This window comes from Trifolium pratense, linkage group LG3, assembly GCF_020283565.1.
Source record: "Trifolium pratense cultivar HEN17-A07 linkage group LG3, ARS_RC_1.1, whole genome shotgun sequence".
Lineage (NCBI taxonomy): Eukaryota > Viridiplantae > Streptophyta > Magnoliopsida > Fabales > Fabaceae > Trifolium > Trifolium pratense.
This window is the reverse complement of record NC_060061.1, coordinates 47,502,051-47,633,221: the sequence shown is the minus strand read 5'-3', so window position 1 is coordinate 47,633,221 and position 131,171 is coordinate 47,502,051. Positions and strand designations below refer to the sequence as shown.

Here is a 131,171-nt window from a genome sequence, read left to right as displayed (position 1 = left end):
ACACCCAAACCCAAACCCACAACACATTTTGTACTACTTTGCAAATTTAAGCAAAACAAGGTAAATTTAAGCAAAAACAATGGAATTTAAACATATTGTCAATCACTTAGCAAAAACATAGGTTTAAAATTACAAGGAAATTTAAAATTACAAAATAGTCTTTCAAGAAATTAAATTACAACTAAACCAAAATTAAGTTCTTCCAACTTTCAAGCAAAATTCAAACACAATTTTGGTTTGTGGTTTGTGAAAAACCTAATTTTACTTTTACACTTATATATATATGTGGGGGTATTTAGGTAATTTTAACATGTTTCGGGTGGGTGTATGGGTTTCGGGTGTGGGTTTGAGTGATACCAAACCCACACCCATATTTTCGGGTGTCACCCAAACCCAAACCCAAACCCAGTCAATTCGGGTTTCGCCCGTTGACTTGGGTTTGGGTTCGGGTGGGTCTCACGGGTTTGGGTTTTTCTGCCATCCCTATTCATTATTTTATGAATATTTCAAGCAAATAGTTTTATCATCAATTACAATATAAGAAATTTGTAGTAGCTGGTAAAGACTACAATGCCCCTGCTTCAAAATTTGCCACCTATCAAAAATATGGGTATTTGTAGTCCAAAAATATTGAAATTGAACTAAGAGGTGAGGGAACTAAGCCATATGGTGTCCTAACTTTTGTGAGATAAAAGGTAACTGAATAATCAAGTCAATCAAGTCATAGTTCAGTTTGAACCAATCCAATTGATACTCAATTCTCTCATTTATGTCACATCACACCTTTTTGGAAGAAACAAACAAAACTTCTGCAAAGAAACACTCTTCCCTCTCAAATCATTTTTCTCAAACCTCTCTTCTCTCCTCCATTGAGACAACAGGGTAACATTAATCTACTTCATGTTCTTCTTGATTTTATTCAACTTATGCTTCATATTGTGTTCATGTGCTATATGAAACCGGTTATAATTTTTTTTTGGACTAAACGGTTGAGAAGAAAATCACAGTTTTTCTCGACTAAACTTATGATTCACAGTTTTTCATATGTTAAATCACTCGGATCAACGCTTGGAATGAGGAAAATCGAACATATCTCGTGTTTATTGAAACTTCAAGTGCTTATTTTAACTCAAATATGTTTGAATCGAACTTTCGTGATGTTTTTATACTTCATCTTCTTCGTATAACACCAATCAAAGCAAAGATCTAAGGAAGGTATAATTTTTTTTAATATGTAGCTTGAACTCAGCTGAAAATGTTTTTTTTTTTTTAAAATGTTTTGGTTAGGAAAATGGCTAGAAAATTCGAGAGTGGTTACTCAAATCCCTCACTATTAAGGTTTTGTTTGGTAAAACTAAGATATAAGCTATCTAATAGCTGATAAGCTAGCTTTTAGATGATATCTAAAAAGTTAATAGAATAAAATTAAAGTGTTTGGTTGATTTAACGGTTGTAAGTATAAAATGATACGATATATGGTTATTTTATGTGAGTTGGTAGGTTTTGCCATGGTGGTGCGACAAGGTCTATCTTGTTGTCGCCATGTTGAGGTTGTTGACCGTAAGTCATCGGCGTTGATGTTTGTGTTCATTTATCTTGTTATGGCACATGCATGTGGGTCGACCATGGGTTTAGGGGTGTTCACGACTCCGGATCAACCAACCTAATTCAACCCACAATTTTTTTAGACCTTGTTAAAATTTGAGTTCAACTCATGAAATAGTTTGATTCGGATAACGAATGTGTGATTCTAAAACTTCTCTGTGCATTCAACCTACTCATAAATTTTGAAATATGAATCTAAAAAGTTTTTTTTTTATACTATAGTCTATATTATAGATTAATACATCAGTTATTCAATCAATCTAAAAAGTGAATATTTATTTACAATCAGATGAAGTATTTTTTTTTAATTTGAATGATAACCTCTATAATATCAGCAAATAAGACTTGTAATTTAATTAGATTCGACTGATATTTTTGTTTACAAAGAATTATATTTAATTGAAAATTTCAACCAAGTCAAGATTTAATTGATAACTCTTACAAGTAAATTAAACTGATCATCATTTATTCAGAAAGTAAGAACATAAATGAGAATGCACTACCATGATTCAGAGCTCAACTCCTAAATTTTCCTAAATAAATGCATCTAATTGTGTAAAAGTGTATCCAGATTCAGCAGAGTCGTTGTAAAAATTCCAGAATCATTTACAAGCTTCCTCGAAACCTCAATGTTTGGAACAGAATCATTTACCAGGAACCAATGTTTCAAAGCTGAAACTATCTCTTTATCATTAACAGCAAGTCACAAACATAACATGAGATATATACATGGTGGTTGGTCTCTTCTGTAAGCTGTAATAAAAAATTAGTTACCTTTTGCTGAAAACAACTTAAGTAAATTGAACAATTATTCTTATATCTTTAATCTTATAAATATGTAGAAAGAATTACACAATCAATCAACCTCTCCATACAAGACGAAAGGAAAATGCATCTTAGTTTAATGTGTTCAGTCAATTCAAATGAAACAAAAACACGTAGGTTATTAAGCGGTGTAACATTCTCTGCATTGCAAAAAAAAAGTGAATTTAGAAAATAAGAACATAAGTGACTTAAAGTGAGAATGCACTACCATGAAACAACAAAGCTCAACTCCTACATTGACGCTGATTCCTATTCAAGGAAAGCAACAATGTTTGCACATATGTTGCCAACATTATTACTCCGTAAAAACTAAGACAGACCTAAAATAATAGGAATGAAACTGTGAAGTTGAATCAAAATTACAGCTTATGTAAAAGTGTACCAAGATTCCAGAGGATAATCAAGTTCCATATTTAGCATATGGCAAAATCAGAATTAACAGTTGACTCCTCGTTATATATTATAGTATAGAATCAGAATTAGCAGTAACATACCATGCATGATAGTACTCCAGAATATAAAATATGGGAATCAACTTTGTTATTATAAATACATAGATGCCCTCATAACAGAAAGACTAAAGAAAAAGGTAAAAAAACACCTTTGCTAAACCTAACTAATAAAAACTGAGTGATATCTATGGAAGTTCAAATCTAAATGAAACAAAATAAACACAGGTTGAAGAATCAGTGCTAAAAACAAGTAAACAAACAGGTAAGCCATAAATGAAAATCATAAAAATGAATAGTTAACTTCTCCTATGCAGATGATCAATCTGACTTGTGACCTTTATATCCATCTAATAAGAGTGGCAAATCTTTCTCAAATGGGGTAACATATTTCTCCAAAAATGTTTTCTCACTTATGATAACAAAGCTACTTATGCGCAAACCACTCTTTATCAAACCCTTTGACTTCAAAATCTTAACAACTGCACATCTAGGGACAATAATTTTCTCCAAGTTACGGGTCAGAATCACAGGGCAGCTAGCAATGTCTTCTGGTGGAACACCCATATCGTTCACCAAGAAACTCATTATTTTCATAATCTTTTTTTCTGAGACTGTTATATACCGAGGTTGCTTATGGAACGCCAAAAGACACACATCTTTCGACCAGCCTCAACTCTCAAAAATCTTCAATTTTGACTCCCAAGTCTTTTTGGCCATTATTACAATTACTTGAAGTGCCAAAACAAAATTCGACTTCAAAGGATTGAACCCCATTTCCTTGACAATATTAACAGCCACAACAAATCTAGAATGCTTGACGAATGCTACATTGGGGAAATTGGATACCAAAAGGGTAACGAAACGTTGAGGCACACCAAGCTTCCTCAAAACCTCAATGTTTTGAACCATGGAACCAAAGTAAAAGTTACATGTCCAACGCTTAAAAACTGAAACTACATCTTTATCGTCGAGAACAAAGCTCCTAAGAATGTGATAACGAGGTATAATGTTTTGCTCCAAACTTGTTCTTAAAAAAGGAAATGTTACCAATTAGGATTTTGGGGAGATCAGTGATTGAAATCCCAATGGATATCAAAAAACTCGATTTTAGGCAAAAGGGTATTTTCAGGATCTGATAAAAGCACTGAAGGGTGTTTCTTAACAAGTCTTGATAATTGGAAAGCAGAAAAGCCATAAGTTCTGAAAAGTTGAAATACAGCATTTGGGGCATCATCAGATTTTCTGAATTTCAACCTATTTTTGAGTTTAAGAACTTTTTCAGAGGACAACCCAGATGAGTTAATGATGCTTGAAACCTTAAAGGAGTCATTTTGATTTGTGTTGGAAACAGAAAGAGAGAAATTAGAAAAATGATTGCGGCAATGAACAGTTACAGTAGAGTGAAGTGTGTTGTAAGTATGAGTGAAAACTTGAAAGAAATTGAATTTTAACAATGAATCAGAAAACAACAACATGGTCTTACCAGTGTCTGAAGTTGGATTTAATCATTGATGTTTGGATTCATGCAAAACGCTTCGAATTTCTTCTTATAGTGATGTTCATAGTAGAAGACGGAAATGGGAAATGTATTCCAATCGATATGGTTTTTTTTTTGGGTTAAACATGTGTTACCGGTATCCGTTACCGATACCGGTACGCGGTACAATATTTTTAGAAAATTTAAGGCATGCTATAAAATATTAGAAAAATTATTATCATTATACTTTGAAGATTTAATTTTTTTTGTCTACCGTCTCAACTATTTTCATAAAAAACGAAAGATAATTAAACTATAATAAAAAATTAAAATATTTTAACAGATTTTTCAACCGCCAATATGTTTTTTTCTTATTCATCATCATAAATCAACCAAATAAAAATAGTTACGGAATAGGTGTGTACCATACGAGTACCATGGACATGGAGTATCCGGTAATGATACGTACACGGTACGGGTACTTCACCATTTTAGGAGTACCCATGCTACATAGAACCAAACTTTGGTTCCTATAGTTTCACAGAATTTTCGTTTTAGTCCCTGAAGTTTGTTTTCACACTTTTTAGTCCCTGAAGTTTAATCACTCAATGTTTTTACTCTCTGCCTTCCACATGGGTTAAAGGATGATGGCGTGGCAAGGTCACGTCACTGCCACATTTTTTTTTGCTTGCCACGTCACCAATCAGTTTTTTTTTTTTTTTTTGTATATTCCTCGGTTAAAGGTTAAAGGTTAAAGGATGTACTTTTTAGTTCTCAATTTTTTTTCTAGATTGATGCCAGAACAAACTTCCACGTCATCCTTTAACAAAAAAAAAACTGATTGGTGACGTGGCAAGCCAAAAAAATACATGTGGCAGTGACATGACACTGTCACGTCATCATCCTTCAACCCATGTGGAGGACAGAGACTAAAAACATTGAGTGATGAAACTTCAGAGACTAAAAAGTGTGAAAACAAACTTTAGGGACTAAAACGAAAATTATGTGAAACTATAGGAACAAAAAACATATTTAACCCTTTTTTTTTTTGTTACAAGAGAGAAAGAATCGATCATGGTTCGACCCTTATCAACTAAAGATTGTTTATCCTCTAAATATTAGTTTTGTTTTTGAATTTCTTTTTTAACAACTGTCACACCGTTTAGTATGAATCATACTAGCATTTAAAATGGAAAATGCTAAACAGTGTCTGGGACACTGGTTAAGGATATTAAGAATGTGAAAACCCGGTCATAAACAGTTGCAAACATACGGGTGTGAGTCTTTATTTTAAATGTAGCAACAAAGTTTCAATCCAACCCGTTAAAAACGACTCGTTTTACCCGTCACCCGTATGACCAAACATCCAAATAAACCGAAGAAGTAAATGATCAGAATTGAGTCTAAATGAAGAGGTTGCGATTTTTATCAATTTGACCATTTTTGGTATTGATCAAATCCGACCAATGCTCTTTCCTAGAGTAAAAAAAAAATTAGTGCCGAATTGTTAAGATATTTGTAAACAAATATTTGACTTTATGAATGTTTCAAAAAAAAAATCTGATTTTATTAAATTTTACTCAAATTATTTCTTCAAAAGAATATAGTAAGAACTAAATTAAGAATAACCAAATGTTAAGAGATTAATTGTTTTACACTGACGATGTAAAACTTTTTTATACATGTATCCAATTAAATTACACCATAGCTCCACTTTGTAAAGAAAATTTACACTGTCGGTGTATATAAATTGAATCATAAACGTAATCACAGACTTATATCAAAAATAGTATTTGAAGGGACGACTTATATTTCTTTTTTAAATTAAGAAGATTATAAAATGTTTCTTTTAAAATGATCTAAGTGGTTAGAATGGTGGTCAGAGTTATGGTTAATGGTGGTTAGAGTGGTTGTCAATGGTGGTTGGAGGTGATCAGAGGTTGTTAGTGTGGTGGTCATTGGTCAAGGTGATATGATAAGCGATTCGAGGTGGTGAAGGTGGTTGCAAGCGTAATTTACATTAAAATATGTTACATTTCCTATCAAGTCTACCTATTTTACTATAATATATATTTGTTAATCAAATAATCAATCACCAGCCACCTCTTCAACCGCCGTCCTCTAATTGCCTCCGGCCATTGCTGACGACAAAATTTGCAACATAAGTACTATACATATTCAAGGAATTTGGACAAGCAACAAATCCATTCTCCCCCTTCTCCTTTAATCAAACCTCACTCTTCTCAATATGACGATAGAGCACTCCATGCCACCATATATTGTCAGCTGCTTCGCTCTCAGAGCTGCAGAATCCGCTGCACTAGTTGCCTTCTAAAGATTAACAATCTTTGCAATGTAGCGACGACTGTTAAGGTCTTTCAAAACCAATGTACCGCTCCTTCATATAAATTTTCCCTCCTGCTTCAGCCTTATACCACCCCTTCAAATACATGAACTCCTTCCTCCCATAACAGTACCATCTCAAATTTTCAGAGCCATACATTACATATTTAACCATTGCACATCACCAATTCCTTATACCTATGAGAGTGTTAATACTTAATACTCCACCTAGCAAATATTAGATGAGGCATATGAAGTATCTATCAAACCAATACACCAAGTAAACTAAAAAAAAACTATTCAATGTCACCCTACTGGAATTTATAATAATCTGTAAGAAAAAACTGCAATACCAGCAATAATAAGTTACTCTGAATGTTTATCTGTATCATCTTTCACTCATATGCTGCCTAAGAAAATTATGTTAGCATCTATTGAGGCATAGCAAAGCATCTCAACCTAAGATTAGTTTATTCTTGAACCTGCCATTGTATTTTTCTACTAGTATGCACACAACATGTAAGAATGACAGCAGACGTGATAACAGGCAAAGCAAACAGGTGTGATGTATTTTTCTACTACATGAGGAAAAAGAACTTGTTATGAGTGATGTGAGCAAAGTGGACGTGTGAGAGAGATGAACTTGTTAATTAGTCTTAGTTTGCATCAAACATAGTTTCTCTAAATAAATGCATCTAAAAACAGCTGATGTAAAAGTTTTCTGAAAGATCATCAACATGTAACATAATTTCTGCCATATTATAATTAGAACTTGGATAAGGCATAAAGGTTAGTGTAAAATACAAAGACCTTTATTACCACTAAAAAGGTTATTTTCATAACAGAAAGACTAAAAAGGGCCTTTATTACCACTAAAAAGGTTAGTGTTACCAATACATAGATATCAAATTCTGCAAATAGCTTCAAAGTATAGATCATGTCCGGATGATCAATCTAACTTCTGACCTTCATATACAGCCAATACCAATGGCAAATCTTTCTGAAAAGGGGTAATATATCTCTCCAAAAATGTTTTCTCACTTATTTGAAGAAATGTACCTATGAGCAAATCACTCTTTACCAAACCCCTTGACTTCAAAACCTTAACAACTGCACATCTTGGTATTAATGTCTTCTCCACGTTGCGGTTCAGAATATTAGGGTTTCTAGCAATGTCTTCTGGGGTAAGACCCATATCTTTCACCAAGAAGTTCATTATTTTCATAATCTTTTTTTCTGAGATCGTCATATACAGAGGATACTTTTGGAAAGCCGAAACACAGATATCTTTCGACCATCCCCACCTCTCAAAAATCTTCAATTTTGACTCCCAAGTCTCTTTGTCCATCATTACAATTACTCGAAGTGCCAAAACAAAATACGACTTCAAAGGATCGAACCCCATTTCCTTGACAAAATTAACAGCCTCAACAAATCTAGACTGGTTGGTGAATGCTACATAGGGAAAATTGCATACCAAAAGGGAAATGGAACGTTGAGGCACACCAAGCTTCCTCAACACCTCAATGTTCGGAACAGAATCATTTAACATAGAAAGATTGTAAAAGTTCCATGTCAGACGCTTAAAAACTGAAACAACCTCTTTATCATCGCGAACAAGGCTCCTAATAATGTGATAACGAGGTATAATGTTTTGCTCCAAACTTCTTTTTAAAAAGGAAATGTTACCAATTAGGAATTTGGGGAGATCAGTGATTGAAACCCCAATGGATAGAAAAAACTTGATTTTAGGCAAAAGGGTATTTTCAGGTTTTGATAAAAGCACTAAAGGGTGTTTCTTAACAAGGGTTGATAATTGGGAATCAGAGAAGCCATGGTTTCTGAGAAGTTGAATAACAGCATTTGGGCCATCATCAGATTTTTTAAGTTTCAACCTTTTTGTGAGTTTAAGGGTTGTTTCAGGGGACAACCCAGCTGAGTTAATGATGTTTGATAACATAAAAGAGTCATCTTGATTTGTGTTGGAAACAGAAACAGATAAATTAGAAAAATGATTGCTGCAATGAACAGTTAAAGTAGAGTGAAGTGTAGTACTATGAGTGAAAACATGAAAGAGATTGAATTTCAACATTGAATCAGTAAACAACATGTCTTACCAGAGTCTGAAGTGGTATTTGATCATTGATGTTTGGATTCATGCAAAACGCTTCGAATTTCTTCTTGTAGTGATGTTCATAGTAGAAGATGGAAATGCCAAAGATTTTTCGATTTTTGAGGTCACCCTTATCAACTTAAGATAATATGGGACGGATGAGTAATTTTTTAAGGAAAAAAAATACTTCTTTAATACTAAAGAGTGTCTCGGGACACTTATTAATTAGAGTCGAGCACGAACCCACGATCCAACTTATAACCGACATAACCACCAATACATGGAATCATCTGGTTAGGTACGAGTTGGATTACGGGTCAACAATTTTGAAAAATTGTTTTTGAACGGTTGCACATAGACATGTGTGAGTCTCTATTTTAAATATAGCAACAAAGTTAAAATCAACCCGTTAAAAGTAAGAGACCAAATTAAAACCTAAAATAAACTTAAAGACCAAATATGTAGTTAAACCTTTAAAAACAAATATAAATCGTCCCCTCAAATAAACTACACTTGTGAGATGTTTGTATGATTAATTATTCGATACATTTCATATCTGGTGAAAAAAGAATTATTAGATACATTAAAAAATATTTTTTTTAAAATGATCTAAGTGGTTAGAATGGTGCTCAGAGTTTTTGTTAATGGTTGTTAGTGGTGATTTTGTTGAACTAAATGAATTCCGAAAATAACCACAACTCCATTACTACAAAGTTTGCTCACGACTATGTGCAAATCAATATGCATCTTAAATTCTTTTTTTCATTTTTTTTTCACCAGAGTATCCGATCTACTGGACCGCCTAATCTTGTTCTGAGGTCAGTTTTGGCAACCCCTCCCAATTGCAATTGCGGGGATCAAATCGTAGTGCTGCCTACCAAGTCCAGCGCCAATCACAGGATTGTATATGCATCTCAACTTTGTTAGAGCCAAGATTTCAAGTCAATCACAAACTCTTTAAGATACCCCTACATAAATCTGCAACATAAGTACTATATATATTCAGGATTTTGGAAAAGCCACAAATTCATTCCTCCTGTTCTCCTTTAATCAAACCTCGACACCCTGCTCATATACCACCCTGACAAGCCTCGATCGGCATAGATTTTAACCCAACCTGTTGACAGAGCAATCCATGCAACCTGTTATTCTGAATGTTTATCCGTATCCTCTTTCACACATGCTGCCTAAGAAAATTATGTTAGCATCTCTTGAGGCATAGCAAAGCATCTCAACCTAAGATTAGTTTATTCTTGAACCTGCCATTGTATTTTTCTACTAGTATGCACTCAGCATATAAGAATGACAGCAGACGTGATAACAAGCAAACAGGCGTGATGTAGTCATTATATTCCACCAAGAAAAGGTTACTACGATGCAAAATGTAAAGACGTCATTATAGACGAAAGACAATATGGACTTGGACCAAACTAAAGGATGCGCTAATAAAGATAGCTGGAAGAATTAACTTCAGCCTAAAAGTTGAACAAATGCACCAAAGCTAGAGCATATGCTAATAAAGCCAATCAAAGAAACATTAAAATGTATTCTAAAATTCTAACCCTTGTTGGTTAGACTAAGGCTGCACATCATTAAAATAGGTAATACAAGGTATATTAATAACAAACTTAATTATGAATCAGACCTTTATATTTTACAAATTTCACTTTCTATATCTCTCTGAACTGCAAAAAAGTAAATTTAGAAAGATTACCTTGGTGGTGTTACATTGGTGGTGATATTTATCACCAATTGTGGCCAACCTCCATATCAATTAATTTCTGTTTCTTTTATTGCACTGTTTTTTAACATATATGTTAAAATATGAGGAAAAAGAACCGGTTAAGAATGATGATGCGAGTGAAGTGGGCGTGGGAGAGATGAACTTGCTGATTCGTCTTAGTTTGCATCAAGCATAAATTTCTCTAAATAAATACATCTAAAAATAGCTGATGTAAAAGTTTAACTAGATTCCGAAAGATCATCAAGCTCCATATATATCATAATTAGAACTTGGAAGAAAAAAAAAAACAGCTCTGCTACAAATTAACTAATCCAATTCAAAAGACGACAATCTAACTGATGAAAGGGCCTTTGTTTATCAATGAGTAAGAAGATGATAACAATTGAATATCTAGGTAAGTCCAAATCCAAATGAAACAAAACAAAACAGAGGTGTAGAATTCAACATAGCAAGTGAGTGGTGTAACAAGTAACTCACAAAAATGATATGTCAAATTCTGCAATCAAGTACAGCTAATCAATAAATTCAAAGTAAAGATCATGTCCAGATGATCAATCTAACACCTGACCTTCATATACAGCCAATACTAGCGGCAAATCATTCTGAAATGGGATAACATATCTCTCGAAAAATGTTTTCTCACTTATTTTAATAAAGGTACCTATGAGCATATCACTCTTTATCAAACCCCTTGACTTCAAAATCTTAACAACTGCACATCTAGGCATTATTGTGCTCTCCAAATTGCGGTTCAGAATATTAGGGCTTCTAGCGATGTCTTCTGGGGAAAGACCCATATCCTTCACCAAGAAGTTCATTGTTTTCACAATCTTTTTTTCTGAGATCAATATATACGGAGGATATCTTTGGAAAGCCAAAACACAAATATCTTTCGACCAACCCAACCTCTCAAAAATCTTGAATTTTGATTCCCAAATTTCTTTCTTTATCTTAACAAATACTTGAAGTGCCAAAACAAAATTCAATTTTGAAGGATCGAACCCCATTACCTTGACTGAATTAACAGCCTCAACAAATATAGAATGATCGATGAATGCTACAGCGGAATAATTGCATACCAAATGGGAAATGGAAGTTTGAGGCACACCAAGCTTCTTCAACACCTCAATGTTTGGAACCATGGAATCACCGCCCAAGTTCCATGTCCCACGCTTAAAAACTGAAACTACCTCTTTGTCATCGCGAACAATGCTCCTAATAAGGTGATAACGAGGTATAATGTTTTTCTCCAAACTTGTTGTAAAAAAGGAAATGTTACCAATTAGGACATTGGGGAGATCAGTGGTTGAAACCCCAATGGATTGCAAAAAGTTGAGTTTAGGCAAAAGGGTCTTTTCAGGTTTTGATAAAAGCACAAAAGGGTGTTTCTTAACAAGGGTTGATAATTGGGAATCAGAGAAACCATAGTTTCTGAGAAGTTGAATTACAGCATTTGGGCCATCATCAGATTTTTTGAGTTTCAATCTTTTTGAGAGTTTAAGAGCTGTTTCAGGGGACAACCCAGATGAGTTAATGATACTTGATAACGTAAAAGAGTGATCTTTATGATGATTTGTGTTGGAAACAGAAACAGAGAAATCAGAAAGATGATTGCGGCAATGAACAGTTACAGTAGAGTGAAGTGTTGTAGTATGAGTGAAAACATGAAAAAGATTGAATTTTAACAATGAATCAGAAAACAACAACATGGTCTTACCAGAGTCTTAAGTGGAATTTGATCATTGATGTTTGTATTGATGTTCATCGTAGAAGATGAGAATGGGAAAGATGGTTGGACCCTTATCAACTTAACATAGTAATATTAAAAAGAAGCCACGTGGCATGAAATAATTGGTCCATGTGGCACTCTGTTAAAAAAATTGCATGGGGTGTTACAATAATTGGACTATCTATAATTATATTTTAGTGTGAAAGTTAAATAACCATATTATACCACCTTCAATTCAAATCCATAAACTTCTTCCTCCCATAACAGTATCATCTCAAAATTTTCAGAGCCACACATTACATATCTAATCTAACCATTACACATCAACAATTCCTTATACCTATGACTATGAAAGTGTACTGTTTTTATTTTTTTTATTTTTAAGAAGCTAAATTAGTTTATCCAAATTAGTAGAAGAGATAATTGAACCCGATACCTTAAGAAGAAGCACACTTCAGGTCCCAAGCCAATACCACCAAACCAACTCAAATGGGTCAGTGTACTACTTAATATTAGATGACGCATATGAACTGAAGTATTAAACCACTATACCAAGTAAACTCGAAAAACTATTCGATGCCACCCTACTCCAAGTAATAAACTGTAAGAAAAAGTTGTAGCACCAGCAATAAGTCATCCCTACCCTCTTTCACACATATGCTGCCAAAGAAAATTATGTTTGCATCTCTTGAGGCATAGCAAAGTATTAGAAATAAGTTTAATTTATGTCTCATATGAAGATTATAGAGAAGGAGTAGTTTAAATTGCTGAAGGAAAATCAAGGTACAAAATTCAACTCCTTTGTCTTTGAAAAGATGACTCAGTACTAAGACATATCACAAGAAGGCTTGAATTTGAAGGAATCAATTATAATTATAGTGGAGGAGATTTGCAATCAAACTGATATTATTGTTAATTTAGCTGCAACAACTACATTTGATGAAAGATATGATGTTGCATTAAATATAAATACAATAGGAGTCAAGCATGTTTTGAGCTTCGCCAAAAAATGTGTTAAACTAGAGGTGATTGTCTATGTTTCAACAGCTTATGTGTGTGGCGAGAGAGGATGACTCGTATTAGAGGATCCTCATCGTTTTGGTGTGTCATTCAATGGAGTCCCAAGACTAGGCATTAATATAGAAAAGAAATTGGTCGAGGGGAAATTAAATAAGCTTCGAGTAGAGGGAGCAACAGAACAAGACATTGAGGTAGCTACAATGAAGGACTTGGGTATGGAAAGATCAACCGAATATAGATGGTCAAACACATACGTATTTACAAAAACAAAGGAAAAAATGCTTGTAGACCCTAAAATCATCCATAAAGGACAACTAAAACAATCACCTAGAACAATAACAAAAATTAATGCTCAAATTTTGATGTTGTATTTTATCTTGCTATTGTTGTCAATGTTTTATTTAAATTAATGCTCAAATTTTATATCATTGTTGATCTTGAAAGTTAGACGTGGAATTGGCTCACCAACTATCAATAATGATTATTTTTTCTTCAAGTGAATACGTCGAGCGAGAAATTTTGTCTAACAGTTGTAAATTTTTTAGCTACTCCAAAAAGTGTTAACTACGATGTGTGAGAATATTGTAGTAATACCTAAAAAACGTATAAAAATAAAGTAAAAATAAAAAGGGTCCTAAGGTAAGACATTTGATTTGGTTAGCTACAACTTGGTGTATTTGGAGGCTAAGGAATAATATTGTTGTTAGGGGAGGGGAGTAGTACCTAATGTTGATCAGTTAATTGACCAAATCAAATTCATTTCTTGGCTTTGGTTTATAGGTCGCTCGGGTAGATATTAGTGACTTTGTGTTTACAGATTGACTCACACAACCTTTAGAGTGTCTTAAAAAACTCTAAGGGCCCTTATATTGTATTGTAAGATTTTGAGTACTCCTTGTACTACTTATTAATCCAACTTTTGCTTATAAAAAAAAAGTAAAAAAAAAAGGTAAAAGTTGTGTAAATAATTAACTTGATTGATTGCGTATGTATTATGTTTATATATTCAGCAATGTTATGTAAACACAAATTTTAAACACAAAGCTGACAAATATACAATTTTACCATTTTTTAATCTACTTTATTAAGCGTGCACAGACTCAATTTGTCTACGATGTCAAATACGTGTTTGGAAAATTGTGTTAAAATAACGCACCTCTTATATATTTATAGGCAAATGATAGCTTTATTGGTAAAAAATTGTGGCCTACATCTCATTTACTTTATTTGGCTAGTTTACACAGGTAGTGCTTAGAACTCCCCCTTCCTAAGTGATCGTGCACCTCACAGTTTATTGAGATTCTTCGACTCAACTCATTTTCATCCTTAGGAGGAGGAAGAAGAACAAAAAAAATCTTTCGCTTAATTGTGTTAAATAATCTTAGATATTTAATGAAATCAAAAGTTAGTTTATTTGGCTACCAATCGTTAGTTGGTCCAGTGGTGATTGACGCTGAATTTGGTAGGAAGGACCACAGTTCGATCCCCACAACTACGATCGGAAGGGGTTGGAACCACTTGAAATTAGGGCTGACCGCCGAACCAGATTAAACCAATAATGAAAGCAAAAAAAATTAATTTAGGCTATGTTTGATAATGTAAGACTTCGAACTTATAATTTTATAAGTTCATATTACAAAAGAAAAATACACGTATTAGCTCATGGTTTATTTTGGTAAGGTAATTCAATTGACTTGGTAACTTATTTTTCTTTTCTCTCAATTTTACTCATGTCGATCATATCTTATTTAAAAAAATTAATATTAATGAAAAATAATTTTTTTGATGTTATTTGATGATCTTGTTCATTGATGTCTTACTTCACTGCATCAGTTAAGAATGATATTTTAATTGAAATTTAATTATATAAGTTTTGAGTTTGTCAAATTATAGAAAACAATTGTTCATGAGGTGAGAAAAGCTGCCTTTAGTGCCGCCATTATTAATAACAATTTCTTCGTAAGCTGCCTTATCTAAAATTTAAATTTTTCTTAAGAAAAAAAAAACCGTTATAATTTTGAATATCTTATTATTATTATTATTATTAAAATATTTAAGTTATAATCTATTATTTTAATAGATACCTTTGACCATACAGATTGAACATAATAACGGTTCCTTTTATACAAATGAAATATTAAATCACTAATAAAGTTTTTAAAGAATTATTAAAAACAATCAAGAAATAAATGAGTTGCCATAACATGGTAATAGATCTTGACTATAAATTAAGACATACTTGCACAGACTAGTCATTCAAAAAGTTCACAACAATATCTTACATATATTTCAATTAAAAATTAAAAATTATGGGGAAGAAGTGTATTTCTCTATTGATGGTTGTGATGGTTTTAGGCATGCTAGTAACAACAATGGATGCAAGTCAAATTGATGACGTGAGCTGCCAAGAGGCTCTTTTGTCCTTGTTGCCATGTCTTCCTTTTTTGCAGGGAGTTGGCCCTGATGCGCCACCCAGTAATTGTTGTGCAGGAGCAAATAATTTAAATCAAAAGGCCACTACCACTCAAATTCGAAGGGATATATGTAATTGTCTCAAACCTGCTGCATCAGGATTTGGTGTTCACTCTGACAGGTCAACACAATTGCCACAACTTTGTAATATCAGTCTTTCAGTTTCATTTGATCCAAGCATTGATTGCAACTCGTAAGTTTGTCTTCTTGTTTTTTAGCTAACTCATAAATACACCCATATTGATTGTTATAATGTAAAATGTGTTAGTTGTAAATATATTGTTACGTTCATAAGGACATTTCTATTGTTCTAAACCTTTTTTCTTTTGGTATAGGGTTTCATGATGTTACAATATGACGCATTCTAATCATAAAGAGATCTTGAAGATTTAGTAAGAAACTATATATGCATCAATAAGCAAAGTTGAAAATTGTACCAACTCTTTATTGTTTGTGCTAGCTCAGTGTAAATAGCTTAGTCTTGTACCCTTATGCTACTAAGTTTAAATTAATTTCACTGATTTCTATACGTTTATAATTTTTAAATTAATCCTTTTTTATTTTATTTATTTTAAAACAAGAGTATTATTACCAAAAAAAATAAAAAATAAAAAAATTAAGGGGACATAAACTACATATGTAACATTCTATTATACTTTTTAGAAAGAAAAAAAACTCTATTCAAAGTCTTAAAGTTTGTGAATCTGGAATTGAAGAAATTGTTGGCAACAAAGAAGGAACAAAGGAGATGGTTAAATTTGTGTTTCCTCATTTAACATCCATCGAACTTTCCTATTTGGCCAAACTTAAGGCATTCTTCGCCGGTGTCCATTCTCTTCGATGTAAATCATTGAAAAAAATCAACTTGTTCGGATGTCCCAAAGTAGAGCTATTTAGGACAGGACCTTTGAGACACCAAGAAAGTGCCATAAAGGATGAGCTCAATATCTCAATGTATCAACCTTTGTTTGTGATTGAAGAGGTGAGAGTATCATCCTTGCTATGAATATAAATTTTACTTGTGCAAATATTGATTTGTTTTAATATTTTATTAAATTTATGAGAAATTATTCAACTTGTCGTTTATATTGGTTGAGGCAAATAAATTGGTTTTTATGTGTTAATAATTGTTTGAAAAATCGAGAAGGAAAATATATTTCTTTTGTTCTAATTTAGGTTTTGTAACAGGTACTTAACAATGTGGTGGAGAGTTTGAATATGAATTTTAAATAAATCCAAAATCATTTGATATGTTATTGAGATACATCAAAATTAACGGTTTTTGTATTTTTTTAAATGCCGTTAATCTTTATGTGTCTCAATAGCATATCAAATGATTTTGGATTTGTCTGAAATTTTACACAAATGATCTATATGATGTAAACTTTCAATCCAACGGTGGATTTTATAAAATTTATATCGGTTAAAACGTTATTGAGAGGTGTAACATTTGGTGTCAAACTAGTTGGTGTCAACGGATCCTGACTCATATATATATATATATTAACAAAAAGGGAAGCGGAACGTAGTTGGAAAGAATGTTTGTGATTTTGTTAGAGAAGTTTGGCGGAATCCTAATCATATATTGCAACGGTCAACCAAACAGATATATGCTTAATACATCAATCGGAGTTTGTGAATCAATTCAGGCCTATCGCCTTGTGATGATGTATCGTCACACTCTCATAATCCATGCTTATTTGAGGAACATTAGACTTATTTTAGAGGTTTTTAAGCAGTAAATCAAGAGAAATCAACTCAGAAGCAAGATTGCTTGGAACACAAGAAAGCAGGAAATTATGCAGGAAATATTGCAAGTTAACTACGCTGGGGGCGTGACCCATCACGCGCGGCGTAATTCACATTACAGAGAGCCCAAAAACCTGCTATAATTACGCGCGGCGTGGGGACCTGTCCACGCGCGGCGTAATACCCTGACCAGAGAAGGTTCTCCACTAACATCATCACGCGCGGCGTGAGAAGGACCACGTGCGACGTGATAGAGGAATTGAACTACGCCGGGGGCGTGGAACCAATCACGTGCGGCGTAATAAGCTGTATTGAAGATCAGTTCGCCTCTGCCTTGATCACGCGCCGCGTGATGCAGTTACACGCGCGACGTAGTATGAAGAAACGCAACCACGCGCGGCGTGATGGATCTGACGCGCGGCGTGGTTGCAATCACTATATATAGAAATGTTAGTTTTCTGGACAGGGTTGTTGGAAAATTCTGAATTCATCACCAAATTTCTGAGATTCTGGGCGATCATTAAGGTCCGATCCTGCAATTAAGTGGATAGCTTCAAAGTATTCAGTAAGATGGAAGCAATTGCCATGGAGTTTGAGCTTGGAGTGAATCAAGAAACTATGAGTAACTAATTTCCTCATAGAGGTAGGATTTAGGATGAACTTAGGATGTAATAATCTCATGTAATCTTGCTTATCGAATGTGAATCCTCTTGTAAGTGTTATTCAATGCAATTCCGTTTTTAATGATTTACAATGTCTGATCAACTTTGCAATGATCTTAGTTTTTAATCACGTATGAGAATATTGATTGAAATCTGAACTGAATGCATTGTGCAGTTGAGTGTTTCCGGTCGAGAGATTGAAACATAGAGTGTAGCACACGATCAACGCGTTTTCAAAAACTTCGTTGTCGGTAGCTTTCATCCGAGAGATCGGAGGAGTATCGACAACGGATAGAGTAAATTTATCAAGAGATTGAGATTCACCATATTTCACCTTCCTCCCACCCATAACAGTATCATCTCAAAATTTTCAGAGCCACACATTAAATATCTAACCATTACACATCAACAATTCCTTATACCTATGACTATGAAAGTGAACTGTTTTTATTTTTATTTTTAAGAAGCTAAATTAGCTTATCCAAATTAGTAGAAGAGATAATTGAACCCGAGACCTTAAGGAGAAGCACACTTCAGGTCCTAAGCCAATACCACCAAACCAACTCAAGTGGGTCAGTGTACTACTTAATATTAGATGACGCATATGAACTGAAGTATTAAACCACTATACCAAGTAAGCTCGAAAAACTATTCGATGCCACCCTACTCCAAGTAATAAACTGTAAGAAAAAGTTGTAGCACCAGCAATAAGTCATCCCTATCCTCTTTCACACATATGCTGCCAAAGAAAATTATGTCTGCATCTCATGAGGCATAGCAAAGTAATAGAAATAAGTTTAATTTGTGTCTGATATGAAGATTATAGAGAAGGACTTATTTAAATTGCTGAAGGAAAATCAAGGTACAAAATTCAACTCCTTTGTCTTTGAAAAGATTACTCGGTACCAAGACATATCACAAGAAGGCTTGAATTTGAAGGAATCAATTATAGTGGAGGAGATTTGCAATCAAACTGATATTATTGTTAATTTAGCTGCAACAACTACATTTGATGAAAGATATGATGTTGCATTAAATATAAATACAATAGGAGTCAAACATGTTTTGAGCTTCGCCAAAAAATGTGTTAAACTAGAGGTGATTGTCTATGTTTCAACAGCTTATGTGTGTGGCGAGAGAGGATGACTCGTATTAGAGGATCCTCATCGTTTTGGTGTGTCATTCAATGGAGTCCCAAGACTAGGCATTAATATAGAAAAGAAATTGGTCGAGGGGAAATTAAATAAGCTTCGAGTAGAGGGAGCAACAGAACAAGACATTGAGGTAGCAACAATGAAGGACTTGGGTATGGAAAGACCAACCGAATATAGATGGCCAAACACATACGTATTTACAAAAACAAAGGAAAAAATGCTTGTGGACCCTAAAATCATCCATAAAGGACAACTAAAACTATCACCTAGAACAATAACAAAAATTAATGCTCAAATTTTGATGTTGTATTTTATCTTGCTATTGTTGTCAATTTTTTATTTAAATTAATGCTCAAATTTTATATCATTGTTGATCTTGAAAGTTAGACATGGAATTGGCTAACCAACTATCAATAATGATTATTTTTTCTTCAAGTGAATACGTCGAGGGAGAAACTTTGTCTAACAGTTGTAAATTTTTTAGCTACTCCAAAAAGTGTTAACTACGATGTGTGAGAATATTGTAGTAATGACCTAAAAAACGTATAAAATTAAAGTAAAAATAAAAAGGGTCCTAAGGTAAGACATTTGAATTGGTTAGCTACAACTTGGTGTATTTGGAGGCTAAGGAATAATATTGTTTTTAGGGGGGAGTAGTACCTAATGTTGATCAGTTAATTGACCAAATCAAATTCATTTCTTGGCTTTGGTTTATAGGTCGCTCGGGTAGATATAGTGACTTTGTGTTTACATATTGGCTCACACAACCTTTAGAGTGTCTTAAAAAATTCCAAGGGCCCTTATATTGTATTGTAAGATTTTGAGTACTCCTTGTACTACTTATTAATACAACTTTTGCTTATAAAAAAAAAGTAATAAAAAGAAGATAAAAGTTGTATAAATAATTAACTTGATTAATTGATTGCGTATGTATTATCTTTATATATTCAGCAATGTTATGTAAACACAAATTTTAAACACAAAGCTGACAAACATACAATTTTACCATTTTTTAATCTACTTTGTTACACGTGCGTAGACTCAATTTGTCTACGATGTCAAATACGTGTTTGGGAAACTGTGTTAAAATAACACACCTCTTATATATTTATAGGCAAATGATAGCTTTATTGGTAAAATATTGTGGCCTACATAACATTTACTTTATTTGGCTAGTTTACACAGGTAGTGCTTAGAACTTCCCCTTCCTAAGTGATCGTGCACCTCACAGTTTATTAAGATTCTTCGACTCGACTCACTTTCATCCTTAGGAGGAGGAAGAAGAACAAAAAAATCTTTCGTTTAATTGAGTTAAATAATCTTAAATATTTAATGAAATCAAAAGTCAGTTTAGGCTACCAATCGTTAGTTGGTCCAGTGGTGTTTGACGTTGAACTTGGTACGACCAGAAGGGGGTTGGAACCACTTGATATTAGGGCTGACCGCCGAACCAGATTAAACCAATAATAAAAGCCAAAAAAAATTTAGGCTATGTTTGATAATGTAAGACTTCGAACTTATAATTTTATAAGTTCATATTACAAAAAAAAAATACACTTATGAGCTCATGGTTTATTTTGGTAAGGTAATTCAATTGACTTGGTAACTTATTTTTCTTTTCTCTCAATTTGACTCATGTCGATCATATCTTATTTAAAAAAATTAATATTAATGAAACATAATTTTTTTGATGTTATTTGATGATCTTGTTCATTTATGCCTTATTTCACCGCATCAGTTAAGAATGATATTTTAATTGAAATTTAATTATATAAGTTTTGAGTTTGTCAAATTATAGAAAACAATTGTTCATGAGGTGTGAAAAGCTGCCTTTAGTGTCGCCATTATTAATAACAATTTCTTCATAAGCTGCCTTATCTAAAATTTAAATTTTTCTTAAGAAAAAAAAAACCGTTATAATTTTGAATATCTTATTATTATTATTATTATTATTATTAAAATATTTAAGTTATAATCTATTATTTTAATAGGTACCTTTGACCATACAGATTGAACATAATAACGGTTCCTTTTATTCAAATGAAATATTAAATCACTAATAAACTTTTTAAAGAATTATTAAAAACAATCAAGAAATAAATGAGTTGCCATAACATGGTAATAGATCTTGACTATAAATTAAGACATACTTGCACAGACTAGTCATTCAAAAAGTTCACAACAATATCTTACATATATTTCAATTAAAAATTAAAAATTATGGGGAAGAAGTGTATTTCTCTATTGATGGTTGTGATGGTTTTAGGCATGCTAGTAACAACAATGGATGCAAGTCAAATTGATGACGTGAGCTGCCAAGAGGCTCTTTTGTCCTTGTTGCCATGTCTTCCTTTTTTGCAGGGAGTTGGCCCTGATGCGCCACCCAGTAATTGTTGTGCAGGAGCAAATAATTTAAATCAAAAGGCTACTACAACTCAAATTCGAAGGGATATATGTAATTGTCTCAAACCTGCTGCATCAAGATTTGGTGTTCACTCTGACAGATCAACACAATTGCCACAACTTTGTAATATCAGTCTTTCAGTTTCATTTGATCCAAGCATTGATTGCAACTCGTAAGTTTGTCTTCTTGGTTTTTAGCTAACTCATAAATACACTCATATTGATTGTTATAATGTAAAATGTTAGTTGTAAATATATTGTTACGTTCATAAGGACATTTCTATTGTTCTAAACCTTTTTTCTTTTGGTACAGGGTTTCATGATGCTACAATATGAGGCATTCTAATCATAAAGAGATCTTGAAGATTTAGTAAGAAACTATATATGTATCAATAAGCAAAGTTGAAAATTGTACCAACTCTTTATTGTTTGTGCTAGCTCAGTGTAAAGAGCTTAGTCTTGTAACCTTATGCTACTAAGTTTAAATTAATTTCACTGATTTCTATACTTTTATAATTTTTAAATTAATCCTTTTTTATTTTATTTATTTTAAAACAAGTGTATTATTACCAAAAAAAACAAAAAATAAAAAAATTAAGGGGACATAAACTACATATGTAACACTCTATTATACTTTTTAGAAAGAAAAAAAAAACTCTATTATACGGTATACAATCTTGTACACTTATCTTATAAAGACAATTATACACGGTACATTTTTATATATTAACAAAAAGGGCTTATCAAATATATATATATATATATATATATATATATATATATATATATATATATATATATATATATATATTAACAAAAAGGGAAGCGGAACCTAGTTGGAAAGAATGTTTGTGATTTTGTTAGAGAAATTTGGCAGAATCCTAATCATATATTGCAACGGTCAACCAAACAGATATATGCTTAATACATCAACCGGAGTTTGTGAATCAATTCAGGCCTATCGCCTTGTGTAATACTTTTTACAAGGTAGTAAGCAAAATTATTGTTGAATTACTAAATAGTGCTTACCAGGGCGAAATAGAGATAAAAGAAAATGTGTGGTTTTGATGATGATGATGATTTGGAATAAAATCTTGAATCCCCAAGTTGTGATGGAATCATTCGAGGAAGTGATGTTGAGTGGCTAGGAGGTTTCTCCAAGTATGTTGGAATAGGAAATGCTTATTTGGCGGAACTACCGGGAGTGTTAGAAGGCCTAAAGTATGATAGAAGATTGCAATTTCGACCATTGAGTTGTGTGTTGATTCCCAAGTTGTTGTTCAAGCTTTAACTTCGAACAATTATGGTAGTCGGAGAGGGAGGTCTCTAGTTGCGAAATTCATCGTTTGCTAGCTCTTGATTGGCAAGTTGTTGTTCAACACTCCTACCATGAAGCAAACCAATGTGCGGATGCTTTAGTCAATTATAGTTGCTTGATGGAAGTTGGTACTTGCTTCTTTTATGTTTGTCTGAGTAGTATTAGTCAATTGTTGCTTTCTGATTTGTTGGGTAATGATAGCCCTCGTGTACAACTAGAGTGTTCCATTCTGGAAGTTATATTATGGAACCTAACTTGGAAGATTGGGATTCCCTTAATTACTTTCTTGATTATTTTCAAGCTTTGTTGTTTGGAAATAATAATGTTTGTGAAGCATTGGAAGAGTTGTTATATCTTCATGAGAAGCTACTAGCAGGGGTTTCTGTTGCAATGAGTTTTGCTAAAAGTTTCATTGTCATTCTCAGCTCATTCAAGCAACCAAATCACTCCCTCGGTATATTGTACCAGATGCATCCAACTAGTTCCTTTCCAAGTTCATGCTCTCATTTGAACCAAATTTTTGATGTGGCAATGGTGAAGGTTGTTTATTTTGAAGCAGTTGTTTATGTTATGACACTCACAAAGGTTGATTCCTTTGTTAAGCTTGTCATTATTAGGCCTTGGAATTTTGGCTTACTTGGCCAACTTCATCCAGACCTTAGTATTAGTGTTGTTTCATTAATGCTTAAGAACTCTCCAATCATCCTTACTTGTATGCCTGACACCAATATGAAACATGTAGCATTTCTAGCTTCAAATGGAACTAATGTTCTAGTCTTTATACTCAATCTCTGCATGCTTTCCATGAGTAACAATATTCACACAGTTATAAATTTCACTCCTTTGTTCATTGTCACGGTTGTTCCATCCTTGATCAAAATTAAAAGTCAACATCTACATTCAAAATGTCATGCTACTATTGATCAAGTTGAGTGTGAGAAGGCAACTTGGCTCCACATTGGAATATCATCAAAGCTAATTGTCAATATAGCATTTTATCTTGAGGACAAGATCACTTTTAGAGGAGTTGGTAATGATATGATCAATGTTGTATTGATTTCCTGTCTGTTCACAAATATGCTTTACAATGAGGAAATTATTTGTGACATCAAGGTTGTTGAAGTTGAAATGATGGAAAGAATTAGGCACAAGAAGATGCTTCGGTCATCATCATGGAATGATGCACTTGAATTTTACCATGTTCAAATTATGGATCTTCTTGAAGTTGATAGTTTGAATTCTCAAATTTTCTTAACTGAGGTGGTGAAGACATCCATTTGGACCATTTGTAATCAGTTTCTAAATTCTTTTGCCCACTGCAAACAATGGAACCCTGGTCACCATTTGGAAATGTGTACAACAATTGGCTCCTTCAAGTTCAAGCAATGGGATCCGGGTAAAATTTGTGTTGTGAGTAATTTTCACAACCTTGAGGACAAGGTTGTTTTTAATGGGGATGATATTGTAATGAAGCTAAAAAAAGAGAAATGTTCTAGAAGCAGCATATGAGTCAGCAAGGCAGGTGGAGGGCCACAGAATGTGCATGAGAAGGGTGCTTCTAGCAATAACGCGGATACGCAGAGTGAGGTCAGGCAAGCCTCATGGCATATGGAAGGAATATGTGAAGAAATGAGCCAACTATATATAGTGCATTAGGGATATCTTGATAGGTTATGTCTAATTTGAGTGAAGTTGTAACTTCTTCTCCCTCAAAACTCTCTTATTTTGCACATGTATGGTTGTCTGATCGTTTTCTCTAACAGTTCATCTTGGTTGGAGATTCCGAATCTACATTCCTTGCTTATCTTTTAATACAATATGCTATTTCTTTTCTTCATCCTTACTTAATCCATTTCACCTTCTTCCCACCCATAATAGTATCATCTCAAAATTTTCAGAGCCACACATTAAATATCTAACCATTACACATCAACAATTCCTTATACCTATGACTATGAAAGTGTACTGTTTTTATTTTTATTTTTAAGAAGCTAAATTAGCTTATCCAAATTAGTAGAAGAGATAATTGAACATGAGACTTTAAGGAGAAACACATTTCAGGTCCCAAGCCAATACCATCAAACCAACTCAAGTGGGTCAGTGTACTACTTAATATTAGATGACGCATATGAACTGAAGTATTAAACCACTATACCTCGAAAAACAATTCGATGCCACCCTACTGCAAGTAATAAACTGTAAGAAAAAGTTGTAGCACCAGCAATAAGTCATCCCTATCCTCTTTCACACATATGCTGCCAAAGAAAATTATGTCTGCATCTCTTGAGGCATAGCAAAGTATTAGAAATAAGTTTAATTTATGTCTCATATGAAGATTATAGAGAAGGACTAGTTTAAATTGCAGAAGGAACATCAAGGTACAAAATTCAACTCCTTTTGTCTTTGAAAAGATGACTCAGTACTAAGACATATCACAAGAAGGCTTGAATTTGAAGGAATCAATTATAGTGGAGAAAATTTGCAATCAAACTGATATTATTGTTAATTTAGCTGCAACAACTACATTTGATGAAAGATATGATGTTGCATTAAATATAAATACAATAGGAGTCAAACATGTTTTGAGCTTCGCCAAAAAAAGTGTTAAACTAGAGGTGATTGTCTATGTTTCAACAGCTTATGTGTGTGGTGAGAGAGGATGACTCGTATTAGAGGATCCTCATCGTTTTGGTGTGTCATTCAATGGAGTCCCAAGACTAGGCATTAATATAGAAAAGAAATTGGTCGAGGGGAAATTAAATAAGCTTCGAGTAGAGGGAGCAACAGAACAAGACATTGATGTAGCAACAATGAAGGACTTGGGTATGGAAAGATCAACCGAATATAGATGGCCAAACACATACATATTTACAAAAACAAAGGAAAAAATGCTTGTAGACCCTAAAATCATCCATAAAGGACAACTAAAACAATCACCTAGAACAATAACAAAAATTAATGATCAAATTTTGATGTTGTATTTTATCTTGCTATTGTTGTCAATGTTTTATTTAAATTAATGCTCAAATTTTATATCATTGTTGATCTTGAAAGTTAGACGTGGAATTGGCTAACCAACTATCAATAATGATTATTTTTTCTTCAAGTGAATACATCGAGGGAGAAACTTTGTCTAACAGTTGTAAATTTTTTAGCTACTCCAATAAGTGTTAACTACGATGTGTGAGAATATTGTAGTAATGACCTAAAAAACATATAAAAATAAAGTAAAAATAAAAAGGGTCCTAAGGTAAGACATTTGATTTGGTTAGCTACAACTTGGTGTATTTGGAGGCTAAGGAATAATATTGTTTTTAGGGGGGGAGTAGTACCTAATGTTGATCAGTTAATTGACCAAATCAAATTCATTTCTTGGCTTTGGTTTATAGGTCGCTCGGGTAGATATAGTGACTTTGTGTTTACATATTGGCTCACACAACCTTTAGAGTGTCTTAAAAAATTCCAAGGGCCCTTATATTGTATTGTAAGATTTTGAGTACTCCTTGTACTACTTATTAATACAACTTTTGCTTATCAAAAAAAAAAAAAAGTAAAACAAAGAAGATAAAAGTTGTATAAATAATTAACTTGATTGATTGCGTGTGTATTATGTTTATATATTCAGCAATTTTATGTAAACACAAATTTTAAACACAAAGCTGACAAATATACAATTTTACCATATTTTAATCTACTTTGTTACGCGTGCGTAGACTCAATTTGTTTACGATATCAAATACGTGTTTGGAAAACTGTGTTAAAATAACACACCTCTTATATATTTATAGGCAAATGATAGCTTAATTGGTAAAAAATTGTGGCCTACATCTCATTTACTTTATTTGGCTAGTTTACACGGGTAGTGCTTAGAACTCCCCCTTCCTAAGTGATCGTGCACCTCACAGTTTATTGAGATTCTTCGACTCGACTCATTTTCATCCTTAGGAGGAGGAAGAAGAACAAAAGAAATCTTTCGCTTAATTGTGTTAAATAATCTTAGATATTTAATGAAATCAAAAGTTAGTTTATTAGGCTACCAATCGTTAGTTGGTCCAGTGGTGATTGACGCTGAATTTGGTAGGGAAGACCGATCCCCACAACTACGATCGGAAGGGGGTTGGAACCACTTGAAATTAGGGCTGACCGCCGAACCAGATTAAACCAATAATGAAAGCAAAAAAAATTAATTTAGGCTATGTTTGATAATGTAAGACTTCGAACTTATAATTTTATAAGTTCATATTACAAAAGAAAAATACACGTATTAGCTCATGGTTTATTTTGGTAAGGTAATTCAATTGACTTGGTAACTTATTTTTCTTTTCTCTCAATTTTACTCATGTCGATCATATCTTATTTAAAAAAATTAATATTAATGAAACATAATTTTTTTGATGTTATTTGATGATCTTGTTCATTGATGTCTTACTTCACTGCATCAGTTAAGAATGATATTTTAATTAAAATTTAATTATATAAGTTTTGAGTTTGTCAAATTATAGAAAACAATTGTTCATGAGGTGTGAAAAGCTGCCTTTAGTGCCGCCATTATTAATAACAATTTCTTCGTAAGCTGCCTTATCTAAAATTTAAATTTTTCTTAAGGAAAAAAAAACCGTTATAATTTTGAATATCTTATTATTATTATTATTATTATTATTAAAATATTTAAGTTATAATCTATTATTTTAATAGGTACCTTTGACCATACAGATTGAACATAATAACGGTTCCTTTTATACAAATGAAATATTAAATCACTAATAAAGTTTTTAAAGAATTATTAAAAACAATCAAGAAATAAATGAGTTGCCATAACATGGTAATAGATCTTGACTATAAATTAAGACATACTTGCACAGACTAGTCATTCAAAAAGTTCACAACAATATCTTACATATATTTCAATTAAAAATTAAAAATTATGGGGAAGAAGTGTATTTCTCTATTGATGGTTGTGATGGTTTTAGGCATGCTAGTAACAACAATGGATGCAAGTCAAATTGATGACGTGAGCTGTCAAGAGGCTCTTTTGTCCTTGTTGCCATGTCTTCCTTTTTTGCAGGGAGTTGGCCCTGATGCGCCACCCAGTAATTGTTGTGCAGGAGCAAATAATTTAAATCAAAAGGCTACTACCACTCAAATTCGAAGGGATATATGTAATTGTCTCAAACCTGCTGCATCAAGATTTGGTGTTCACTCTGACAGATCAACACAATTGCCACAACTTTGTAATATCAGTCTTTCAGTTTCATTTGATCCAAGCATTGATTGCAACTCGTAAGTTTGTCTTCTTGTTTTTTAGCTAACTCATAAATACGCCTATATTGATTGTTATAATGTAAAATGTTAGTTGTCAATATATTGTTACGTTCATAAGGACATTTCTATTGTTCTAAACCTTTTTTTTTGGTACAGGGTTTCATGATGCTACAATATGAGGCATGCTAATCATAAAGAGATCTTGAAGATTTAGTAAGAAACTATATATGTATCAATAAGCAAAGTGGAAAATTGTACCAACTCTTTATTGGTTGTGCTAGCTCAGTGTAAAGAGTTTAGTCTTGTAACTTTATGCTGCTAAGTTTAAATTAATTTCACTGATTTCTATACGTTTATAATTTTTAAATTAATCCTTTTTTATTTTATTTATTTTAAAACAAGTGTATTATTACCAAAAAAATAAAAAATAAAAAAATTAGGGGACATAAACTACATATGTAACACTATTATGTTTGGAACCATGAAATCACTGTGAAAGTTATATTTCCAACGCTTAAAAACTGAAACTACTTCTTTTTTCTGTAAAGATTACTTATTTATTTATTTGTTTGGGAAAATAAAATTATTTTCATCTTATGGTTGAGTTGAGTGCTTGAGTTTCAACTTTTTTTTTTTAACTAAACTTTTTCATCTACTAGTCTCACTATAAAAAATTCTACAGAAAAATAGTTTAAAATGATTTTTTTTTTTTGAAATTCGATATTCAATTTAAGGATTAACTAATTCGAGACTCAATCCTATCGTTCAATAGTGGTGTTTGGTCATAGTGGTAGTCGATGATAGTCAGATTGATGATCAAAGTAGTGGTTGTCGGTGGTCGAAGTGGTGATCAGTGGTGGTTACGGTGATAGTAGTTAGAGTGGTCGTTATTAATGGTTGTCAGAGATGATCAGCTAGGTGGTTAATTAGAATTGTGGTAAATAGTGATAGTAGCGGCTGATATGATCCTCCTTATAGTTATATAGATATAGATAAATGTTTTGATTTATGCAATTATTTTTTAACATGGGTTATTGGGCTTAAAGCCGTGAAAAATAATTTGCATATGGCAGTTCATGTTCATAATACATGCTCTATGTTATTTTGTAATTTATATAATCTAAAAATTCAAAACTCTACTAAAATTACAATCTTTAGAAGTAAAATAATTATTAAAAATTGCAAATTAGGGATATTAATTTATATTTTAGAACAAATTAAATAAAATTTTCATGCAATAGTAGTTTTATTATTTACATATAAGATATATCATATATTTATTTAGCTTATCTAAAATATATAATTGAGTTATTTATTTGAGCATGATTCTAATAAAAATTTTAACTTGTTTATTTGCTGATTTTTATTCAAAATAATATAAAATTATTTGATTACTTATTTAAATTTTTTATATAAAAAATTCAAATTATTACAAAACAATTTAGAAAAAAATAATTATTTTACAAAGGTAATTTTGTCATTTAAATATAATAACATTATACGATAGTTATCATGTTTCTTATTATTTGTCTACAACACATAATAGGATAACTATTATCCTCAGGGGCGGAGCTCCCTCATGGAGTTAGGGTTGAGGAGGGCCGCAACCCGTCCCAATATTTTCATACATATACATATTTTTATTAACTATTAATCTATGATGTGGAGTGATCAAATTATACCGGTGTAACATTTGAGTAATGTTACACGCTCAATAACGCTTCAACGAATACAAATTTTACAAAATTCATCGTTAGATTGAAAGTTTATATCATATAGATCATCTATGTTCAATTTTACAAAAATCTAAAACCATTTGATATGTTATTGAGGCAGATCAAGATCGACGCTTTATGCGTTTTTATTGAATACCGTTAATCTTGATCAATCTCAATAAATACCAAACAATTCTAGATTTTTGTAAAATTTAACATGAATGATTTATATATGATATAAATTTTCAATTTAACGGTTAATTTTGAAAAATTTGTATTTGTTGAAATAATATTGAACAATTTAACATTACTCAGATATTACACAGGTGTAATTTGATCCCTCTCCATCTATTATATATATACTATATGTTACGGTTTTACACAAAAGTGTCAAAAAAAGATGCTTGTTGGGTTTAGGCCTCTATGTTATAAATAAAAAAAAGAACTTGTTTATTATCCAAACGTGTTTTGCTTAAGAAAATAAACAACTATGCGTTATAATTTTGAATAATTTACAAAGTTATTAAAAATGTTTCAATGTATTTGTCAAAAGAAAAATGTTTCAAAGTAATTATTTATTGTTTTAATGACCAACTTTGACCATACACATTGAAGGTAATAACGTTTCCTTTTATATAAATGAAATATTAAATCACTAATTAAGTTTTTAAAGAATTATTAAAAACAATAAAAAAAATAAATACGTTTCCATAAAATAGTCATAGCTCTTGCCTATAAATTAAGACATACTTGTAAATATCAGTCATTCAAGAAGTTCACAACAATACCTTACATATACAAATATTTAATTTAAAATTATGGGGAAGACGTATATTTCTCTATTAATGGTTGCGATGATTTTAGGCATGCTAGTAACAACAATGGATGCAACTCTAGCTGATGATTGTGAAGCGGCTATGTTGGCCTTGTTGCCATGTATTCCTTTTTTGAATGGAAAGGGTCTTGATAGACCACACAGTGGTTGTTGTGGAGAAGCAAAAAATTTAAATCAAATAGCCACCACAACTGAAATTCGAAGGTATATCTGTAATTGTATCAAACCTGGTTTATTAGGTTTTGGTGTGCTTTCTGACAGAGCAAAACAATTGCCACAACTTTGTAACACCACTCTTTCAGTTTCATTTGATCCTAGCACTGATTGCAACTCGTAAGTTTGTCTTCTTGTTTTTTTAGCTAACTCATACACCCATATATATTTTATGTCAAATGTTAATTGTAAATTTTTACGTTCATAATAAGGACATTTGTTTTGTTCTAAACTTTTTTTTTTTGCAGGGTTCCATGATGCTACAATATGAGGTATGCTAATCTTAAAGAGATCTTGAAGAGTTAAAAAGATTAGTATATATGTATTAATAAGGAAAGTGGAAAATTGTACCAACTCTTTATCATTAGTGCCACTTTAATTTGATTAATAAATCTTCCCTTTTTCAATTATATTTTCAAGAAAAAAAATTTCACATTACAAGAATATAAAAAATAAAATATGATTTTTCTCTTTCTCTAGCCGGCCCTATTTTCTTTTTCTCTGAGTTTCTTCTTCCTCTACTAGCTAGGGGTGATTTTAGGTCATATTTGGCCTAAAATCACCCCTCTTCACCTTTTTTCTTGTTGTTTTCAATCTAAATAAGTGATTTTTCACATAGATTAAGTTTTTTAGTTGTTTTTCTTTTTTATTTGTGTGATATCGTCGTCTGAGTGCGACGTTTGTGTTGATCGTCGTCTTGTTACGGTGTTCGTTTAGTTCATATTGAAAGATCATTTTCAATCAATTGCAGATTCAATCAATGATTTGGACATCAACGTTGCAGATCCGGAAGCATGGATATTTCGGTGACTTTAGTTTTATAATATTATTATTTGTAGGCATTTTGCCGTTGTATGCTATTAACACGGATGCTGTGAGTTTGTTCGCAGATTCATCCTTTTTGTTTTTAGCGATGTTGAATGTCTATTTGGATCTGATGTACTATATCAATTATTGGAATGAATGAATATCGTTATCTTTTTAGTCAAAAAAATAAAAAATAAAATTATAATGTACCAGAAAAAAAATATTATAAATGAGGTGCTATTTAAATCTAAGTAAAAAAAAAGGAGCAACCAAACAATGTAAGTGAAATATTTTTGAGACTATAATTTAATTTGATGGTTTCGGGACAAAATCTTTCGCTTTAAGTAGCATTTCTCTAATACTAATTCACTCTAACAAGTGAAAATTAGTTTTAACATAAACATAAAATTATCAAAATAAATTTTTAATTATTTGAATTAATTTCACTAATTTCTATACTTTTATAATTTACAAATCATTCCTATTTTTATTTTTTGAAACAACTGTAATATTACCAACATGCAAAAAAATAAAAATATTAAGGGGACATAAACTACATATGTAACACTATTATACGCTAAACAATCTTGTAAAACACAAAGTATAAAGTACATTTATATAAATATATACAACAATATAGCGACTGGATCAAGAAATTATTGTCCTGGCAAGCGTATGAGCAACCGTGTTCACTTCTCGCTTGATAAACTTTACCACAAAGTTGGAATTTAGCAGCAATACATTTTTAATAGTACAAATAAGTGAACTAAACTCTGAGGAATCGAGTGGAAATTGCGAATCGTTTCCACCACACTCTTTGAGTGTATTTCAAAAATAACATTTGTGATGCCCCTATGCTCCACTTCTCTTTTTTTTTTGAAATTCGATATTCAATTTAAGAATTAACTAATTCGAGACTCAATCCTATTGTTCAATAGTGGTGTTTGGTCATAGTGGTAGTCGATGATAGTCAGATTGATGATCAAAGTAGTGGTTGTCGGTGGCCGAAGTGGTGATCAGTGGTGGTTACGGTGATAGTAGTTAGAGTGGTCGTTAATGGTTGTCAGAGATGATCAGCTAGGTGGTTAATTAGAATTGTGGTAAATAGTGATAGTAGCAGCTGATATGATCCTCCTTATAGTTATATATAGATAAATGTTTTGATTTATGCAATTATTTTTTAACATGGGTTATTGGGCTTAAAGCCGTGAAAAATAATTTGCATAAGGCAGTTCATGTTCATAATACATGCTCTATGTTATTTTGTAATTTATATAATCTAAAAATTCAAAACTCTACTAAAATTACAATCTTTAGAAGTAAAATAATTATTAAAAATTGCAAATTAGGGATATTAATTTATATTTTAGAACAAATTAAATAAAATTTTCATGCAATGGTAGTTTTATTATTTACATATAAGATATATCATATATTTATTTACCTTATCTAAAATATATAATTGAGTTATTTATTTGAGCATGATTCTAATAAAAATTTTAACTTGTTTATTTGCTGATTTTTATTCAAAATAATATAAAATTATTTTATTACTTATTTAAATTTTTTATATAAAAAATTCAAATTATTACAAAACAATTTAGAAAATATAATTATTTTACAAAGGTAATTTTCTCATTTAAATATAATAACATTATACGATAGTTATCATGTTTCTTATTATTTGTCTACAACACATAATAGGATAACTATTATCCTCAAGGGCGAAGCTCCCTCAGGGAGTCAGGGTTGAGGAGGGCCGCAACCCGTCCCAATATTTTCATACATATACATATTTTTATTAACTATTAATCTATTATGTGGAGTGATCAAATTATACCGGTGTACATTTGAGTAATGTTACACGCTCAATAACGCTTCAACGAATACAAATTTTACAAAATTCATCGTTAGATTGAAAGTTTATATCATATAGATCATCTATGTTCAATTTTACAAAAATCTAAAACCATTTGATATGTTATTGAGGCATATATGTTATTGAGGCATATCAAGATCGACGCTTTATACGTTTTTATTGAATACCGTTAATCTTGATCAATCTCAATAAATACCAAACAATTTTAGATTTTTGTAAAATTTAACATGAATGATTTATATGATATAAATTTTCAATTTAACGGTTAATTTTGTAAAATTTGTATTTGTTGAAACAATATTGAACAATTTAACATTACTCAGATGTTACACAGGTGTAATTTGATCCTCTCCATCTATTATATATATACTATATGTTACGGTTTTACACGTGTCAAAAGAAGATGCTCGTGGGTTTTGGCCTCTATGTTATAAAAAAAAAAAAAAAAAACTTGTTTATTATCCAAACGTGTTTTGCTTAAGAAAATAAACAAATATGCGTTATAATTTTGAATAATTGACAACGTTATTAAAAATGTTTCAATGTATTTGTCAAAAGAAAAATGTTTCAATGTAATTAATTATTGTTTTAATGACCAACTTTGACCATACACATTGAAGGTAATAACGTTTCCCTTTATATAAATTTATATAAATGAAATATTAAATCACTAATTAAGTTTTTAAAGAATTATTAAAAACAATAAAAATATAAATACGTTTCCATAAAATAGTCATAGCTCTTGCCTATAAATTAAGACATACTTGTAAATATCAGTCATTCAAGAAGTTCACAACAATACCTTACATATACAAATATTTAATTTAAAATTATGGGGAAGACATATATTTCTCTATTAATGATTGCGATGATTTTAGGCATGCTAGTAACATCAATGGATGCAAATCTAATTGATGATTGTGAAGAGGCTCTTAAGGTCTTGTTGATATGTATTCCTTTTTTGAACGGAAAGGGTCTTGATAGACCACACAGTGGTTGTTGTGGAGAAGCAAAAAATTTAAATCAAATAGCCACCACAACTGAAATTCGAAGGTATATCTGTAATTGTATCAAACCTGGTTTATTAAGTTTTGGTGTGCTTTCTGACAGAGCAAAACAATTGCCACAACTTTGTAACACCACTCTTTCAGTTTCATTTGATCCTAGCACTGATTGCAACTCGTAAGTTTGTCTTCTTGTTTTTTTAGCTAACTCATACACCCATATATATTTTATGTCAAATGTTAATTGTAAATTTTTACGTTCATAATAAGGACAATTGTTTTGTTCTAAACTTTTTTTTTGCAGGGTTCCATGATGCTACAATATGAGGTATGCTAATCTTAAAGAGATCTTGAAGAGTTAAAAAGATTAGTATATATGTATTAATAAGGAAAGTGGAAAATTGTACCAACTCTTTATCATTAGTGCCACTTTGATTAATAAATCTTCCCTTTTTCAATTATATTTTCAAGAAAAAAAATTTCACATTTCAAGAATATAAAAAATAAAATTATAATGTACCAGAAAAAAAAAATTATAAATGAGGTGCGATTTAAATCTAAGTAAAAAAAAAGGAGCAACCAAACAATGTAAGTGAAATATTTTTGAGACTATAATTTAATTTGATGGTTTCGGGACAAAATCTTTCGCTTTAAGTAGCATTTCTCTAATACTAATTCACTCTAACAAGTGAAAATTAGTTTTAACATAAACATAAAATTATCAAAATAAATTTTTAATTATTTGAATTAATTTCACTAATTTCTATACTTTTATAATTTACAAATCATTCCTATTTTTTTTTTTGAAACAACTGTAATATTACCGACATGCAAAAAAATAAAAATATTAAGGGGACATAAACTACATATGTAACACTATTATACGCTAAACAATCTTGTAAAACACAAAGTATAAAGTACATTTATATAAATATATACAACAATATAGCGACTGGATCAAGAAATTGTTGTGCTGGCAAGCGTATGAGCAACCGTGTTCACTTCTCGCTTGATAAACTTTACCACAAAGTTGGAATTTAGCAGCAATACATTTTTAATAGTACAAATAAGTGAACTAAACTCTGAGGAATCGAGTGGAAATTGCGAATCATTTCCACCACACTCTTTGAGTCTATTTCAAAAATAACATTTGTGATGCCCCTATGCTCCACTTCTCTCATCGCTTTGAGTAAAGCAAGCACTTCCCGTCGACTATAGAGCACTTCCCTTCGCTCGAGTGAGTTCCTTGCTATCGTAAAGCTACCGGTATGATCACGTAAGCACAACCCAGCACTAGTTTTGTTCAACTCTTGATGAAAACCTTCGTCAACATTGCATTTATACCAGCCCATCGCCGGTTTTGGGCAATTTAAGGCCTGCTGCTGCACTGTTATACGCTTACCCTGCTGTTGCTGCTGTAGCAATTTCCATTCATCCCATATAGACGCCGCGAATTAATTTCCAAGCTTCTCCACGCTTCCTTTTATTCATTCCAAACTTTGTTGTTCCTGTTATCCCACAAAACACATACCATCATAGCAAACATTCCTGCTGTAGCTCTGTCCTCCTCATGACAGATAGCTTTGGTAACTTCCTTCGCCGTGCCAAACTGCTGCAGCCGAGCTGTAATTACATGCTCTAAACCGGCTGCTTGCCTTGCTAAGATGCTGTCGTTACAATTGAATAGAACAGGCCAATCATCCTCATTATTTTGATTACAAGTGGACATATCAATGGACATATACAAAAGTATTTAGAATCTACAATATCCTCAAAATAACTTGTGCCCTTGAAAAAAAAAACAAGTAAAAGAATGAAATCAATATTTACATGCAAACAGATAATGAATATATACCTCTTCAATATATTTAACTTGAGGTTGAGATGTATACATTTAATTTAAACAAAAAAGAATTACATTATAATTTTTACCATTCTGACTGATTTCTAGGGTACTAAATTTACATGATCAAACAAAACTATTCAATAATACTTTTGTAGCACAATATCATATTCATCTTGTAGTCATTTTGGTTAAGTTTTGTGTCCAAAAAATGCTACTCCAAAAGCAACTGGTAGTGTTAAGAGCTTTTTAGCTTTTCCTACATAAGCCCTTTTGGTGAAGTTATTATAGTCATTAGCTTCAATAGAATCTAATATCTGCCTATACAGCAACAAAGATGCCCAAACAGGCCATCTACTAGCTGAACTGAGCTCTGAAACTCCCATCTCTGCTTCGTCAAAAAACATTCTTGCTCTCTTTATTTGTCCCTTCATGAAATTCCGCCATTTGTCGGTTACTTTGCCTCGAAAAATGTCATCATCTGATAAGCCAGCTTTTGCTAGTTCATCTTGTGGAAGATACACTCTTCCTCTTCTAGCACTATAATATTACCAACAACAATTAGATAAATAATATATTGTTAATGTAGTTAGTTACCACCGGGATCTACCTAGCGTAAGTGATTGACGTGCAGTGTCACCGGGATCTAGCTAGCGTAAGTGATTGATGTGCAGTGTCTGTGATAATCATAACTCCTAGAGTACCGAGTTAGATTCCTACCGGTAAAAGAATTATTGTATTTCGAAGAAACTTACTCTTCTCCAACGTCTCTGAGTATGTTGGTAAGTTGATTAGCAATGCCAAGTGCCAAAGCAGCATTGTAGATACTCTCTGTTGAAGCCTTTGTTTGTGGTGATATCCCCATTACAGGAACACTCATAAGGCCAACTGTCCCAGCAACATAGTAGCAATAAAGATATAACTCATCAAAATTATTGTATCTTGACTTTCTCAAGTCCAGCCTCATCCCTTCAATCATGTCCTTAAAGGGCTATTCAAACAAACAATTCAATGTAAATAAGATCAGTTTTCTATCTAAAATAAAATTAATATATAAGTACACCCTATTGCTGCTTAGTAATGTATTTACACATTTGAATATTACGTACTCCCTTAAATCCTCCTCCCATCGTCGAAGGCTCAAACCAAACGTAACTCATATATATAATTTGTTTCCTCCACTCAGTTGAACCAAATAGACCCTAAAGAAATAAGATTTGGATTTCCTCCAACCAACAATCAACACATTCACACAGTCAACATGTCGGTGACAGTTGGATCGAGATCAGATTGTCTTGTTTTCAAGTTCCGTATTTCAAAATAAATATTAAATTAAAATATGCATTGAATTCTGAATTGTCCGATCTCAATTCAACACCACCGACGTGTTCACTGCATGAAGCAGACTTAAAAGATATGAGTGCAACATGGAATACTGAATCTGGTCTCATTGAATAACTAATGTATCTGATCCATAATATGGGCCAGATACATCGGTCATTCAAAGAACCCGGAAAAGGAATCTTTGATTATATACGAGACCAGAGGGAGTATTCCATGTTGACTAGTTTGAGTACTTTTGTACAAACTTTTAATTAAACTTGTTATAATTTAATTCCAATTTGAAGGTAAAATGCTTAAAATTCACACTTCAGTTTATGGCATGTGACCTACTTGTATATCAACAGGGTACTTTGTAACTGTATCTGAAAGTGCAGCATCATACATATCATATGGACGACCTTCAAAAACATCTGTTAATCTTTGTTCCCATCTATCCAATGCTTTTGGTGTAATGTGAGAAGCATTAGGACCATCCACTAGTTCATCAGTTCTTCTGCACCAAACTGTATGATAATACATAAAGAGTTGTCAATTTCTATAGAGGATCATAATTCTTCATTGGAGAAGCATTTGTAGAAAGCAATTTGAGGTTTGTAATTGGACATTACCATAAATGGCCCATATGGCTTTTCTTCTCTCTTGTGTCATCAATTGTGTACCTGAGATTTGAACATTTGAAGGAATCAATGAAATTGATAACAACTTATAAACTAAGGAACATTAAATAAATGATGACAGGTAAAATTTAAAAAGCATATCTTATCGAATGATTTCTAACTGTCACTCCAACGGCCTTATTGAAAGTTTGGATTGACGGTCAGCTTGACAGAATCACGACGTGCTAATGTGGTTTTGGTAAAAGCTACACTTTGGAGCTTCAACAAAACTGCAGTGTCACTGTGATTCTGTCTAATGCACTGTGATTCCATTGTAGTAACATTTGCAAAAAAATGGTGAGCCATTACTATGGTTAATGATCTTGAATCTTGACTATCGACCAAGATCAAATAGTTGGGATTTTGTCTTCTCGATTTGTCAAAGTTACCATATGAGTCATTCAATCTCTATCGAACGACTTATATGGATTGACTGCACTAACTTGAGAGTTGAGACAATATTTCAAAAGACTTTTTTTCTGTTAACCCTCTGATTCCTAGGGAAAATGAACTTTAATAATTCGAAGTTAGACCAGAAGGTAAGTAAAAGTCTGACAAACAATAATTTCAGTCAATTTCTCCCGAACGATTGATACGAAAAAGTGAATAAAAATATTCCTATAATATATTATCTAAATTGAATATTCCACTAGAATCAGAAGTGGTTACTGTTAGATAATAATATTATTAGGGCTTTAAGTATTGGGCTTTATATGTTAGTAGTTTAGTAGCCCATTAGGAATTATTATAAATTGTCTTGTAATCCTTATTTTGTTAAGTAATGCTATTATAATATTATTGAAACCCTAGCCGTCACTTTGTGTTTCTCTGAACTTTATCATGGTATCAAAGCATGGTTCGATCCTCCTTGAATGTATCGTTGTTATTCTGCTGCCTGTTCCCAAGAAATTTGGGAATGTTGTGTGATTGAATTTGATTTAATTTGTAGCGTCTGTCTTTTGAAGAATTCATTTTTTGTTCGTTGTATTGGAAAAATTGATTGATGAAAGAGTAGGATTTGATTTTGGGATGTAGCATTTATGTCGGCGGTCCGTTTAACAGAGGGCTTATTGTTGGTTTTTGTATCAGAATTTGTTCTAACTTTCATGTGGGTATTGTTCCGGTGTTCTCGTTCGGTTATTCGTCTTCAAAGCTATGGGCTTTTCTCATACCTATGTTGCTGAGATTGTGAAGATTTCATTTTCCATCGTCATCATGTTCTATGCTTTAGTTGGCAAGGTTTCTCATGGTGGGGCCTACAATCCTCTCACTGTTTTGTCTTATGCTATGAATTGGTTTTTCTAGTAGCTTATGTGAAGCAGGACATAAGTTGTGGTAAATTTTGTGTTTTATGTGAAGGTGTGATTGTTTTGAATTTGGAAGGTATGGTCGATGCTTCTTGTTTTTTTTTCTTTTGTTATGGTTGGTTTAGTTTGGTTTGAATCTTCTTTCTTTTGGTTTGGTTCTGTTTCTTTTATTGGTTTAGTTCCGTTTGATTTGATTTGGTTCCAATTAATTTTGGTTTGGCTCGACTTCATTCGGTTCAGTTTGACTTGATTTCGTTGGTTTGGTTCCATTCGGAGATTTGTATGAATGGGTTTGTTTGGTGAGTTAAAGTATTGCTCACAATTTGTTTGTTTGGTGAGTAAGTGCTCACAATCTGAAATTTGAATCCGGTGAGGGAATACTCACATTGAATCCGGTGAGGGAATACTCACATTGAATCCGGTGAGGGAATACTCACAATTTGAAATTTGAATCCGGTGAGGGAATACTCACATTGAATCCGGTGAGGGAATACTCACAATTTGAAATTTGAATCCGGTGAGGGAATACTCACATTGAATCCGGTGAGGGAATACTCACAATTTGAAATTTGAATCCGGTGAGGGAATACTCACATTGAATCCTGTGAGGGAATACTCACATTGAATCCGGTGAGGGAATACTCACAATTCGAAGTCTGAAATCTGAAGAAGTTGAATTTGAAGCTATTAGTTAATTTAGTTTATTTTCGGGTTGATTTGTAACAAGCTCAAAGCTTAGTACGCTTTAGCTTGAGGGGTAGTATTAGAAATAAAATATTTAGTTAGAGTAGTTTGATTTTCGTTTTTTGTTTGACAAACTCTCGATGATTATCTGATAATGCATCGTGAGTTTGAGGGGAAGTGTTAGATAATAATATTATTAGGGCTTTAAGTATTGGGCTTTATATGTTAGTAGTTTAGTAGCCCATTAGGAATTATTATAAATTGTCTTGTAATCCTTATTTTGTTAAGTAATGCTATTATAATATTATTGAAACCCTAGCCGTCACTTTGTGTTTCTCTGAACTTTATCAGTTACTACTACTAGAGCAATTATTAAATGACTAAAGTTTCTTTACATGCAAATAAAATAACAATGAACTTAATAAATGTTCAAAAAATAATCACTTTATCTAAGATACAATATGAATGAGAAAAATTAGAGAGAAAGAGGGTACCTAAATAAAATGTCTTAGCATACTCAGCACAAACATCACCACACCTATCATAAGCAGAATTCAACAATTCCTCATTGGTGAAATCACTTTCAATAGGCTTATTATCCAAATTCAAACCTCTCTTTTTAACATCTCTTCTCTGTTCCTTCACTAGTGCTGCTTGCTTCAACACAACTTCATACACCCTTTCTTCTGAGGATCTTGTAGGTTCAACAATTGCACTTGAAAAACTAGCAAAACTAATTCCAGAACAATGTCTAAACCTTCTTTGTGTTCTCACACTTTTTCCTCCAAAACCCATCAAGGATATGGCATTCTCTTTGAGTCCACAATTCACCCAAAGAAGAACACCAGCCATCTTAGAAAAACAGAAATATTTGGTATGCAACTTTGAATGGTTGCAAAAGAAGTGAAGTAGAGAAAGATAGAGTGGCTGAAAATATTGGTTAGGCAATTAAAATATTTTAGGACTTAGAATATTATTATTTTCAATGTAAGGATATATAAAGCAAAATGTGAATGTGAATGAAAGGCTTATGTAAAGGCACATATTTTTTTTTGAGGAATATGCTATCACATGTAAACCTTAGCTGACACTAGCAAATGTATGGTCAGTGATGTTGTAATCCTAAACTTGTAAAACTTGTCTGTCTTTATTGGAAGACAATATTTTGTTCTTTTTCTCTCTCTTTTTCAGCACTTTTTAGTGGTCCAATCTTTTGCAATAGTACACTTGATGGTGGGTTATATGTGTAATTTGCTTTAATCAAGTTGTAAACTCTATGTGTAACTACCTTCTCCATACATATTTATTGAAGATTCTACTAGGGTGTTTTGAGTGGAGGGGAGAACAGGGGAAGAATTTGGGGGAGGATGCATGAAGAACAATAGGGAAATCTTTCACTTAATTGAGTAATCAATCTTAGATTTTGTTAGGAATGCACATGACTAATTGTGTTGAGTTTAGCCAAAATCAAAACTCGAACCATATATCACACCGGATTGGGTCGACTAAAATAATCACCCACTTTAGTATTGGATCAGGTTGGGTAAGCCCACTCATTTTCGAGTTAAATTTGAGTGGGTTGTGGGTTATCCATATTTTTTATTTTTTTAATATTAAATGACTAAATCATAAATTATCGTATTTTTTGCTATAAAAATAACAACTTTTTTATTTTCTTAAAAATAGTATAACGTATTTTAGCTCATAAAATAATAATATCATCACCATATTTTTTTCCATAAAAATAACTTATTTTCACTATTTTCAAATAATGTCTTAACAAAAAAGAATACACCATGCAAAACTATTTTCAAATAATGATATTTTTTAACAGCACTACTTTTAAATGACAAAAAGAAGTTGAAAAGTGGAGACTCGGATGAGATGGTTAAAAGTTAGTTTAGACTACGTTTGGTATCTCAAGATTTTAAACTTATATATCATCCGTCTCAAATTATAAAGAAAAAAAAAACAAAAATTACACTTATTAAGAAAAAACAAAACATAATAATTTGGATTATGTGTTTTTGTATTTTTCTTGAAATAAGTTTCATGGGAAAAGATGTACAAATAATTTTTAAAGAAAACAAAAAAAAAATTAATTAAAACATGATAATATATATTCATACATTTCCCTTTCGATTTAACAACGAAAGTCAACTCATTTATTTTCATTCTTTTCTGCAAAATATAATAATATTCATATATTTCTCTTAAGAAAAATAATCCATGCATTTTGTTTATAATCAAAACAAAGTTCTAATTAATTTAAAATGCATTTTTATATTTAATAAATAATGTTATTTATGTAATTTTCTAAATTTACTAACGGGTATGAACATCCGCGTATACGGATATCATTCAATCTGTATCCATTAACTAGCGGGTAGTTAAAATATTCATTAATTTTATCGACAAATATTCATTAAACAATCTGCTATCTAATGAATAGTGATAAATAATAATGAATAGTGATAATATATGCATATCAGTTAACAATGAATAATGATATAATAATGAAAAATATTTATAGTAGTATGTAACAACATGAGTAAAAGAATATAATATTACCTTGCGAATCTCTTCAAAAAAAAATTACCTTGTGAATAATTATGACTATAAAGTATTATTAAATTATTTAAATGTTATAATATATTGTTTTAATGACTAGCTTTGACCATAGACATTGAACGTAAAAATGAAACCTTTTACACAAAAAAGAAATAAATGAAATATTAAATCACTAATATGTAACCAAAAAAAATCACTAATATTGATTTTAAAGAATATATTTATTTGTCAAAAAAAAACATAATTATTAAAAACAATAAGAAATAAATGAGTTTCCATAAAATGGTAATTAATCTTGCCTATAAATTCAGACATACTTGCATAGACCAGTCACTCAAAAATTTCACAACAATATCATACATACACACATATTTAAATTAATATTATGGGGAAGAAGTATATTTCTCTTTTGATGGTGGTGATGCTTTTAGGCATGCTAGTAACAACAATGGATGCAAGTCAAACTGATGACGTGAGCTGTCAAGAGGCTCTTTTGTCCTTGTTGCCATGTCTTCCTTTTTTGCAGGGAGTTGGCCCTGCTACACCACCAAGTAATTGTTGTGCAGGAGCAAATAATTTAAATCAAAAGGCCACCACAACTGAAATTCGAAGGAATATCTGTAATTGTCTCAAACCTGCTGCATCAAGATTTGGAGTTCACTCTGACAGATCAACACAATTGCCACAGCTTTGTAATATCAGTCTTTCAGTTTCATTTGATCCTAGCATTGATTGCAACTCGTAAGTGTGTCTTCTTGTTTTCTAGCTAACTCATTTATATGCCCATATCGATTTTTATAATGTCAAATGTTAGTTGTAAATATATTGTTACGTTCATAAGGATATTTGTATTGTTCTAAACTTTTTTTTTTCATTTTTGTACAGAGTTTCATGATTCTATACTATGAGGCGTGCTAATCTTAAAGAAATCTTGAAGATTTAACAAGATAATTATATATGTATCAATAAGCAAAGTGGAAAATTGTACCAACTCTTTATTATTTGTTTTTCCAATTGAGGTGCTAGCTCAGGAAGAAGAGCTTAGCCTTGTAGCTTCATGATGTTAAGTTCAAATTCCTTCACGAAAGTTGTATAATATCATTAGTGCCACTTTGATTAAAAAATCTTCTCTTTTTCAATTTTATTTTCATGAAAAAATGCACATTTTCAAGAATTAAATCATAGAAAATAATAGACTATATTTGTTAACAAAATTTTGAATGATTAAATTATAGGCCATAATGTGTCAAAAAAATTATAGACTATATTTGTTAAAAAAAATTATACACCTACATTAAATTAAATATGAATATCTTAGGAAGTTGCACATCCACCAAATATTCATAAACGATCCAAAGTTATAAATTAGTTTGGATAGTTAATAGATGTCAAACTTATTTAGTAACAATTAAAATCGACCCGTTAGATCGACTTTTCTTCAAAAGGTTGACTTGCAATTCTATATTAGTCATCCTTGCAAAGAATTGAACTAAATTTGGGAAAACAAACTAGAAAATAATGTTTTATTTATCAGATATCAGTTATAACTTGTTTCAATAGGCACATTGAAATCAACATTGTTGCATATGTCACGAGCTTATAGCAACTATATATAAATGACACTTTTGTTGCAAAATGGCTCAAATCGATATTATACGGTGTCCAAACTTTTAATAACTAGAACAAGTTAACATGCATGACTATCAATCATTGATTGAGATAATCCCAAGTTATAGGTCTAAAGACATGATCTGCCTCGGACTTTATGATCTCCAACTGCTCTTTCAAAAGGTGCATGTAAACAATCCAATCATCGTTCTTTAAAGGGCTAGGCATTGGCATCACAAAACCAGTTTCACCACCCAAAGGAAAATGGTAAGATGCAAACACTACTTTCCCCCACCCAAAATTTACCCTGTCTTCCGAATATTTTGTCTGAAAGACACCACAAAAGTTGGTCCCTCATTAGGGAACCACAATAAATCTTTGCCAATTCAGGGATAGGTTGATTCTCTTCCATCCAATCGATGAGCCCCAAAATATGTTATTCCATTGTTGCTATTGATACAAACTCACGGACCTCATCGACCACCTACCCTAATAGCTTATCCACCAATTCTTCCACCGGTTTCCCGCCAATTGGTATAGAAATTAAAGTACATTCCCAAAATATTGTTCCATCATTGTTTTTCTCCCTTTCTCGTCGCTACTATCAATGCCATTGCCAAGTCTCTTTCTTCCATCAACCACTATACCCATTTTAGCAATGACCATTTTACTATTGTCCATTGTAGCTGCATGAGCACCCAACTTCCACAAATAGGCAAAGAATGAATCAAGTTTTGTAGGCTTGATGTTGCCATCGTTGGTCACAGTGGCAAGTGATTGCAAGCGTTGGAGCTCCTCTGTGGTGACATGGTATATTCGACTAAGTAGCGGTGGCCGAAGGAGGGGGAAGTTTGGAAATGGGAATGTATATGTCATCGAGGGAAGGATGGATAGAACCGGGATGGCGAGGGCTAAGGAGGAAGAGACGAAAACATTTTTTGTGTGGCTTTAACCACCAGTTTAATCTAGTTCTAAGTCTGTTCTGGCATCAAATGGTTTAAATCCCTCCCACTCGCAGTTGTGGTGGATCAAACTGTGGTCCTCTACCTAGTTCAGCGTCAATCACCACTAAACCAACTAACGATATTAGTCCGAAAACGTGTTTGTTTGTGGTTGTTAGAGTTTTGGGCCTGATGGGCTTTATTGAGTGGGCCATCTCGGACCATGATACTAAAAACATGTTTGTTGAATAGGCATCTGCTATGCGATGATCAAATGTACATGTCACTACTATCCCACCACAGTTCAGTTGCACCGTCTGTGGTAAACGAACTCGCACATGCTCATGTGTTTACACCCTTTAATATCCCCTTAGCCTCGACTGGGGGGTTACTATTCCGGATACACCAAAATAGTCTCACATCGCTTTGTAATCTAGGCTAAGGGTAGTTTATATACAATATCCGCACATTTCAAACCACTGAAGCGCCTTTTCTGCAAGGGACAAAACAGTGACAGGTTAACCCCAAAGCAGACAATCTCTTGGAGATGTGGACTTGAGGTCGGATCGGAACAATCATCATTATCAAATGAGCCACTCAAACGCGTTGTTAATTTATCAACTTCCTTTGGGAATTAATAACCTATAAAAATATTAGATTGAAAAAACTTCAGACGCTTCAATACATATCTATAGAACATTTTGTTTTGCATTATAATATATTTGAGATAGCATAACCAATCTTGCCAATGATAAACTTAATATGATTTGTAACATTTGGTTTATAAGAACATATGCTTCAAGCACTAATTTAATCAGAGAAAATGAAGGTAATTTTTCATTATACTTATTTCATTCAAAATAAGTCTCATGATAATATAATATGAGTTTAATTTGCATGCACTGTGTCATTGTAAAGTTTTTTTATACGTGCATTCAATGACGTGTTGCCACATCATTTAATAAATGTGACACATTATGTTTTTAAACGCAATACATGATATGTTGGTATATTATTGAATGCATGTGTAAAAAACTTTTACACTGACAATATATATAAATAAAATTCATACTATGAAAAAAAAAAGAATATAAGTAGACAGTGTAAAAAAAATTACACAGACATCCACTAGAGTGTCGCCATGTCATTATTTATTTACTAGCAGGACACCCGTGCGTCTGCACGGGAGTCGTGGCGTTGCCGATCCTTTAATTAGAATACTCTGACAGTATAATGTAACTTTACACTGTTAACCAATTAAAACTATTACACTGTCATCCAATTAAAACTATTATTAGACACATCAGCCTAAGAATTAAAAATAGAAATTTTCAAATAAAATCTCTTTAATAAATATTTTCTTTTCATATCTCTTATTTACGATTTTGATTTGCATCATTTTACTTTTTCTGTCACTCCCTTCATGTCTCCTCCCTCTCGTACCAAATTTTCAGCCTGCACACTTCTTGGCCGTTCTCATTCAAGTTTTATTCAATTTTTATTTTCAATACCATTTGTTTTTGGGTCTTATTAACATGTGCCCTAAAGGCACATGTTAACATATCCCAATATAGAAACTCAACATTTAATGATACAAAAAAATTTAATGCTTCAAAAGTTAAAATACACAAATTAGCATTTAAGAATTTTTATTTTTGCTTGCTTAACATATGCCTTAAAGGCACATGTTAACATTCTCCTTTGTTTTTTAATTAATTTATTACTTCTCACATTTAATTAAATATTTTGGAGAGCGGTATGACTTTCTCATCATTGGTAAACATTGAGTACTTGGTAAATGTAATTATAGTGGGGAGGGATCAAATTACACTAGTGTAACATTTGAGTAATGTTACACCGCTCAATAACGCTTTAACGAATACAAAATTTACAAAATCCACCGTTGGATTGAAAGCTTATATCGTATAGATCATCTGTAAAAAATTTGAAAATCATTTGGTATGTTATTGAGACACATCAATATTAACAGTTTATGGTTATTTTATTGATTACCGTTAATTTTGATGGATCTCGAAATGACATATCAAATGATTTTCAATTTTTTCAAAAATTTTATCGATGATCTATATGATATAAACTTTCAATTCAACGGTGAATTTTATAAAGTTAATATTGATCATAGTATAATTGCTAATTTGTGCACCATGCACCATTTAATCACGTGGAGCCAGGGACGGAGGCACCTTAAGCACTATGGGGGCACTGGCCTACACAAAGTTTTGAGGATTTTTTTTATAGTATATATATGTGTTGCTACTTTTACCAGTTACTCACATCCATATGATCCATTTATCATCTAATAAAAAGTTGTTATGTGAGTCTAAAGTTACAATCCACTCCAGCAAGTATCAACTACACAAACACACACGTGATAGTAGTACCTCTTTTTAAAATACAACAATTAAAAGAATCTTTTATTAAAACAAACAACAATTTAACAAAATACAATTAAAGGAATCTTTTATAAAAACAAACAACAATTTAACAAAGGAAAATGTTAAATAGTCTCTATGTGACACTAATAAGGAACAATATATGATAAATTTATTTTAGAATATATGTAGTTAGTTTTTTTAAAATAAAAATGTTATTTTCAATAAAAAAAATCAACTTTTTTATTCTGTTTGGAATTTCAGTAACATTTATTAGCATGAACCTTTAACAAATTCACTCTAGAATGATACAAACACCCCCTTGAAAATTAAAGGGGAGGGGTGTATGCTCTCAAGATGTATTTTCCGAATTATAGGAGATTAGTGATCTTTGTATAAAATTAGTTGAGACAAAAAACATATTGTGGCAACTACAATAGTTGAAAGAGTTTTCTCTGCTACGAAGATTATCAAAAATGAGTTGTGAAATTGCATAAGGGATCATTTGAGAGAGATGTTTTTTTGTCAAGCAGTTTAATGACTAAAATTTCGCATATTAAGGTGAATAATTGGGGCGTTCATGGTTCGAACTTTGACCCTTGCATATTACAATATTCCTACCAAATGGACTATGTTCAAGGGAACATAGAGATGTTTTTTATTGAGATTGAAAATGAGAAAGTCATGCATTATTTTTAAAATATGGCGGTAGAGAACATTTGTGTTATATATTTATACTATAAAAATGAAATATAGTATATATAATGCCCCCTCTATTCAAAATTTCTGGTTCCGTCACTACGTGGAGCATGTTAGATAAAGTCTCGCAGGAAAGAATATTGGTTTTTTGGTGAACTAATTATGTGGAATATATACAGATAGAAGTTTTTTTTATTAGTATATGTATAGTATATTGGTATTTGGACAAAAAAATAATGTCTTAATAAAACCAGAGATAGTTAAGGAAATGAAGAAAAACGGTTAGCAAAGCCATTGTTTCTAACGTTATTATTAAAATAAAATATAGCCTAAAATATAATAATGGTAATAAACTAAGAGTTTAATGAGATGCACTAACTGTCTAAAATAGTATTAAACAACTATAAAAATATTAAGGCTTAAATGCAGTTTTACCCCCCCTATTTTGAAAAATGCGGAATTTTACCACCCCTATTTTAAAATGCGGAATTTTACCCCCCCTATTTTATAATTTGTTGGATTTTGCCCCCCCACCAAAATTTTGCACAAAATCTGCTTCTGAGCCTCAAGTTCAAAGCTACGCACAGAACTCAATTTGGATCAATAATTCACCAAACTGGTACCGAAACGACCGCAATCGAGTTAGTTTTCCACAGAATCAAACTCCACTAAATTTGGAGTTACAGAGAGAGATTAATTACTGTTTTAGTGAAGGTCTGTTCAAATTAATTATCGTATGAAACTACTACTGGTATTCTCGTCATTCCTCTCACCCTGTAGCTCATTTTTTAATACTATTTACATGTATGGAAATCTAACGAAATTACCCTTGTTGGCATTTCAATTTCGTCGAATTTGGAGTTACGATGTGTTCGGTAGACGATGTTGAATTTGAAGATCACAAGTAGATTTCTGCAGAATTAGTAATTGGACAGACCTTCACTAAAACGGTAATTAATCTCTCTCTGTAACTCCAAATTTAGTGGGGTTTGATTCTGTAGAAAGCTAACTCGATTACGGTCATTTCGGTAGCCATTTGGTGAATTATGGATCCAAATTGAGTTGTATACGAAGCTTTGAAGTTGTGACTCGAAAGCAGATTTTTTGCAGAATTTTGGGGACATACCTTCACTAAAACGGTAATTAATCTCTCTTTGTAACTCCAAATTCAGTGGGGTTTGATTATGTGGAAAGATAACTCGATTACGGTCATTTCGGTAGCCATTTGGTGAATTATGGATCCAAATTGAGTTGTATGCGAAGCTTTGAAGTTGTGACTCGAAAGCAGATTTTTTGCAGAATTTTGGGGACATACCTTCACTAAAACGGTAATTAATCTCTCTTTGTAACTCCAAATTCAGTGGGGTTTGATTATGTGGAAAGATAACTCGATTAAGGTCATTTCGGTAGCCGTTTGGTGAATTATGGATCCAAATTGAGTTGTATGCGAAGCTTTGAAGTTGTGACTCGAAAGCAAATTTTTTGCAGAATTTTGGGGGACATACCTTCACTAAAACGGTAATTAATCTCTCTTTGTAACTCCAAATTCAGTGGGGTTTGATTATGTGGAAAGATAACTCGATTACGGTCATTTCGGTATCCTTTTGGTAAATTATTGATCAAAATTGAGTTGTGTGCGAAGCTTTAAAGTTGTGACTCGAAAGCAGAATTTTAGGGGGGGCAAAATCCAACAAATTATAAAACAGGGGGGGTAAAAGTCCGCGTTTTAAAACAGAGGGGGTAAAATTCCGATTTAATCAAAACAGGGGGGGCAAAACTGCATTTAAGCCAAATATTAATTATACAACTCTCTTCATCTCACAGCCGCCTCCCCATTCCTTCAACCCTAGTTTTTTTTGTTCATCCACTAAGGAGGGGTGGTTTTTAGGTCAATTTTGACCTAAAATCATCCCTTTAAATTGTTTTTCCTCTCCTTTTCATTTAAAAAAACATGGACTTAAATATATAGAAAAAAAAAAAGAAACAACAACATGGATTTAATTTTAAAAAAAAGGAATTAATTGTCTTAAAAGTAACAAAAACATTTTTCATACAATTTACATACTCCAAGAGGTTAAAAAATGATGTATTTCAATTCAAATAAAAAATTTCAACGTTCTGGTTTAATGTTCTTCGATAATCAATTTTTCATTCGATCACAAATGCAACTAATCTTTCAAAATATTATTGAAATTATTTCCAATAGTAAGGAATAATAGAGAACTCTTGTATTTTTTATTCACAAGTATTTACTACATTGTAACATAGAACAATACATGAGTCAATGATATGGGTTACGACTAATGTGCATCTACTATATTATTCATAACAAATGTCATGTTAATCACCCAATGAAGCGTTGATCTAAAATAATTTGTTTCATTGATCATAATGAAAATATTTACATTTTTTTTAATATAGAAGAAAATTAAAGTTATTTTTAAAAATTATACTATTATACTCTCTTTTTTTCGCTACCAATATCAGGTCTACTAGATCGTCTAATTTGTTTCGGGAGTCAAGTGATTTCAGTTTTCTCCCAATTGCAGTTGCAGGAAATCGAACTGTAATCCTTTCTACCAAGACACTACCAATCGGCACTGAACCACCAACTATCGATAATAATACTCATCAGTTTTTTTTACTCATCGGTTAACAATATGAATAGTGATATAATAATGAAAAAAATTTATAGTAGTATGTAACAACATGAGTAAAAGAATATTTCCTTCCGAATAATTATGACTATAAAGTATTATTAAAATATTTAAATGTTAATAACTAGCTTTGACCATAGACATTTGAACGTAAAAATGAATCCATTTATACAAAAATAATATAAATGAAATATTAAAGGTTTTCAAAGAATTATTAAAAACAATCAAGAAATAAATGAGTTTCCATAAAATGGTAATTAATCTTGCCTATAAATTCAGACATACTTGTATAGACCAGTCACTCAAAAATTTTACAACAATATCATACATACACACATATTTAAATTAATATTATGGGGAAGAAGTATATTTCTGTTTTGATGGTGGTGATGCTTTTAGGCATGCTAGTAACAAAAATGGATGCAAGTCAAACTGATGACGTGAGCTGTCAAGAGGCTCTTTTGTCCTTGTTGCCATGTCTTCCTTTTTTGCAGGGAAGTGGCCCTCCTACACCACCCAGTAATTGTTGTGCAGGAGCAAATAATTTAAATCAAAAGGCCACCACAACTGAAATTCGAAGAAATATTTGTAATTGTCTCAAACCTGCTGCATCAAGATTTGGAGTTCACTCTGACAGATCAACACAATTGCCACAGCTTTGTAACATCAGTCTTTCAGTTTCATTTGATCCTAGCATTGATTGCAACTCGTAAGTGTGTCTTCTTATTTTCCAGCTAACTCATATATATACTCATATCGATTTTTATAATGTCAAATGTTAGTTGTAAATATATTGTTACGTTCATAAGGACATTTGTATTGTTCTAAACTTCTTTTTTTTTTTTCATTTTTGTACAGAGTTTCATGATTCTATACTATGAGGCGTGCTAATCTTAAAGAGATCTTGAAGATTTAACAAGATAATTATATATGTATCAATAAGCAAAGTGGAAAATTGTACCAACTCTTTATTATTTGTTTTTCCAATTGAGGTGCTAGCTCAGGAAAAAGAGCTTAGCTTTGTAACCTCATGGTGCTAAGTTCAAATTCCTTCCCGACAGTTGTATAATATCATTAGTGCCACTTTGAATAAAAAATCTTCTCTTTTTCAATTTTATTTTTGACTAAGTTCAAATTCTCTTTTTCAATTTTATGTTCATGAAAAAATTCACATTTTCAAGAATTAAATCATAGAAAATAACATTATAAATGCAAATTTTTTTTTTTTTTGGGATTAAATAAAGTGTGATTTAAATTTAACTATAAAAAAGGAGCAACAAGACATAAAGTGAAATATCTGTGAGACTAATTTAATCTTCTTAATACTAATTCACTTTAACAAGTGAAAATTAATTTTAATATAGACATAAAACTAAAAAAGGATCAACCATAAGTGAAATATGTTTGAGACTAATTTAATCTACTTAATACTAATTCACTTTGTTAAAAAAAAAAAAATACTGATTCACTTTAACAAGTGAAAATTAGTTTTAACATAGACATAAAATTATTAAAATAATTTTTAAATATTTGAATTAATTTCTCTAATTTCTATACTTTTATAATTTTTAAATCAATTCTATTTTTTATTTGATTTTTAAAAAAAAAATTGTATTATTATTATTTGAAGGAATATCTTGTCTCAAACCTACTGCATTAAGATTTGGTGTTCACTCAGATAGATCAAAACAATTCTTGCACCTTTGTAACATTAATCTTTCGATTTCATTTGATCCTAGCATTAATCGCAACTCGTAAGTTTTTCAAATGTTAAATATTACATGTTGATTGTATCGAAAGAAAAAATATTACTCTTTGATTGTTACCTTTTAAATGGAATTAGTTAAAATCATGATATCCTAATCACCTAACCCCCCATGTCTCTCCCTCCAAACCACCAAGCCAAACGTATTCCACCGATAGGACATTCATATAGATTGTGTATCAAGATAACTATATATGCTCTTTGAATTGATTGTGTAGATTTATTTTAGTTTGAATCTCTATTTACTTGAACCGTTTAATTTGGTGTCATTTTTACTTGTTCCATTTTGTTGATTTTCACAACAAAATGGTTGATCGACTTCACAAATTGGTTTGATCAGTGAACCGAGGCATTGACTCGTTTTAAAATATTGTAATATTCTAATCGAAAATTTCCTAACTACTTGTTGTCTAAACATCTTAGCAAACATATAGAACTTAAAAATATATATATATATTTTGAATGATTAAATTATAGACCATAATGTGTCAAAACAATTATATGTTTGTTCCAAAAAAAAAATTATATACTATACATTAAATTAAATATGAAAATCCTAGGAAGTTGGACATCCACCAAATATTCATAACCCGGTCCAAAGTTATAAATTAATTTGAATAGTTGATAGATGTCAAACTTATTTATTTGGAGTAACAATTAAGATCGACCTGTTAGATAGACTTTTCTTCAAAAGGTTGACTTGCAATCTATATTAGTCATCCTTGCAAAGAATTGAACTAAATTTGGGAAAACAAACTAGAAAATAATGTTTTATATATCAATTTTTTTTTTGTTGGTGAAAATTTGATAAGGAAGTCGTTGTAATTCAAAGGAATGTCACTTCCAAACTTAAGTCAACAACTCCTTAATCTTTTTCAGCAACATTCAAATAATACACACTTTTTTTTTTTATAATGCAAATAGTACACACGTTGATTACTATTATTTTTTCATATGATTAAAGTAAATCCTAGAATAACCAAACCAACAAGCATTATCAATTATAACTAGTTTCAATATACACATTGAAATCAACATTGTTGCATATGTTACAAGCTTATAGCAACTATATATATAATATAATATGACCCTTTTGTTTCAATGACTTAAATCAACACTTTGGTTCTAAACCTTTAACCACTTGAACAAGTCAACATGCATGATTATCAATACCATATATCCATCAATTGAGATAATCCCAAGTTATAGGTTTAAAGACATAATTTGTCTCAGACTCTATGATCTCCAAATGCTTTTTCAAAAGGTGCATGTAGATAATCCAATCACCGTTCCTTAAAGGGTTTGGCATTGGCATCACATAACCAGCTTCACCACCCTAAGGAAAATGGTAAGATGCAAACACAACTTTCCCCCACCCAAAATTAACCCTGTCTTCTGGAAATCTTTGTCCAGAAGACACTACAAAAGTTGGTCCCTCACTAAAGGAACCACAATAAATCTTTGCCAATCCAGGGATAGGTCGATTCTCTTCCACCCAGTCGATGAGTCCCAAAAAGTGCTCTTCCATTGTTGTTACCGATATAAACTGGCGGACCTCGTCAACTACCCACCCTAATGGCTTATCCACCAACTCCTTCACCCACTTCACGCCAAATGGTATAGAAAGAACATTCCCAAAATATTGTTCCATCATTACTTCTCACTTTCTTGTCGCTACCATTGCCAAGTCTCTTTCTTCCATCAACCACTATACCCATTTTAGCAATGACCATTTTACTATCGGCCCTTGTAGCTGCATGAGCAACCAACTTCCACAAGTAGGCAGAGAAAGATTCAAGTTTCGTAGGCATGGTGTTGCCATCGTTGGTTGCTTCGGCAAGTGATTGCAAGCGTTGGAGCTCTTCTGCGGTGACGTGGTATATTCGACTAAGTAGCGGCTTGGTAGTGGTGGCCGAAGGAGGGGGAAGTTTGGAAATGGGAATGTACATATCATCAAGAGAAGGATGGATAGAACCAGGATGGCGAGGGCTAAGGAGGGAGCGACGGAAACATGGTTTGTTTGTGGTTGTTATGGTTTTGGGTTTGATGGGCTTTATTGATTGGGCCATCTCGGCCCATGATACTAGAAACATGTTTGTTGAATGATATTTTCTCTCCCCACCCCCCATGAATCTTTTATCCCCCTGAATTTCCAATTTTGCCCTTGAAAAAACTTCGGTTCGTAGAAACCGAAGTTTTTTTTTGCCTTGAAAACAAATTTCGGTTTCTAAAAATCGAAATTTACTCTGAATTTGCACTAGAAAAAATTCGGTTTCTGCGAACCGAATTTTTCTGCAAGGGCAAAATTGGAATATTGGGGGGTATAAAAGATTCATGGGAGGGGGGAAGAGAAAACATCTTGTTGAATAGGCATCTGCTATGCGATGATCAAATGTGCATGCCACTACTATCCCACCACATTTTAATGAAGTTACCTGCATATAAAAATTGATAGATTCAATACACACACTAAATTTCATGTACATGGCATTCATTTTATGCTTAGTATGACCTTGGAATCATATTACTTTTTTATTCTTTCATTAAAAATAAAAATTAATACTTCAAAAAAAAGGTTAGGAGTTTAGTTAGGTTCAATAAAAATTTTAAGATAGTATAATAGTTTATCAAATATCGATCTATTACAACACCTGCTAAAAGTAACTCTTGTTCAATTTTGAGCATGAGAGATGTGTATTGTCTAATATTTGATGAGATCGATATAATCTTAACATTTGTTTATAAGTGACCACAATGTTCACCTTATAAGCTGATTTTTTAAAATTGAATTAGGTCGTCTAACCTAAATTTCAAAGATACATTTACCTGAACAGCGAGCACTCCGTGCTTCTTCTTCGGAACTAACTTTCCTTCAAAAGATTCATCAGGATTATAAAAGTTAATGCATTGAAGCTCAACATAGCTTCAACAAAATCAACCCCACGGTTATTACAAAGAAACTCAGGTTCACCAACAGAATTAGACACAACTTCACCTGCAAAGGCATAGTAAGAGACCAAAACCTTAGCTAATGCCTTCTTGAGAGACACAACCATAGAATCAAAGGTTAATAATGTTGTAGAAGTAGACAACAACATAGGATTCTTGTAACAAAAGAGAGTGGTAGCCAATGTTCTTGTATTGGTAACACTGCTGCCACCACCTCTTCATTTGTGACACTCACAATGAAATTATCACCATTTCTACTATCCATTTTTGTTTTGTTTTTGGATATAATTATGGGTTGAAGGGTGTTGTTAAATTGATTGTAGTTTGGCAAAGTGTTTGTGTAATGTTGTATATATAGCCATAAAGTAGAAAGGGAGAGTGATTATGAAGTGGTTGTTTTTGGTCAATGTTAGTCAATTCTTTTTCTTTCTTTCTTTTCTTTCACGTGTTAATATATATCTATAGTTGTTTCCTCCTTTAATGATTTTGGTGATGCGATCACTCTGATCACTATTATAACAAAAATTCACTTTTTAAATTTATTAAAAACATGATGTATATAGTCTATATTATAGACAAGATACATAAGTATTTCAAAAAATTTAAAAATTTATTTTTTTGCCTATAATAGTGACCGGAAAGAGTATATATAGTACGAAAATTAAGTAGGACCCAATGTTATGAAATAAAGGTTACGTTAACTTTTAATTTTTATATTTATAATTTTTTTATATATATGCTATTAAAGGAAAAACAAAAGGTGGTCCATTTTGGATGAAATTTTGCTGGTTATGAATGGTTCCTGTATACATCAAGAATAGCAAAAAGAGATAGCGATTCTACAAGAAAAAACTTTTATGGAAAATGATCTAATCAAAATGCTTATATTATGTCAAAAATGCTTATAGAATTATATATGCCACTGGCACTATGATTGATGGTTCGCAATCATCCAAAACATAAATTCACTAAAAATAAAATCATTAAAAACATATGACTATATGAGTATATAACAATAAAAATAACTTGTACATGAATAATCCACCGGCCAAATTTAGGTGAATTTTTCGATGCACTATCTTATTTTATATGTGATCTTAACTATTGATGATGCTAGACTAGTTCTAGTCTAGAACAATATGTATCGTTATATTTGTTGAGGTGGATAATTCGGATAAGTTCACATATAGTGTTTATTAATTTTTTTATTTATTAAACACTATTTGTAAATCTATTAGAATTATCCACTTCAACAATGTACAGATACATATCCAAATAAAATGTGTATCGAAGTGTTTCCCAAATGACTTAAACCTCTAGAGTATGTTAGTATTTTCTTTTAATTTTGTGGTTAGAATTTTACCTCTATTTTTCTCTTAATATATTCATGATCATTTTTTTATTCATCTTAATCTAATTATAAAGGGGTGTTTAGGATCAATTTTGGATCGGAAAAATCATAAGTGACACACGCACATACATTCGTATTTTTTGTGATTTCGTCATTTTAGTGTGACGTTGTTTGTTTTGATTTTCTATTTTGGTGTGCAATTTTTTTTTTCATCCTGGTATGGTATTCATTTGAGGTTAAAATATTAGTTTTGATCAAATAAATATTCAATCGATGACTTTAATGTCGTCAACGTTACTGATTTAGAGATATGATATTTCGGACACTTGAATATAGTAACATTTAATTTGTACACTTATTATGCATGTTGTTGTTTAGACTATTAACATGAATGTTGTGTAGGTTTGTTCGCAGAGTTGCAAAAGGCCGTATTAGGCAAGAAAGAAGCCGAGGAAATACGTATGACTGTTCATAGCTGCCTTTTCATTTCATGCTATAATGTATTATGTACTTAATATGTAATAATATCTTAGTGATTTCTGAATGACACAAAATTGATGATCTTCTAAGCTATAAATAGAATCCTAAGCCAAACGAATATCACTTCTCACTCTTGTAGTCTTTTTGGTATAAACTGGGCATCCTCTGCGCGAAACTGCAAAGACTATTCTGAAATTTCAATAATATTTTCTAAGTTTCCGTTCTTTTAGTTTTCTTGTTTTAGTTAGCAACTGATCACCATATCAACAAGTAAGTAGAGCACTTATAAATTGCAAGCACATATTATATATTTTCAATTTCAATTAGATTCTGATGAGATTCATAAATAGTCCAGCTTGTAGTGATTGTTTAAATTTCTTGTCAAAAAAATTAATTCATACATACAAACATATGTAAGTACATACGTAACCAAAAAAAAAATACATACGTACGTACGTATTGATTTTTAAAATGCCAAATGATAGTTGTAATAAATTGTTATTTTTTTAAAATGGAATTAGTTATAATTATGATCTCCTAATTATTATTCCATCATTAGAACATTTGTATTTTGTTCTAAACTTTATATATATATATATATATATAGGGAATGTATCATGTGAGAACTGATAATTATTATGAGAAACGAGAACTATTAATAATAACCATTAGATTTAATTGACGCATCAGATTAAAATCTCCCTACTCACTTAAAATCTTATGTGATTATATTTGTGCAGATTAGAAAATCTACTTATATATAATCTTTCCTAATTTATACAATTGATTATTTTACTAAAAATTATTTAAAAATTAAATTAAATAAAGAAATTATGAATAGAGATTAGAGGCATTACGGTTATTATATTGTTGAAGCTTTTGTTTTTGTTTTTCTGGAAAAGAAAATTAAATTGATACAGGCATACACATGCCTAAAGATACAAAAGAAGTCACAAAACCTATTGTCACACAAACACAGCTAATGATAAATGCATTCAAAGTGAAGAGACTGTGCAAAGCTAAACGTCACAAATGCTTCATCATCAAGAATTATAACCAGACAAAAACGCAGGTAGCTGCATTTCCAGCGACCGAATCTCTAGTACCATATGTTCCAATCATACATGCAAACGGATTGAAAATCCACTCGTTAATGGAAAAAATAAAACTTGTTTTAAATATGAATTTTAAATACTATATTTGTGAATTTACCAGAAAATTGTATCACAACATATAACATATTGTTATATTAGTATTAAAAATTGAAGAGAGAGGTAAAAATTTATTCTTGTAAATTTTGGAAGGAATTGCAATAAATTAGGAAAGATTATACGTAGGAAGATTTTTTCAATCTTCAGAAATATAATCACATGAGATTTTAAGTGAATGAGAAGATTTTAATCTGACGCGTCTATTAAATCCGATAATTATTATTAATAGTTCTCATTTCTCACATAATTATCAGTTCTCACCTGATACACTCCATATATATATATATATATATATATATATATATATATATATGGGATTTGCTATAACACACCCACCCATTTTTATGAAGGTGTGCATTAGCAACGTACACCTTAGGGTGTATTTAATCACTTTTTAGTTATTAGTTGCTAAAACACACCTTCTAAAAAATTAGTTGGTGTATTCTAGCAAATGTTTATAGGAGTTGCTAACGTACACCCACTTATTTTTTAGAAGGAGTGTTTTAGCAACATGCACCTCAAGGTGTATGTTACCACTTTTTAGTTATGACTTGCTAATACACACCTTCTAAAAAACAAGTGGGTGTACGTTAGCAAAACCCTATATATATATATATATATATATATATATATATATATATATATATATATATATATATATATATATATATAGGACATGCTACAGTATAAAACATGTTAATCTTAAGAAAATCTTGAAGATTTAGGAAGATAGCTATATAGAGTTAAACAGTAATTTTAGTCCCTGAAAGCGTCACTCGTTGTCATAGTAGTCTCTGAATCATCAAAAAATATTTAAAAGTTCATCAATTTAACTTTCGTTAGTCATAGCAGTCTCTAACGTTAAGTGTCATCATAAAATTGTTTGTTGTGGCTAATGTAGACTATTTATTATACCGACTATTTATTATTTATTTTTACAATTGAGGTGTTAGCTCATTGAAAAGTGCTTAGTCTTATAGCGTCAAGGTCTAGTGCTATGTCTCTAATCCCTGAGACAGTTGTATAATGTCATTAGGATTAATAAATTCCAATTTTCAATTTTATTTTGATAAACAAATGCATATTTTCATGACCTAAAAATAAAGTGCGATTTGAATCTAAGTAAAAAACTAGCGGAAGAATATGGAATGACTAAATTTTGACCGAGAGAAAATAGGATAAATGATAATAATTATATAGTATGCATGTAATTTTTTAAATGTATGTATGTATAAATTAAAGTTTACAAATTTGCATCCTCTGGACGAGGATCCTAAGCTCTGCCATTGATTTTATTTTAGTCATCTTTGCAAAGAATTGAACTAAGTTTGGGAAAACAAACTATAAAATAATGTTTTATTAATATATCAGATATTTTTTTGTTGGTGAAAATTTGATAAGGAAGTCGTTGTAATTCAAAGGAATATCACTTCCAAACTTTCAAGTCAACAACTCCTTAATCTTTTCAGCAACATTCAAAAAATACCCACTTTGATTACTATAATTTATCCATATAATTAAAGTAAAACCTAGAATAACCAAACCAACAATCATTATATCAATTATAACTAGTTAAATATACTCCATTGAAATCAATGTTGTTGTATACTCCCTCCGGCCTTAATTATAAACAAATGTTATTTTTTAGATACATTGAATAACTAATATATCTTGTCCACTTTTTAGACTAAATACATTAGTTATTCAATATATCCAAAAAGTGACATTTGCTTATAATTAAGGTAAGAGGAAGTATGTTACAAGCTTATAGCAACTATATATGACATGACACTTTTGTTGAAATACATAAAATAGATGTTACAAACTTTTAAACACTAGAACAAGTCAACATGCATGATTATCAATACCTTATCCATCATTGATTGAGATAATCCCAAGTTATAGGTCTAAACACATGATCTGCCTCGGACTCTATGATCTCCAACTGCTCTTTCAAAAGGTGCATGTAAACAATCCAATCACCATTCCTTAAAGGGCTTGGCATTGGCATCACATAACCAGCTTCACCACCCCAAGGAAAATGGTAAGATGCAAACACAACTTTCCCCCACCCAAAATTAACCTTGTCTTCCGGAAACCTTTGTCCGGAAGACACCACAAAAGTTGGTCCCTCGCTAGAGGAACCGCAATAAATCTTCGCCAATCCAGGGACAGGTCGATTCTCTTCCACCCAATCTATGAGCCCCAAAAAATGTTCTTCCGTTGTTGCTACTGATACAAACTCACGGACCTCGTCAACCACCCACCCTAATGGCTTATCCACCAACTCTTCCACTGGTTTCCCACCAAATGGTATAGAAAGAACATTCCCAAAATATCGTTCCATCATTGCTTCTTTCCCTTTCTCGTCGCTACTATCATTGCCAAGTCTCTTTCTTCCATCAACCACTATACCCATTTTGGCAATGACCATTTTACTACGGTCCCTTTTGGCTGCATGAGCAATCAACTTCCACAAGTAGGCAGAGAAAGATTCAAGTTTTGTAGGCTTGGTGTTGCCATCATTGGTCCCAGCGGCAAGTGATTGCAAGCATTGGAGCTCCTCTGCGGTGATGTGGTATATTCGACTAAGTAGCGGCTTGGTAGCGGTGGCCGAAGGAGGGGGAAGTTTTGAAATGGGAATGTACATATCATCAAGAGAAGGGTGGATAGATCCGGGATGGCGGGGGCTAAGGAGGGATCGGCGAAAACATGGTTTGTTTGTGGTTGTTATGGTTTTGGGCTTGGTGGGCTTTATTGAGTGGGCCATCTCAGCCCATGATACTAGAAACATGTTTGTTGAATAGGCATCTGCTATGCGATGATCAAATGTGCATGCTACTACTATCCCGCCACATTTTAATGAAGTTACCTGCATAAAAAAATTGATAGATTCAATTCACACACTAAATTTCATGTACATGGCATTAATTTTATGCTTAGTCTGACCTTGGAATCATAGTACTTTTTTATTCTTTCTTTAAAAATAAAAATTAATAGTTTGAAAAAAAGGTTTAACTCTAAAAAGAAATTCAAAGATTAACTTTTTTAAAATATAATCTGAACGAAATAAAATATTGACTAACACAATAATAAATATTTCAACTAATTTTATTGTAAAACCAAACTATTAGGTAAGTTATACCGAGGCCCCGTTTGATCCTACTTATTTTATACTTTTTTTTCTTCCTATTAAAAGTAGTAAAGAAGTAAAAAATTGTGTTTGACCCAATTTCTCCTTATTTTCTACTTCTTTACTTTATTTCTCTAATTTTTTTAAGGAGAAATATGGTCAAATACAATTTTTAAACTCAAAATTTATAAGTTTCTCGTTTGGTGCGCATGATATATAGGATAGAGATAGAATAGGATAAAGAGCTAGATAAGGATATGAAAGGATAGTGGCAGGATAAACACATATCCTGTCATATGTTTGGTGCACAGAGGATAATATTGTTTTATCATATCATATGTTTAGTGCACACTTTATATTAACATGATAAAATACATGTTATATTTAAATGAAAAAATTATTCTTGTGAGAAAAATACATTTTTTACAAAACAAATCATTTTATATTTTTAATAAACATTAAGAAAAATAAAATAAGTAATGACAAAATTATTTTATACACATTTTTATATAATAATTTAATATTTTAATTGATATTAAAAAATGGGTTGAATAAGTTTTTTGTATTTTAAAAAATAGTGAATTTTGATTTTTAGTTCCTAAAAATAAAAATTGGATAATTATGTTTCACTTTTAGTTTTTTTAGTTCGAAAAATAATTATGTTTCACTTTTTGTCCCTAATGGACATAAATTTAACATGTACTTGTATTGCCTTCTCTTTGAAATCACCACCATAAAAAATATGAGACTTTAAAATTATGTCAAAGAAACAAAAATCTCAGAGTATAGTTTTTTGTACATTGGAAATAGGGAAGAGGTCAAATTACACCAGTGTAACATTTGAGTAATGTTATACCGCTCAATCACGCTTTAACGAATACAAATTTTACAAAATTCACTGTTGGATTGAAAGCTTATATCGTATAGATCATCTATGTTGAATTGTATAAAAATGTAAAATTGTTTGATATGTTATTGAGACCGGTGAAGATTAATGGTTTATGCGTTTTTAAAAATCTAAAATATCTTATTAATTTAATTTTAGTCCTTGCATATATATCGCTTTTGGTCTCTGTTGTGTTGTTTTGTTTAAATCTTTACAAAATTTGTTCATTAAAAATTGATCCTTGAAATATTTATTTTAGTTATTTATTTCACTCATATTAGAAGGACAAAAATCAAATTTTCTAACTATTATTGCAAAGACAAATTCCAATATAATAAAATTTTGCGGGAAATAGATTAATATAGATTATTTTTATTCATTCATTATAATTCAATCAAAATTTATTTTTATTCATTCATTATAATTTCAAAGATACATTTACCTGAATAGCAAGCACGCCGTGCTTCTTCTTCGGAACAAACTTTCCTTCAACAAATTCATCAGGATTATAAAAGTTAATGCATTGAAGCTCAACATCAGCCACAGCTTCAACAAAATCAACCCCACGGTTATTACAAAGAAGCTCAGGTTCACCAACAGAATTAGACACAACTTCACCAGCAAAGGCATAGTAAGAGACCAAAACCTTAGCTAATGCCTTCTTGAGAGACACAACCATAGATTCAAAGGTTAAATATGTTGTAGAAGTGGACAACAACATAGGATTCTTGTAACAAAAGAACACTCCAACATCTACTTTAGGTAGAAGTAAGTCAAGATTAGAGAGTGGTAGCCAATGTTCTTGTATTGGTAACACTGCTGCCACCACCTCTTCATTTGTGACACTCACAATGAAATTATCACCATTTCTACTATCCATTTTTGTTTTGTTTTTGGATATAATTATGGATTGAAGGGTGTTGTTAAATTGATTGTAGTTTGGCAAAGTGGTTGTGTAATGTGTATATATAGCCATAAATTTAGTAGAAAGGGAGAGTGAATATATGAAGTGGTTTGTTTTTGGTCAATGTTGGTTCATCTAGTGCTGGTTGGTAGCTAGTTTCAAAATATACATCGTACATATGACAGCAAATCATCCCAAACTTATTTCTAATTGATGTTATAATTGTTTAGACTTTTTTTTTTAAGAAAAAAATCCCTTTCATGAAAAAATTAATATACATTACTCTATTTTACTTTAAATACAAAGATTATACTAATCATTAGTTGGTCCGGTGGTGATTGGTGCTAGATTTGATAGTGAGGACCATGATTTGATCCTCCGCAACTGCGATCGGGAGGATATTGGAATCACAAAACTGACACACTCTAAAAAGACGGTCTAATGAGCTGGATACTGGTAGTAATCATTAGTTTGTCCGGTGGTGATTGGTGCTAGATTTGGTAGTTAGGACCGTGATTTGATTCTCTACAACTGCGATCGGGAGGATATTGGAACCACAGAACTGACACACTCTAAAAAGATGGTCTAATGAGCCGGATACTGGTAGTGAAATAAAAACAAATATACAAAGTTTATATGCTCTTATATACACACTCTAAAGTTTGTGGTTACTAATCCAAAATTATTTAAGCCGGCCACTAAATATGAAATTCTTTGGGTGTCGGGTTTTAAGTGTGAATGGTTAAGTGCTACATCGACTATATATGAAAATAATATTAAATTTAGAAAAAAGATGGCTTATTAATCTAATATATATTTTAAGATATTTTAAAGTTTTGGATTGAGATGTGTCTTCTATAATATGGTTTAGTCCCCGACATGTGGTTACTAATCCAAAATTATTTAAGCCACAATGTATGCTCTTATACACACTCTAAAGTTGTGGTTACTAATCCAAAATTATTTAAGCCACAAAAATGTACTAGTATGCTCTTATACACACTATAAAGTTGTGGTTACTAATACTATTCCAAAATTATTTATGCCACTTATAATATGAAATTTTTCGAGTTATGTTTAGTGTCCAACACTTCCACAAATAAATGGAGCGGAAAGTGGGTTGGGTTTTAACCTACACACCGACATTCATATTCTAGTAATGCTAACCATTACACTACAACATGAGGGATAAAAATGAATTGATATGAATTATAGAGTGAATAAACTACGTCCCATTTTTATAAGATCTCATTTGACTAAATGCACTATCCATATATTTTGTTTTGACCGTATTTTCAAAATATCAAACTTTTATAATTTTTACTAATCGCAAATTAAAAATATTTGTAATCAAAGTTATGCATTGGTGTACGTACAGTAGTCAATTGGTTCTTATATTTTGGGACGGAGGAGTAACTTATTAGCTTATTGAACCGTACAAATAATTCTTGCCAACAAAAGCCTAAATAAAATTACACGTGCCAGCAAAAAAGTGTTGACATTTTCCAATGTTTATTTTAGGTTCCACAGACCCTTGCCTTTTGAAGTGGTAAACAAATTTTTTTCATAAAAAAATGTCAATGTTCTTGTTTCTTAATGACCTTTTACCTCTTGCGTCAAAAAAATGACCTTTTACCTCCAGTAAAAGCTCTCTTTTTAACTGGACCGTAAAGAAAAACTCCTTTTTTTTTGTTAGAAATCGTAAAAAAAAAATGATACTAGTGAGTGCCCGAGTACTCTTTAAGAACTTTAAATAATAGTAAATTTTATGAAAATGTGTAAAGTCAATGAATTGAAAATTAAAATATAAATATTATGGGACACTCGCGTTAGCAATATCTTGTCTATCTATAAGGATTAGTTGACCACTGCACGTACACCAATACATAACTTTGATTATGAATATCTTTAATTGTCTATGAGTAAAAATTATATAAATTTGATATTTCAAAAATATTCGTCGAAACAAATCAAACAATATCTTATATGATAATAATTACATAATTATATTTATATACTTTTAGAAAAATACGGTCAAAACAAGATATATGAATCTTGCATTTAGTCAAATAAAATAAGACGAAGGAAGTATATATATATTGCTTATAAAAAAAAATAAAAAAGTAAACAACAAACGTGCGGACAAGTGTGAATTTATAGTGATTGGCACAGTTATTTATTTTATAGAGTTAAGGTTTGATTGAAATTACGAAAAGCCATGAAACACATTTTTTTTTTAAAAAAATTATCTTTATCATATCATTAGTAAAAAAAAATTGTAAATTAACTAATTTTTTTTCATATAACATTAATTACATTTTTTTAATGTGTGCAACATGGTCTAAACGACTTATATTTTGATACTACTATTGTAGTACTAGGTACGGTTTGAGAAATTGGCTTTGTTTGGCAAAAATAGCTTATGGCTGATGAATGATGGCTGATAGCTTCTAGCTTATAGCTGATAAGTTGATTGAAGTGTTTGGTAAAATTAGCGGTTCAACTGACTGATAAATGTAAAATGACATAAATGACATCTTTAATTCAATAATTTTTTTTGCCAAATTAATACTATTTAAGATACTTAGAATTTTGTGGAAAAAAAAATCCTTAGAATTTAATATTTTAAGTTTATTATTTTTTTGGTACAATATTTTAAGTTTATTAATTCAATAAATATATCTTTCAAATATTATTATTAAACTAATTTTTATATGCTGTATTTTTTTTAAAAAAATTATTTTCATTTCAGCTGATATACTTTATGAAAAAATAACAACAAAATATATTCACAATATAGTATAATGGTTAATTATAGTAAGGTACGGTGTTTCAAAAAATAAATTATATTAAGGTATGTATCTATGAATTGATAAAAAAATATTTTAGCCTTCATATTTGAAAATAGATAATAAGACAACGTTAAAACATACTATATGCATGTGATTTTAAAAGAAGCAACATTAAAACATGTATTTACTTATTTTATTTTAAATTGTAATGATAATAAATTATAAAGGGTATATGTGGATTTTAGTTAAAATAATAAGGGTAAAAGAGGAAGAAAAAATGAAAAGCTAGAAACTATAAGCTCAGAAACTACTTGAAATAGCTTCTGAAAATGAAGCTAAAAGTTAGTAAAATAAGCTAAAAGCTCTTTCTGAAAAGACTATTACCAAACAGATTTTTTAGTTTATAAACCGTAAGACAAAAGCTAAAAACTATCTTTTTTACCTTGCCAAACGGACTCATTGTCTCATTATCACAAATAAAAATAAAAAAGGTACGGTGCAATTATTTGATGGATGTGTGGATCACATGAGATTTTGGAGAAATAACTAAGGTTTAGAGTTTGGAGACAAGTTTAGAGATTTTTCAACCTTTAAATATATGAACCCGGATCCTCTCAATTGTGTTAATCACGAGAGAGGGAGCCATTGATATCTGCACCATTAAAATTTAACATTTCCATTTATTTAAATTTGATATTTTTCAATCTAAGGGTTTGAGATGAACTGCATGGTAAATTATTGGAGATAATCCACTCTCTAAATATATGGAGCACTAGACTAAACCTTCTGGCACAAGTATGATGTCATATACTTATTACTCCCTCCAGTCCTTTTTATAAGAAATTTCTGACTTTTCAGATCCATTCAATAATTAATGTATTTGGTTTATATTATTTAATGCTAGTTATGCGTTGAACTAACCAACCGTTGATTCCTATTACCAAAACTACTTACTGAAACCTGTAATTGTTGGTACATCATCTGACGTATGTCATTCACATATTTGGCTTATTCAAATGCTATGTGTTGGCACAACACACAATCTACGCAAGTTTTGCAATGTTACAAGCAGATGCTCATAGACGTGCGACGAGCTTATGAGCAAGAACACAGAAAATGAGGCAAGATAAGCAAAACCAGAAAAAATGATGAATGATGAAAAGAATGAAGAAGATAATTGAACGCAAAGTAAAAATTTTATTCATCCACACTTGGGCCATTATAGAATAGTACAATTGATCACTATTTATACTATTTAAACTAATGACTTATGAACCAAGTCATTTACACATAAATCAACTAACTTCACAATTGATTGTAACTAACTAACTAGTTGTTGTAACCAACTTATTAACAAACTAAACTAAGTCAAAACAGTTATGAATTACACATATTCTAACACTCCCCCATAATTCATAACTGGTATACACATAAAAATGTTAGAAATAAAAAAAGTTTCAATCCATTGGCCGCACAAATGAAATTTTTGGGGTATAAAAGAAAGGCGGGGGGTCGGAAGAGAAAAACATCATGATTTTAAGGTGAGGGTTGAATAATTACACTTTTGGCCCAATAGATAACTCCTTCCTATAAATCATTTTATCATGGAAATATTTGACTTTGACTTCTTCTTTTTGCACCCCCGAGTCTCACACACGCCCCCTGGCGTTTCAATTATACCCCCTCGCAACATAGAACGTGAGTGTGTAAATAGCAAAATGGGGAAAAAAAGTTCGCATTCTAGGATGCGAACCTTATAAAATTCAATTTTTTTTTGTCCTTTTCTCCCTTCTATCATCTCCCATTAAACAATTTTATTGAAATACAGTTTTAAATTTAAAGTGTGAACCCTTCATTCACCCTTATATGGTATGTGTACATAATTACCATAGAGCTAATTGTCATGCACATAAATAAAATATCAGGTGATAAAGGCAATTGATCTCATTCGATTACATGTTTAGAATGTAATTATTATGGATAATTTAATTATTTTGGATAATGTAATTATTCATAGCCTAAATAACGAACTGTTAAAATATTATCAAAAAAAAGTTTACATTCTAAGATTCATTCACATGAAATAATCTTATTTGAGAATGTAAGAGTTTGTTTGGATGGAGGAATTTTTTGAGGTAGAGTAATGTTTTGAGGAAATTCAAATGATTTGAGGTGAATTCCACTGTTTGGATGATAATTTGAAGAATTTTCAAAATGATGAAAATTTATGAAGTATTTTGTTCAAGTTAAATTTAGAGAATTTCAAATTGACACCTAAAATCAAAGAATTTGAAATTCCTTCTTCTCTATAAACTTTTAAAAATTACTAATTGATCGAAAAAATCTAAAATCGACGATAGACGATAAAATCGGCCGAAAATCCAAAAAATCGGCCGAAAAACCAAAAAATCGACAGAAAACCTAAAATCGATTATAAACACTAAAATCGGCCGAAACCCAAAAAATCGGCCGAAACTCAAAAAATCGGCCGAAAATCCAAAAATCGACCGTAAAACCAAAAAATATGCCGAAAAACCCAAAGTCGACCCTAAACCCAAAAAAACTCAGCCGAAAACCTAAAATCGGCCAAAATCCCAAAAATTGACTATAAACTCCCTAAAATCGGCCGAAAACCCAAAAAATTGGCCGAAAACCCAAAAATCAACTATAAACCCTAAAATTTGCCGAAAACCCAAAAAAATGGCATAAAAACCTAAAATCGGCCAAAATCCAAAAAATCGACCAAAAACCCAAAAGATCGGCCAAAAACCCAAAAGATCGGCCAAAAACCAAAAATCGACCGAAAACCCAAAAAATCGGCCGAAAAACCCAAAAAAATCGGTTGAAAATCTAAAATCGGCCAAAAACCCTAAAATCGACCATAAACCCTAAAATCGGCTGAAAACCCAAAAAATCGGCCGAAAAATCTAAAATCGTCCCTAAACCAAAAAAACTCGGTTGAGAACCTGAAATCGGCTATAAATCCTAAAATTGACTGAAAACCCAAAAATGGACCTAAACCCAAAAAATCGGACGAAAACTGGGTTTATAGTCAATTTTTGGGTTTTCGGCCGATTTTAGGGTTTATAGTCGATTTTTGGAATTTTGGCCGATTTTAGGTTTTTCGGCCGATTTTTTGGGTTTAGGGTCGATTTTTGGTTTTTCGACTGATTATTTGGGTTTTCGGCCGATTTTAGAGTTTATAGTCGATTTTAGGTTTTTTGGTCGTTTTTAGGTTTTTCGTCCGATTTTTTGTGTTTATGGTTGATTTTAGGTTTTGGGTCAATTTTTTGGGTTTTGGACCGATTTTTTGAATTTCAGGTCGTTTTTGGGTTTACAATTAATTTTAGTTTTTCGGCCGATTTTTGGGTCTATGGTCGATATTTTTAAGATAAATTAAATTAAATGAAGGAAATTTCATTACATTACCTAAACAAAGAATTTTACAATTGATGGAATTTCATCACTTTATCCAAACAATTGAATTTAAAAATCAAGGGAATTCAATTGAAGCAATTGAATTTCTTAGTATTTAAAATCCCTTGAATTTCTAGAATCTCTCATCCAAACACACTCTAAGGGTCCGTTTGATCTGTTAAAGAGTTAGTACGGGACAAAACAGTACAAGACAGAACAACATAGAACAAACTTTTATGATATCGAACAATCTTTTGTCTTTTACGATGTTTGGTGAACAAAATGATATTTTGGTATTTTATACAGCTTGTACTTGAGACAAAAAGTTGTGTTGTGGTTTAGTGATATTTTTGTCCCTGTCTTTTGTCTCCCAGTTTGTCCGATCCTTCATTTTTTTAGCAGATCAAACGCACCATTAAATACTTTTTCTTAGTCAAATTTAAAATTTTGATTCGCCACGTTATGTAATTATAACCTTTCCTCTATACCCAAATTCTTTGGAAATTATTTTTAGGTTTTATTATTTTAATTATTTTAAAATCTTTTGTAGTTTTGTTCCACATTTATTCTCTTAAATTGGAAACATTACACTACAATCGTTTCTAACGGGCTTTTCATTTGTATAAACCATCAATAATAAATAAAATAAAAATGAATAAACAAGTCAACAATTATCATCAATTATTGGCATACTAGTACTACCTAAATATTTCGGGTAGAGGAAGTTAAGAAGTCCTCATCAGTGTTCATTATTTCCTATGATCTCTTCCATTTACAATGTTCAACCAAAATGAAGGAGTCCATGTTCCCTCCATTAATGGATATTCTCATTTTTTCTGCTATCAGAGCAAAAGACGATGGTTTTAGTCCGGTCACAACCGCAGCTTCATTGTTGTAAAGCTCATAATTGTACTACTGATTAAGAGTTTTATATTAAATGAGAGATGATTTAAATGTGTTTATAAGTAAGTGTAAATCTTATTTTAAAGTTGAGTTAGAAATAAATCAATATTTTTAAGATAGTATTAAAGTTTGGTTTAAGATTCGTTAGACTATGTAGTTAGTGTGAAAGCCTGGTATAAGATTTGTTGGTGTTATGAATCAGAGTGGATTCTAACTTTCTAAGCCGAGGGGTTGGTCTTGTAACTCTTGTTGAATCGAGTACTTATAAATAATATAAAATTACTTATTATTTATGTAAAAAAATTACTTATTATTATTATTATTTTATATTATATAATATTAATGCTATTTAATATTTATATACTATATATCCATCACTTCTCAAAAATGAACCCTCTCCTCTTTTTTTTTCTCTTATATTTTATCAATTTGTACATCTCAACTCTTTAACCAATTATTCTTAAATTTCAATGGTATTCCCTTCTTATATTTTAATTGTTTAAATTTTCAAATTATTTTCTCATGTTTTGTTCCACATAAAAGGACGCCAATTCATAAATTCTTACATTTTATATATATTCCTAAACGACGGTTAGAAGATTCAAGATTATGATTTATTGCTTCAAAAAAAAAGAAGATTATGATTTATTTTATAATTATGTTTATCTTTGTTGGAGAACCCGTGTGACAACACACAAAATGAATTCTCCACAACAAATTATTTTTTTTCGCCGAGTAAAAGATCAAATCTCTAACAATTAATAAAAAAAAAATACTCCTACAAAATAATTTATTTAAGCAGACCGCTTTAAATGATTGACTGGCCGGTTTTATCCGGTTTATAAAGTCTTCCCCCGGTTTACGGCTTTTTGTCTTGTTTTTTAGTGCAGAGAGCGGGAGAAAGAAAAAATACACACACCTTTTCTCTCTCACTTTTCAATTTCTCTCTTTTTCCCTCACACACAAAACCTCTCTCCCTATCTTCATTTCCATATATTCAAATTCAAAAAACCAAATAATAATAATAAATAAATACTAGTAATAATAAATAATAAATATAATAATTAGAAAAGAAACGTTACCTGACTTGAGTCTGACCTACCTGAACTTGGTCATCAGTCTTCCTTCAATGTCATCATCCGCTTCTTGTTAGTTAGGTTTCATTTTCCGATCTAACCATCATCATGGGTTGCCTCTTCACTTGTTTCAGAATCCGCGACGGCGATAACAACAACAAACGCCACCACCGTAAAACCACCGCCACTTCCACCACCACCACCACCGCCGCCGCCGCCGTGCCTTCTCGTCACAACAAACGCAATGTATGTTACTAACTTACGATCAATCGTAACTCTTTCTTTTTCGTTTTGTGTTTTTATTTTCTTGATGTAGTTTTTTATTTCAAGGTTTATTACATGATTATGAAATGTTGGACGATTTACTGAAATTTCGGAGAATTTTAGTGGAGAGGTTTTGAAATGTTAATCGTTGAAATTTTAGGTTATTTTGGTTGAGTTTGAATTTTCCGTTTGCGATGATGATGATGATGAATTTGTTGATGGCAGGTTCTGATTTTTTAAATTTTTTAGGATTTTTTTTTGGTAGGAAAAAAAATAATAAAATCGAATGGTTGAAATGATGACAGCTTAATTCGGCTGCATTTTAATTCTTTTTTGTATCTTTGAGATTATGAATTTGTTGATTGCTGGTTCTGGTTTTTGAAATTTTAAGATTTTTTTGTTGCAAAAATATGGAATGGTTTAAATGATAGCTTAGTTCGGCTGCATTTTTATTTTTCATCTTCTTTCTCTTTGAGATGATGAATTTGTTGATTGCTGGTTCTGGATTTTGAAATTTTAGGATTTTTTTGTTAGCAAAAATATCAAATGGTTGAAATGATAGCTTAGTTCGGCTGCATTTTAACCTTTTTTTTCCCCTCTTTGAGATTATGAATTTTTTAATTGCTGGTTATGGTTTTTGAAATTTTTGTAGCAAAAATATGGAATAGTTGAAATAATAGCTCAATTCCGCTGCAGTTAACTTTTCGTTGTGTTGCTCTGAGTGATGAATTTGTTGATTGCATAGGTTTTGGTTTTTGAAATTTTAGGATTTTATTATTGCAAACATATCGAACGTTTAAATGATAGCTTAATTCGGCTGCATTTTAGTTTTTTTTTTTCTTCTCTCTACGAGATGACAAATTTGATGATTGCAGGTTCTGGGTTTTGAAATTTTAGGTTTTGAATGGTTCTAATGGTCATTGAACTTTGCTGATTCTATGTGTTTTCTGTGTAATTAGTAAATTTTGTTTTCCAATGCGAGTGATATGATTTTGCTCTTTGTAAAGCAGGATGATGTGCAGTCTCGAAATCAGTTGTCTACCTTGTTTCTATCAGAAGGTAAATTTTATTTTGCTATCATTATTTTTCTTATGAGTTGTTTTAGTGTGTGTCAATTTTAATGTTACATTACATATGTGGCTTTCTTGTTATGATGCACGATATTAGTCTTTCGGGGTCCAGTGTATTTTTTCTGACTCTCGGTGAATGTACTAATTTTGTGCTTTAAATTTTGAAAAGAGGGAGAAGACAATGTGCGCCATAATGGGAGGAATCTTGATGAAGGATCTCAGAGAGATAACATGGAGCTTAAAGATGAGGTATGTTTCTATTGTTTTTTGTATTATTGCAACTGTTTGTTGTGTGATTATTCTTACATGATTAGCTGTTTGTAGGTTTTGTTTTTAGTTTGTGATGTGTATTTTGCGATTTTGTTCCTGATATAAGAAATCATGAGTGAAAATTAATATGTTTGATTTTTCTATTGAGAACTCTACTTGATAGTAATGGACTTCATGATACTGGTTGGATATGCATCATTGTGATTTTAATTGAACTTCTTCCAATTTTATAGATGAAATAAAATAAAATAAATGAAGGATTAATTAAGTCATTTGCCATTAATACAGATACCATTGAATTTTAAAAAGCATTCTAAAAAGATTTGAGACTAACCAGAATTGGGAGCTGAAGCTGGCTTTCTTTTACATTGTTTTTCCTATAGTATATGTAAAGAAGCATGCTAAGATTCCCAATGCCACAGTATTGAATTGAAAAGAATCTATAATTTCTGTTTAAGTGAAGCGAGGTTTAAACAATGTTCCTGATTATGTTTATGGTAGGAAATAACAGTCTTACTTGTTTAGTGGTCTGAAACATGTTAATAATTCAGTTCGTAGAGGAACCATCGTTAGCATACCACTTACCATGGATTTAAGAAAGCACTCTCACTACATAACACTGCATCAATTTCAAGATTCATATATTTTTTTTTTGGTTATGCACAATTTCAAGATTCTGACAGTATCATACTTTACATAACACTGCATCTATTGGTCAGACATATACACCCTTAACTTCACTGCAATCTCTTTCTATTATTACAGTTCTGTTTGTATGTTTGTAGTTTTGAACGATTTCATTTTGTTATAAAAATCAACCTTTTCAATGATAAATTAACAAATATTCGTGTGTTTAAGTCGCTGGCTCAGTCTCAGTTGCATGCCTTGGATTACATTTGTAATGAAGTTCGAAATTTTCTGTTTGTCCATGGTGCATTTCTGACAATGACGTCATATATTATCCACGAACCATGCATCTATTTCTATATCATTTAATTTTGAGCATCTGCATGTCCTGGCACAAAAATCTTTTTTAAATCTCAGAAACTCAAATATCTAAAATAGCTAATGTCTTGTTGGTTGAAGGAAATGAGTCGTGATAGGATATTTTTTCAAATTTGTTTTTGAAACTGTACAAAATAAATTTTGTATCACGAGTCAAGTGTGTTTTCATTATTTACATATAAACTTCTTCAAAAACACCTCTGTATGTCATTTCTGTATTCTGTTTACTTTGTTGATTCTTACTTTATATGGGTACATATTTATTTATGCTTTGTATTATTTAAGTTCATTCACATGATTTGGTGAACATTTTGCAGGCAAAGTTTCTAAAAGCTTGTGGTACCATAGCAGGTACCCCTGGTGAAATTCGTAAAGCAACGGAGAAACTAAAAGTGTCACCTTCTTCTAATAAAGATCCGGGTCCTCCAGAGTTTCGTTCTTGGCTTCTTGATACATCTACTCAGAATGTTCCAATTGACGTCCAACCATTCAATCCACCAACTCCCAAAAAACATTGTGAAGAATGGGAAAAAGGAACAGATTGTTCGGATCACACACCTAGCAGGTTATTAATCTCTTCAGTTAATTTGTTTATTGAATAGTGTTGAACGGACAGGTAGAAATAACTATGCAATCAATTTAGGTGGATGTTTTGTTATTTACTCTTAGCACTATGGGAACACCACCATATTAAGAAAGGCTTCAGGCTTCTGCTAATGACTATCAAAGAACCTTAGAAAATGTGTTCCTCTTTAAAATGGGTGCTTACCTTTTGGATTTTTTTAGGGCATGACTTACGGGGTTTTCTCTGAATGTGCTCATTTATTTAGATCATATTAAATATAACCTTTTCAAAAGTTAATTTCTTTTTTATATACAGCTGTATCTCCAATGCACACAATAATACTCAATGGGAATATCATGACTCTGCGGAAGGAAGTGGCCAAGGAAGCTATCATCCTACCGATGGGAGTGAAATGAGTAGGGGTAGGAACAAGTCAGTGCGTTTTGACTGTGATACTGATGTTTCTTCCTGTGAGTCATCGGCTTATAGTGGATGGCATATGAAGAGATCAGAGTCACCAAATCCCACCCCAATGAAGATATCTGAAGTGATGCAAACTCCTGGGACTGTTTACCCTGCTAATTTAAAAGACTTGCCAAATGGTAAGCTAGTTAAATCCCAGTTTGTGTATCCAAATAGCAGCCTAAGTGAGGATGTCTCTAAGAGCATGATACTTGAGGAAGATGATTCTGTGCAAGATTCAAGGAAGCTGAGCGAATCAACTGAGCAGTCTCAAAATGCAACTTCGACACCAGATAAAAATGAAGCTATCATGGAAGAAAGCTTGTCTTCTTGGTTGAAGCCTGCATCTGTGATATTGGAGGAGAGAAGAAAGAAAATGGAGATGGGTTATTATCAGGTCCGCAAAACTCCTGCTGACAGGCCCATCATTGGGATGGTTGCTGCACACTGGAATGAAGAGGAAAATTCTGATGTTCCTCCCAAGTGGTGGGATGGCAATGGCATACCAAATTCAACCAACAAATACAAAGAAGTACGACATATAGTAACTGTTTTCTATGTGAAAATGCTAGAAGTCTAGATTTTATACCTAATTAGTGCTGATTGTTTTCAGGATCAGAAAGTGAGCTGGCATGCTACGCCGTTTGAAGAAAGGTTGGAGAAGGCATTATCTGAGGATACTGTCATCACTCGAAGGTATGGCTATATAAGCACTGCTTTTTGCTTGTGAGCTCTCTTTGTGTTTCTGATTTGTTATTTGTTTCACAGGAAGGATATATGCGGAAAACCAATTGCTTTTGATGAGAATGAAGAAAGTGATACTGCACTGTCTCAGTTGAAACCTTCAACTCATACACAGTCCGTGGTATCATTTTGATATCTATAATTGTCCTTATCACTCTGTGGTATAAGAGATATATATTTCGTGTTTAAGTCCCAATGCAGTGCTGAATGGTTGGAACAAGCACATTACATTATTCAAATTTTGTGATAATTAAATTGCCCACTTGTATTGTACATAATTGTCGAGGATTGTTGGGTTAAATATTGGCCATTGGGAGATCGGTCATTATTAGTTGAAAAATTTGAAGTTGTTCAATGTTGAGAATTTAGATGAACTTAATATTGGTTAGGATTTTTTTTATATAATTATGTTATTGGTTTGAAATTTCCACCGGATTTTGCCGATAACAAGTCTTTGTCGGAAAACTTGGAGAACCATCTTTAGTGGAGTCTTTTCTTTTGATTATATATATATATATATATATATATATATATATATATATATATATATATATATATATATTTTCTATCCATAAAACTTGAGCACAAGACTTTGTTATAGAGATCCGAGTTTAATTTCACTCAGACCAATGTAATGTTGGGTTTTTGTCGAGTTTGGATGCATAAATTTTGATTAAATCAGTTGTAAGTTGTAACAAGCTGAAAATTGAGTTAGTCATTGGGCGATAAATTGATGAGGAATGTTGTGATTAATATTAGGCATTGGGCAATTGGTTTTTATCGGTTGAAAATTTTGAAGTTGTCTTTTTTTTAGTCGAGTAATTTAGTGGTTAAACTTGCAAACTATAAATGTAAAGAAAATGTGAAAATTTTAAAAATATTCGATATTGAACAAATTGTTTTTATAAATTTATGAACCAATTTCGATCAGGAGCTTGTGAAGCTTGAATATATAGATAAGCTTCCAGCTTTAACGATCTGAAAATAAACATCGTTAGTGTAAAAAAAAAGATCTGAAAATAAACATCGTTGAATGTTGTGTGTTAGAGATCTCGAACCTTTTTTTTTTTTTGACCGATAGAACAATAAAATTTTGTAGCCTGCCAAATGTATTTTCTTTTGTAATTATTTATTTATGAAAAATAAATATACATTCAATTCAATCCATTGGAAATTAAAATATTTAAATTGTTTTATAAGTTGTTCAAAAAATTGTTTTATAAATAATTTTTTTTATTTAGATTCTATTTTTAAATGGAGAAAGTACAAGTATATAAAATAAAAAGGGGGTTAACGAGGGGGTAAAAAAAATGGAAAAGAACGAATATAAAAAGGGGGTAACTAACGAAGGTAGTGAAGAATTAGGGTAGCGAGAAAGTGGCAGTGAGCGAGGTGGAGAAGAAAACGCTTGAAGCTGGAAGGAAAAAGGAACTAACATGTGGATACTAATTCAATTCTGAATCTAAAGGGGTTAATCATTCATCCCATCATGATGTTCTTTTTCATAATAGTTTTCAATCTGAATCATGTTCCTCTCCTTCTTGCTCGCACTCTCTTCTCTCTCTCTTTCAATTCGCAATTACCCTATCAGCCTAATGATGATGATTATCTGAAGGTTCTAAATTTCGTTATTTTTTATTTTAAAAGATGTTTTCTTGTTGACTTGAAATAAACCTTTCAGATTTTAGATCTTTGGTACTATTTGATTTTGATTATATTGTTTTTGTAATTAGAGAGTGGAGAATTGAAACAAAGGATAAGGCAATAGTGATGTTTGCTGAATGTTTATATAGATCTTTGTATGGATTTTCAACTTTCAATTTTTCTGATTGAAAATGGGGTCAGGGATGTGGAATTTTTAGCTGCATTACTGGGGAAGTAGACGAAGAACTATTTTTCAATGGTGACTTACTTTTTGATAAAATAATAATACTGGCCCTAAAATAAATAAATTTTGTTCATGAATTAAACTTGATCTAAGTGAGTTTAAATTCAGTTTGCGTGCAATCAACAATTAAAAAAAAAAATAATAATTCGACGTGGGATTTTAAACGAGAATTCTAGCTTTGCTTGTGGCAAGGAGGAAACTCTCTCACATTTGTTTTTTGAATGTGACTTTTTTGGGGCTGTTTTGTATAATGTGGCAAGTCGGCTGGGCTTCTCTGTTGTCCTTCTCGTGAAGCGCCATTGCAGGTGCTCTTAAATTTGGTGGAGTGTTGTCTATATGGTGTCAAGAATGTCCTTTATTTGATTTCGGCGACATGTTGTGGGTTCATTTGGAAGGACGGTAACAATCGTGTTTTTATGGTAAGGGTTTGTCTAAGGATCACCTAGTGGGGAGCATTAAAATGATCTCTTGGTGGTGGCTTAAAACCAAGAAGAAAGATTTTAGTTTTGAATGTAATTAGTGGTGGTCGAATCTGGTTGTTTGTCTAGGTATATTAGCTGGCTTACCGTGCGTGATGCGAAAGGATGATATTGTCTGGGGGGATTTCTATCTTCTATGCGAAAGGATTTTATTATTTTTAGCTTCTTCAAAAAATAAAAAATAATAAAAAGTCACTAATATTTTGAAATATTATTCTAAATCACCAAATTTCAATCTAATAACCACCAATGTTTTAACCGGGTGAATAAGTGAGATCGTTCACCTAACCGTGAACAATGCAATCCTAATCAAATACTGTACTGTTAACACTTAATACTCGTATATGTACTTTATTTACTCATACACTTTATTAGGGTGGTCGCATCTATTCTAATCTACTTTATTAGGGCAATATACTATTATATTTTTGATTAAATATTAGGGCAATTACCTAACCTCCATTATTTGGTTCCTACTTTATGGGTTCACTTTTGGACTATCCTTGTTTTGCTGAGCGGGTGACTTATTGGTATTATTCATAAGTTTATTAGGGAAGTTTATTACGTGGTTTATGAAAAAACAACTTACGAAAATATAATTTTTGTTGCTAAGAAGAACTTGCGAATTAGTCTAAAAATTTATTTATATAAATTATTTTACTTAAGCTCGAAAATAAGTCAATTTTCATCTCCTTTTATAATATGTACATTAAAACTAGAATTTAAAATTAACAATGGATTTGAAAATCGATTTAGAATCTTAAAATAAATGGTAAAAAAAAAATTCGATCTATGAGTCTTGCCTAAGGGTGTGTAAGTGTGTTTAGTTGGATGAGAAAAAGGGGAAGAAAGCAAAACACGGAAATCGAGGAGTGAATTTGGACTAAACTTTATTTCACGTTCATTCATCGATTTCTAAATTTTACTTCGACCCCCCTTTCCTTCCACACAACCAAACACACCACACAGAGAAAATTCAATCGAAAGAAAAGAACATGTGTCCTACAAATTTACCAGCATAGATTAATCACCACTAAATGATATTAGCAAATTAGAAACTAAACAATCAACTGAAACTTAACATATGAACTAGTGTGTCCCCTATATGCATTTGTCAAGGACTTTGAAGACCTTACAATCTTAAAAAGGAAAAAAACTTATTAACATGCCATAAAATATTGGTATAATGTCATAAAATATAGTCAAATAAGCTCTTCCAAACACCTTATAGCATAATCATTTGTAATTTATTTTTTTGATCAAAATCATAATCATTTGTAATTGAAAATGACCAAACACCAAATTTTATTACTGAAATCATGTTTGACAAAAACATACATATATTTGAACCTTCCTACAACACAATGACTAGAACAAATAAAACAGGAAATCCAACACAAGTTCAGTACATTGCAGCAGGCTCCATTTTATTCTTAAGCAAGTAACAAAAACCACAAGAAAGTAGAAACTCTCCTAAACCAAATCTCTTATTTAGGGTGTTTGGAACATTGATCACAAATAAAACCATTAGACAGGGTACTTATATTGTTCTAGAACCTTCTTCCAAGATGGTCTGCTACTAATATCATCCCACCAAGCACTCACATGTTTCCTTTCTCTAACCAAATTTCCTCTCCCGGTTTGGTTCACTAAATAGTGACCGAATGCGAGATGGCTAAGATCAGCAAGACTGAAGAAATCTCCAGCTAAGTATTTGGTCTTTGATAGTCTTTCCTCATAAATGTCCAACACTTTCTTGAGCTTTTCATCACTCTCTTCAATCACTTTTTGGTCTGAGGGAGCACCCTTTAATGGCGCAAACAGAACTTGGATGACTAAGTTGTAGATTGCAGGGTGAAAGCTATGTGCTTCTACTTCAAGCCATTGTTCCACAAGACCTCTTTCTTCTATTGTCTTTCCTAACAGATCAGTTCCTTGGTTCTTGTACTTTTCGGCATAGTATCTGATTATTGCTCGAGATTCTGAAAAATTTGTTTGAAATTAGTCTATTAGTATGAATAGATTATTCCACCTTAACAAATGAAATTATACATGGGATCAGAAACATTTTTTTTTAAGATAAAGATCTATTAAATTGAGTTAATTATAATTTATAACTCTATGAACCTCTAAAAAACCAATGTAGCACTGACACACGACACATGGGGTTACATTCAATCGCTTCAATTTTATAAAATTATATACGGTGTCTATGTGTACTTATCACTGATAAGTTATCAGTGTAATGTCGGGTGTCCTTGCATGTGCTTCGTATATAGCTTAAAACACATGAATCAAAATCAGGTCGAGGTAAACATACAGTGCCAATATGAACAATTTTAACATCAAAATTAAATTCAACATTAATAAAAAAAAAAAAAATAGGCTACATGCATGCAAACATTTGTAACAAATTAGTCCTTTTAAGTTTTTTAAATACTAAATTGGTAGTTGAAGTTTGTAATAGATTAAGATCTTTTTATGTTAAACTTTGAATTTGGATCAAGATGTTAATTTTTTAGGTAAATGCATCGGGGATCTTTAAGTTTAACGTTTGTAACAGATTACTCGTCTAAAACTAAAAGGATAACCATCTAATCTGTTATGAATGTTAAACTCAAAACCCCTATGCATTTAGCTAAAAAATAACATCTTGATCCAAACTCAAAGTTTAACATAAAGAGATCTACAAAGTGAGGGAAAATTAAGTTATACAGTAAATTAAAATCAGTAAATCATCAATCTTTAACTACATAGCACAAACAAAAAAAAAAAGCAGAAATAGTAAAGGGGGTAAAGTGGCTAACCATAGAGAGTATAATCACCATCTTGAACAAGAGGAACTTCTCCAAAAGGCTGAAAATTTAAGAGAAATAGGTATAATTATACATGCAAGACAAATTGTTTTAATAAAATTCAGAAACCCAGTGAAGTAAATTGAACCTGAAGTTTGAGGAAATCAGGTTGTTTATGCTCTCCCTTGAAGAGGTCAATATCAACAGCTTCAAACTCAATTTCCTTCTCAAACAGACACACTAACACCCTTTTTGGGGAACCATAGGCTGGACCATACACTTTCACTACCATGTTTATGTTTGTTTATCTTGTTTTTGTGAGTAGAATGAGTTTAGTTGTTTCTCAATTTCTTGTACTTTATAATGGAGGTAAAAGTTAGGTTCCAATGATGATGTCATTGTCATTATCATGATAATTGGATTCTATGTACTGTACTGTGTCCATTTGTCAAAAAATATTGGTCGCATTTCTGAAAATTCCATAATAAATAAATGATGAAAAATGTTATTTGAACACAAAATCATACATCAAATACAATTTGATATCTCTTCATTTTTTATTCTTTCTTTTTCTTTTATTATTATAAGGTTTTAAATATAAATGAGAAGTGTGACATTATATGAATTTAAATATTTTTACTACACTTTAAAATACTTAAAAAATTTAGTAATGAGAGATATGAAAAGAATAGAAAAATAGAAGATCTTAATTCACCAAATATCTACGGTGAAATTTGAAGAGAGCCATAAGTTGAAATCATAATTAAAGTCATGCTTACGGGTCTTCAACCACCACTAAGAAACAATTTTCACGTTCTTTACCAATGCTTCAACAATAATACTTCATATGGGTAAACAACCTGTTATTTCTTTTTTTCCAATGATACCAACAACAAGCTAACTATAACACTTGAAATCCAATCTGCATCTCTTTACCAACGGGAAAAATATTGCAAAACTGTGATAATGATCGATCACAACATTCAGTAAAAGACCAAAAATACCTAGCTAGTCTAAAATTTTAATCCAAAGAAACGAAGACATATCAAAACCAACTACCAAGTGATCAATAGTTTCGATGACTCCACACCCTCATAAACACAACACCGAATCTTCAAGATGCATCCCACGACGGGTCAGATTGTCTTTCGGAAGAAATCTGTTATAGAGAAGTCTCCATGCAATGCAAAGAGGGACTTTTAGCATAACGACTTTATTCCAAATAGTGTCCTTGTGTGCTTTCATCATGACTGAAATCAGATGCGTTAATAGATGATATGCACTTTTAACTTAGTACCCACTGGAAGGATCAAGATGCACATCTATTTAACCAAAATGTCAACATGCAAAAACAAATTTTTCGAAAGCAACACAACACTCCACAACCAAATCATCCTCCCACGCAAAGAGATGTCTAAGCCATCTCCACCCATTACCCCCAGCATTCGGTCCAATCTCTCCTATACATATCAGCCACCGTGATATTATTATCGATAGCCAACTCAAAAAATCTATTAAAATGAATATGCAAAGAGTTGCCCTCCAACCACATATCCTTTCAAAATCGGGCCCCTTAATGTTATTCTCAAACCATCTCCTAATACTCAAACTAAACCCATCTCTAACATCAGACGAGTCTTTCCACCACAAGGAAGCTTGTCTCCCCCCTCCCGTATATTCTACCATCTATCATCCCATATTTAACCACCAACACCTTAAACCACAACCCCTTTTTATCCAGCAACAACCTCCAACTCAATTTTCTAAAAGAGATAAATTAAATTTTTTAATCCTACGCACGCCCAAACTACCCTCATCTCTGTCAACACAAACTTTATCCCAATTTACCGAAATTCTCTAAATCTAGCGTTGTTGATAAAAGCAGCAGCAACTTATTATCCTTGTACATTGTTCTGTTTTTTGTATTTGCATTTTCTATTTTGTCCTCTCTTTTTTTGTGTATTTTTTTTTTTGTTAAAATGGAGCCAGAGAAGATCGAACCTAGGACTTATTGCATACTATCCAAACCCCTCACCATTAAGACCAAACCTAGTGGCTTTGTGTATTTTGTTCTTCTCTTTTGTGTGTTTTATTTTCTCTTACTTTTATCTTATGTTAATTGATTTGGAGATTGAATTTCTTATGAAAAAGCCACTAAATTTGATCTAGTGGTGAGAAGTTTGGGTAATACATTATAAGTTCTGGATTTAATCCCTAGGTTTGTAAACAAAAAAAAGAGTAAAAGATGAAATATATTTAGAAGACTTTTAATATGTCTTTAAATGTTTTAAATTCTCAAGATTTTATTTTTGAATGAATTGAATTGATTTTGACTCATTAAATGACTGTTTTGGAATTTTATGCTTTTTTTTTTTTTTTTGGTTTAAGAAGCCCCTATATAAGAAGCAACAACTCAGAGATGCCTTAGAACCATATCTTTGAAATTGTGGTTTCAATAAATTACAATGGTAGTGAAGGTGTATGGCCCAGACTATGCTTGCCCTAAACGGGTGATAGTGTGTCTCATTGAGAAAGAGATCGAGTTTGAAACAGTTCATGTTGATGGCTTTAAGGGAGAGCACAAGGAGGCTGAATACCTCAAGCTGCAGGTTCTTTTTCTTTGTTTTTCAATAATAATTTATTCTTAATAATAATTTTAGTTTCGTTTGTGTTTTATTTATTCGGATTGGGTTTGCTCATTGAATTAAAATAAAGGGTAAAATATGTTTTTAGTCCCTACTTTTATATTGAATTTTGATTTTCGTCCTTATACTTTAAAATCACTCATTTTAGTTTTAGTCATCAATTAATTTGTAGTTTTGGTTTTAGTCCTAATTGTTAAGTCAACTAATAGTTGACTAACGGAAATCCATGTGGCGTTGTCACGTTGGATTTTGTTGACACGTGGCATCCTATGTGGATTGTCACGTCAAATTTTTTTTTTTTAAAAAAAAATTTAAAACAAACATTGCTTATTTTTTTCTAAAAAAAATAGATTTAATAATAAAAAATTAAAACAAAAGAATCATAACCCCTTTCTATTATCGCTCTCTTCCATCGTTCTTTCTCACTTGTTCGTTCGCACCTTTTCTCTTCCATCGATTTTTATTATTGGCAAAAAATATAATTATTTATTTTTTATAAAAAATAATTATTTATTTTTATTAAAAAAATTATTTAATTTTTTTATAAAAAATTTAAAAAATGAAGTGGCAGTCCACGTTGGATGCCACGTGTCAATGAAATCCAACGTGTCGACGCCACGTGGACTTCCATTAGTCAACTGTTAGTTAACTTAGCATTTGAGACTAAAACCAAAACTGAATATTAACTGATGACTAAAAATAGTGATTTTAAAGTATAGGCACAAAAACCAAAACTCAATATAAAAGTAGGGATTGAAAACATATTTTACCCTAAAATAAAATATTACGGAGAATACATTATTATTGAGAGCTTCTCAATTTTTTAAAAACTAACTCCATCCAAAAGTATTCGTTCAAGTGGAATAAAAATCTTATTTTTAGGCACACCCTTTTGATGTTATTTTTTCCATTTAGATGAATACTTTTGATTGGAGTTTGTTTTCAAGAAACATACGGGAGATGAAGCTCTTATTATTTTCTATCTAAAAAATGTAAAATGGATCTCGACTTTTTCAAAATAGAGAATTATGTTTAGCGCAAAAGAATGACATGAATGTGGAAAAAATCAAAATTAACGCAGCATGAAATAGCAAAGTTCTTCAAGATAAGGGTAACCCTTAGACAAGCTATACTAGCTATTCGTCAATTCTTACAAATGCGGAAAAAGAGGATCCCTATTCTATATAGTTAGAAAACCACGCGATCACATGATTTGAACCGTCTGATTAAGATTATACAACCCATATTTTGGCTTTAAAAAAAAAAAAAAATCCAAAATGCAAATTCAACAATATAATTGTATGGCAACATATAATGTATTTTACAGAAAAGCAGTCCTTCGGGTAGTATTAACAATTGAAATTGGATCTTTCTTTAAAAAAAAGTTACCTTATTGTTTTCAATCCTTTACTTTGTTTGGATTTGAGAGATTTGTGACCTTTATTTGCTCTTGTTTTAGCTTTTGCTACTTTTTTGTATTTTGACTTTAGCTCAGCGTCTTGATTGTGCACACTTTAAACTAATTTAGATTTTAGAGTGGTGTTTTTAATATATAGTTCTTTGGTTGATTCAATTTAGAGTGCTAATTTAGAGTTCTTTTGTATTTTGTTCATGTATAATAAAATCAATGGTTGTTTCATATGCAGCCCTTTGGATTACTCCCTGTTATTCAAGATGGTGATTATATTCTTTATGGTTAGCCCCTTCACTAGTATCTTTATAGTTAGCCTTTAAATCTTTATAGTGCATTGGTGATTGTTGCATTTAGATCGGACAATTCACAAAAATATCCGATATTGATCGAACAGTCATCAATGTGCTGATTATGTGAATTAAGAGTATCCCACCATAGGAAATATTGATCTAATTTTGATCTATGTCCTTATAATTTTACAGAATCTAGGGCAATCCTAAGATACTATGCTGAAAAGTACAAAAACCAAGGAACTGATTTACTTGGAAAGACAATTGAAGAAAGGGGTCTTGTGGAGCAATGGCTAGAAGTTGAAGCACATAACTTCAACCCACCAGTCTACAACCTAGTCATGAATATCTTGGTTTACCCCTTAGTTGGCCTTCCATCTGACCCAAAAGTGATTGAAGAGAGTAAAGAAAAGGTTGGAAAGGTTTTGGACATTTATGAGGAGAGGCTATCAAAAACTAAGTACTTGGCTGGTGATTTCTTTAGCCTTGCTGACCTTAGTCATCTCCCATTTGGACATTATTTATTGAATTCAATGGGACTAGAGAATATTGTAAGGGAAAGGAAGCATGTTAGTGCTTGGTGGGATGATATTAGTAATAGGCCATCTTGGAAGAAGGTTCTTGAACTTTATAAGTTCCCTATGTGATTTGTTGGTTTGTGGAAGTGACTTTGTTTTTTTTCTTTCTTTTGAATACAATAATGTTCCCCTATCTTCAAGGGCATGTAGTATGTTTGAAACTTTGCAATAATACTTTGATGCTAAAGTTAGCATTTATCTATTAGTATTTTAAGCTATCATTAGGAAAATGATACTTTGATGCTAAAGTTAACATTTATCTATTATTAGCATTATCTATCTATGAGTGTTTGGGCTATTATTAGGAAACATACAGTACAGGGAATAAGTATATCAATCTTTCACTACAAGAAAATTGCCATCTTGTATCAGTGATGAAATGTATTATGTAGCTAAATTTTGCACACATACGTTTTAAGGGATGAATCAATAGTAGGATTGGTCTAAGAGTAAGACTATTAAAGCTCTAATTTTTATCTAGTCTAGGACAAAAGGACTCATAGTAAAATTTATTTTAGACTTCACTTATAGTTATAAATTATTGGATCGTCCCTGATCAACATAAGTATGAGTACAAAATCCTACCGATGTACTGGCATTTTTGCTATTGATTATTTAAAACTTCTTCAAAACTGGCTCGCTCAAACACTAGAACCAACATACACACTCGCTAACTCAACTAAAGTTCAATCGCTTGAACGAAAGCTCCCACGGTAAAAGATTTCAATTGACAGAGCAAAAACTTGCATTGTTAAATATAGTACAATCTCTTGCACCAAATCACAAACTGTTGACAAATTAAATATCTTGAGGGATAGAGGTAGAGGAGGATCCACAGCTCTCACAACAAGGGTGGCCAATGTGGTTGTGCAATATTACTTCAACTTTTCCTTATTACCTAAAAGTTAAAAGTTAAAACTATGTCACCTTCACCATTTTCTTTATCAATAGAACTAGAACCTCAAAAAAACAGATAAAACCATTAACTTAGATTATTTAATCCCATTTCCATAAAACCATTACGACCAATTAGAAAGAATTCAATAAAAAACCACACAAGGAAGTGTTTAATGATAATGGGCCTCTTGAAAAGGAAGTGGAATGGGCTTGTAGTGATGGAAAATAAGAAGAAATAAAAAGTTCCGATGCCGGGAATCGAACCCGGGTCTCCTGGGTGAAAGCCAGATATCCTAACCGCTGGACGACATCGGATTGTTGTTTATTAGTTGCACACCAACATTTATATTACTACTAAACTTAATATCTTTGTTTTTTATTTACAAATTATTTGACTTGTACATTCTTAGAAAAAATATGTTTTACTCCTTAAATAATGACGTAAGATATTTTTTATCGTCACATTAATACAAAACCTCCATTTCAATGTGAATTGTAAAATGTGTTAACACTTTTAGACGTGTAAACTTGGGCACCCTTAGTATTTTTGAGCTACATTTTTCCATCATCATTATCTAATAAAGTCACAAGTACATTTGATTTTTTTTCTCTTCCTCCAGTTGTGAGATAGGCTCACAAATTATGACCAACGACCAGATTCCAAAGTTCCACAGAAGAAAAAAAAGATGAAATATGCTTTAGAAATCCATTTTTTTCACTTGACATTTTTTAGTTGCAGCCTAAGTTGGTGGGTGGCACTTTAAAGCCAAAATAACAAAAGAGCATCCTACTAGCTAGTCATAAATGTTATCTAATTTCAACTCAATTTTATCTCTTAATTTTCATGTGATCATTCAATATACAATATAGTATATGAAAATAATAATATTTAAATTAGTCCATAATATTTTTAGACAAGACTCAACTCAATTCTTGGCTCATTGTAAGTATAATTAATTTATCCTTTGTATGAAAATGTCAATGATTAATTTAATATTTTTTTGTGAGAGATTAATCTTAACCGTAAAAAAATTATGAGTGAAATATCAAATATCCTCCTTAAATTTCCAAATTTTATGAGAATATTTAACAAATTTTGAAATTTCAAAAGGTATTTGATATTTCACTCGGGATTAAATTGAGTCTTTACAGTCTTGTATAAATAAATAACTCTGACTTGAGTTGTGTCAAAAAAGAAAAACTCTATAAGTACTAATTTATTTGGAAAAAAAATTGTGCACTTTTGATTTTCAAAACAATATTAATTACTTGTTTTCAATTTTACCCTCTAATTCTACTTTCATCACTTTGAGTCATTATATTTCACTGTGCATTTACGTAATAGTGATTACACTAATAAATGTTCAAAGACAGTTTAGTGAAAATATCACTCTCATTCATTATTAAACTTTGGTTTTCTCTATCTAATTAAGCTTCACATAAATTGAGGATAGGTGTCCTATGCCGACATGACACAAATTAAATTCAGCCATATATATCCAAGTCAAACATTAATAATTTTTGGATAATGTTAACATGTGCCCTTAATGCACATGTTAAGGAAGCAAAAATGGAAATTATTAAATGCTAACTTGTGTATTTTTACTTTTGAAGCATTAAATTTCTTGTATCATTAAATGTTGATTTTCTATATTGAGATATCTTAACATGTGCCATGAGGGCACATGTTAACAAGACCCATAATTTTTTACCAAAAAATAATTTTGATTACTTTAATTTTCAAATAATTATATTTTAGGTTACTACTTTTACTTAATTATATTTTAGGTTACGCATATTCTTATCACTTACTAAAATACATTTTTCACAAATCCTATTCATTTTTTTTTCTTACGAATTCATCTTTTCTTTCTCCGTAAGATCAATTATTTTCGTCGGCGCTTCTTAATAGAAAAATACAAGAGAATAAAAAATAAAATCAATGTTACCTAGATGAACCGATTCTGGAACAAACGTAGTCAAAACAAAATTCTAAAAGACAATTGTGAAGAGGAAAATGATGGAGAAGTGATTCCGGAGCCTAAGAAAGCGGCGATCTTCAAGATCACAAGTGAAGCAATGACGACGACAAGCGAAGCGCCTGCAAAAAATTTGATCTTACGGAAAAAGAAAAAATGAATCCGTAAGAAAAGATGAATATGATTTGTGAAAAATGTTTTTTAGTAAATGATAAGAATATTGTGACCTAAAATATAATTAATGAAAAGTAGTAACCTAAAATATAATTATTTAAAAATTAAAGTAGTCAAAATTACTTTTTGGTATAAAATTATTAATGTTTGACTTGGACACATATGACTGAATTTAATTGGTGTCATTTCATAGAGTATATATCCTCAATTTTTGTGAGGGCAGAGAGAAGTAGTCACCTTAATTTTTTTTAATCTCTATGTAATTATGAAATAGATCATTCATTCTAAGACGGAGAAATATATGCTAAGTTATATAATTTATTTTGATCCTCAGTTTTTTTTTAGTTTAGTCATTTTTTTCATTTGAATTTGTCACATAACATGGGCATCACGTTTTAGTGATTAGACGCAAGAAGAAAAAGAAGGACTCATAGCAAACAAATTATGAGACTCAACAAATTATTTAAGTAGTGGAATTCAATAATTCATGCATTGTGGAAATTTTATGAAACCTTAGTCAGTGAGGAATTTATTTTCCATACGGCAAAGTCTTAAAATTTGTGACATGGGTCTGATTCATACATTCCAATGAAGGAGGAAACCAAGAGGAAAATACCCTTTAAGAGGAACAAAAAATTATTATATATTCCCATTAAATATTGCATTGCATTATACACACCTTGAAATTAATGACCTTAAAGAATTTTTAATAAAATAACCTCGTTTTTTGGTTTTTCTCATTTGTTCTTGATATGAGTCACCTCTTTTTTTTATAATTTTTTTTATTCCTTTATTAACCATTTTATCTTCATTTATCTTACTTGAATTTTCAATCTTTCTCTTTTAAGATTTTGCTTGTGAATCTTCTCTTGTTGTAGATTTTTGTTCTTCTTGGATTTTGTCAACTTTAGACAAATTTTGCAAGTTTATACAAGTAGTTATTTTTCATTGGTTCCATAAGAGATAATTCATTTATCACTATGGTTTTGAAAGTTTCTTTCCTTCTAGTTCTCATTGTGTTACATTTCTTCACTTTAAAAGCTATTTCTAAGAATCACAATGTTGAGCCTAAAAAATCATTGACTGATTTTGCAGTTAGAGACTTAACAAGAATTCAAACTTTGCATAAAAGGGTCATTGAAAAGAAGAGCCAAAACTTCATTTCAAGGCTACAAAATACAAAGGAAGAATCAAACAAGTCCTATAAGCTGCCGGTGGTTTCTCCGGCTACACCACCGGAATATTTTACCGGCAACTATTCAAGTCAGCTTGTGGCAACTTTGGAGTCAGGAGTCAGTTTTGGTTCCGGTGAGTATTTCATCGATGTGTTCATCGGTACACCATCAAAACATTTTTCTCTAATACTCGATACCGGTAGTGATCTTAACTGGATTCAATGTGTTCCTTGTTATGTTTGTTTTGATCAAAATGGACCATATTATGATCCAAAAGATTCTAGTTCTTTCAACAATATAAGTTGTCATGATCCGCGATGTCAATTCGTGACATCGCCTGATCCTCCTCAGCCTTCTTGCAAGGCTGAGGAGAATCAAACTTGTCCGTATTTTTATTGGTATGGTGATAGCTCAAACACAACCGGCGATTTTGCACTTGAAACATTCACAGTAAATCTTACAAAGCCTAATGGTAAAACCGAACTCAAAATCGTCGAAAATGTTATGTTTGGTTGTGGTCATTGGAATAGAGGACTATTTCACGGCGCAGCCGGATTATTAGGATTAGGAAGAGGACCATTATCATTTGCTTCACAGCTACAAAATCTCTATGGTCATTCATTTTCCTATTGTTTTGTGGATAGAAATAGTAATTCAAGTGTTAGTAGCAAATTGATATTTGGTGAAAACAAAGAGCTTCTTAGAAACCATAATTTGAATTTCACTTCTTTTGTTGGTGGAAAAGAGAACACATTTTACTATGTTGAGATAAAATCTATTATGGTTGGTGGTGAGGTTTTAAACATACCTCAAGAAACATGGAATTTGTCATCAGAAGGTGTTGGTGGTACAATAATTGATTCTGGTACAACTTTAACTTATTTTGCTGAACCAGCTTATGAGATTATTAAGGAAGCATTTATGAAGAAAATTAAGGGTTATGCAATTGTTGAAAGTTTTTTACCATTAAAGCCTTGTTATAATGTTAGTGGAATTGAAGAAATGGAATTGCCTGAATTTGGAATCTTGTTTTCAGATGGAGCTGTTTGGGATTTTCCAGTTGAGAATTATTTTATTCAGATTGAATCTGATGATGTGGTTTGTTTGGCTATTTTAGGGACTCCTAAATCTGCTCTTTCAATAATTGGAAATTATCAACAACAAAATTTTCATATTTTGTATGATGTTAAGAAATCTAGACTTGGTTATGCTCCAATGAAGTGTTCTCAAGTTTAATTGACATCTTTCTTTTTTGGTTTGTGCTCCTTCCGTTTGTAGTGACCATCGTCAAGACCATTCGGTCATGGTTCATCCACCATGCGTATGTTCCTGTCTCCTTAGAAATCAAGGACACAGTAGTAGGATCCTATAAAATAGTTTGTTTTGTTTAAGATATTAGTAAATGATGTATACAGAACAGATAAATTATGTAGAACTAGCTAGGATCAATGCAAACTAAAGGTTTCATTGTTTTGTGATGAATTAATTTGCTTCAATTTTGAATTCATTGCCTCTTTCAATTCTACATGGTATTGTTGTTTATGACCATCTTTGTGTTTATTTATTCTCAAAATGAAATCATGTAACCAATCGTTAGTTGGTTAAGTGGTGATTGATGCTGAACTTGGTAGGGAGGACCGCAGTTCGATCCCCGTAACTGCGATCGGGAGGGGGCTGGAACCACTTGATGCCAGAAGTGACCCCCCGAACCAGATTAAACTGATGGTGAAAAAAAAAATGAAATCATGTATGATAGTGTTAACAATATATATGTACAAAATATCAGATCACATAACAATAGTGATTTATTCAAATTTCTCATGCAATTATGTTCATTGAAAACTTACACACATAAAGTAGAAAAATCTGAATTCAAATCTCCGTCATAGTTTCCAACTTAACAATTTCAGTATTTCTTACAATTAAATTAGGATCGTATCTTCAAATTTGAAATCAAAGACACTATAGTATTCAACTTTTTTGTGGACCATCTCTCTATTACACTTTATATTTTTAAAACTCTTCATTTTTCTTGAATAAATAGTCAAATGGAATATGGTTGTTTACTCTAGCTGACATTAATACGTTACTCAATGGTTTATAAGTTAGGTATGCCATATAATATATTATAAGTATTATATAAAAAATATTAATATCTGCTTGCAGACAATGGCTAAGTCAACTCTATTGTTAGACTTAGGTGTCTTGAATTTACATTTTCCAACATTCCTCTATTGTCAATTTGTCATTGATAAATTAATAAGAGATAATGACAGGAATCTAAAACAGCAACACATTCCTTTCATCAAACTGTACTAAATAAATAATATCTTTCTCATTTTCTTTAGAGACATTTTCTCCTTGTTTGAATGATTCTTAGGTACTGCTCAATAAATAATTACTCCATCATATAGTTTGATGTGAACTTCAATTTAGATTTTAGATTACTATATAACAGTAATCAAGTATTTTGATCTCACTGGGTAAAGTAAGCTGCATAACATGGATTAAACAAAGGTTATAATCTCTATCATAAATAAGTCATATATCTAGTTAGAGTGTTAGACTACCGACCCTCTCTATAAATCATAATTCAGCAACCTTTTCAGCGCTCGTTAAATAATTCATATGATATTGATACGAAGTTTCCACCGTCATTAATAATGACTAATTTTTATTGGGAAATCTGTGGGGCACATAAGATGGGTTCTTCCCTCTCAACCGAATTTTCAGTATACATACGTATGAGTCAGGAATCGAACTCTTGACTCTTACCACTTAAATTAATTCATCGTTGGTAGTGGAACTCATATTTTAACCAATATAAAATAGGCTGTGTTGAAAAATATTAGAAAGTGGATTGCTAGTATTATTCTTTATAATCATGGATGTTGTATTTTTTTTTTAAAAAAAAGAATGGCTTTTACGGCAGTGAATGTTGGTTCAATTAGTCAAGATTGGATCATACACTGCAAGAGCGTGAGTTCAACTTTTACTATTGACATGAGAAAGAGAAATTCTTATTTAGTGAATAATTTGCAAGTACTTCTATAAGCACTCTTAAAGCTTGAGATCTACCCTACACGTGAGTCTTTGAGCTCAATTCATCTAAATTATTTTATAAAAAATGAAGGAAAATGCTAAAGATTGTTCTTACTTTTTAGGACACTCCCTAAGGAAACTAATATATATTTTTAAAAGTGGAACTAATTCATATATTCGTCAATGATAAAAAAAAGTGGTGTATTCAATTTTTTGAAAGTCAAATAATTATATTTTTCAATGAAGTTCCTCCATGACACTGATTAAGGAAATCAAAGTAAATAAGTTTTGTATTGAAAACATTTATTATATTTCAAAAAAATATATAATACACAAGTTTTAAGATTTTTTTACCATATTTTGTTCCTTGACTAGTGCCCAATGTGAGAATGATTTCAATCCACACTTGGCTTTTATTAAGGGTGTGTTTGGTTTTAGGAAATGAAAGATGGAAGAAAGAAAAACACATAAACTAATGAATAAAATTTAGACAAGAATTTAGTCTAAGTTTATTCTTTGAATTTGATTTGTGTGTTTTTCTTTCTTCCTCATTTCTTTTCCTCAAACCAAATACACTTGCGAATTCGGATACATGGCCACTTCTCGATAGGTTGAAATTAATCCACATATTTCAACTATAATAATAAATGAAGCCTTCAAAAAGACTGTTACTATTAATTGTTGTTTATTCCTTACACTCTTCAAATCTTATGAAAAATTCATTTTGATTTGAAAATCGAGATTGTGTGTGACATGCAAGTGTACGTAATTCTTTATTAGTCATCTATACATACACTTGTTGTACATTTCATTTGTCTTGTGTTTCGTAAGGGAATAACATTCTTTGACTAATAAACACTAACATATGTATAGTTTTCTCGGCCAAAACAAAAGGATTATGGTTCATCACGCACGCACCTATGGGTAAGCAAATGTAGTACTGTATATTCAACTTTCATGACACGTTTCACCATGAGTTGAGTGAGTCACTACCAGTTACTTAATTAGACTAATACTTCATCCGGTCACTATTTTATAAATAAAAAATCATTTTTTAGCTTTATTGAAAAATTAATGTATCTGACTTATATCATGAATCAGATACGTTAGTTTTTCAATTAAAATAAAAAATAATCTTTTGTTTATAATAGTGACGGGAAGAAGTAGTTTCATAATACTAGTGTAAAGTTATATGTACTATAGGTCTAACTTCTTTTATTGTGGGGATATGCATAATGCATCTGATGTGATGCAGCACTATACAAAATGCAACATAGATATAGATGCAGCACTAAACAAAATGAGCAGAATATTTTTTGCATTGGAGCACGTCTACGTGATGAGCAAGGAAATTTCATGAAACCATTTGCAAAAAGATTTGAAGGACAACCAAACATCTCTGAAGCTGAAGCTATTGGCTTGTTGGAAGTTTTGAAGTGGCTAAATAATGTGCATACAAACCATATGTATTTGGAAACAAGATTGTATGCAAGTAATGAATTACCTTATAAAATAAGTGCCATGATAGTAGTGAATTTGGTACTATGATCGACACATGTCGTAGTTTACTTTTATCTTTTGAACACTATAAGGTCAGTTATGTAAGAAGACAAGCTAATCGAATATCCTATGATTTAGTTCATGCGGCTCGTTTTAATGCTAGTCACCAAGTATTTGATTATTGTCCACCTTGTATTAAAGCTACTAACATGAATGAAATGCGCTAAGTTTGCCTTGTAAAAAAAAGAAGGTGTGCTATCCCATGTAATGAGTGACTAAATCCAAAAAAAACTTTGTTTTTAGTTTCATGCTATAATGAAGGGGAGCTTTAGCAAAACTATATCTACAGGTAAAATATCGCAAAATTTTGAGTGTTGGTGGAAATTTTCAATTTTTGGTCGAAATTCTTTAGTTTTAAAGGTGTTATGGAATGAGAGATGGCATCCATTTTTTTTAGGTTTAAATCAGTTTTGGTCCCTCTAAATTTTACAATTGCTTAATTTTGGCCCCCCATATTTCAATTGCTTGATTTTAACCCCCTAAATTTCACAATTGCTCGATTTAGTCCTCCAAATTTCAATTGCTCAATTTTGCCCCCCAAATTAACCCCTTTTGCATTTGCTAGCCCCTGTTGAATTTCTTGACTAAAAATTGGTTACGTGGCATTTTAAAAAAATTTAAAATATGTTTTAATTATAAAATAATGATATTTGCTTTTATAAAATGTATTAATTTTTTAAAAAAAGGTTTAATAATTATTTTTTATTTTAAAAAAGTTTACAAAGTTTTTAAAAAATAGTTCAGAATTTTTTTTTTTACTTTTTTATATAACAAAATTATTTTATAAACTACATATAATAAAAATATATATAATTTAGTTTTTAAAAAAACAAATTTTATTTTTAAAATGCCACATAACCAATTTTTAATCAAAAAATTCAACGGGAGGCTACCAAATGCAAAAATCGGGTAAACTTGGGGGCCAAAATCGAGCAATTGAAACTTGCAGGGCTAAAATCGAGCAATTGTAAAACTTAGGGGGTTAAAATCAAATAATTGAAACATGATGGGCCAAAATCAAGCAATTATGAAACTTGGGGACTAAAACTGCATTTAAGTTTTTAGCCCCCCACCCCCACAAAGACAACCTTGATCTTACGAAAATCGATGTCTCGATTGCAATTTCTAACAATAGGCGAGCTGAAACCCGTCAAAGAGAATTTAATTTTGAATATTGACCAAAATAATCATTGACTAGACTTTGTTCACATTTCTACCAAAATCACCTAGTCTAACTAGGGTAACATAGACAAGGCGCTGGCTAGCATGCACAAGGCTCCTAGGTCTCCCACCATGCACAAGGCTCATTATGCATTGGATTAAAAGTAATACATGATATTATGGTGTACTGTCAGCACTATATTATTATTTTTTTAATTATTTTTTTAATTTTCTTTTTATCAGCATTTTTTTTTTTACTTTTTAGTTTTCGGGGCAAGAGTTTTTATGAGACTGTTTGGTAAGACCAATAAACAAACTAATTTATAAAAGTAATAAGGGAAAATAACATATCAGTCAAAAAAAGAACTAATTTTACCACGACAAAAATAATAGCTGAGTCTTTATTAAAATAAAATCACTTTGTTCGGTAAAAATAACGAATGACTGATAAGCTAGCTGATAACTTATAGCTGATAGGTAATGACAGATAACTTATAGTTGATAAGATAAATGGAGTGTTTATAAACAAATATAATAAATGTGTTTACATTTATCATATAATAATTTTTTTATCCATATAATATAATAAACATTTTGAGATGCATGAGAGGGACGATGTAAATTGCATTTTCTTCAAATTGTCGATCTGATCAAAAGTAAAACGTTTGCCTGTACCAAAAAAAAAAGTTCACCAAAAAACCTATCAAAAAAAATTATTTGCCAAATAAAATATAACGTTTCGTAAAAAAAAAAGTATAAGGAAAACAATAAAAAAAACAGAATGTCTGGTAGGTAGAAGTATGTCATATTCAATTATAAATAATAATAACTATAAAGGATAAAATTGGATTTTAGATAAAGTAATAATATTGCTGATTAAAAAAAATAAAAAATAAAACAAAAAAATAATAATATAGTGCTGACAGTACACCATAATATCATGTACTACGTTTACTCCAATGCATAAGGAGCCTTGTGCATTGTGGGAGACATAGCAGCGCCCATAGACAAATACCGAAACAACACCACCTTCTGGTAAGAGTGCCAAATATTTGGTTTGTAATTAATGGCCATAACACAATTCACTTTGTTATAGTATTTTACATTCACACATTTGAGATATTCGATCAAAATCAGACAATTATAAAAATTATCAATTTTAATTTTTATTTAATAGTTCAAAATACCAATCTTAAATTATAACGTCCAATCTTAATCTAACAACAACCGATATTCCAACAACACAAGAAAGAATGGGTTGGTGAGATGGTAGATGGGGATACCATTTTGGTGCAATAGTAATTTTCTCAATCGGTAGGTGGCTTTCCCATTCATGCGGGGTAATTTTCTCTTTATAGTCAAACACTCGTTGACTATATCACACTTACCATTTTCTACCTCTCATTGTGGCATTGTATCCTATTTCCTCCATTCTCTTCATACTCTTACTTACAGGTTAAATTCAACTTGCTTATTTTTAATTTTCATAATCTCACTCTGTTTGGTTTTTTAATTTAATTCAACTAAAATAATCTATAATCTATTGTTTTGACTGTGCAGCATTTTTAGTTTTTTACATCAAATGGCATCCGCTGCTGCTGCTGCTGACATACCAAATGAACAGGTAAGACATTTGCTTTATCATATAACATTTTCCCTTATTCTATGTGTAACTTGCAATTAGTCATAATTGGATTTTGATCTTGAAGGATGTTCTTGGAGAAGAGATAGATCATGTAAGAGTAATCACTTTGAACAGACCAAAACAATTGAATGCTATCTCACCTAACCTGGTAAACTCCCTTCAACCAACCTTCAAAATATTTTTTTTTTTTAACTTTGTGGTTAGTGTTTTAGTGTTTTAATCTTTGAATCATATCAGGTTTTTCTGCTAGCACAATATTTGGAAAAATGGGAGAAAGATGACAAAGCTGAGCTAATCATCTTGAAGGTTGTAATTTACTTTATTGCCCTTTGAAATTTTTGAAATGACCCTATTAGTGCCTAGAAATTCCACCCTTAAAAGGTGTATAAGTGGGACGACCGAAGTTCGAACCCCGACGCCCTGCATATATAATGCAGTGTTCCTACCAACTGGGTTAAACTCACACGGTCGAAATGACCCTGTTAATTATTAATTATTTTTCCTATTATTTGTTACTTCATGGCAATTTTTGTTATTATAAAGGTATAATTCAGTTTGGGTTCGGAAACACAACTGGTGCACCTAACCTTTATACCAGTTCGGTTCAGGACAAACCATTAACACTTAAGTTCAATTTTACCGAGCTGTTGTAACGGTTCAGTTCGGCCTGATTTGGTTTTCCTTCTTGAATTGAACTGCGAACAGTCCTAGTTATAATAATTACCTATCAAAATGAGACAATCTACTTATACACACTTGATTTAATAGTTGTGCAATTGTTCTTTCCAGGGAGCTGGTAGGGCTTTCTGTGCCGGAGGGGATTTGAGAGTATTCTATGGTGGCAGGAAAACAAGTAAATCCATCATTCCATATATATGATTTTATGGAATCAGTGCAAACAAGTTTATAGAAATTTACAACTTTTTTTTTGTTGGAAATGGACTGTTTATTGCCTATGAAGCACACACATAGAGACAAATATCAAACACGGCACTGACACAGACACTTTTACTATTTTAAGAAAATAGAAGTGATTGAATGTAACTACATGTGTTGGTGTTGTGTCAGTGTCAAATACTGATTCGTGTTGGACGCTGGACACACCTTCAATTTGAAGTGTCAGTGTCGGTGTTACATAGCTTGGTACCATTGATGTTTCCAGCAGTCGCAATCTTGGTTATAAGATGAAAGACGGATTGACTTGAATTTCATGTTGTATTTTGAATATGATTTGATAAAGTTGAAATACAAGTTGTTCGATCTCCATCTAATAGCCGACACCCGCAACTGCAGGGACAACATTATTTGCAACTGTAGGAAATTTGGTTCTAATAATTCTGAGGAGAGAAATAAAGTATAGAATTTTTTATTTTACATTGTTCAACCTCATTGGATGAGTAGTATACATTTCTTCTTGACAGAGGATTCATGCCTTGAAGTGGTCTACAGATTTTACTGGCTTTGCCATCACATTAGTACCTATAAGAAAACTCAGGTTATGTTTATTAACTTAATTAATCCCATTTCCCTTAATCATTTAAGCAATATATATATGTTGCTTGTGAAAGTTTAGTAAAATCTTTTCTAAAAGGGTGCTGTTATGTTATATCAGGTTGCTCTTGTTCATGGAATCTCAATGGGTGGAGGAGCAGCTTTGATGATTCCTTTGAAATTTTCAGTTGTAACAGAAAAAACAGTGAGCATTTTAATCTTATTATAGATTACTTATCTAAATCTTTTTTGTCATTGTAGTGTAGTTAACAATGTATTGTTATACTTTTTGGTTTTGATAGGTTTTCGCCACTCCTGAAGCAAGTTTTGGATTTCATACTGATTGTGGCTTCTCATATTACCATTCTCGTTTGCCAGGGTATTTAGGTAAACACAATATCACAGAATTCATTTGTATGAATTCTTTTTGGTTTTGTATTGTTATACTGAATTTCATTGAAAACATGAGAGATCACAGCATGCATTTGTGTGAATATACAGGTGAATACTTGGCGCTTACCGGAGCAAGGTTGAATGGAAAGGAATTAGTTGCAGCTGGACTCGCAACACATATAGTCTCTTCTGAGGTTTGATTACGTTCACTGCTCATATATTCTGGCATAATCGTAGATTCATAATGGATTTTTGGCAGGGTGAGGCACCTGCTAGTTTTATGCTAAAAACCAAATGGAATCTGTCTCACGCTGTCTTAGATGAATTTGTAATTTAAAGATAGATGAACAGTTAGGTTTTCGACAAAGCTAACTCACACATACTCGTTCCCAATATCGGAACTTAATCTTTTAATTGGGTTCCCGAATTGTTTCAGAACCATACGAAAACCATTTACAAACACTTTAGACTTATCTTTCATGAGAAATGTCCATGTAAATCGAGCAGAATCATTCATAAAAGAAACAAACTACTTTGCAACAAAAATAGTACAAACAGTTGCAGGTTCCCGCACAAATGAATGAAGAAGATAAAAAAGTTTAATACTTTTATTATTAATAGAAAGAAAAGTTCTACAACGATGTTTAGAAAATCGGCATACATCACCAAAAAGAAACCCAACAAACATGTTTGCAAAGTCTTATATCTGATACTGTCCTATTTTTATCTCATTGTACAAATAGTGTAAGTCATCCGGCTCCTTAGAATATGCTTATGTCTGATACTACTGCCCTGTTTTTCATCATGTTGGAAATAGCCTAACCCTATACTTCACTCGAAATGTATCCTCTGCAGCAGCTTTATAATGCAAAGGATCTATATCTGCACTATCCTTCTTCTTAGCACTTCCAATCGTCTTCCTCGAAGCAAAATCCTAAAAAACACAGTAGGAATAAAAAAATTCATGGGACATTTTAAATCATAAGTGTCACATGATCATTATCACTTGAGTAAATAATCCAAATATCTTAAGTACCAGAACCATTAAAGGATAAGTAGCTAGAATTCTTACCAGAATAAGTGCTAGAAGGTTTATTAAGAGAATCCATAAGAGCCTGTAAACTTTCCAACTCTTCTTTACTAAGTGGTTTCAAAAACATCCCTTCACCTTGTGGTAAAACTATGCCATCTTTCACAATCTCCGAATCCTTTACTGATTGATTAGTACCCTTCTTTGATAAACCTTTGAATCCTCCAACGCGTGCAAGTACCTTCTCCTTTCCATGAAGTTTAAAACACATCTCGATATTGTGATTCGACTTCCCACAATAACCACACCAACAATCTTCACTGCTACTCTTTGCAGAGCCCAAGACACGACTTTCTTCACCACGAACGATATTAAAAGCCTCCAAAAGAGAAGGTAGTTTATCCTTTTCTAAAATTCGAACTCGAATGTGATTAAACTCCGAGTTCAAACCCGAAAGAAACTTAAAGACTCTTGATCTCTCGATAAACTGTCTCAATGTAGCATTATCCTCATGACATTCCATCTTAAAATTCAGATTATATTGATCCACCTCATTCCACAAGCCATTCAAATTCATATAATAGTCAATTACCGAAAGCGCACCTTGCTTTGTGTTCATTATTCTATTCTCCAACTCATAACAAGCTGGTATATTCTGTTTCACAAAGTAAATTTGTTGCAAATGCTCCCAAATTTCTTTGGCAGTTGAAAAGAAAAAGCAGTTTCTACTAATCTCTGGAGTCATTGAATTCCATAACCATGTAATGATAATTGAGTCTTCAATATCCCAAACTTTGAAACTAGGATCATCTTTGGTAGGTGATTTTTGTTCAATGTGGTTCACTTTGTTACAACCTTTGAGTGTGGTTCGAACTAACTGGGCCCAGTGGGGATAGTTACTTCCATTAAAGTGGTATGCAGGATGCAACGGTGGTAGGTCGTTGTGACTCAAGGTTGAAACTGAGACTGATCTGTTTTCAGACATGATATGGAAGGGAAACGTGTGATGCACGTGATGTCAATTTGGGCTGGGTCTGATCAGTAGACGGAGATTCAAATTTAAGTGGTTGGGGGGAAAGTTTACACGGAGATAGATAGATAGACAGATAGATAGATAGGAGGGACAGGCGGAAAACAGAAGCTGTGGCTAATACTAGAATACCGGTATGAAGGTGGCTAGGGTTTTCTGGTGGAGAAGAAGAGAGGTTAGGTACAAAGTTGGAAAAAAAGAATTGATAAATTTTATTTCTAATTTCTTATATACCTAATAAATAGTATATATCTAACATAATTAAGGAATTGGGATGAGAATAAAAACTGTACAAATCAAATAAAATCTGTGCTAATTTTAGCTACTAATTATCGTGGGGACTGGGATCAATATAATTAAGATTTTTTTTTTGGTCAATATATAATTAAGATTTTTGACTCCTCAATTGGTCTATTAGATATTTCTACAATTTTGGTCCTTCAAATGGATTATGAGACTAATCACCGGTTTAACGAGGCTGAAATTGATACTATGAGACTAATATAGGGAAGGTATGATATTTTGGTAAATCCACCGTGATTATGGCGACATTCATTGTCATGCAAAACATACATGGTGCTTAGTCAAAATTACGGTGACTCACCATAATTTAAACAAATCCACCGTGATACCAAAAGGAGCCGGTAACATCTTTAGGTTACTAGCAGTGTTCATGGTGACTCTTAAGTAGGGTGGACATGTTTATATGTGATAGATTCCTAAATTCTTAACAGCTCAGCAATAATAACAACTTGCATAACAAACTTTAGTGAACGAAGTCATAGGCGGCCTTTTGATAACTCTCGTGGGCCTCGTATCAGTTTCTGGCTCAATGCTTATGCTTGATGGTTTTGGGTCTGTTTGACCTCTTGGACTGTTATCAATATGGACTAATTGTTTGGTGGCAATAAACATAGAATGATATTTCAGGGAAATAACTGAGAAAGTAATGAATAGAGAATGGAAAAAAAAATGTAACTTGCGATATGTTTTCTACAGATAGAGTATATTTGTGTTAATTTTATCACATTTTCTGCGTAACAGAAAATTGTTGAGCTAGAGAAGCGCTTGATCAGCTTAAATTCTGGAGATGTGAATGCTGTGAGATCAGTTATTGAAGAATTTTCTTCAGAAGTTAAACTTGATGAAGAGAGTATCTTAAACAAGTAATTACAATTTAAGCGTGTTATCAATGATCTCTAATTATTTATTTATTTTAGCTTTGTTCTTGCAATCAACCATCAAATTGCACTGCACTAAGATGGTAACCTTTGGAGATTTTCAGGAAATCAGTAATTGATGAGTGCTTCTCAAAGGATTCTGTTGAAGAAATTATAAAATCACTTGTAAGTTTTGTTCCATTTCCATAAAATAAATTCATTATGAGCTATTATATATATGATACTATATGATTTTGATGCGAAGGAAGTTGAATCAAGCAAGGAAGGAAATGGATGGTTAGGTCCAGCTTTAAAAGGACTGAAAAGGTCATCACCTACTGCATTGAAAGTAGCATTAAGATCAGTAAGGATTTTTTACCATGAATTTTTCCAGGACTATATTGCGTTCATTAAATTATGCTAAGAAGATAAAACTCAAGGTTGAAGCAACCAAAGATATATAATTTTTTTTTTCTTTCTGAAGTTTTGAAATGTTAATACTTTACTTAAAGTTCTAAGATCCTAAAAGAGACTAAATCAATCTTGAGTGTGGCTGAGTTTGTTAAGTAGCGTTGGACTTGTGTGGGAGGATTGCAGTTCAATGCCTGCCTTAAGTTGCAACCTAAGAATCCAAGCATTGATTAGTCTCATAGCCGGTCCTAAAAACCGAAACTTGTGGCAACATTCAGTGGAGCCTCCGAAATGCAGACCATAATTACGATGGTTTCCTACCGAAAGGGTTCTTGCAAAACTTGTTTAATATTGGTCTTCGCAGTAAATGACGTGCTGTTTAGAGTTTCATTCATAAGTAGTTGCAGTGTATGTTGTTAATCTCAAGAGACCGAGTTCGATTCCTATGATTAAAAACATAGTTGTCTTTGATATGCGCAGGTTCGCGAAGGAAGGAATCAATCACTATCTGAATGTCTAAAAAAGGAATTCATATTAACAATGAATATACTCCGAACTACGATATCTGAGGATATGTACGAGGTAAATGTCGCAATGTCATTGCTAGAATAAGTTTTGACAGAAGGCAGTTCAATGTTGTTAAATATGTTTGAATTCTGTTCCCTACTAATATCTAAATCAAACTTTCATTTTGATATTAAGGGTATTAGAGCTCTCACCATTGACAAGGACAATGCTCCAAAGGTACTCTCTCACTCATTTTATGTGAATCTCTTCTCTTCTGGATATTCATGCATGCTTCTATATATTATTCTAGTTGTTTTATTTTATAACTAGCAGGACACCCGTGCGTTCGCACGGGAGTCGCGGCGTTGCCGCTCCTCGATAACATGAAATAGTAAAAAGTAAAAAGGATATAATATTTGGTTAAAAAATAGGAAAAAAACAATGGAAAAACTATCACTAAAAAACATTAGGTCTCCGTATTAATATATGAATTTAAATATAGATAATGTAGAAATTATGAAAAAATAGGCTACTTTATTAATATATTAGTAAAAACATAGGTCGTGTAAAAATCACCAAAAAACTTAGGTCCATGTATTAAATATTTGAGTATAAATATAGTCCCGTAAAAATTATTAAAAAATAGACAATCATATTAATATGTTAGTGAAAATATAGGTCTCGCAAAAATCATCAAAATAATTAGGTCACCGTATTAAATATGAGTATAACCCGTAAAGTTGTAAAAAAATAAAATAAAATAGAAAACTTAATTAATATATAAATAAAAGTATAAGTCTCGTAGAAATCACAAAAAAAAAAAAAAGGTTTCAATATTAATATATGAGTATAAATATATGTCTCACAAGTGTTATAAAAGAACGGGCAAACTTATTAATATGAGTAAAACACATAGGTTCCGTAAAAATCACACAAAAGATTAGATTCTCGTATTAATATATGAATATAAATATATGTCTCACAAAAAATAATAAAAAATTGGAAAATTCATTAATAAAAGTAAAAAATAGGCCCCGCAGAAATCACACAAAAAAGATTAGATCATTGTACTAATATATGAGTATAAATATATGTTAGGAGAAATTATGAAAGAATGGGCAACTATATATATATATATATATATATATATATAAAAATCATAGGACTCGTAAAAATCAACAAAATAATTAATTAGGTCTATGTATTAATATATGATCCAATATAACCCGTAGAATTATAAAAAAAAATAAACAACTTTATTAATATAAGTCTTGTAGAAATCACAAAAAGAAAGGTTCTCGTATTAATATATGAATATGAATTTAGGTCTACATAAATTATTAAAGAATGAGAAACCTTATTAATAAGAGGAAAAATATAGTTCCCGCGGAATTCACACTAAAGATTATGCCCCCGTATAAATATATGAGTATAACTCGTAAAATTGTAAAAAAAAAAAAACAACTTTATTAATATAGAGTAAAAATATAAGGCTCGTAGATATAACCAAAAAAATTAGGTTCTCGCATTAATATGAATATAACCCGTAAAATTATTTAAAAAAAAATAGACAAAATAATATATTAGTAAAACCACAAGTTCTGTGAGAATCACAAGAAAGAGTAGATTTTCATATTAATATATAAGTATAAATATTAGAGCTGGGTATATGTTATAACATAAAATTATAGATAGTTTTAGTTTATTTTTTTTAAAAAAAATGATTTTTTAAATTTTTGGGAAGTTAAAATAACTGGAAGTTAAAATATGAGTAACCATCACATAATGAAAATTTTTTTGTACTAACTTTTGAATAAAGACACAAAATAACCCTGAATTCAACGACGTGTCAAAAAATTAAATAGGGGCAAATTAGAGATTTCATAGGTATCTCGTTTTCTTATATAGATAGATAGATAGATTAATAATACAAAATAATAATGTACTTGTTCAGTGGGATCCTCCATCACTTGACAAAGTAGATGATGAAAAATTGGACTTAATCTTTAAGCTATTTGACAAGGAATTGGAGCTTCAGATTCCAGAAAGTGTGGACTCTAGGTTGGTTGCTATTTGAGTTTTGAATTAATAACCATGTTTTCTTAAACTTATTTTTCTATTATAACCAAAATTCATTTCTTTAATTTTAAACAGGTGGGATGGTAAATATGAAAATTCAGTTTATGCTGCTGTTCCAAACAGAGAAACACCAATACCATCTTAGACATTGCTTTCTTTGAATAATTTATATAATTAACAAGAGGTTTGAAATAGTACTAGAAAAAGCCTTCCATGCTTGTTATTACTACTGGTTTGAAGTATTATGGTGAAGAAATAAAATGTTTCTTGTAGTTTTAAGAGGGAAACAATCACTCAAACGTATTGTTTGAATTTATTTATTTGTGTTTATTTACTGACATAATCATTTGTGAGATTATATGAAGAAATAATATTACTTTATTTTATTTTTTGTAATTGAAATTGATAAGAGATGAAATCGACGATTTTCTGATTTTTCAGCTGCTACGGCTGCTGTAGCAAGCAATCTCTGTGCAAAACAACACATTCTGACATGTTTGATCCGATTTGCTACGCCGGTAGCAAAAATCAGAATTCAACAACTTGATTGTTGACCTTTTTTATTTTTGGTGACGGTTTTGTGACTTCTGGCAACGCCCAACTTGAATTTCATTAATTTTTCACTATCTCAACATTATAAGATTCTCTCTACTGCCATAAAACAACGGGTAAACGATCACTTTCGTCCCTGAAAGTGTCACTCGCTATCATAACAGTCCCTGAAACAACAAAAAAACATTTAAAAGTGTCCCTGAAACAACAAAAAACATTTAAAAGTCTCTGAATCAAACATCTAAGTGTCACTCATAGATTTTACGGTAAGCACTACTATTATGGATTTGGTACAATGGATAGGAATTCCATTTGAAGTAGAGTACTAGCACCGGTACCATACCCGCAGCTAGGCAACGTAGTGGATTTAGATCTCTCCTTTTTTTCCCTCTTCAATTCTCTATGGTATTATAGAAACCGCTTTTAGATGAGTATAAAACTCAAAGTAGGATTCCAAATTCCTTATAAAATGACTATTATGATGTGTTTGATTTACTAAAAAATAAGCAACGGGACATGACAACTCTTGTAGTACCGTGTTTGATTGTAAAACTATTTTAGAGACGGGACAAAGACAAAAATAAAAAAAATTGTCCATCATTAAACAGCAACACAACTATTTGTTCAAATACAAGTTGTCTAAAATATCAAAATATCATTTTGTCCACCAAACATCGTATAAGACAAAAAATTATTCAATATTATAAAAGTTTGTTCTGCACTGTTCTACTATATGTTATGTTATTCTATCTTGTGGCGTTGTGCATTACTTATTCTTTACATCAAACACACTTCTAGTTCTAGCAGATATGAAATTTTTTCAATTTACTATTTTTTTTTTCTTTCTAAATATTCAATATTACACTTTATGGAGTTTGAAGAAAATAAGCGGAATCAGTGGAAACTTTTATGAATATTCAATGTGAAACCGTAAAAGCATTGAAAATTGTCAATTATGTAATCAGGTGACTACTTTTCTACCCTCACATAAATTGAGGGTAGTTGCCCTATGCTGATGTGGCACCAATGAAATTCATCCATGTGTATTTAAGTCAAACATAATTAATTTTTTACCATAAATTATTTTGACTACTTTTATTTTCAATTAATTATATTTTATGTTACTAGTTTTCTTTAATTATATTTTAGACTATGTGTAAATATAATTATAATTAATTTGATCATTGAATGCTTGTTTCTAAACGTTATATATTGATTCTAAAATATTAATGTTATTAGTAAAAAAAAAATGTTATAGGCTCGAAAAAATAAATATATATCAATGTTAGTTTAAATAAAAATAATAAGAGAACAAAAACAACAAAGAAAAAAAAAACTAATATCTCTAATTTAAATATACAATTCCACTTGTACATTTATTAAATGAAATCAAATAATGCTTCAAAAAAAATCAAATCAAATAATTCATGCTATTCCGGTGTAAATACTCCCTCCGTTTCAAATTACTTGTCGTTTTAGAAAAAAAAAATTGTTAGCTATCTAAGTCACTCATGTAAATTCCAAATATTTAGGAGTAGTTGAAACCGTAAAAGATTTATATATTTGGAAAATTAAAGTTTGTTTTTTTAAGTTTTCAAAAAAAAATGTTTGTTTTTTTAAAAAAATTGGTACATAACATATTAAATTTATTGGAAAGATCAAGTGCGTGGAAAAAAACAAAATAAGCTTATTGGTGAATTAAAATAAAGGTATAATAGGAAATTAAGTGCAAAAATACACTTTCTTAAAATCCGTCAAATACCCCATGAAATTTGGAAATAGGCAAATACCCCCTGAAATTTTAAAAAGTCAATCAAATTGCCCCCTTGCACTACCAGTCAGAGTCCACGCTAGAAGACAATTTAATTGACTTTTTAAAATTTCAGAGGGAGTATTTGCCAATTTCCAAATTTCATGGGGTATTTGACGAATTTTAAAATTTCAGGGGGTATTTCACAGTTTACTCGGGTTACAATATGCAATAGACACGAGTTTTGTAAGGAATGATCTAGTAATAAATAAAAATGATTTGTTTTGCCTTTCCATAAAAGGAAATAAAGACTAGGTATATCAAGTAACGTACTCTTAAACTTGTTTAGGGTTTAGCTGATCAGAAGTAAAAATATAAATAGTTCATCCGAACTAAAAGAAAGGCCGAACCATTGTCGGAAAACAATCACACGGAAGCTTGATCGATCACAAGTGCGGTCTACCTGAAATTTATCCGATCAAAATGAAAAGGTTCGACTATTTTAGGAAGACCAACTAACTCTTGAACTTGTTTAGGGTTTAGGGTTTAACTATTGATCATAAGTAAAAATTTAAATAGTTCATCTGAACTAAAAGAAAGGTCGGACCATTGTCGCAAAACAATCACACAGAAGCTTGATCGATCACAATTGCGGTCTACCTGAAATTTATCCGATCAAAATGAAAAGGTTCAACTATTTTAGGAAGACGAACTAATTCTTGAACTTGTTTAGAAGTAAAAATATAAATAGTTCATCTGAACTAAAAGAAAGGTCGGACCATTGTCGGAAAACATACACACAGGAGCTCGCCCGCGATCACAAGTGCGGTCTTCCTGAAATTTATCCGATCAAAATGAAAAGGTTCGACTATTTTAAGAAGACGAACTAACTCTTGAACTTGTTTAGGGTTTAGGGTTTAACTATTGATCACAAGTAAAAATATAAATAGTTCATCTGAACTAAAAGAAAGGTCGGACCATTGTCGCAAACCTAAACCTAATTACTTAACCTAATTTTTTTCCCCTCTTTTTTCTAAGATCGACATTGTAACATCCGTTTTGGAGTATTAGTAATTATTTAATTATGCTATTATTTTAATTGTACGATTGATTGTGTTTATTTTTATTATGGGGAATTAATAGTTATAATTGAATTTTAATTGAGAACTTAGACTAAGTTGGTAATTAGAATAGCTATTAAATAGAATATGTTATTGAGTTATATTACTTAAGTAAAAATAAGTAAAGAGGGGGGGTGTAAAAGTAAATAGTACATTGAGTATAAAAAAAAAATATAGAAACAAAAATTCATTTTTGGTCAAAAACAAGAAGAACGTAGAAGAGGAAAGAAGAGAGGGGAAGGTCTAAGAAGGTAGAACAAAATCAAGAAAAAGAACAAAGATTTCAACTTGAGCTAAGGTATGGGGGTTAGTTTTGATGATTTAGAGTGAAATCATTGAGAGAGGAGAAAACCCTTTTCTCCATCCCTTTCTCTCATTCATCTCATAAGGGTTTGGGTGGAAATTGATGGGAATGTGTTTATTATGTTCCTTTATGTGTTTATTCATGATTAGAGATGAAATTCATATGAAAAAAATATGTTCTTGATGTGTTGTTGTTGTTGTTTGAGAGTTTTCATCAAATTGGTGAAAATATTGATGTGTTTATGAATAAATGGTACTTAGTGTTGTTCAATTTTGATGCTTTAAGATGTTATGAGTAGTCTTAATTACACCATAAACATAGGAATCACGATTGTGAATTTTCAGGGATTTTTGGGATAAATTTCGGAAGAAAAAAAAAAGGGTTTTTGGGATAAAAAGTGCAGAAAATATATTCTGCAGGATGAACAGTGCGCGAAGCGACGCACCTTGCTGTTGCTAGTCGACGCAAAGCTTTTGCTGACTTTTGGTGGACTGTTGACTTTGACTTTTGTTGACTTATTCACCCGAATCTATTTTTCTCAGTTTTTCGCCTAGATTTCGATTTCGGAATCCGTTTTCTGAAATTATTCTTAGTTAATGGAGTTTGCTTATATTTGGCACTACTTTAACTTTAAATTAATTTTCGCGTTTTAATTCATTTGAATTTGGTAAACTCACGATGGTGTATGATTTTAGTGTCTTGTGACTGAATTATGGATGATAATAATTGATGATTTATTATGATGAGGTATATTCTAAAGACGATGATTTAGAATATTTGGATTATGATATCCGTATTATGTTGATGTTGAAATAAAACCATATGATGGATATATGCACATTCATGCATTCATAAGTTGTGTCTATTGATGAGTATTCTAGAGGGGATGATCTAGTTTACTGTTGTTTTAGAGACGATGATTTAAAACATTCGGATTAAGTTATCCAAAATTATGATGAATTGGTACCACATGCATATAGATATGTCTAGGTGACATCATATCTATGTGACATTAGAATCAATTAGGAATTATGTGATATTCTTAATTGTTAAATGATGCTTATCATTGTGTATTTCCTTATTTGTGGATGTTTGTATTCCTCAAATTATTGAGTACTTAATAAATGAATATGTTTCAGAATGTCTATATGTTCTTAATATATATGTGAGTTGTATGAATTGAATTTATTCAACTGTTCTATGTTATTTAGTGTCTGATATTCAATATACTAGTCACTAATTATGATTATGTTATCTAACCCTCTGTTTTGTATTTGTGCTGGACCTTTGGGGGTCTAGATACTCAGGTTGAGGATCATATATCCCAGGAGTAGTCGCGTGCCCTTTGTTGCTCGAATCTAGCTTTTTGGTGAGGAGTGTAGCTATGCTACTTCATCTCAGATGCTTATGTTTAGCTCGAGTCTAGAGTAGTGCTCTGATGTATATACCACTATGTCTAGGACCTCGCTAGCTTGTATTACCTAAATGGTTATATTTTGATGTTATGACTTTTATCGTTGAGACTTATGTTGTTTTGTTCATATCATGAATGATGTGATCATGATATGGATATGTTGGTACTTAAACTTACTTAAGTTATTATGATGATACACTATTTTAAGTATAATGGTGAAATATAAATATTGAAGTACATGTTTTAGATGATTAGGACAGGTTTCTAATTCCGCTGCTTGTGAAATAAATTTATGGAGACGTGTTTCATGTGTTTAATTGAATGTGATGCTTTAAATGTTTGCCGTTTATTTATTTTAGTTTGATAAATAGCGCGTAAATAGTTTAGGGCGTTACAGACATCATGTCAACCAACGTTAATCTATTCAATGATTTAAAGAGATTGAAAAAATAAATACTATATACTCCATCTGTTTCAAATTACTTGTCGTTTTAGAAAAAAAATTAATTAAGAAAGTGTATTTTTGCACTTAATTTCGTATTATACCTTTATTTTAATTCACCAATAAGCTTATTTTGTTTTTTTCCACGCACTTGATCTTTCCAATAAATTTAATATGTTATGTACCAATTTTTTTAAAAAAACAAACATTTTTTTTTGAAAACTTAAAAAAACAAACTTTAATTTTCCAAATATATAAATCTTTTACGGTTTCAACTACTCCTAAATATTTGGAATTTACATGAGTGACTTAGATAGCTAACAATTTTTTTTTCTAAAACGACAAGTAATTTGAAACGGAGGGAGTATTTACACCGGAATAGCATGAATTATTTGATTTGATTTTTTTTGAAGCATTATTTGATTTCATTTAATAAATGTACAAGTGGAATTGTATATTTAAATTAGAGAGATTAGTTTTTTTTTTCTTTGTTGTTTTTGTTCTCTTATTATTTTTATTTAAACTAACATTGATATATATTTATTTTTTCGAGCCTATAACATTTTTTTTTTACTAATAACATTAATATTTTAGAATCAATATATAACGTTTAGAAACAAGCATTCAATGATCAAATTAATTCTAATTATATTTACACATAGTCTAAAATATAATTAAAGAAAACTAGTAACATAAAATATAATTAATTGAAAATAAAAGTAGTCAAAATAATTTATGGTAAAAAATTAATTATGTTTGACTTAAATACACATGGATGAATTTCATTGGTGCCACATCAGCATAGGGCAACTACCCTCAATTTATGTGAGGGTAGAAAAGTAGTCACCTCTTTTTTTTGGTACATGCCGTCAATTATCTAATCTAATAACACTATATGAGAGACAATCCGTAAAAAGAGGCAACGCATGATTTCAAGAATTGTGTAATTATGATTATGATGACCATTGAATATAATATTACTATTTTTTTTCAAGAACAAAAATTTCTATTTTAAGAAAATAATAAAATATTGCTTTCTTGATAAAAATTGAATATAATAATAAGGTTTGACTTTGACCATGTATATTAGAAAATAATAAAAATTCTGTCAAAAAAGAAAATAATAATAATAAATCACTGAAGAGTTACACTAATATGCTAACAGCCCTGCCTATAAATTAAGGGAAGGACCCTTCTAGTGACAATTCATCTCTAAAACTTCATAGGAAAATCAAACGTAGCTAGCCACATATTGAAACCAAAAAATGTCAGGAAAGAAATGTCTTGTTCTTTTTGTGCCTTTAATGGTTTTATGCATGTTAATGACAACATTAGAATCAAGGCAAATCGATGACATCACATGCTCCGAGGCTATTTCGTCTTTGTTGCCATGTGTACCTTTTCTAGAGGGTTCTCTCCCCGCAACACCATCTAGTGATTGTTGCGTAGGAGTGACCAATGTAGCCAATAAGGCCAACACTACTCCGAGTCGGAGAAGTACATGCCAATGTCTAAAAAACGCTTCAACAAAATTTGGTGTCAATGCCGATAGAGCAAAACAACTCCCACAACTTTGTCACGTTAGTTTGCCCTTTGTTATTAGTCCTACTATCGATTGCAACTCGTAAGTTAATTTCACATACGTGCACACATATTTTTGTTCTTTAAATTTGATCTATTGATATTCTAAATATTTTTTCAATTATGTACAGGATTCCATGATTCTACAATAGGGTCAGATTGTGAACAAAGCTTGAGGAATTGCATTGAAGTTTTTCTTCTTTTGTTTTAGTGATTGTAGTGCAAAGAAGATTATATCAATAAGCAATGTGAAAAGATTGCGGCAACTCTTAAAACTTATGTGTTTTTTGAAATTTAGTAATGGAAAATAGAATCATATATCTTTATCATTTATTTTTGGTTTCCGAATTTCTAGTGTTCAATGTCATTTAGTGATTAAAAAATAAGGGTATGTTTGTTACGTATTAAAAATTAAGTTATTTTGACATTCAATAATTTAATGATTATTTTTTGAGCCTTTATAAAAAATACTATTTTGATTTTTTTACTAAAGAAACTATATAAAAGTGATACTTTTTATTACAATCATAAAGAACACAAATGTGCAAGAATAATATGCTCTAAGAATGAACAATAAAATAGTATGCAAGAATTGGCAATGTGAGTCCAAGAAAAACAATTCAAGAATCATCACATGGAATGTAAGAAATTCACATAAGTAGTTTTTAGGAAACGAATTGATGCATTCAATTTATATTTGCTGCATAATGAATGGAATGTGGTGAAAAACATTTTGATCACATGTTGTTGTGTTTAGGACCCATCACATGTTTGTAGAATTGTCTATGAGAGAGTTGATGAAAATAGAGGTAAATGTGTTACTTTATTTGCAAGCATACGTGGTGAACATGTGAAATGCTAGGATTCATGGAGCCTATTAAAACTAATGTTTGCATGAATAATTTCCTTTTCTCCCATTTGTTATCTCTTACTAATTATATATATGATTGTGTCTGAGATATTTTGTGAATATTTGGAAGGAAGTTTACAATCATGAAGATTGCTTTTATTCATATATTCTGATTTTAAAATAATAGAAATAAGCTTGTTAAGGCAATAGTGTAATGGTGATCAATCAATTAGACTAAGCCTTCATTCATACTAAACTAAGAAATTATTCCAAGCCCTCACCGATAAGTCTGCTGCTATGGCATAACTCTGACGTTGATATCTTTGTTTCGTGTTGTTGCATTATCATCAATAGCATTCTTTAGAAGATTCTCTAGTTTCAAATTCTGCATATATTCTCTTTTGCATTCTTAAAACCAATAAGCTAGAATGCCTCCTGGTTTCATTATATTCATTTCATCTTTCTGCCAATCAAGAGATGGAAATTTTGACCTCGGATTCAGATAGAGTGTTTTCTTGTAAATGCTTCTCTCATTTTCATGAACGTTCAAAGCTTCTTTTGAACTCAAGTCTTTTTGCTGGATGATAGCAGTGTTGTTAAGTGGCTGCCATGGTGCTATGGTTTAGCCTCTTTCCTGCAAAAGGCCATATAATGGCTGTAGGGTTTCTGGTTTCTCGTACCAGCCTAGGAAAGGTACTTTTGCCATAGCGGTTTTGGCAGTGACAGCAGATATGGTCCAAAAAGCAGCAGTTACCGTAGTTATCAGTATCTTACGATGCATTCTAGTTATGCACATTTCTTTTGTCATTTGATTTATGATTTTTTTATTTATTTTTGAAATAGTCAATGTTAGTAATTAGCACCGTTGTTTTTTTGCTAAAAGTGGGAATCGAACTCCTGACCTCCTTATCGCTCTACTATTTATCTCATCTACCCCAACCATCCTTATATCTCCCGATTTATGACTTGATTAAATATTGAATTTTGAAGTTAGTATATGATATATCAGTTTATAATTTTACCATGTCACTTGTTTTCACTTAAAAATGTCATTTTTATATTGATAATGTATTTTACCATTCATAATAATATTCAATTTACGATTCAGAAAGTATACGATGTGAAAACCATCAGTTACTTTAAGAATCTCTGATATTTCCGAGGCGACTCATCGTTCTTTGAATGTGGTCCAAACATTGGAATTTGGAATGCCAGACATGCCTCGCTCACGTTTTATACGTTCGTGTTTTATACAAATACAAACCCAACACTGGTTCTAGATCCATTTGATTGAACACTTCCACCATATCTTGCATAGGAGACCATTCTCGGGGAACTATTCATCTTTGGAAAATGAATGTTTTGGTTTTCTCAGGTAACCTAATTTTTACTAACACCTCCTTGGTTTCTTAGGTAACACCTCGTTATCTGATCTTTCCCTTATCTGAGTCTTTGTGAAGTCCTCTTTGATATTTGTTCAATGGTTTTCAGTTTTCTGTTTGTTATGTGGCTTTATTATACTTTTTTCCTGCGTTTATACATTATATTTATTATATTCTCCATGGTTTTATGCTTTTGCCATAACCAACTATTCCATCTGTGATATTTATATGGCAGATTTTTTGCTTTCCTTTAGGAGCTACCATCCACCATTAATAACATTGGATGGCAGTCCTCAATAGGATTCATTGAAAATTACTTGTTGGTCTAAGTCGCTTCCCCCATAAGTGCAATGGTGATTTAGTAGACCGCAAGCAAGTAGGGACTAAATCCAAATAAAGGTTTAGGGTGTGTGAAACTGTAACACGTGATAAATAAGACGTTTGACAGATCTCTTAGAGGAGCAAATATATAGACGCAGTACTGATAATTTTATCATATGGAACAATTTGTTTACGGTTCTTAGTTACCTTTGGTATTTCCCTGTTTCAGATCTATATAATGGTTGAGCATTCTTTGCTTTTGTTTTCCTTTCTTTGCTATTTTTTACTCGCTTTTCATTTTTATCATACTAGTACTAGCAGAAAGATAGTCATGCTGTGCCTATTTGTCTGCTTGTTTTCCCTTTAAAGCCAATAATACAGTCTTGATTTATCTTTCCCGACATTACTTTTTTGGTTTCCTCACCATTTTGTTCATGAATTTTAGGTTTGGCAAAAGCAATGGTGCCTGCTGCAAGGGTTCAATCCTGGTGCATAAGACATGAGGAATTCATCGTCATTTAAAGGCATTGAAGTTGTTGTTTAATATTCCTAATCTTTGGAATTGGGGATGAAGCCATCGGTCCTGAAAGTTAAATTAAAATGTATTATCTTGAATTTATTTTGGTACATTATTATTTGATGTAGTCTGAATCAATCTTTTTTTGCTCATCAATTTGGCACCAATAATTTACATGCCTTTTGTTTTATTTTTTATTAATTTCATTTCTTTCAGAATTACAAGATATCTTCTTCTATTTTAAAAAATTATGTAGATTTATATATCCAACAATTGTTATGACAGTGATGCTATCTGTATGAAAATTTCAGTATGAATGCAATAAGAAAAGAGAACTAAACAATCAGGATCGTTAGTAACACACACACATCGTGCATTTCAAGTGTAATCGATTCATAATGTTAATCATTTCCCTATCTATCCATGATTCGTGTATACACTAGACTTGTCTATCCCATTTCTTGCAGAATTAGAAACCTCTGGCTAGCAGAAATTCCTGTCCTTCTGTCTGTTGAATATGCCAAAATGCTTTACGAGTTGGAACTCTTTCACTTATGCGCCGTGCTTGTTGATGTTTCTACTTTGAGTTAGTTACTTGTGCAAGCAAGGTTGTTATCTCACTTTCTGTAAGTGTCTCATGCTCCATAAGAGCATCAGCTAGTGCATGAAGTTCATGACCGTGTCAGGTTAGATAGTATTTGCATTGCTGTAAGCCTTTTCAAGCAATAATAACTTTACCTCATTCTCGAAAAGAAGCTTTATTTCTGAGTTCATGTTTTCCCCACTTTTGTATAATTGTGAGTGACATTACCAACTTCATTGTTCATACCATATTGAGTTGCCATTTCCTTTCGACTTTACTTGCCCTTTCAAGATCTGAGGTTGTACCAGAAGTAATTATGTTTCTTCCAAAGATGAGCTCTTTCATCAGCCCTACCTCTCATGCAAATATCAAGCTCAACAAGCATCTGTTTACTATGCAGTGCCTGCACTTAGCAGAAGGCGTGCCGGTGCCTGTGTCTATGTCAGTGTCCAATTGATACTTGTTTTACCCTTCTCGGGAAGTCGAGTAACCATGCCAAGATAGAGTTATTCCACAAGGGACTATTGTTGACTTGACAGCACAAATGTTAACTATGTTTGAAAGCTCGGTACCAGAGAATCCTATTGTCCCTAGTGCTAGGATCTTCATATCAACATGACCATCCTTCACAATATGTAGAATTTCATTTTGATTGATTGCAGATAAGAATCAGAATTTTAAATAGTGGAATGTGAATCATAATTGCATGTTCTACCTAGGACAGGAACAGCACTAATGTGGAATGGCTAGCTAAATGTATTTGTGATGCTCACTTGTGCATTTTTGGAGGTAGGGAAAGTTCCAAGTGAGGTTGTAGTAAATGACAACAATAACCTTTGTGAAGGTATTTCAAAGCTACATCTAACCTCATGCTCTGCCAAAGATAACAACCATGCAAAACATCTGGTGTAGCATTTAGCATGTTGTTCCCATACATACATGTAACAAAGGTCAAGAGTTTAAAGAACTAGTTTTTTAGTACATGAAAAATATAAGCTTAAAAAGTTGGTTGCGTGCATCAACGAAAATTGCAGATCCACAAGAATCATTGGGGCAAAACTAGCAAATTAATAAAACAACTACAGCAAGTATCTGAAAAAATGTAAAAATAGTTGGTGTAATGCTTATAAAACATTGGAATTGTGTATCACTCATAATAGTCAATATTGAATTTTAATTAATCTATTTATCGGTAGATTGAAATTTTTCATATGTAAAGCTCCCTAATTTGCTATGTGAATCCAAGGAAAACAATTCAAGAATCATCACATGCGTATGATTTGTCTCGTGAGCTTAGCTCAGTTGACAGAGATATATGCATTATATATGTCAGGGTTCGGGGTTCGAAACTTGGTCATCCCACTTATCCATCATAGTTTTTTTTTTTGTTAAACCAAAGGTATCCTCCACGTGCAACTGCATAGACTAATCCCGGGTTGACCTATCCCAACAAATGCTTCTCAATACGCACCAGCCGGAGATCCACCGTAGGAATTATAATCACTAGACTTGACAAAAAAATGTTTCAACTGAATCAATTAATATATGTGTTTGATCTGCTAAAAATACGGGATTGACTAGACAACTTTTGTTGTACCCTGTTTGATTTGAAACTAGTTATGGGACTCGACAAATTAGGTAGCAAGGGACATGACAAAAACAAAAATTTTTGTCCCTCACTGAACCACATGACAACTATAAAAAATACGAAAATACTCATTTGAGTTTCGAATATAAAAATAGCATCGCCCTATTTCTGTCTGATACAAGAGACATGACAAAAACAAGAATTTTTGTCTCTCACTGAACCCCATAACAACTATAAAAACTACTCATTTATTTTCGAATATAAAAATATTATCGCCCTATATATATTAGATACAATTTTGTCATGTTGTATTATCTTGTTTTGTCTATACTTTTTTGTCCGGAAAATGCATTTCTAAACCGGAAGGAAAAGATATATGGTTCGTTTGAAATATTAAAATTTGAGCAAGGGTGTTTTTATATAGTATTGATTTTTTCTATATTAGTACTCTAAAAGATTTTTTTTTATTAATTATTGGATAAATTACTCACAATTCTTCAAAAATAATTTATGTCCGATCCTTTTTATCAAGCCCATGCTATTATGATAGGAACAACAAGGATTAGTAAGAAATTGTGAGATATAGCAGGCATAGTCGATAACACATAACAAGGATTTGTTGTGTATAGGACCCATCATGTGTTTGTAGAATTGTCTCTGAGAGAGTTGATGAAATAGAGGTAAATGTGTTACTTTATTTGCAAATTAAGCATACATGGTGAATATATGTAATGCTAGGATTCATGGATCCTACTAAAACTAATGTTGGTAGCCGATCCTTGTCTCTCCCTCAAATGGTTCCTTGGATCTTCTTGCGGTGGTGGGTTACAGGTGTTTAGCTTTTGGAGTGCTTTCTTGTATAGCTGTGTGTTTTTTTTAGATGTTGTTCGGTGTTGACGGGATGTACTTCAGGTACCCCTTTGTACTCTGAACTTTCACTTGTTCTTTTTGCGTTTATATAATATATTTTACCATTAAAAAAAAAATGTTTACATGAATGGTTTTCTTTTCTCTCATTTGTTATTTCTTACTAATTACTAATTATATATGATTGTATCCGAAATATTTTGTGAATACTTGGAACGAAGCTTACAATCTTGAAGATTGCTTTTATTCATATATTCTGATTTTGTCATATCTTTTAATATAATACAAACAAGCTTGTTAAGGCAATCGTGAAATGGTGATCACTCATACTAAACTAAGAAATTGTTGCCAAAAACATGAAATTATTCCAAGCCCTCACCGATAAGTCTGCTGCTATTGCATAACTCTGCCATGGATATCTTTGTTTCCTCTTGTTGCATTATCGTTAATAGCATTCTTTACAAGATTCTCTAGTTTCAAATTCTGCATATCTTCTCTTTTGCATTCTTAAAACCAATAAGCTAGAATGCCTCCTGGTTTCATTATATTCTTTTCATCTTTCTGCCAATCAAGAGATGAAAATTTTGACCTCGGATTCATATAAAGCATTTTCTTGTAAATGTTTCTCTCATTTTTTTGGAAGTCCAAAGCTCCTTTTGAACTCGAGTCTTTTTGCTGAATGATAGCAGTGTTGTTAAGTGGCTGCCATGGTGCTATGGTATAGCGGCTTTACAGCAAAATGCCATACAATGGCTGTAGAGTTTCTGGTTTCTGGTTTCTCGTACCAGCCTAGGAAAGGTACTTTTGCCATAGCGGTTTTGGCAGTGACAGCAGATATGGTGCACAAAGCAGCGGTTATCATAGTTATCAGTATCTTACGATAAATTCTAGTCATGCACATTTCTTTTGTCATTTGATTTATGAATTTTTTTATTATTTTTGAAATAGTTAATGTTAGTAATTAGCATTGTTAGTTTTTTGCTAAAAGTGGGAATCGAACTCATGACCTCCTTATCCCTCCACTCTTTATCTCATCCACCCCAAACATCCTTATATCTCCCGATTTATGACTTAAATATTGAATTTTGAAGTTAGTATATGATATATTAGTTTATAATTTACTCACTTGTTTTCACTTAAAAATGTCATTTTTATATTGTTAATATATTTTACGATTCATAATAATATTCAATTTACGATTGATGTGAAAACTATCAGTGACGTTTTTTTGTTTTACTTTAAGAATCTCTGACATTTCCGAGACCACTCATCGTGCTTTGAATGTGGTGCGAACATTGGAATTCGGAATGCCAGACATGCCTCGCTCACGTTTTATACGTTGGTGTTTTATACAAATACAAACCCAACACCGGTTCAAGATCCATTTGATTGAACACCTCCAGCCTTGCATAGGAGACCATTCTCGAGGAACTATTCATCTTAGGAAAATGAATGTTTTGGTTTTCTCAGGTAACCTCTTTGTTCCTATGCCTTGGTTTCTTAGGTAACACCTCGTCATCTGATCTTTCCCGGATCTGAGTCTTTGTTAAGTCCTCTTTGATATTTGTTTAGTGGTTTTCAGTTTTCTGTTTGTTATGTGGCTTTATTATACTTTTTTTCTGTGTGCATATATTATATTTATTATATTCTCCATGGTTTTATGCTTTTGCCATAGCCAACTACTCCGTCTGCGATATTTATATGGCAGAATTTTTGCTTTCCTTTGGGAGCTACCATCCACCATTAATAACATTGGATGGCAGTCCTCAATAGGATTCATTGCAAATGACTTGTTGGTCCAAGTCATTTCCCCCATAATTGCGACAGTGATTTAGTAGATCGCAAGCAAGTAGGAACGAATCCAAATAAAGGTTAAGGGTGTGAAACTATAACACAACGAATCCAAATAAAGGTTAAGGGTGTGAAACTATAACACATGATAAATAAGATATTTGACAGATCTCTGAAACGGGAAAATATTTAGATGCACTGATGATAATATTATCATATGGAACAATTTGTTTACAGTTCTTAGTTACCTTTGGTTTTTACCTTTTTCAGATCTATATAAAGGTTGAGCATTCTTTGCTTTTGTTTTCCTCTCTTTGCTATTTTTTTCTCGCTTTTACATTTTTATCATACTTCTACTAGCAGAGAGATAGTCACTGTCGTGCCTGTTTGTCTGCTTTTTTTCTTGTTTTCCCTTTATCCTAACAACTTGTCATTAATTTTAGGTTTGGCAAAAGCAATGGTGCCTGTTGCAAGGGTTCAATCCTGGTGCATAAGACATGAAGAATTCATTGTCATTTGAAGGCATTGAAGTTGTGGATTAATATTCCAAATCTTTGGAATTGGGGATGAAGCCGTCGGTCCTGAAATTTTAATTAAAATGTATTATCTTGACTTTATTTTGGTACATTATTATTTGATGTATTCTGGATCAATAATTTTTCGCACATCAATTTGGCATCAATAGTGGCCTCTTGAACTTGTCTAATTTACATGCCTTTTGTTTTATCTTTTCCTTATTAATCTCATTTCTTTCAGTACTATTTTAAAAAAGAATGTAGATTTATTTATCCAACAATTGTTATGAAAGTGATGCTATCTGTATGAAAATTTCAGTATGAAAGCGATAAGAAATGAGAACTAAACAATCAGGATCGTTACGATTCATCAGAGAGAAATTTATTAACATACACATCACTCCCTCCTTCTTGCATTTCACGTGTAATCGATATGTAATGTTAATCATTTCCCTATCTATCCGTGATTCATGTTTACACTAGACTTGTCTATCCCATTTCTTGAGCAAAATTAGAAGCCTCTGGCTAGCAGAAATTCCTGTCCTTCTCTCTGTTGAAAATGCCAAAATGCGTTAAGAGTTGTAACTCTTTCACTTATATCATGCTAATTCTTTTTCTGTTGTTGATGTTTCTGCTTTGAGTTAGTTACTTGTGCAAGCAAGGTCTTTATCTTACTTTCTGTAAGTGTATCATGCTCCATAAGAACATCAGCTAGTGCATGAAGTTCATGACTGTGTCAGGTTAGAATAGTATTTGCATTGCTGTAAGCCTTTTCAAGAAATAATAACTTTACCTCTTTCTCTCGAAAAGAAGGTTTGTTTCTGAGTTCATGTTTCCCCAATTTTGTATAATTGTGAGTGACATTACCAACTTCATTGTTAATACCATATTGAGTAGCCATTTCCTTTCTACTTTAATTTCCCTTTCAAGATCTGAGGTTGTACCAGAAGTAATTATGATTCTTCCAAAGATGATCTCTTTCATCAGCCCTACCTCTCATGCAAATATGAAGCTCAACAAGCATCTGTTTACTATGCAGTGCCTGCACTTAGCAGAAGGCGTGTCCGGTGCCTGTGTCTATGTCAGTGTCCAATTGATACTTGTTTTACCCTTCTCGGGAAGTCGAGTAACAATGCCAAGATCGAGTTATTCCACAAGGGACTATTGTTGACTTGACAGCACAAATGTTAACTATGTTTGAAAGCTCAGTACCAGAAAATCCTAATGACCAGGTGTTGGAGCCACCTCTTTTACTGTTGTTGTAAGAGCAGGTGTTGGAGCCTCCCCTTTCACTGTTGTTGTTATATTTTGTTGTTTCTTTCTGTTTTTCCTTTTATTTTTACGTTTAGTTCGCCCGCCGACTGTTCTCATCATTTTCAAATCCCTGGAATGTTGTCTGAGAATGCTTCAGAGTCAGAAGCTGCTGGAGTGTAATCACTAGAATGATGATCTTATAACCAAAAGAAATCAATCTTTCTCGATTAATCTTTTTGCACCTCATTCTTCGTGAATCAGAAAAATCTTTTCTCAATCAAGTTTGAATTTTTTCGTTATTGGAGTCTTCTACTTCATTCTTTTTACTTAATTTCTTTAATTTTCCGTTATTCCTCGGTTTTCTAAGATCCGACCCATTTTCTCATTGATTGAATGGTATGAAAGAAATCCGATTTTTTTTTATCATAAAGTACTATGCGAAATCTTCATTTTTTATTCCAATTCCTTCCCAATACCTCCCCAGAGAAAATGAGTCGCTACAAAAGGATTGTTTTTTTGTGAACATGTCATAGTTAATTATTTGTCCTCGAATTTCTAAAACTATTTTTAAAAATAAAATGGTATGATCTTTAAAAAAAATAAAATCATATAATGTCTATAGTAAATCAGTTTTTTCTTTTTCTCTTTTATAAAGACGAAAAAACAAATTGTATTTTCTCTACTCTACACTATTTATTACGGCGACGAAAAATCAAATTATCACCGCGTAATTTGAGGTCATCTCCTAGCAAAATAAAATACAAGGTAAATATCATAGTCTTTCAAACATTTACACAAATATAGTAGTATATTCCTAGTTCGTACTTCATGACCAATAAGCAATAAAAACAAGTTCTGGAACAACACATAAGCTTGGACATTTCAGCAAGAAACAAAAACAAAACACTGCAACAATCATTATACCCAACTCATTCACAACATTGTCTCTAGATCGCACGCACCACTTTCGTGCCAAAGCAACGGAACCTGAGACAAACTCAAAAGATAACAAGGCTACTCCCTAAACTCTCTTAAGCCTCACAAACAGAGACGTTGTAAGGTATAACAAATGGAACCAAGACACTCGAGATAAAGTCACCCCCTGCCTTGATTCATCCAATACACAAGTACTGTACAACATTAATCAATAATATAAGGTGACAACTTGTCTACCCATTGCATGAAATTGGGTAGAGTGACCCGTTTGAGTTGGCACTAGTCATAACCATATATTTTCATTTATCATTTATGTTATAAAAATACTACATAGTTTACAATACTACTGTGTTAAAATAGTATAATTGCAAAAATACCCACCAAATTTTACACTAATTTTTTTTCATTCAATTGAAAGAGATAGAGAACCCGGGCATGTGGTGAAGCATACCAAGAAAAAGTCTCACTCTACAAGTTCAGTTTGATGAGCTACTAGAGGACCTTTTCGTATTATTCTTCTTCTTCTTCAAGTTTCCAAATGAACTTCTTCATTTTTTTTAACTAAACTAAAATATTCCTCATTTTCGTTTTTTTATTTGTCAATTTTTTCGAATCTTAATTTTCAACAAACTAAAGTGAAAACTTAAATGGCTTTAGTAGAGCATGATTTTACAAATCTAATGCCATAAATTTCGTGTTTTTTTTTTTTGACAATTATAGAGGGAGAAATCAAAGAAAAACTTTTTTGTTGTTGAAAACTCGATATACAGCCTTAGGACCGACTAATTCAAGGGGATTAATCCCACCGACCACTTGCGGGGGCCCCATTTAAAGCCAGAGTTTTTTGCTCTGTATGGACCCAAGTCAACACCACCAGGCCAACCCAAATGGGTTTTCAAAGAAAAACTATTATTTACGGGTTTCACAAATTTCTCTTTAAAACTTATGTTTTAATGTTTAATACTTGATAATTGTGTTAAAATGATTAGAAATTCTATTCTGGTAGAAACCCACAAAATATCGTGCGAAACGGAGCTATGAAATGAAAGATATTCCTGCTGGACCGCGACCCGCCATTCGAGCAGATTTTTTGTCATGGGTCAATCTGCTAGAGGTTGAAGATACCCATATGCTCTACTAGAATAGTGTATGTTCTTTGTAACACCTACTAGAATATCTTTGTTGTCCTCCAATATGTTGAAATAGAGGGACAAAAATATTGGTTTTTAAAATAGGGGATCAAAATTTCAAAAAACTGAAAATAGGAGGATCAAAACTGCATTTAGGCTGTGTCAAAAAAAAAAAACTGCATTTAGGCCAACAAATTATTAATCAAATACTAGAATGTTGGTATTGTGTTCTAATTTTTTTCCTTATTTATTTTTGTATTGGGTTAAATGATGCTGCAAAATGGGGCATGCGGATCTTGAAATCTTGAAGATGTACTAAGATAACTATATATACGTAGAAATAAGCAAAGTGAAAAATTGTAACTAACTCTTTAATGTTGGTTATCTTTTCAGTAATTACTTATTAATTGAAAATGAAATGATTTCATTACCATCGATATTTTGTTTCCATGATTGTGAAGTTGAAATAACTTATTCAACCAATACGATGGCCATTTATTCTAATCCGACATTGGACATTAGTATCCGGATTACAATACGATATCCAAGAAAATAAGTGAAAACACATAGAGAAAGACTTTATGATCCTATCGCCAAAACCATTCTAGGATCCTCAATGGATTAAAATGAGAAAACAAAGAAACTTTTACGTATATGTGCAAGAGACCATTTGTCAAGAACATTCTAGAGTGTTTAACATTGCTTGGAGGGCATAAATTGTTGAAGAAGATTCCCTCTTCTTTATGTATGGCTATGGGCAACCACGTCTCCTACAAAGTAAGGTGTTGGAAGTTGGCTTAACAGAATGTCACAAGTGTTCTTCAAGACTTACTTAATCGAAACCGAATTAAAGGCATCCTTAATCGTAGATGGTTATAAATAAGATCACGGTAAGCTGCTGTAACTTGTGTATGTCATGACTCATTTTGCAGACCAAAAGACATAATTAAAGTTCTGCAGACCGAAAGACATAATTGAAACTTTGCAAACGATTGACACAAATGAAACCAATAATCTATTTGTGATTGTCCCAAATAAATTCTTATCCCAATTCACAACCAGATAAAACTAGCGTAAATTCTACTTGTAGTGAACAAACATGTAAGACAGCACACTCATAAAAACTAAGCAAAACTCTACAATTGCTTCGTGCGTGCTTCTTCATCGATCAAATTGTGTTCTTCCTTCGTCGTGTAACTGTTTACTCAACTCTAGGGCAGATGAAGGAAACGTTGGAACGTTTTGTTTTTGGACCTTATAATTTTGCTTTTTTTTAAAAAAATTTATTTAAAAAAATAACCTGGCTATTATGTGGCAACATGTCATTACTTAAATAAATAAAAATTTATATAAAATCCACCTAAACTTGCCACGTCATCCAAAATGAACAGTCAGCGGCCAACTTGTCCACTCAAGGTTTAAAATGATGGAACCTTTACATTTCAAGGGGAAATAAGAAAAATAATAAAATTACGGGAGAGTAAATCAAAACTCGCTCTAACTCTACATTCTATCATTAGTTTCACTATTTTAAACCTAAACCTTAGCCTTCCAAAAGCACCACAATAACTTTTCAAGTCATGAGCGGATTTGAAGTTTCAACATAAAGATTATTAACCTTCAGATCTGTTATGCCATCAGCCTTACCTTAGTCCTTAAATGTAGATTTTGTTCGTGATTTTAGTATCAACAATGTATTTTGGTAGTAATGTGATTTACTATAGGCCAATGCAATTATGCGTTAAGTTTGAAACGAGTCAGGGTAGTGCGGAGTGCACGCTCGTCAAGCCAAACGTGTAATTGAATACGAATAATTGAAACGGGGTTTTCGAAAAGGTGTGCCTGTTCGTTTGAATAGTCGTACCCTTTCCCAATAGACATGACCGTTTGAATAGTCGTACCCTTTCCCAACAGACATGACCGTTTTTTTTTTTTTGAAAAGGTGTGCCTGTTCGTTTTCTGTTATTGGTCTCCTATATAAGGAGTCATTTGGCCTCGGTTTTAAATAACGAAAAATACTTCCTCTCTACATTCTGATCTGTTCTCTATTGTCAGAAACAGATTGCTCTTCGAGAATTATCCCCGCAAAGATTTCGTGAACCCAGACAAGAATAGGGTCGAAATACTTTGTTCGGAAAGTGAACGAACACGATTCTTCGAAGATATCCAGGATTATCATACCGTATTTCTAACAAACGAACAAAGTAATTTTTCTGATAATCATGGCTGGAGGAGGAAACACCGTCAAGGAGATGACTAAAAGTTTCGGAAAATTGGACAAGTTTCAAGGACAAGACTTCAGGTGTTGGCAGAAGAAGATGCATTTCATGTTGACAACGTTGAAGGTGGTGCACGTCCTGTCTACACCGATTCCAGAAATTGGGGAGGATGACACGGTTGAAAATCTGAGGCGCCGATCAAAGTGGGAGAACGACGATTACATATGCAGAGGGCACATTCTTAACGGTATGTCTGATCCCTTATTTGATATTTACCAAAACGTGGAATCTGCAAAGGAATTGTGGGATTGTCTCGAAGCCAAGTACATGGCAGAGGACTCATCCAGTAAAAAGTTCCTGGTGACCGATTTCAACAATTACAAAATGGTTGAATCGAGGTCTGTCATGGAACAATTCAATGAACTCCTCCGAATCCTTGGACAGTTCACACAACATGGATTGAAGATGGATGAAACAATATATGTCTCAAGCATCATAGATAAGTTGCCTCCTTCATGGAAGGATTTCAAACACAATCTGAAACATGGAAAAGACGAACTGTCTTTGATCCAACTTGGAAGTCACTTGCGCATAGAGGAATCTCTACGAGCGCATGAGGATAACAAAGGAAAAGGCAAAGAAATTGCTGGACCCTCGGTTAATATGATCGAAGAGGGTGGTAAGAACGATAACAACAAAAACAAAGGAAAGAAGCGTGCTTTCAATAACAAAAAGGGCAATTTCGGTGTTAACAAGAAACCGAAACTAGAATGCTGGAAGTGCGGCAAAACAGGTCACTTCAAGAAGGATTGCCGCTTCGGCAAAAACCACGACAACGCGAACGCAAGTGGTTCAGGAAAGGGGTCTAAGGACAAATCCGAAAACCAAGGATGATGCTATCGTGTGGTGGATTGATTCTGGCGCCACAACACATGTTTGCAAGGATCGTTTCTGGTTCAAGACTTTTATTCCAGTGGAAGATGGTTCTGTTCTATACATGGGAGATGATCACTTCGCTCCCGTTGAAGGCAAAGGAAACATGGTGCTAGAATTCAGTTCTGGAAAGACTATTACTTTGTTTAATGTATTGTATGTTCCTAAGTTACGTAAGAATTTAATTTCTGGTCCTGTATTGAATAAGCTTGGATACAAGCAAGTGTGTGAATCCGATAAATATATTTTATCGAAGTCTGATGTGTTTGTAGGATTTGGATATTATAATAATGGAATGTTTATGATGAATTTGAATGGAGTTCCTAAAGATTCTGGTTCGATATTTATGTCTTCTTCGAATGTTATCAATTTTTCGTTATGGCATGCTCGTTTAGGACATGTAAATTATAAAAGAATGCATGAAATGTCTAAAGACGATTTAATTCCTGTTTTTAATGAAAATAATGAAAAGTGTAAAACTTGCATGTTAACAAAGATCACTAGGCAACCTTTTAAAAATATAACAAGAAAATCTGTTATACTTATACTTGAATTGATACATAGTGATTTATGTGATTTGCATGCTACTCCATCACTAGGGCATAAAAAGTATCTTAACACTTTCATAGATGATGCATCTAGATTCTGCTATGTTTATTTATTGCATGCTAAGGACGAAGCTTTAGATAAATTCAGAATTTATAAAACTGAAGTTGAACTGCAACAGAATGTGATGATTAAAACATTACGTACGGATAGAGGTGGTGAATATTATGATCCTGTATTTTTCCAATCCGTAGGAATCATTCATGAGACTACGGCACCTTATACACCTCAACAAAATGGTGTGGCTGAAAGGAAAAATAGAGCTCTTAAAGAAATGGTGAATGCCATGTTATCTTACTCTGGTTTAAGTGAAGGGTTTTGGGGAGAAGCCATGTTAACGGCTTGCTATTTGTTAAATAGGGTTCCTAATAAAAGGAATAATACTACCCCATATGAACTTTGGTATAAGAAACGACCCAACTTAAACTTTCTACGTGTTTGGGGTTGCAGGGCCGTGGTTAGACTCCCGGATCCTAAAAGGAAAACTTTGGGTGAAAAGGGTGTAGCTTGCATCTTTGTTGGATATGCTGAGCATTCCAAGGCTTATAGGTTTTATGTTATAGAACCTAATGACTCGATCTCTATTAACACAATTATAGAATCGAGAGATGCGATATTTGATGAGAATTGTTTCTCTTCTATACACCTAGACCAAAGGACCTTATACCAAAGTTGGATGAATCTTTAAAGGATGATCATTCAAATGAAGTAGCAAGTGAGACATTCGAACCTCGTAAAAGCAAAAGAGCTAGAAAAGCTAAATCTTATGGTTCTGATTTTCAACTATATTTAGTTGAGGGATCAAAAGACCAGATTGATACACAATACTATTATTGTTATAGTATAGAAGAGGATCCAAGAACGTATGATGAAGCTGTGAAATCTCGAGATTCTGTGTTTTGGAAAGAAGCAATTGATGAAGAGATTGGTTCTATCATGGAAAATAATACTTGGGTATTATCTGATTTACCACCTGGTTGCAAACCATTGGGTTGCAAATGGATCTTCAAAAGGAAGATGAAAGTCGATGGTACAATTGACAAGTTTAAATCTAGATTGGTTATCCAAGGCTTTAGACAAAAAGAAGGGATTGATTACTTCGATACATATGCTCCAGTTGCTCGTATCACTACTATTAGATTGTTGATTGCCTTGGCGGCTATTCATAATCTAGTAATTCATCAAATGGATGTCAAAACAGCATATTTCTGAATGGTGATTTGGAAGAAGAAGTGTATATGAAGCAACCTGAAGGATTTGTAATGCCTGGTAATGAGCATAAAGTGTGTAAGCTAGTTAAGTCGTTGTATGGGCTGAAACAAGCTCCGAAGCAGTGGCATCAAAAGTTTGATGAGGTTGTTTTGTCTAATGGTTTCATTCTAAACCAAGCTGACAAATGTGTATATAGCAAATTTGATACATCCGGTAAAGGAGTTTTCATTTGTCTATATGTTGATGACATGTTGATTTTTGGCACCGACCAAAATCAAGTTGATAAAACAAAGAATTTCTTGTCATCAAAGTTCTCCATGAAAGATATGGGAGAAGCGGACGTTATTCTTGGTATTAAGATTAAACGGGAGAATAAGGGGATTGTAATTACACAATCTCATTACATTAAGAAAATACTCAAGAAGTTCAATTATGAAAATTGTTCTCCAGTAAGTACTCCCATGGATCCGAGAGAAAAGCTTATGCCAAATACAGGTAAACCTGTGGATCAACTCGAATACTCAAGAGCTATAGGCTCCTTGATGTATGCTATGATTAGCACTAGACCAGATATTGCTTATGCGGTTGGAAAGTTGAGCAGATTTACTAGTAATCCTAGTAGACATCATTGGCATGCGATAACTAGGGTATTTAAGTACTTGAAGGGTACTATGAATTATGGATTGTCATATATGGGATTTCCTTCGGTATTAGAGGGTTATTCGGATGCTAGTTGGATAAATAATGTT

General features: G+C 31.8%; 14 protein-coding genes, 1 long non-coding RNA gene, 1 other non-coding gene and 2 pseudogenes across 19 annotated transcripts; 9 read left to right on the top strand and 9 right to left on the bottom strand.

Moving 5' to 3' along the window:
* Positions 1–2,948: 2,948 nt before the first annotated feature.
* Positions 2,949–8,978, bottom strand: LOC123915277. The gene is made up of 4 exons (XM_045966414.1): positions 7,654–8,978; positions 3,984–4,311; positions 3,758–3,864; positions 2,949–3,550 (listed from the first exon to the last, which is right to left on the bottom strand). Exons 1-4 carry the CDS (start codon positions 8,810–8,812, stop codon positions 3,201–3,203), a joined length of 1,944 nt encoding a protein of 647 aa, XP_045822370.1. The 5' UTR covers positions 8,813–8,978; the 3' UTR covers positions 2,949–3,200.
* Positions 8,979–10,761: 1,783 nt separating this feature from the next.
* On the bottom strand, positions 10,762–12,367 carry LOC123917260. The gene has a single exon (XM_045968931.1). The coding sequence runs from the start codon at positions 12,266–12,268 to the stop codon at positions 11,111–11,113; it is 1,158 nt and encodes a 385-aa protein (XP_045824887.1). The 5' UTR covers positions 12,269–12,367; the 3' UTR covers positions 10,762–11,110.
* A 24,258-nt stretch (positions 12,368–36,625) lies between these two features.
* LOC123917259 (phytoene synthase 2, chloroplastic-like) lies at positions 36,626–41,718 on the bottom strand. The gene is made up of 5 exons (XM_045968930.1): positions 41,110–41,718; positions 38,577–38,627; positions 38,299–38,471; positions 37,380–37,615; positions 36,626–37,164 (listed from the first exon to the last, which is right to left on the bottom strand). Exons 1-5 carry the CDS (start codon positions 41,465–41,467, stop codon positions 36,816–36,818), a joined length of 1,167 nt encoding a protein of 388 aa, XP_045824886.1. The 5' UTR covers positions 41,468–41,718; the 3' UTR covers positions 36,626–36,815.
* A 1,853-nt stretch (positions 41,719–43,571) lies between these two features.
* On the top strand, positions 43,572–44,081 carry LOC123915276 (non-specific lipid-transfer protein-like). Its single transcript, XM_045966413.1, has 2 exons — positions 43,572–43,927; positions 44,072–44,081. The coding sequence occupies exons 1-2, from the start codon at positions 43,572–43,574 to the stop codon at positions 44,079–44,081; spliced, it is 366 nt and encodes a 121-aa protein (XP_045822369.1).
* Positions 44,082–44,893: 812 nt separating this feature from the next.
* LOC123915275 lies at positions 44,894–46,314 on the bottom strand (annotated as a pseudogene).
* Positions 46,315–51,837: 5,523 nt separating this feature from the next.
* Positions 51,838–52,352, top strand: LOC123915274 (non-specific lipid-transfer protein-like). The gene is made up of 2 exons (XM_045966412.1): positions 51,838–52,193; positions 52,343–52,352. The coding sequence occupies exons 1-2, from the start codon at positions 51,838–51,840 to the stop codon at positions 52,350–52,352; spliced, it is 366 nt and encodes a 121-aa protein (XP_045822368.1).
* A 1,988-nt stretch (positions 52,353–54,340) lies between these two features.
* LOC123917258 lies at positions 54,341–56,483 on the bottom strand (annotated as a pseudogene).
* Positions 56,484–60,584: 4,101 nt separating this feature from the next.
* Positions 60,585–64,335, bottom strand: LOC123917257 (coniferyl alcohol acyltransferase-like). Its single transcript, XM_045968929.1, has 2 exons — positions 63,702–64,335; positions 60,585–62,112 (listed from the first exon to the last, which is right to left on the bottom strand). Exons 1-2 carry the CDS (start codon positions 64,233–64,235, stop codon positions 61,117–61,119), a joined length of 1,530 nt encoding a protein of 509 aa, XP_045824885.1. The 5' UTR covers positions 64,236–64,335; the 3' UTR covers positions 60,585–61,116.
* Positions 64,336–72,220: 7,885 nt separating this feature from the next.
* Positions 72,221–77,086, top strand: LOC123917256 (protein JASON). 2 transcript variants are annotated; one of them, XM_045968926.1, is made up of 7 exons: positions 72,221–72,597; positions 73,623–73,674; positions 73,855–73,934; positions 75,278–75,525; positions 75,841–76,519; positions 76,601–76,683; positions 76,756–77,086. In XM_045968926.1, the coding sequence occupies exons 1-7, from the start codon at positions 72,460–72,462 to the stop codon at positions 76,862–76,864; spliced, it is 1,389 nt and encodes a 462-aa protein (XP_045824882.1). In that variant the 5' UTR covers positions 72,221–72,459; the 3' UTR covers positions 76,865–77,086. The 2 variants fall into 2 exon arrangements, with proteins under 2 accessions (XP_045824882.1, XP_045824883.1); XM_045968927.1 differs by having other exon boundaries at positions 72,222–72,597; positions 73,626–73,674.
* Positions 77,087–80,379: 3,293 nt separating this feature from the next.
* On the bottom strand, positions 80,380–82,243 carry LOC123917255 (glutathione S-transferase F9-like). Its single transcript, XM_045968925.1, has 3 exons — positions 82,042–82,243; positions 81,906–81,954; positions 80,380–81,080 (listed from the first exon to the last, which is right to left on the bottom strand). The coding sequence occupies exons 1-3, from the start codon at positions 82,183–82,185 to the stop codon at positions 80,626–80,628; spliced, it is 648 nt and encodes a 215-aa protein (XP_045824881.1). The 5' UTR covers positions 82,186–82,243; the 3' UTR covers positions 80,380–80,625.
* A 2,043-nt stretch (positions 82,244–84,286) lies between these two features.
* On the top strand, positions 84,287–87,028 carry LOC123917253 (glutathione S-transferase F9-like). The gene is made up of 3 exons (XM_045968924.1): positions 84,287–84,502; positions 86,185–86,233; positions 86,435–87,028. Exons 1-3 carry the CDS (start codon positions 84,359–84,361, stop codon positions 86,887–86,889), a joined length of 648 nt encoding a protein of 215 aa, XP_045824880.1. The 5' UTR covers positions 84,287–84,358; the 3' UTR covers positions 86,890–87,028.
* A 932-nt stretch (positions 87,029–87,960) lies between these two features.
* TRNAE-UUC lies at positions 87,961–88,032 on the bottom strand. The gene has a single exon. It is a non-coding gene; the product is annotated as a tRNA-Glu (tRNA).
* A 2,333-nt stretch (positions 88,033–90,365) lies between these two features.
* LOC123917252 (aspartic proteinase nepenthesin-2-like) lies at positions 90,366–92,629 on the top strand. The gene has a single exon (XM_045968923.1). The coding sequence runs from the start codon at positions 90,851–90,853 to the stop codon at positions 92,279–92,281; it is 1,431 nt and encodes a 476-aa protein (XP_045824879.1). The 5' UTR covers positions 90,366–90,850; the 3' UTR covers positions 92,282–92,629.
* Positions 92,630–98,011: 5,382 nt separating this feature from the next.
* On the top strand, positions 98,012–107,020 carry LOC123917250 (3-hydroxyisobutyryl-CoA hydrolase-like protein 5). 2 transcript variants are annotated; one of them, XM_045968920.1, is made up of 16 exons: positions 98,012–98,263; positions 98,369–98,432; positions 98,518–98,601; positions 98,691–98,759; positions 99,243–99,306; positions 99,875–99,948; positions 100,066–100,149; positions 100,247–100,331; positions 100,446–100,531; positions 103,442–103,563; positions 103,683–103,743; positions 103,823–103,921; positions 104,449–104,550; positions 104,671–104,712; positions 106,430–106,536; positions 106,630–107,020. In XM_045968920.1, the coding sequence occupies exons 1-16, from the start codon at positions 98,142–98,144 to the stop codon at positions 106,697–106,699; spliced, it is 1,335 nt and encodes a 444-aa protein (XP_045824876.1). In that variant the 5' UTR covers positions 98,012–98,141; the 3' UTR covers positions 106,700–107,020. The 2 variants fall into 2 exon arrangements, with proteins under 2 accessions (XP_045824876.1, XP_045824877.1); XM_045968921.1 differs by having other exon boundaries at positions 98,182–98,256; positions 98,366–98,432.
* On the bottom strand, positions 101,130–101,982 carry LOC123917251. The gene is made up of 2 exons (XM_045968922.1): positions 101,410–101,982; positions 101,130–101,271 (listed from the first exon to the last, which is right to left on the bottom strand). The coding sequence occupies exons 1-2, from the start codon at positions 101,942–101,944 to the stop codon at positions 101,237–101,239; spliced, it is 570 nt and encodes a 189-aa protein (XP_045824878.1). The 5' UTR covers positions 101,945–101,982; the 3' UTR covers positions 101,130–101,236.
* Positions 107,021–110,172: 3,152 nt separating the features above from the next.
* LOC123917249 lies at positions 110,173–111,934 on the top strand. The gene is made up of 2 exons (XR_006812417.1): positions 110,173–110,275; positions 111,581–111,934. It is a non-coding gene; the product is annotated as an uncharacterized LOC123917249 (long non-coding RNA).
* Positions 111,935–113,333: 1,399 nt separating this feature from the next.
* On the top strand, positions 113,334–113,999 carry LOC123917248 (non-specific lipid-transfer protein 1-like). The gene is made up of 2 exons (XM_045968919.1): positions 113,334–113,761; positions 113,850–113,999. The coding sequence occupies exons 1-2, from the start codon at positions 113,403–113,405 to the stop codon at positions 113,857–113,859; spliced, it is 369 nt and encodes a 122-aa protein (XP_045824875.1). The 5' UTR covers positions 113,334–113,402; the 3' UTR covers positions 113,860–113,999.
* A 5,310-nt stretch (positions 114,000–119,309) lies between these two features.
* On the top strand, positions 119,310–122,343 carry LOC123917247. 2 transcript variants are annotated; one of them, XM_045968916.1, is made up of 4 exons: positions 119,310–119,639; positions 119,791–119,871; positions 121,070–121,296; positions 122,061–122,333. In XM_045968916.1, the coding sequence occupies exons 2-4, from the start codon at positions 119,840–119,842 to the stop codon at positions 122,135–122,137; spliced, it is 336 nt and encodes a 111-aa protein (XP_045824872.1). In that variant the 5' UTR covers positions 119,310–119,639; positions 119,791–119,839; the 3' UTR covers positions 122,138–122,333. The 2 variants fall into 2 exon arrangements, with proteins under 2 accessions (XP_045824872.1, XP_045824874.1); XM_045968918.1 differs by having other exon boundaries at positions 119,310–119,871; positions 122,061–122,343.
* Positions 122,344–131,171: the final 8,828 nt, after the last annotated feature.

Coding starts and splice junctions, on each gene's coding strand:
- LOC123915277 (XM_045966414.1), bottom strand. CDS start 8,812: ATGTTGTTTACTGATTCAATGTTGAAATTCAATCTCTTTCATGTTTTC. Junction 4,312..7,653: donor TGAAGGTCAGAAGTTAGATT/GATCATCCGGAC, acceptor ATTTCTTTCAAG/TTTTCACTCATACTTACAAC. Junction 3,865..3,983: donor ACCCTTTTGCCTAAAATCGA/GTTTTTTGATAT, acceptor TCACATTCTTAG/GAGCTTTGTTCTCGACGATA.
- LOC123917260 (XM_045968931.1), bottom strand. CDS start 12,268: ATGTTGTTGTTTTCTGATTCATTGTTAAAATTCAATCTTTTTCATGTT.
- LOC123917259 (XM_045968930.1), bottom strand. CDS start 41,467: ATGGCTGGTGTTCTTCTTTGGGTGAATTGTGGACTCAAAGAGAATGCC. Junction 38,628..41,109: donor TGCTAAGACATTTTATTTAG/GTACCCTCTTTC, acceptor TTCAAATCTCAG/GTACACAATTGATGACACAA. Junction 38,472..38,576: donor AGCCATATGGGCCATTTATG/GTAATGTCCAAT, acceptor ATTATCATACAG/TTTGGTGCAGAAGAACTGAT.
- LOC123915276 (XM_045966413.1), top strand. CDS start 43,572: ATGGGGAAGAAGTATATTTCTCTTTTGATGGTGGTGATGCTTTTAGGC.
- LOC123915274 (XM_045966412.1), top strand. CDS start 51,838: ATGGGGAAGAAGTATATTTCTGTTTTGATGGTGGTGATGCTTTTAGGC.
- LOC123917257 (XM_045968929.1), bottom strand. CDS start 64,235: ATGGCTATATATACACATTACACAACCACTTTGCCAAACTACAATCAA. Junction 62,113..63,701: donor ACGGCGTGCTTGCTATTCAG/GTAAATGTATCT, acceptor TTTTTTATGCAG/GTAACTTCATTAAAATGTGG.
- LOC123917256 (XM_045968926.1), top strand. CDS start 72,460: ATGGGTTGCCTCTTCACTTGTTTCAGAATCCGCGACGGCGATAACAAC. Junction 72,598..73,622: donor CTCGTCACAACAAACGCAAT/GTATGTTACTAA, acceptor CTCTTTGTAAAG/CAGGATGATGTGCAGTCTCG. Junction 73,935..75,277: donor ACATGGAGCTTAAAGATGAG/GTATGTTTCTAT, acceptor AACATTTTGCAG/GCAAAGTTTCTAAAAGCTTG.
- LOC123917255 (XM_045968925.1), bottom strand. CDS start 82,185: ATGGTAGTGAAAGTGTATGGTCCAGCCTATGGTTCCCCAAAAAGGGTG. Junction 81,955..82,041: donor CTGATTTCCTCAAACTTCAG/GTTCAATTTACT, acceptor TTAAATTTTCAG/CCTTTTGGAGAAGTTCCTCT. Junction 81,081..81,905: donor TGGTGATTATACTCTCTATG/GTTAGCCACTTT, acceptor CAAATTTTTCAG/AATCTCGAGCAATAATCAGA.
- LOC123917253 (XM_045968924.1), top strand. CDS start 84,359: ATGGTAGTGAAGGTGTATGGCCCAGACTATGCTTGCCCTAAACGGGTG. Junction 84,503..86,184: donor CTGAATACCTCAAGCTGCAG/GTTCTTTTTCTT, acceptor TTTCATATGCAG/CCCTTTGGATTACTCCCTGT. Junction 86,234..86,434: donor TGGTGATTATATTCTTTATG/GTTAGCCCCTTC, acceptor ATAATTTTACAG/AATCTAGGGCAATCCTAAGA.
- LOC123917252 (XM_045968923.1), top strand. CDS start 90,851: ATGGTTTTGAAAGTTTCTTTCCTTCTAGTTCTCATTGTGTTACATTTC.
- LOC123917250 (XM_045968920.1), top strand. CDS start 98,142: ATGCGGGGTAATTTTCTCTTTATAGTCAAACACTCGTTGACTATATCA. Junction 99,949..100,065: donor GTACCTATAAGAAAACTCAG/GTTATGTTTATT, acceptor ATGTTATATCAG/GTTGCTCTTGTTCATGGAAT. Junction 100,150..100,246: donor CAGTTGTAACAGAAAAAACA/GTGAGCATTTTA, acceptor TGGTTTTGATAG/GTTTTCGCCACTCCTGAAGC.
- LOC123917251 (XM_045968922.1), bottom strand. CDS start 101,944: ATGAATTTGAATGGCTTGTGGAATGAGGTGGATCAATATAATCTGAAT. Junction 101,272..101,409: donor ACCTTCTAGCACTTATTCTG/GTAAGAATTCTA, acceptor TGTGTTTTTTAG/GATTTTGCTTCGAGGAAGAC.
- LOC123917248 (XM_045968919.1), top strand. CDS start 113,403: ATGTCAGGAAAGAAATGTCTTGTTCTTTTTGTGCCTTTAATGGTTTTA.
- LOC123917247 (XM_045968918.1), top strand. CDS start 119,840: ATGTTGTTCGGTGTTGACGGGATGTACTTCAG. Junction 119,872..121,069: donor GTTGACGGGATGTACTTCAG/GTACCCCTTTGT, acceptor TTTTACTTTAAG/AATCTCTGACATTTCCGAGA. Junction 121,297..122,060: donor GAATGTTTTGGTTTTCTCAG/GTAACCTCTTTG, acceptor CATTAATTTTAG/GTTTGGCAAAAGCAATGGTG.